The following is a 144,179-nucleotide window of genomic DNA, read 5'->3' on the forward strand; positions in this document are numbered from 1 at the left end:
TACTATATTTGGTTCAAATAATCAAATAACATCAATTTATATTTTAGCATATTGTGTCAAGCCATGAAAATTAAAAATTTTTTCGATGAGCATTTAAACAAATAAAATTTTTGATGGATTTGTAAAATTTTAATCAAAATTACTAACTTTTTATTTCATAATGAATAAAAAGAGAGAAACAAAAATAACTTATTCAGTCTCTTCAACAAGAAAGTATTAATCGACCTCACATCATATTGATAAAAGTATTATTATATTATAGTATTATTATTATTAGAGTATTGTAAATTCAGAAGACTCGAAAAATGAAATGATGAAAATATATGAGTATTACATTAAAATTATATGAAATGCTTGATCTGTCATTCACACAAAATAAACAAAATTTCAAGACTAGAATATTTACACGGCCATAATCTATCTCTACTATGAAAAATGAAACTTCAATTTTTTTAATTCTTTTTGAACTTTGAAAATTTCCAAGCATTATTATAATTGCTTTAAATACCAATTAAAGAGAGGTTTTTATATTTCTTAATGATTTCAAAAATTTGATGAAAAAAATTAAAATAACACATTCTATACTTTTATATATTATTAAATTTCAATATTTATCTGATGTTTTAAATTTTTTAAAAACCTGAAAATAAAATAAAACTTCTTTTACGATATTTTTATTAATGGAATACCATTGGATTTTTTTAAAAAATACTTTAATCCAAATTGGTAGTTAACCATATAATGTAAACAAAGTATCAAAGATAGGAAAAGTAAAAAACATAAAACCTTTATTTAGAAATATTTCAAGAATTTTCTTAGAAATGAATAAAAACATTTTTTAATAAATGATTTTGGAAAAATATATATCATCAGACTACATATCTTTCTTATGTATATTAAATCAATTAATTACCTCAATGACTCTGTTCGAAAAGGTATTGACAAAATTGAAAATCAAATAAATTAAAAAATTATATAAGATCATTATAGTGACCAAAATTTCAAATACTCAATGATTCAATTATAATGAAAGATAAATTGAAATAAATGAATGAAATTTTATTACTTTTCTTATTAACAAATTTTAAAAATAAAATTTCATACATATTTTAAATAAAAAAAATTATAAACAAATTTTACTAATTTTCATTTCTATTTCAGATTGCTTTCATAAAAGTAGCAAATAATAAAAAAATAAAGCATTTTAAAATGACCATCTATGTTTCAACATATCAATATTTGCGATGTTTTCATCTTGATTTGGTTTTTAAAATGTGGAAAAGATGAATTCAAAAACATATAAGTTGAATTTTTATCAAAAATCAAGAATAACTTGAAACATAAAAATGTTTCAATTAAGATTGAAATTTTAATAAGATAAAATTGATTATTTGCCTGAAATTGCAAGTGAAAAATAATTTGAAGTAATTGAAATTTATCGATCGATTGTTATGAAACCACTATATTTAAAATCAACATTTCGAATTAGATCAGAGGCATATTTGTGTGGTGCGCGCGCAGCCTGGACTGGAGCGCTCCTAATCCTGTGTACCGGTCTAATCCCATTCCACAACCACTGATCTCGCTCTTTCTCATCCATAAACTAAAGTGCACACTATCTCCTTGTAATGTATGTATCGCAGCCATTACTGTCAGAGGTTCCGAGGTTCTGCCAATTGGACTGTTAAGTAATCTTCTAGTGAGCCACCGAAACATACAACATACTTAACATACTTATCACCAAAAAGACAGATTTTAATTATGACAGTATTTACATATGCTAAATAAGCAGTTGAACCAATCAGAAAAAATCATTTTACGACACAGCAAATCTTATGTAATAGCAAGGTGTAACCACTAGAGGTCAGAGTTGGACCATGCTCACACTTCAAGTTACCTGAGTCCCGGGAATATGTCAGTCAAAGTAGCTTCGTAGCTTTCATTAGGACACACAGTTCATGCATTGTGTCCAGTTGGCATTTTATAACAAACATTATCGTTATACAAGAATTTAATCTGATAATGTAAAAGACAATGCAGCCGAAGTCAATGTAACATATTAAAAATTTGGAAATGGGCACATTTTCCAATTCAACATGAACTAATATGGTTTAAGAAAGGGAAGTGTACGAAACATGCATTTCTATAGAGAAGTTCAGGACACAAAGCAAAGCCATCAAACAAATGATTTATTACAGCATAACTATTATTAGCTATGTAAGCATTTTAGTTTATCCATAATCAGAATGATAATGATGGTCAAACTTGCTTCAAAATGTATACATCTTTCTACAATTAGCTGTTTATATTCACATATAAGTCATTGGAACATAAAGCTGTCTCAAAAAGAGCCGATCAACTATTTACAGTCATGTTGTTGCAATGATAATTATCGGTACCGATAATTATCGACCTGATATCAGTATGAAATGTGATATCAATCGATATTGGATTTCCAATACTGTATGCTGTATACAAGATATATGTGTTCATTCCACCGCATGCGATATGTCTAGTTACACATATCGGTATGGACTGATATCAGTATCGGCATATTGATTTTCAGCAATATCAGACATCCATAGTAATGACCTTCAGTCTGCTGTGCCCTTCCCTCTGAAGTTGCCTGAATCCTCCCAAATGTAGCCCACCTCACAGATTAACTGTTAGCTAGGTTTGCATAATGGTACATTAATAACTTTCCAAACTAATATGATTCCTTTGCGTTCCACAACAAATGCCGGTAACACAAAAACAGTATAAAAGTTACAAATTGGTAAATAACATGAAGATAAAGTTACCACTGTGGCTTTAAAGACTGTTCTTCTACCTCAGATACATCTTAAATGTGTTTAATGTCAACTTCACTGAACATTTTTATTGATGTATCCACAGGTAACACAGCCGTGACGTCAATGCAGCCCTGGGGTCACATGGTCAGTCAACCCGGAAGTGTGTGTTGGCGCAAATCAAACAAATTGAGAGTAAAAGGCAACAGCGTGTATTAGAGCGTAACTTTCCAAATTAATGAATAGACAGTGCAGCTAGGTTGATTATTTAAGGTATTTGGATACTTATGTATGCGTACAACGTGTGTTTATTGACGTGTTCCCCTCCAAAAAGTGACAAATGTGTATTTTTGTGGCACACTTTGTGGTGGTAAAATTGAGGAGCAGCTACAATGAAGACCTGCGAATTGTCTTTGCAGTTTTTTGTAGAGAAATGAGATGGTGGGATGGTGGGTGAGTGGTGAGAACACATACACCCCCCACCCCTTTCAACACAAATGTCTCCATGGGTCCACTACTTCTTCATAACCCAACTCTTCTGCCGCTGTGCGCACATGCTCAAAGGAGGAGTGTTCGAACCGGACACTCCATGTGCAAAATGAGAGCAGCAGATTTAGCCATTTCAGTTTTGTCCAATTAAAAAGTCTCCACACACTTTGTATGCGAACGTCCACCCGACTCCCGGCGCCCTCCACGCCCGCGCCGGTGATGCCATGCCGCGGGGTGACTGCGGCGACGAGAGCGCTGGTGGTATCGGTATCGGTGGTGGCGGCGGTGGTTTCGGCTCCGGACTCTGGCTGAATACTTCCCCTGGACGCCTGGCGCGGGATTTCCCTCTCAGGGATGTGGAGTGCGGACAGAGGATGATGAACAACGCGGTTCGGATCGGGGACAGGCTGGGGCCGCCCGGTGCCGACATGAAGCAGGGCGCCCGGCTCAGCCTGCTGGGCAAGCCGCTGACGTACAGCGCGCAGGGCGGCCGCAGGAACGCGCGCTACCGGTGGCTCCAGAACTACCTGTACAACGTCCTGGAGAGACCCAGGGAGTGGGCGTTCGTCTACCATGCTTTTGTGTGAGTACACTTTTTAAAAAAATATATATAATTTACACAGTTAACTTTGTTGCATTCGCTTCCAACATACTAACAGGGCCGGTTGCAAGAGGTGCACTTTTGGGAACCATAGCCCCCAATCTGGCGTTTGTGAGACCGACTTGAACGTACGCGGTTCTAGCTGTTTAGAATATATTTGCAAACTGTCAAAAAATGAACAAAGAAATAGTTTCTTTTGCTTCATGTTTGGTGCACTATATTCAGAAATGTAGTATGTTTTTAAGACGGCGCTGGTTCGATTCCTGGGGCAGTGCCGCAACACCCATCCGCTGGAGATGCCCAGTGCAGGTCCCCAAAAGTTCCATCAGGAAGGGCGAAAAAGAAAACCAGAAGACAAACATGCAACTTATAATGCTAGACATCTTCCAAATAACGTTAAACACCAATTTTTTTTATTAAAAAAATTATAATTAAAAAAAAAGGACCCATCGACAGGTCAGTCAGGTCTGGTTTTGGTATCAGTCTAGGAAAGCAGAGCATTGTTGGTATCAGCTAAAAAAAAAAAGTAGTGGAGGCCATGTTGGACACGTTCTTCGCTGTCTCCCAAGTGGAAAAAGAAGCAAAGTCGTGGTGGGGTAAGAAGAAGAATAAAAAGAGGAATACAAAAAAACTCAGCAGTGAAAAAAACAAAAAACACCAATTTTATTGTGAAGAATTCACCTCGCAAAAGCAAAGTGGTTAAAGATTAGCCTTTTGATGCCACTTTATTTAAACCTGCCGTTTGTTATTGTGCAGCCTCAGCACACATACAGTAACTAGCGACATGCCACCTTGTAGACGATAGGAATGACGAGCAAAGGGCATCAAGAAAAACAACCTGGTTGTTTCAATCGTCACCGTCCGCCGCTTCTTTTAGTCTTGTATTAAGGAGAGAACCCGATGTACCACTGAGCTCACGTCACACTTGTTTCTCCTTGTGATTGACTGTTGCTATGTCGGAACTCTTGTCAATTGACCACCTGTTACACCCGAGCGCTTTTAATGATTGCTTAGGGCTTTGAATTTATTCATTGGACCTGTGTGTGAGAGACAGACCACGTCAAATATAACATCATCGATTATGATTATGCGACCACCTTTTCATTTTTTGCCTTTTTCTTTAAGTGACGTACCACAGCAAGCAGCATATCATGCATTCATTCATTCATTTTCCACCACTTTTTCCTCACGAGGGTCGCAGGGGTGCTGGAGCCTATCCCAGCTGTCTGTGGGCGAGAGGCAGGGTACACCCTGGACTGGTCGCCAGCCAATCACAGGGCACATATAGACAAACAACCATTCACACTCACATTCATACCTATGGAGGTATGAATTTGGAGTCGACAATTAACCTAGCAAGTTTTTTCGAATGTGGGAGGAAACCGGAGTACCCGGAGAAAACCCACGCATGCACGGGGAGAACATGCAAACTCCACACAGAGATGGCCGAGGGTGGAATTGAATCCTAGTCTCTTAGCTGTGAGGTCTGCGAGCTAACCACTAGACCGCCGTGCACTACTATATCATACACTATCTTGGATAAAGAAGTTGATTCCCATGATAGCATCAAATAGCTATCCAACTATGTCCTTATATTTTGCGTCAGGATCAATTCGGACTTTGGCTAGCGGACCCTGAGTCAAACCTTTTGAGCAAAAACTTGGCACGGAAACAACGTCATATAACGGCAGTCGACTTGTCAGGTCTAATTAATTGAGAAGTATAGTATATAACGTGACTGGTAAGTGAAATGATTTTCTGTGTATGGCATGTTTTTCCGAATGTACCTTCCATCCTTATATGTATATTTAGAAATTGTGAGTTGTAAGTGATCCTGGATATTGGAAAAAGAAGAAAAAGGAACATGAAAATCTGACAGGAATATCATGGGTTTATTGAGTGGCTCTGATACGAAGTGTAATTGCATCCTGTAAAATGATTAACAGAGGAAGTCATTATTGATGTGCTGTTTGCAAAATGAATGGATGCCTTCTGTTTTGCGTCTAACACACACCAGCTGCAAATTAGGAAGCAAGACCAAATGACTCCATGTGAATAAAAATAAAATGAATAAATAATTATCAGCAGGTTTGGAGAATATGACATATATGTTGATATATATACTTACAGTGGAACCTTGGATACCTTCATTAGTTCCTTCCAGTTCTGACTCCAACCTAAACGGACACTAACCGAAAAAAGCTTTTCCGTAAGAAAGGTCTCCAAGTAGCGCTATCATGTATCTTATCCACCTTTTACATATACAGCTCAAAAAAATAAATAATTAAATTATTGCTATTTCATGGTTGCCTATGTCCGACATGATGGAGTGAAAAAAAAGTTCTCCTCCCATTTCGTGTGGAAGCGGTACATGTTTGGTTTATTACATTTGAAACACTGTCCTAAGTCCTAAGGGGGTGCTGGAGCCTATCCCAGCTGTTTTTGGGCGGGAGGCGGAGAACACCCTGGACTGATCACCAGCCAATCACAGGGCACATATAGACAAACAACCATTCATACCTATTGACAATTTGGAGTCGCCAATTAACCTAGCATGTTTTTAGAATGTGGGAGGAAACCGGAATACCCAGAAAAAAATGCAAACTCCTCACAGAGATAGCCGAGGGTGGGATTGAACTCGGGTCTCCTAGCTGTGAGGCCTGCTCGCTAACCACTGTTCAGCCATGCAGCCCCATTTATAAAATATGACCATTATAAGAGATATACAACTAATTCTTGGGTTACGGCGACACTCGGCCATTAATTAAATAAAAACTTAATTCTGGTCTTTAAACACAAGATTCAATTTCGAAGTAGTTGCAGCAGAAAAATACACAACGCGCGGCTTCTAAACAAACAATTCCTTTGGAAAAACATAACAGTTGAATGAATGAACTACCACAGACACCATTTGAGGGAATCGAGTAATTGATACCAAATGATTGTGGTTGTCTGTACACGCACAAACAAGAAAACACAACAGAAAATTGCTATTAAGAAAAACATTACCTCCCAACTTGCCCTAGGTATTAAAAAAATATATATTTATCTCACAACATTTAGCTAATTCTTAAGCGAAATTCCGCCTCCACAGTGTCCAACATTTGGACCCGCCGTGTCTTATGTAAGACTGGAAGCCCCCAGCAGCACATGTGGAGGGGCTCTTAGAGAAGGTCAACAAGCTGTCAGCTGCACAGGCTGAATGAAACATTAAGCCTCGCGTGAGTAAGCCAGTCTCTCACAGCCCTGAGACTTGGACCATGGAGGCGCTGTGGGAAAAGTCCTGCGGTGGAGAGACGCCTCCAGCTTGGTGTGAAAGTGTCTGATTTGGATTGTGTTTGGATTGTGCGTGAGTCTGAGAGAGGAAAAACAACAATACACTTTTTTTCTTTTAAGCAATTAGTCAAGTCAAGGCAGATGGGATTTGTGCCTTGATGCTTGTAAACATGTCAAACATATTAACTGATATATACACCCATGCTGTAGTACTCATCTAGTACTCATCTCATCCCTCATATAGTATCTACCACATACATTCACATACAGGGCATCCAGGAAGTGTGCAGCCTGATTCCAAAATTAATTTTAAATAATTGAGTACAAATAAAACATTCAAGTGGATTTTATTTCTTTACACTCCTATTATTCTTTGTTTACACCACATTGCGAAGGCTATGACATCACTGTAGGGGCATAAGAGACGGCTACGGCTAGCATAGCCAGCTACTGGGCTACAGGAAGCTAAAAAATTACCACTTCCACATGAAAAGGGAGGAGAACATTTTGTCACGCTACAATATTGGAGATTATTTTTGGACAAGTATTTTTTAGTTTTGACAAGGTGCTTCTATTTTGACTTGTATCTTTTTTTTTTAGATTTTATGGTGATCAGCTCAAGAAAACGACTCAGCCAATCAAATATGTGCATTTGCACAAAATACGGCGACTGATAGCCAGCTACTGGGCTACCGAGTTAGCCTCTCCTGTTTACTTATTCTAAAGTGTTTAAAACGGGGGAAGAAGGACACAGTAGGAAGCTAAAAATTTACCACTTCCACATGAAAAGGGAGGAGAACCTTTTGTCCCGCTATGATATTGCACATTTCCATGTCTGACTACATGCAGTGGGAAGGTAAGGTAATTTTTTTTGTCTAATAGGCCTTAGTCAGCCATGAAACAGCGATAGAATGAGTGAGCAATGTTCGAACCGCAATGTAGTGAGGGACGATAATAAATTATTTTAAGTTTTGATAGGGTGCTTCTATTTTGAAAAATACTCAGCCAATCAAATTATGCGCATTGCATTTGCATTTGAGTACAACAGAGTGACATACACCTCGCCCTTCCTCGCCCTGGCCACCGGCAATGGTGGAGGAGTGACGGACTGGACCTAACCTTAGCTTCAATTTTCTATATCTGGACCTATTTGAATTTCAGCCGACAACCCCTGCTGTATGCCGAACACTCTGAGCAATATCCATATTTATAAGCTTGCCTGTACCACATTACCCTCATCTTACCAACTCGCCCTGTTATATCTTGTCTGATTGCATGTTACTATTCTTACCCATGCCGCGAATCAGTTCTTAAAGCTAGCATGTCTACACGCACGGATGTAGCAATCAAATGTATCTACTGTATGTCAGAGCGTCAGGAAGAGGCCAAGCTGTCAGGAGGAGGGGGCTGCAACGCCGGATGTGGACATTTTATTTGCTCAGGCGGGACAGCTGAGGTCGCCAGGGGTTAAGTTGTTACATCTGCTCCCCGCACCGGCTCCCACATTTGTAGTCTGCATCAGCTGGATGTTGGAAGTCTGAATTAGAGTGTAGGACACTGGGCGTGTATGTTAATGTAAAGAATCACACCAAGAGCTTTTTCAGACATGTGTCTAAATGAGGTATGCAGCTAAGTACTAGTATTAGGATCAGCTCTCACACTCTACATTTACTTGTATTGACTTAGAGTGCAGCCTTTCCACATCCAACATGGCGGCAATGTTGACAGGCAGCCACTCAGTGCTGTATACTACAACAGTGTGCTTTGTTGTACTCATTCATTATTTTTCTACCGCTTATCCTCACGAGAGTCGTGGGGGGTGCTGGAGCCTATCCCAGCTGACTTCAGGCGAGACTGGTCGCCAGCCAATCACAGGGCACATATAGACAAACAACCATTCACACTCACATTCATACCTATGGACAATTTGGAGTCGCCAATTAACCTAGCATGTTTTTGGATTGTGGGAGGAAGCTAAAGTACCGTGAGAAAATTGCAAAAAATGCAAAGTCCACACAAAGCTGGTCGAGGATGGAATTGAACTCGGGTCTTCCAGCTGTGAGGCCTGCATGCTAACCACTCATCTGCTTTGCTGTACACATTCATTTTTCATTTTCTACCGCTTTTCCTCACGAGGGTCGCGGGGGGTACTGGAGCCTATCCCACCCATCTTCGGGCGAGAGGCGGGGTACACCCTGGACTGGTCGGCAGCCAATCACAGGGCACATATAGACAAACAACCATTCACACTCACATTCATACCTATGGACAATTTGGAGTCGCCAATTAACCTAGCATGTTTTTGGAATGTGGGAGGAAGCTAAAGTACCGTGAGAAAATTGCAAAAAATGCAAAGTCCACACAAAGCTGGTCAAGGATGGAATTGAACTCGGGTCTTCCAGCTGTGAGGCCTGCATGCTAACCACTCATCTGCTTTGCTGTACTGTTGTTGCTAAATTCTAGCAGTATATAAATCCGATGAGCTTTGCTAGCTGTTCCATAGCCATAGAGTCAATGCAGGTGCGTGCTGCGTTCGGGATCTTTCAGATGTTGGAGAACAGTTTCCAGTAACAATCAAACATTTTTTTCAACTTAAAAAAAAAAAAAAACGCCCTAAGTCAGATGCTACACACATGTGTCACCCTCTCACGGAGACGCACACAAACACAAGAAAGTATGTGATTTATGAAAGAAATATCCTCTTTGATCATTGGCTTGTGTTGAAACAGATGCAGGCTGTGTGTGTGTGTTCTTAATCCACACGCCGTTCAACGCACGCTCCTCCATATAGATAGACTCCTCGGTGGGCTTCTGATACGTGATGATGCATCTGGGTCTGCTTCCCGCCTGCCAAAATAGTGCGTGCCTTCGGAAACACCGCTAGCATTAGCATGCAGCTAATGAGATGGCGTGTTAAAGAAAATGTGTGTGGGACAAATCACATTCACGGAAATGACTTCCAGCCGCAAGTCCTCGCTCGAGATGATGCACACTTTTCTGACACAAGTTTTTCAGTTACTCATGGTTCACCAGCAATTCAGTTCAGGGACAAAGCGCCTCTTCAGTTTTACAAATTCAGAGATCCACCTTTTTCTTTGTCTTTTTTTCTGTAGGCATTTGAAAATGAATGGTTTGACCCAGGAACAGATCGACTTGTATGATTTCCAATGTTATGTACTGCGTTTGGCGGCACGGCGGTCTAGTGGTTAGCGCGCAGACCTCACAGCTAGGAGACCAGGGACCAGGGTTCAATTCCACCCCGTGCATGCATGGGTTTTCTCCGGGTACTCCGGTTTCCTCCCAGATTCCAAAAACATGCTAGCTTAATTGGCGACTCCAAATTGTCCATAGGTATGAATGTGAGTGTGAATGGTGTTTGTCTATATATGTGCCCTGTGATTGGCTGGGGACCAGTCCAGGGTGTACCCCGCCTCTCGCCCATAGACAGCTGGGATAGGCTCCAGCATCCCCCACGACCCTCGTGAGGAAAAAGCGGTTGAAAATGAATGAATAAATGTACTGCGTTTGACCTGTGAGGTTCCACTACATGCGGTTGGTTGCTTTGGTGCTTAGTAGCCATGGAATCTTCAGGTGTATCGACAGGATCCCGCCTCATGATGATGTTGCTTTGAGGCGTAAAAGAACCTTGTGTAAATGTGTTTTTTCGACAAGTGTTTCCTCCATTTGTGCATATTTTTATTTAGATTCTTCGGTTTGTATACAGTATATGTAGTATCGTGGGTATTGTTATGGTTCTGAGGTGTGATTCAGGCTATACGTCGAGTCAGCCCAAGCGAGAACAGTTTCCGAGCTGCGTTAAACGCATTGAAGTGTGGAGTGTATCTAGCTGGAAGTATACAGTGCTCTTTTGTAGATGCCAATAAAAGCCTGATTTGGGATTTGGGATTTGTGAGTCATACTGCCTCATGGCCGTTCCACCAACATTACAATGTTTTATATGTTTATCTAACAGTGCTGTTGTGATAATTTTGTTTTATGTTTTGACTGCAATGACAAAAAAGTATTTGGGATATATATGTAAACAGTCTGACACTTGGTTTCATTTCACAAAGAACACTAAACACATCACACAGCAACTTAACACCCAAACATTATACCTTTAGAAATACACAAACATGTACCAATATGAGTTTAAAATAAAAAAAACAGAGCTCTTTCATAGTTTTAACATAAAGTATTGCATCTGAGCAACACATTCATTGGTGGCTGCCGAGGTGCTGCAATGACGTCAGCCTCCCTCTGGGCTCTCAGCTCATTTGTCTCCTTCTGGTGGACAGAGGCAGCATAGCAGTGCCATCCATGCATCCATTTTCTGTGCTGCTTCTGTTCTCCAATGAAATGCTTAGTTATCGGATTAATCTGTATGATGTCATAATTCCTCATATTGGCCCGATAATGATCGTGCACCCCAGCCTCCAAACATTATACCTGAGAAATACACAAACATGTACCAATATGAGTTTAAAATGGAAAAAAAAACACAGCTCTTTTATAGTTTTTAACATAAAGTATTGCGTTTGAGCAACACATTCATTGGTGACTGCCGGGGTGCTGCAATGACGTCAGCCTCCCTCTGGGCTCTCGGCTCCTTTGATTGTGCACCCCAGCCTCCATACATATACCTCCTATTATATATACATATATATATTCCTCCAGGCTACTGAAACGCATACATGTTTAATGTTATAATTGATTATAAATGTTATAATCCATCTATTAAGAAAGCAAAGTGCGATGAGAAGTGACAACATACAGCAGAGCCTACAGCTGTTCCTTGCCCCACGCACCCCATAATACCAAATTTTCATGAAACTTGGGGACTCTGATTAAAACCATGGTGTTTTATTCATCACGATAAGCCTTTAATGTAACATTTGCCTGCCTACTTTTAGCTTTCTTTCCCTCTCCTGTCTCACCTTTCTCTTCTGGCAGCCTGATTTGATTCTTTGCGGGGGACGTGATGCCGTGTCGCTCTGAGCACTGTGTACGAATGAGCAATGGGCTGCAATAGCACCCTTTTAAGCAACCTTTACCGTTGGTGAGTCCTATCGGGTGGAATGAACCGTTTACTTTCACACGTTTAGGTTGGGCTTTTTAACTGACATATTTAAATCAAAGAAAAAAAAAATGTCTTGTCGCCCCTGCCTCCGCAACAATAAAATGAACCATATCTTGTCATGTTGCTGTAATTACAAATAATACCAATGCCAGTTTAATATTACAAATGAACTGGAATCAATACAAATGCATGTTATCGTTTGAATGCCTCTAATGTGTTGTATTGTGCAAGTGTAGCTAATGTTGTGCGACTCTTTGTTTCATGATGTGAGACACCTGAGCCCATAAAAGAGTCTCTGTTGGGGCTCAGTGACACTCCCAGGTAGGGGGCGAAATGTGGAGGGGGGGATATTGGCCTGCCTCCAATGGAAAAAGCTGCAAAATGCAAGATAGCATGAAGACGGCGAGTGACGTGTGTGTGTATAAATACTGTCAGCATGTCTTATGCATGAGTTGCTAGCTACCTTGTTAAAGGAGAGGTTGGGGGGGTGGGGGGGTTCTGTAGGGAGCATAGCACATTACATTAAACCACACAGATGGTGGCGTTCCATACAATTGGGGGGTGGGGGGCTCTGTTACTCTCAGTTCTGGTTTTGTGCACGAGTTGAAGCGCTTCCCTTAAATGTGGCCAAACACACGTGACCTAAATGATGTTCAGACCGCAGATTCTTTCCATCGCTACTTTCCAACGCAAAGCACGAGTTTTTAAAATCAGTAACATGCCTGAGAAAGGTGCAGCTCCTCGAGGTCTCAATGCAGCAGTTTGGGATGTTTTTTTTGTCTTAGTCTTCCCCAAAGAGCCTTTCTCATCCTCACATTCACGCCATGTGAGTGGAGTTATCAATTTATCATTGAACTGATAATTAATACGTGAGAGATTAATACGTGAATCAGTGCTTTTGATTTTTCAGTTTGCATCCATTGTGGAAATATATTTGGACACCCCCAACCTATAGATTGATAGTCCATAGATCTCCAAGAAAAAATCAAATTCGTCCTCCAAACACACATGGCGTAGAGGAGCAATGATCTGCTCAGTCTTTCATTGGATCTAACCTGCCACTGAAACTGTGCATGCTGTGCATTGGATGATGCTGGTTGTCCATGATGGAAAGGAGCCTCCTCAGTGTCCACAGGCTGTCAGGCTGTCCAGATCGGTGCCAATGACAGAGCCTTCCTCACCAGTTTGTCCTTTTGAGGCTGCTACCCCAGCATATGTATGTATACTACCGCATACAGGAGGGCACTAGCTATAGCACTAACAGTCTGGTAGAAGATCTGTAGCCGCGTCTTGCATACATTTAGCCTTCCAAGGATGGCTCTGCAATTTCCTACACAGAGCATCTACACTACCAGGTATTTCTAGATGTGAACTACCTCCATGATGTCACCTTTTAATGAGAACAGGTTCTGGGTGTGTCCTGTTTCTCCTAAAGTCTACCACAAATTCCCTGGTCTTGGAAGTGTTGAGTTCAGTCATGGTTCAGTTTTCTGTACTCATCTTCCTGTTTATTTAAAAAAAAAAAATGCCATTACGGAACATCACTGCTTGTCAAAGCATCTTCATGTTGGAAAATGTTGATTGAATTGCCTTGTGAGACAGCGCCCTCTGCTGGATTCATAGCTGCAGTACTCTTTTTTTCCCCCATCAATCCACTGTCTGGATTCATGTTCTTTGGCTGCATTTTTAAAATATTTTTATAAAAATTTGAAGCTATATGGTGAGTTTTTCAATCAGTCAAACCATTCCTATCCTGAGAATTTAAATTCTTAGTGGTTTTTTTTCCTTGCAATGCATCCTGATCTGCTGTCGCCATGATCCATGCAAGTGTTTCCATTGCGTTAGATTGCGTGCTTGTCGATTAAGTGCGTTCACCGAAGGTGTCAGAGCCTTCAAGCCTCATCTGAGAAGCAGACGGAGACATCAGTAAGAAGTCAGTGAGAATGTGCGACATTGGGAGGGATGATGATGATGATGACGAATGCGCTGTGACATGCGGGCAGGTCACGCGATAAGTGTGCTGCGTTTGTGCGAAAGAGCTGTGGTGGCAAACTTCTTTTTTTTTTATGACGCCTCTCTTTTTGATATTAACTATGAAGTCTCAGTAGCCAACGCAAGTTTTTAAAGTGTTTAAGGTGCCACAATATGAGTGAGAATGAGTAATAGATTCCATACGTCACATATAATGTCATATTAAGGAATGAAATGGGATTACAAACATAAAAACTACTACAGAGAATGTAGTACTGCTTTTCCTTCACTGATTATGTTTTTTTGTCAAGCGTTGAAATTTTGCACGTTGTTTGGCGGCCTTGAAGGCACCATAGTGAAACATTCGAACAGCACATCATGTTAAGTTAGCCCAGGGATCTGCAACCCGCGGCTCCCGAGCCACATCTATTTCATGCTTCTGTGTAGTCAAAGTTCTGCATCACAGTCAGAGTGTATACACAGCAGTTCTCCTAGTACTAGTACTGGGGGTGGTATTTTCCGGGAGAGTTAATTCTGTGAGAAACCATGATGCTGCTCTACTATTTAGCTTGTTAACTTTCATTGGCAACTAACAAGAACTGGAGCTGTTTTGTTTTTCTTTTGCAAATGTTGATCTGAAATTGGTGGAGTGGGTGTTTGCAAAGATGGGCTTGACCTGGGCTAAAAGAGTCTTATCAACACAGGAAATAATGTACTAAAATATGACCAATTACAGCCATTATGTAATGTATCTTCCCTCAACAATGGTGACGGAGGAGATGTATGGCAAGATGAACTGATGAATTTTAAGAAACATAACTAATTACCAGGAAGAACAGGAAGGCAGAAAAGGAATATGACAAGATGTTTAAGGAAATGTGTAGCGTTACCTAATAGGTTATGTGGCTCCAAGTGGGCGAGATTGACAGGCAGATTGGTGCGGCGTCTGCAGTGACGACTCTGCGTCAGTGAGTTGTGGTGAAGAGGGAACTGAGCCGAAGGGCAAATCTCTCTATTTAGCTGTCAATCTATGTTCCTAACCTCACTTATGGTCATGAGCTTTGCATATTGACAAGAAGGACAAGTGGCTGAAATGATTTTTCTCCATCGGGTGGCTGGGCTCTCCTTCAGAGATAAGAAACTCGGGAGTTGAGCGGCTGCTCCTCCCCAGTGAGAGGAGCAAGATGAGATGGCTTGGGCATTTGGTCAGGATGCAACCCAGACGCCTCCATGGCATGTCCGACCAGTGAGCCTTTAGTAAGAGCCAGGACATGTCGGAGAGACCATGTCTGGGAATGCATGGAGCTGGACCAGGTAGCCCGGGACAGGGAAGTCTGGGCTTTCCCGTTTAGGTTGCTGCCCACACCAACCTATGTCCGACATGATAGAGTGAAAAGAAGTTATCCTCCCATTTTGTGTGGAAGAGGTACATGTTTGGCTTATTACATTTGAAACACCAACTCGTGGCCAGGCTTATGTATTCATTCATGTATTCATTTTCCACCGCTTATTTCATGGTTGCCTATGTACGACATGATAGAGTTAAAAAAAAGTTATCCTCCTATTTTGTGTGGAAGTGGTACATGTTTGGCTTATTACATTTGAAACACTGTCCTAAGTTTATCCATTCATTTATTCATTTTCTACCACTTATCCTCACTAGGGTCGCCGGGGGTGCTGGAACCTCTCCCAGCTGTCTTCGGGCGAGAGGCGGTGTACACCCTGGACTGGTCGGCAGCCAATCACAGGGCACATATAGACAAACAACCATTCACACTCACATTCATACCTATGGAATTTGAATTTGGAGTCGCCAATTAACCTAACATGTTTTTGGAATGTTTAGGAGGAAGCCGGAGTACCCGGAGAAAACCCACGCATGCACGGGGAGAACATGCAAACTCCACACAGAGATGGCTGAGGGTGGAATCGAACTCTGTTCTCCTAGCTGTGAGGTCTGCGTGCTAACCACTCCCCACCGTACAGCCCGGCTTATGTATTACAATGTTATTTTTTGCAAAACGTCAATCCATCCATTTTATATACTGCTTATCCTCACAAGGGTTGCGGGCATGCTGGAGCCTATCCCAGCAGATGTTTTTTATTTTTTTTTATTTTGTGAAAATAACACTCATTTTTGACTGCCACTATCTGAGAGTCATTCATGCAGCAAAAGTTTTATTATTGAGGTTGTCGTCCGCTTTTTGATAGAATCAGGCCAGTCTCTGTGTATTCCTCTTGCATTGATCTCAGATAGAAGATTTATTTCACCACGAGGGACGAGAGTTTGAATATTTCAGTAGGGTGCGTGTGTTCCAAAAACACATATTGCAGCAAAAAACATACAATGCAGCCCATCCCGACACTGTATGAATAATTTAGCATCTGTATTTTTCCCAGGTGGCGCTCTACTGATGCGGAGGCTTGCTGACCTGATACTGTTTGCTTTCATAGGAGAGAGTTGGACCTCCTGACACTGCACATAAAAGAAGCTGACGTCGTTTTTTTTGGCGTTGTAGACTTTCTCTCGGCATGCTTTTGATAGGAAAGTTATTTTTACTTCTGAAATAATTAATGTATTTATTGTTAAAAGCTATTAAAGAGCCAACTTGATGGCTGCCAACAGTCGTCATGGCCCCTAGCAACCAGCGATTTGACTACTCATGGACACGAGTGTGTACATCCAAGGAGAGAGAATGTCCCTGTGAATGAAAGTGTGTGTGTGCATGGGGGTGTGTGTGTGGGGGGGGGGGGACTTTCTCTGGCCCTGTGTCTGTGTGTAGGCGTTGGGCCCAGTCCATTGACGGCAGTCCGTCTAATGTGGAGTGAGGCTCTGTTTTGTCAAAGTAAGCCTTCCCCCCCAGGCCTGCAGCCAACAGAGCAAGCAGCCTGACACAACAGGACAGCTGGCTGTTTGGATAGCATCACACTGGTCTCTCTCGTTCTCTCTCTTTATGTGTGTGTGTTTATGTGTGTGTGTGTGTGTGAAGCCTGTAATCTTTGATTAAACCAAAATAGAAGCAGACGAGCGGTCGCCATTATAGTTTTTGTACACACAGTGATATTGCTGTTTGTGCTCACTGGTGCACATGTCCTGTTTGGTGGCACAGGGAAGAGGACAAGTGTTTTGTTGCACACTTCCTAAATGTCCCCAAGGGTGTCACATGGTATGGTGTCATAATGTGAAGGCTGACGATGGCTGCCTTTCACTTCCTGGTCCAAGTGACTTTTTTTTTGTCACTGTGTGTTGCAGCCGTGCGGGACCATCAAATGCAGAAATGAAAAAGACATTAGCACTCAGTCTGAGTTCAACAGACCGGTTCATGCGTCATGTTGCCGGTGAAGTGCTTTTCTACACCTTTGTGGCCAATCTCATTATTAGAGAGGTTTTGCAACGTCCCTTGGTGTCCATTGTTCAAAATCCAACAGAGAGAGAACAAATATACTAATATAATTTGTTTTTATTTGGACCAAATTCTGCTTTTACAGCGGCATCACTGTTGCTCTGGCACTGATTTGATTTACTGTAGAGTGTTCGTTTTTCATTACTCTTGGAGCCCAGCTGATGCTGAGTGCAAAGCTGTTGTAAAATAAACACAAATACTCATGCCTGCAGAGAAGGACTTGAATCTCCAATAGCAACCGTGTACAGGTTGGTGCACCACTATTAGCATTTAAATGAGAGTTCCATGGAAAGTTCACTCGGACATTTAAAGGTCCCAGATTATAGTATTTGTAATTTTAAATGAGTCTCTGGGGTTTCACAAATTGAAATCTAGCATTGATGCTGGAATTTAGACAGTTTTCTTTGTGCTTTTAAGTGATCCCAACTGGGAACACGCATTTTTGTGTGTCTGTGTGTCTGTGTCTGTTTTGAATGCTAATGAGCTGTGTTGGCCAATGTCTTTCTTCGATCGAGTGAAGGTCTCCAAGTAGCGTGCTAATGCACCTTTTACATACGTATACAGCCACCCCTTCCCCGCTACACAGTTGTCAAAAAATTATGAATTAATTATTAAACGATATTTCATAGTTGCCTGTGTCCGACATGATAGAATGAAAAAAAATTCTCCTCCCCTTTAGTGTGGAAGTGGTACATGTTTGGCTTAATACATTTGAAACACTGTCCTAAGTTCATTCATTTATTTTCTACCGCTTATCCTCACGAGTGTCACAGGGGTGCTGGAGCCTATCCCAGTTGCCTTCGGGCGAGAGGCGGGGTACACCCTGGACTGGTCGCCAGCCAATCACAGGGCACATATAGACAAACAACCATTCACACTCACATTCATACCTATGGACAATTTGGAGTCGCCAAATAACCTAGCATGTTTTTGCAATGTGGGAGGAAACCGAAGTCCACAGAGAAAACCCACTCATGCACGGGGAGAACATGCAAACTCCACACAGAGATGGCCGAGGGTGGAATTGAACTCGGGTCTCCTAGCTGTGAGGCCTTTGCAGACTTTAGCTATAGTTATAGGTACGATGCAGTCATGATACCAATATGATGATAATAAGGGGGGAGGTCCTTGCTGCTTATTACGCATGGAGCTTATTACGGAGATCACCCCACAGCGCTGCTGGTTAGCGAAGCTAATGCTCAGCCGTGACGTACAAACCGTCCGTCCCTCTTGGCCGATATCAGTCGCCCCTCAGGTTGCCACGACAACAAGCAACACTTGTGCAAACGGCACTCTTCTTGTTCAAGAGTGCTCTGGATTGATTAGCCCTGGGCTCACAGGGTGACGTGTGTGTGTGTGTGTGTGTGTGTGTGTGTGTGTGTGTGTGTGTGTGTGTGTGTGTGTGTGTGTGTGAGTACAAAGCAGAGCAAACAAAGCAATGGTTGGATCAATGCAAAGGCCAATACATCGGCAACACACGTTTTATACCTTCTCTCTCCCCATTGTGATAGGCCGGCATGCCTTCACTCTTTTATTCTTTGTACATATTGACATGCTGGATAGATAGGAGGAAATGTGTGTTGTTGTTATTATTATGTACTGTATATGTAGATTACACACATATTTTGAAATCTCAATTGTGTTTCATATCACAGCATTTAGACTGCGTAACAGGCTTCAATGTGTTTTACGTTTGGGGTTATTTGTACCCTCCACCTGCTCCACTTATTGGGTTGCATTTCCTTTTTTAAAAATACTTCTGCTCTCCCCTTGCAAGTATCACTATCATATACTGTACTGTAAACAAGTACATATACGTCCAAGTTGGCTGTGATGAGTCTTTATATTTGTATTTGGCTAAAAGCGAAGAGGCGTAGAAGCAAGGTTGAAGTGTTAAAAGTGTGAAGGGTGGCGTAAGATGATGGGATAGGAATGTACCATTTTTGTTTGTGGAACAAGGGGGGGGGGATTCACTTGACTCAAAGTTGGGCCATATGCTAAAAGTGGACATTTGAAAAAGATAAATCTCCATTTATTATCAACTCCTACACCGTTTATCAACTCCCAATAAAGTTGGGTTTGCAGCTAGCGGCACAAACTGGAAGTCCTTCTAAGGGGGGGTGGCGGTGCTGGAGCCTATCCCAGCTGACTTCAGGCTGGACTGGTCGCCAGCCAATCACAGGGCACATATAGACAAACAACCATTCACACTCACATTCATACCTATGGACAATTTGGAGTCGCCAATTAACCTAGCATGTTTTTGGAATATGAGCGAAAACCCACGCATGCACGGGGAGAACATGCAAACTCCACACAGAGATGGCCGAGGGTGGAATTGAACTCGGGTTTCCTAGCTGTGAGGCCTGTTTACATTTAAACAGACCGTTTTAATGTAAAGCACGAAAGAGCTGAATAGGTACAGATTCTGGAAGAACTACAACGCTTTTTGTGGTTATCATTGTGTGTCGCTGCTCTATAGGAGTCCACAACTCAATACAAAGGGCCGAAAAATGAGCGCAATATTTTTAGTATTTTAGTTCATTGAGACATTTTTAATGTGGTACATTAGGAATAGACAGACAGGCTCATTGGCATTCCATTGTGAAAGTGCAGGAAATCTGCCACAGGTGGTAGTTAGGTAGACTTCCGATGGAATAGGAATAGAAGGAATATACACATTTGCATTGTGGGTGATGTAATGTTTCCACAAAGGTTTTACATAATCCTGCAATGGAACAAAGCTGATAAAGGCAACAGGTTGCACTCATGCTTTTTCTTCATCCATCTTTCCTGCTGTGAATAACTGGCATGTCCACATCTCGACTTTACAATGGAGTACATCCAAGCCTCAGCGTGCCTTGTCGTCTTTCTCTGAGCTTGTTTCTCCTAATCCTTTATTTGGCTCCGCTGGTTGCTGAGCCTGTCTCTCTCTGGGGTTCAGATTTTCTTTTAACGAGATCTCTCCTGTTCGTAAAATAAGCCGAACGGCTGTACAATTGGTCATTTGTTGTTCTGAAAGATGTTCAAGTATTTGCATCACAGACATCAGCGCGCTTTTCCACCTTATTGTACGATGATCCATCAGGGTATTGTGGAGAAATTCATCACAATCTTGCTACTGTATTTTGAGAAGATTGTGAAATAGCATATTTTTAGTTAATATGGAAGTGGAAGTTAACTCTGGTGATGCCTGGATGAGAATCGCCATCAATACAGGTCAGCGATGCAGCGGGGACCGTTTTTTCGCTCATTTGATGGAGTCATCTGACCTTCACAGTGCGATCTTCAAATGTTAATTGTATAATTGACATCTGCTATGGTGTTGATGATACTCACATCACACCAATAAGTAGCTTTTAAGAGGTGTTATTAACTGACTGGGAGAGGCTAACGCTCATCATCATTAAACTGTTTTTTTTTTTTTAAACCATGGTCTGAGCTTTATAAATATTAGACAAATGGCTACCCTGGTTATCCCAGAAATGTAGTGGACATTCGATATGATGTAATTTAAAGTTAGGTTTCTAATGGGAAATAATGTAAGGCATATTTCCTGGTTCTAGATTAGTGTTTTTGTCCCATGTTTTCTGATTTCTATCACATCTTTTCGGACCACATTTTGTCTTTGATATTTTCAATCATATTCCAAGATATTCAAAAGCATAAACAGTCGACTTCCAAGGTTCCACTATACCGCTATATGTCATTTGTATGCCAGTAACATGTTTAAATTGTTGAATTATTAATGCTTCTCAAATACTTCTTGAGTACTTTTAATGTTAGTGTAGTACTCAACGTGCAATTTGTGCAGTCTGTACAGTAGAGATAAATAAATACATATTATCAGTTTCTCTAGTATTTCAAATTGGGGTGGGGGGGCGTGAAAACATTTCTGTCTCAATATATATTGAGACATTTTTTTTAAACGTAAAAGCCTTTTTTCCCATCTGTCCTGATTTCTATGACATCTTTTTGGATCACATTTTGTCTTTGATATTTTCAATCAAATTCCAAGCTATTCAAAAGCATAAACAGTCGACTTCCAAGGTTCCACTCTCAAGTCCACCGCTATACGCTATGTCATTTGTATGCCATTAACATGTTTAAATTGTTGAATTATTAATGTTTTTGAAATAGTGCCTGAGTACTTTTAATGTTAGTGTAGACCTGCCAACATGTACACATTTATAGTACTCAACATGCAATTTGTGCAGTCTGTACAGTACAGATAAATAAATAGATATTATCATTTTCTCTAGTATTTCAAATCAGGGGGGCATGAAAACATTCCTGTATCAATACATACCATATGGAGAACCACTGGTCAATGCTAACAAGCTAATGGGTATACAGGTTGGTTTTTGGTCTTTGCACCATGCAATAATTTGCTAGATGCTGCTAGTTAGAGGTCAGAGTGGTTCAAGGAGTGGAACAAACATTTGGAAACAGAACGTCTGGTCTCTGGTGTACTGCAGTACTTTTGCACCCTCGACATCAACTGCTGCTGGACTAACAAGCATCTTGTCATGAAGTGGTTTGATTTTGCTGGTCGCAGCATCATCCAATATAATCAATGCTCGGATGCGGCATTTAAAGGCCTTTCTGTGTACTTATTGGGAATTTAATGTCCTCACTCTATCTAGCTGACATCATGGCTGACTTGGACTGGATATGCTTTTAGGAAAATTACTGCAGTACTGCAGTAGCTGCAGATTACTGCTGTAGCTACCACTAGGGGTGTAACGGTACGCTATAATCACGGATTGGTATTTAAAATGAAACATAGAAATCTGTGGCACTTATCCTTTACATATTTCACGAGGACGGACATATCTTCTCAAACAATAGACTAACAATGAAAGAGGTTTGTCAAACATGACTTGTTCTTGCTGTTCAAATCTCTATTTGGGAATCTGTGTGTGTCGTTTGCATGTTCTTGTACCACAGCGTCTTCCCAAGTTCTCAAAATAGCTTTATGTTAATGTTACGTTAATTGGATCATCAAAATTGTCTGTAGGCGTGAATGGTTGGTTGGTGAATGGTCTGCCCTACGACTGACTGGCCACCGGTCTAAGGTCTAACCCGCCTCTCACCCAAAATCAGCTGGAATGGGCTCCTATTTACCCCAGTTTACCCGGGACCTCAAATGAGGTATAGAAAATGAAATAGGACCAAGTAAATAAGGATCATTAAGCATGTACTAATTACGCTACTGTAGTAGTATATCAAAACAAAACTAAATGCAGCAGTCCAACAGCTTGTAAAAGGTCCAACTGAAGTGCAAGACATTTCACGATCCATTTGCAAAGTTTTCCACTACATTACACCACTCGAGAAATGGTACACTCATGCACATTTGTTGCAGTAGTAGAGACATGAAAAGAGTTGAAAGAAAGCAGTTTTAAGTACCCGAAAAAAAATGGTCCTCAATACGTTTAAGCACATTACATTTAAATATGAATAGTATATTTGGTAAAAAAAAATCTAAAAGTAACAAAGAAAATGCTACAACTTTACTGGATCCAGACTTTGCTAGCGCCCTGTGAATTATGCATGACCCAATTCTTCCAATGATAAACCTGCTCCAACCTTTGGAGATTCCTGCTGTATTGCAATGTAAGTTCAATTCTGGTAATATATGGTAGGTAGCGTTAACATTCAGCAAATGTAGTTTCAAGGATAAATAAGAGGGAATTTCACATAATTTTGGCTATTATAGCTAGGAATGTCCGATAATATCGTCCGAATAGCATTATATAACTATTGTGTTTTTTCATAAATTAATCATTTAAATAATGATTGCTGTTTCATGGTTGATTATGACATATTTTCAATATTAAATACAAATAATTGTACCGTATTTTCCAGACTATAAGTCACACTTTTTTTCATAGGTTGGCTGTTCCTGTGACTTATACTTATACGGAGCGACTTCCAAATGAAAAACTGTTTATGTTCCATAAACACTGGACACCTTTTCTGTTCATGTTTATTTTTTGTGTAGCTGAATAACCATTGTGTTAGCATATCTTACACCTATTCAGCCTGCTCTCTATTCTTTTATTGTTAGAACTTGCCTTAGTTCGTAAAATAAATTACCTGCAAAAAATGCGACTCATACTCCAGTGCGACTTATGTATGTTTTTTTCTATCTAATTATACATTTTAGGCCTTGTGCGACTTATACTCCGGAGCGACAAAAAGTACGGTATTTAGGCAAATTGTACTTGTCCTAAATTGAGCATTTTCAAGCACAAAAGTAGCGAACTCACGACAAGCTAAAACCCATGACATCACTTTATTTCTTCACACATCTGTCCTCCCTCCAATAAGGTCCCTTGGGGGGAACTCATTTACTGTGACACACACGATCAGAAGTTTTATATACATTTTAAATAACTTATTTACTATATTGGGTATTACAAGTGTAAAGCCAACATTCCAAAGCATTGATGCGACAATATCCACCGCCGAAGTACATTGTCCAGAAAAACAACAACAAGGGTTTGCTAATGTGAATATATTTTTTAATTTTTGTAAAAGAAACCACAACAGAGAAAGCAAAGAATGGGCGTTTCCCTTGAACAGCATGTTTGCCGCTACATGCCACCTTGAGGCGGCTGTGCGTAACCCAATCTGATCCACGTCTTTTGGACCTGGCCTGATTCTAAATATACACCCTGAAGGGAGGATCTAGTGTAGCATGCGCAAACCGGGGAAAGGGGGGGGGGGCACAGGAGGAAAACCGATCACTTGACATGGTAAACAAGTGGCGGGTGGAAAAAACAACGTTGGCGTCAGAAAGATGCCCGCTGAGATTTTGGTGACATAGAATCCAGTAACTTGCGGTGATAGTGGAACTCGTTTATCAACGTAATATTCTTATCATGATGATGAATGAGTGCGAGCGGTAGAGAGAGGCTAGCCTCAGGAAAGATGAGTTCCTTGATGAATTTTCCAATCAATCTTCTTGGGTCTCTGCAGCAGGATTTCACTTGTTATCATTATTATGGTTCTGTGTGTGTGTGTGTGTGTATGTGAGAGATGCTCATTACAGCGGCTTCCAGCAAACCGTACAGGAAGAAGAAACCCTCCATCAGAGCCATTATGATCATTCAGGTCAACATTTATGAGTATTGATGGTTTTATTTCAGCGTCATTGACTTCAGAGAGCGGAACAAGCTGCACTCCTAGCAAGTACATCTTTAATATTAGATTAGCTCAAAACTTTGTTGTCATTTCATCTCATTTTGACATTGCATTCCATCGCTCTAAGAAACAAATTCCACGCGACCTTTTTCCCGTGGTAAGCAAAATACACAATTATGTGATTAATTTGCAGCAAGTGCTCTCTCGTGCATTTACTGGACACTAAATTCAACCGTGTTCATGACTGAGACGTTGGCACACTTGTGGAAGTGGTAATTTACTGACAGTGTGTAGGAGGAGCTCATGGGAAATCGGGGGGTTGATGCATGAGGACTGAAGCCTAGTCTTGTTTATTTGGCAGGATAGCCGGAAATGTACTGCTACATAACTTTGTTGAGGGGTGCGGCATGAAACAAACCATAATATAATCCATTAAAGATCCTCTATTAAAGTATTATTCATTTTAAATAAGTTTCAGAGACAGTTTAAAAGTGTTTTTCATTAGCTCTAATGGAACCTGAAGCTTTAATGCCTAATGACTTGTGTTTGTCAACACCTGTGTCGCTAATGCTAGGAGTCCACTGGGCCGGCGCCAGTTGGTGTCAGTTCACGCCGAAGATGATGTGATTGGCGCGTCGTGGCTCGCTGAATTAATGTTGCCGTTATTCGGCACCACAGCGAGCCAATCACATAATCTTCGGCGCAAACTGGCACCAACTGGGGCCGGCGCAGTGGACTCCTAGCATCATTGGCGCTACTTGGCTTGCGCCATTACATTCCAGTGGATTCCAATAGGCGGATTGTTTGCATCATTTGGTTCCACTTGGTGGACACTTTTTAAGATTTAAAAATTTTCTTGTCTCAAACTCAATTTACTGGCCACCACGAGCCAGTTGGGAGGCAGTTTGAGCCACTGCACGCCACTAGGCACCTTATTGGCGACACTAGGCACCACAGCAAATTGCATTGGCGCGAACTGGCACCAACTGGCGCCGGCCCAGTGGACTCCTAGCATCATTGGCGCAACTTTTCTTGCCGCCAAACTCAATTTACGGGCCACCACGAGCCAGTTGGGAGGCAGTTTGAGCCACTGCACGCCACTAGGCACCTTATTGGCGACACTAGGCACCACAGCAAATTGCATTGGCGTGAACTGGCACAAAAAAACATAGCACAAAAATAATTACTGTGCACTTTATCCACTTTTACATAAAGTCGTCACCATTGTAATAAGTGAGGATTACAGATTACATCCCTTGCTACATCACGGACATCGCTTCCTCACTCTATCCTCGATGAAGAAAAAGACAAAATTGAGAAAGATCATGCAGACACAAATTGATGTTCTTCACCAGGAAAGTCAACTAATGTCTCGGACTAACTATCGGTCGCAATCACAGCCTCCTCCTCCTCCTCACTCATCTATTTGGCTGAGTGACGCATGAAGCCTTTTCCGCTTATTATAGAAGTCACAATCCAATTAGCCTTCGCTTTAAGTGACTTTATCGTCTGTCAGCTCATCTTCGTGGTCCCGGAGTCTGACAAACTAGCGTATCACGCACATGTCATGACCCTCACCCAGTTTTTTTTGGGACTTAAAGTTCAAATCAAATCACATTTCCGGCGCCTAACATCCAAATAGCATAGCAACGCTTCTAATTCATTATTATTTCAACGAGATTAGCATTTCATGAAGACCAGACACTAATAGCAAGTAATGTGATTCCTGTTATTTTTTTACGTCGACATCTTTAGCATTCCTTCCTCCAAGCTAACTGATACATATATTCCTCTGTTTTTCTTTTCTTTTTTTATTACAGTGAAACCTTGGTTAGCGTCTGTCCCAGTTAGCATGTGGTTTTGTTTGTTTCAACGAGGCCTGTCACGATAATCAATTAATTTCACGATAAATAAAAACAAATTCAGTCATTTTATCTACGTAAATTGTTTTATTGTTCACTCAGTGTCTCTGTTTTAACACTTGGGCGAGTTGCTTTTATCGCGAAGAAATGGAGTGAGTGTCCCAGTAGGTGGAGTCGGGGCTGCTTGCTGCACTTAAATTAAAAAAAAATATGACTGATGGCACAAAAAGCGATAGTTTCTAAGGCGTATGCAACAGCCCCACTGTGAGAATATTTTGGTTTTAAACACAATTAACAAGGTGAGCTTGAAGAGGACCTACTATGGTTCCTATCTATGAACCATATAAGGAAGTCCCTCTGTGATGTCACAAAGGAACGGGTTGGCCACACCTTTTCAAACTGAGCATTTTGAACCATCAAACTTTTTTTAGGGCTCACTTCCAAGTGCGCAAACCTCATTATCTGAAACTTTGACGTCGTTTAACACAATAATACGACATTCTAACTACATTTATAGATCAGAAAAGTGGAAAAGCATAATCGTTCCATTTTAAACACTAGTGTGTCTTGTACTCCGGAAATTACAGTAATAAATAGTTGCTTGAAATACACCTTAATATATTTTATTTTTAAATACACGAAGAGGTGCCTCCAGACAGGTGAAAACATTTATTAGGGTTATTATTCCTCTGCAGAGTCCAAAGTCCTGCTCACGGCTGGCACTGAACTTTAATGAGGCCGGCCTGCAGAAAAGGGAAAAAAAAGAGAAAAAGCAGCCATATAAACGGCCTCGTTGACAAGACAAATCTTCTCATTTAGCGCCACGCTAGCCTGAGGGGCTTATGTTAAGTTCAGCGGTCACCATGGCAGGATGACCAAAAATAGATGCCGGAGTCAGAACTGCAGAGTGGTCCACCAGGGCCCGGTTACAGGAAATAAAAACTACGGCTGAAATGATCACTGCTCTCATTCATGCACTGTTTGTTGTCATCTTTCTGCAGAGGAAGAGAGAGACTAAATTAGAGACGTCATCATTGGCTTGGCTCATTTGTAACTTCACCACTGTCTGCTGCATGCTCCAACCAACACACACACACACACACATTTGTCCAGTCATGTCTGCCGCCGACATTTCCAAAGTTCAGCAGCTTCCTACATAAAAGCCACAAACGCTTCCTAAAATAACATGACTGTCTAAATACGTTGTATCAAACAGTTGCGTTTGATGCAAGCTGCGGTTAGACTAGCATGTTAGGAGATAAAGTTACTCTAAATTGCATGTGTGCATTTTTTTTTTTTTTTTTACTACAGCTACAGCATGGGATGGTGGCCACCCACCGCTTCTGTATAAACTGCTCAGTCTACTTTGAAGGGAAATTGGATGGGAATGTCAAACATGAGCATTTAATGTCATCAGCGTGCATGCACAAACTCAAAGAGGGATTGACCGTCTATGATAGTGGCGTTCAAAGTGCAGCGTGGGGACAGCAGCTTTGTTTTTTATGTATCGTGAAAATAAAATAAATGCATTATTAATGACAAATATTACATATTATGTTTATTTGCTTTGTTGTCTATAACACAAAGCTAAGATGTGGATGCTTGGTTCGGAATGGAATGGAATGGCCTTTATTGTCATTATACAAGATGTACAACGAGATTGGAGAGCTTCTCCTTTCAGTGCAGTAATCAAGTTAAAAAAAATATATAAAAGTAGAGTAAAAAAGACAATTTAACAAGATATATACAAGATATCCAAAATATACACATAGTATTGCACAGGAGCAGACATATTGCAGATATATTAATTTTAGTGCAATGATAAATGGGTCATAGTGCAAATAATGACTGGTGTATACAGATGAGTAAAGTTACATATGAGTGTATTGTATTGGGTTATTAAATAAATAAATATGATTGAGGCAGTAACAGAGGCAGTGATGGAAATTCAAGATTAAGATTAAGATATGCCTTTATTCGCCCCTCAGTGGGGAAATATGTCAGATAACAAACATATACTGACCTACAGTGGATTGGTTTTAGCATCTTCTTGAATGTGCGGCATGTATCAAAACGTGCGGCGCCTTGACTTGAGTACCAAACCACAGGCTTTAACTGCAGGTTTGAATGGTCTCACAGCGCAAAGCTGAAACTCAATGCTTCAAAGTGCACAATAACATTTTCAAAGCCCTCAATGTGCTGGTGCTCATAGATCTCTCAGCCGTTTTTCATACTGTACAGCACTCAGTCTTCATCTCCCATCTGGAGCACTTCATATTTTCAGTAATGATGAAAGATTTTTCCTCCACAATCGCTCCTTTTTCTTCTGGCGTGCCCCAGGGTTCAATCCTTATGCCTTTGCTATTTTCACACTACATGTTCCCATTAGGTTCACACCAAAAATTGTGGGAAGTAGTTTTTTAGACAAAAATTATGAGGAAAAAAGTAGTAGCTTATACACCGGAAATTACGGTATGGTAACACACACAAGCTTGAGTCTTATGGATCTTATGGAACAGCCTATAAATTAGATTAGATTCAACTTTATTGTTATTGCTCATGTCACTGGTACAGGGCAATAAAATGCAGTTAGCATCCAACCAGAAGTGCAATTTTATAAGTACCTTAGTAGTAAGTAAATGTCGAAAAATGGACAGATCTACAAACTATAACAGGCTATGACTATCATACAGTGAGGATATGTACAGGGATATAAATGACTATAATATGGCTATTGCAGATTATACAGATTATAAACAGTATGTACAGTATGGATGTGACAATATATAATAACAGTAATATGTACAGTATTGCAATGAAGTGACTAGAGTATGGCTATTGCAGATTATATAAATTATAAACAGTATGATCTATGAATGCAACAAGATATAACAGTAATATGTACAATAAATGCTCCAACTATGAAAGTACTCCATTTCAAAATAAAGAAATCATTCATTCATTTTCTACCGCTTATCCTCAAGAGTTAGGGTTAGGGTGCTGGAGCCTACCCCAGCTGTCTTTCGGTGAGAGGTGGGGTACACCCTGGACTGGTGGCCAGCCAATCACAGGGCACATATAGACAAACAACCATTCACACTCACATTCATACCTATGGACAATTTGGAGTCGCCAATTAACCTAGCATGTTTTTGGAATGTGGGAGGAAGTCGAAGTCCTCGGAAAAAACCCATGCAAACTTCCACACAGAGATGGCCAAGGGTGGAATTGAACTCGGGTCTCCTAGCTGCGAGGCCTGCGCGCTAACCACTTGCCGTGCAGCCGGTCTGGAACCAATTCACCGTAATATATGAGGGATTACTGTACTGTGTATAGCACTTCTTCCAAAACATTCTGACCATAACCCATGGGGGTGTCACAAATGTCACTTCCAGTCGTGAGAAAAAAACTGACTGTAAAACTGTAAATAGATCGAAACAGGAAGTTGAGCATATCATTTCACTTTGCCTCAACATTTGTGCAACGCCGTCTTCATCAAATGTACGTATGTGAACAGAGACCTGCAGCAGCGGTACAAGTGCAGGATGCGGTCGTCGTGGATACAGACAATGGAGTTGTTAGCATCACTGGAGGATTTATGGAGCAGATTGAGCGTATCCCATTGTGGAAAATTCCAGTCGCATATATAAACAGCCAGCTTGCGCTTAAACGGCAAAGAGGATAAAACACACAGGAAGAGCTTCTGTATGTACAGTTATAAACGCCGCTTGGCTGCGTGTGGTTAGTTCAAATGCCGCATTTTTACGAGTATCTCCTTGTTTGCTAACAAGTTTTGCGGCTTGCCAACAAACAAAATGTGTGGTATTGCTCTTGCTTATTGAGTCACTTTGTTTCTCTTTACTGGGTGTAGTGAGACCACATTAGCAGATCTTTGGCTCGTTTGCAACTTGTGTGTTGTCACCAGAATGCAAACACCTGCATGTAGCAGTCTCATCTCACCCCCTCAGTGATGCAATGCCCCCTCTTTGACCCCCATTTTAAGTTAGGTTAACTAGGGCCATGACCCAAACCGGCCTGCCCGTTCATGGGTGTGCCTGTGGGGGTACAGCTCGGGACAAGCGCTCCCCACTCACTCTCCTCTGGGGCTCTTAAACACTGAGAGCTGGGGGCCGGGAGCACCATAGATGTCCATGCATCCTGCCGGTGATGGCTCTACCATAAACGGTGGTGAAGTGGGAATAGGTTCCAGATGCTGTTGGGGGGGGCAGCAAACGCACATTAACATACACACACACACATAGAGGAACTGCAAGACTTTAAAGGAAAAAAAGGAGTCTCTGTATGATTGTTGTCCCCTGGGAAGAGGGGCTCTTAGTCTGTAAAGAGATGCAAGTTCAAAGGTGAAAGACCACATGATTAAATGGTCATCATTCATATCTAGACAGCATTTTGCTTGTGTGTGTGTGTGTCGGGGGAATGTAGGACAGTTAAAAAGGGAAGGTGTATCCTTTACCATCATCAGCAGCGCACCCGGCCTCCTCCACATGCCTGATGGGAGAGGCTGATACTCCCGGGCAGCTGCCAAGATGCCACTTGAGCTCGTCAAGCAGCTGATAATCACCTCCTCATCCGGGGTTCCATTTTATTTTTTACGTCATTCCCTAAAGGGATCCCTAAATTGTGCAAGTTTAAGCATCATCCTGGTGGACGGCGAGTTTCAAACTCGCATTATCTGCTATACATCATTATTTACATTGTCTGGAAAGCTGCTCACTATGTACAGCAGGGATCTCAAAGTCAATTTACTTGGGAGGCCACTGGAGCGAGGGTCTGGGTGAGGCTGGGCCGCATCAGGTTTTCAAAAAAAAAAAAAAAAAACACTTTTTCAGTGTTTTGATCTCAGTCGTGGATGATGAGAGAAAAAGCAAAACAGGCAGGCTTGTTCGCTTGCGTATGGGCGGGGCAAAATCGCGTCAATTGTGTCCGGTGTGCACGCAGCTTTAAGCTGTTATTTCTGGGTTCATGAAACCATACGGCATCTATATCAGACTATTAAGACGGGGGCCTCAAACTAGCATCCTGCGGGCCGCATTTGGCCTGCGGGCCACAAGTTTGAGACCCCTGATGTACAGTATAGACACAACTTTAATTCTTTTTTAATCTGCTGGGGCCAACTCGCAAATTAAGACATACAGTGGGGCCCTTTAAGGGTCAAACACAATCTGTCACGATATGTTTTTCCCATAGGAAATAATGGAAATAGAAATAATCTGTTCCAGGGTCAAACTCAGGCCACTGTAAATGCTTTATTGACAATATAGGCAACGTTTGAAGACACTCTTTAAAACTCTTAACTGTCATACAAGTGTAAAAAGAAGTTAACCTCTGCTCATAGTCAAACCGCGTATGTCGACGCCCTTCGGATTGACTGACTGACTGACTGACTGACTGACGCTGACTTAAGTGCTTGTTGACATAACCGAAGCTATACAATGACTAGGGACTGTATATTCGTATATTACAATTTATATATTATATAATATATTTATTTATTATATATTATATTACGGGCGGCACGGCGGTCTAGTGGTTAGCGTGCATACCTCACAGCTAGGAGACCAGGGTTCAATTCCACCCTCGGCCATCTCTGTGTGGAGTTTGCATGTTCTCCCTGTGCATGCGTGGGTTTTTTCCGGGTACTCCGGTTTCCTCCCACATTCCAAAAACGTGCTAGGCTAATTAGCGACTCCAAATTGTCCATAGGTATGAATGTGAGTGTGAATGGTTGTTTGTCTATATGTGCCTTGTGATTGGCTGGCGTCCAGTCCAGGGTGTACCCCGCCTCTCGCCCGAAGACAGCTGGGACCCCCCTGCAACCCTCGTGAGGAAAAACCGGTAGAAAATGAATGAATGAATATTATATTACAATCCTGGTGCTGACTTCCAGTTTAGCACTAAACTCATCAAGTGTTGTCCCCTGATGTCCAGCTTGAATGACTGTGGGTTCGCCGCCACGTGAGAGTCAAACAAACCGTTTTACACGGCCGTCGCATGCTTCCTTTGGTGTGTTCGTGTCTTATGAAAAGGCCTTTGAACTGTGTATAACCCAGACACCACAGTATGGACCACAGCTTGTGATGCTGTCCAGACCGCAGCGTGTGTGTGTGTATGTGTGTGTGTGTGAGAGAGATACTGCATGAAATGAAACATAACAGCAGCAGTAGTAAACCAGACACAAGAGTCACTAATATTCCATTACGTCGTGGCCTTTTCCAGCAGCTGGCTGCAAACAGTCAAATCATGCAGCTCCCATTAAACTGCAGATTAGCTGCTCCGGAGGAGAGGAGAGGAGGTGGGTGGCGGTGGGACGGTGATTACAATTGCTTTATGTTTTAGGAATGAGAAGCATCCTTCTTGTTGTTCAAACGAGCACACATCAGACTTTATGTGTTTTATTGTTTAGTTTGGTTATTTTTTAGGGGAATCGCAACTTCATGTTGCGGCAGATTGTTGCGAAAAAACTGACCGACATTTGAACATAGAGCACATGTGGTGAAAACGTGCAATGTATGCAAAGCTCAGCAGGGGTCTCCAACTTTCATCACTATTAGATCATCAACTATGATATCAAGCTTACCCATGGGACAAAAAGGAGCGCCTAATTAACCGCATTGATCCTTTTAAAAGTAAACAATGATGCAAGAAAAGTCGAGCGGTGTTAGGTTTGATAAGGGATTGATCAAACGTGATGGCATCGATAGATTATGGCAAGCGGTCAAACTGAATCCATTTGCAGACTAATTTTCATTGTCGCGGTAATGCAGGACAAAGCGTGTCACTTGGCATGCATCATTTTTTTGACACACAGGGTTTCCCGCCCTACGGCAATCTTTTTTTTTTTATTGACTTTGAAAGGCGTTTTTATGGAAATCGTCTGACACTAGCCTCGTTTACATGAGGAGTTTTTCCTCTTTCTGAATGCCTTTTCCGAAAACAATGGTATACTTGGAAAGTAATATTCCAATCTCTTGTCTACATGCGCCGCTATAATCAAACAGAATAGTCAATGGGGCATGTGCAGTAAAGCGTAAACATCAACATCACATGATACCGGATTCTCCGAGTTTTTCTTTCACTTGTTGGAATAACTCCGTATTGCCAGTTTTTTGTTCGCCCAGTCTTGAAATTTAGTTTGGATCAAATACTTTCCTCAGCAGTCCAGTGCCGATTGCTGGCCTCCATTTTTAAAACTGAAGAACGTCTGGATCTGCGTGTTACGTCATATCTGAGCATGCGCTGAAAGAACGCACCCGGGATAAATTTTAAAACGATCAATTAAATCTTGCTAATATTTTATAATAAACTCAGGACATGTTTTATATAGATATATATTTTCTTTTTAAAGACACATTGGACTTGAATAAAGTATAGAAGGGCTTAGATTCTGTTCCACAGATGGCGGTAATGCACACCGAAAGCTGCTTGCCAGTTGCCAATACACAACAGAAGAAGAAAAAGTACACATCCATCCATCCATCCATCCATTTTCCTCCGCTTATCCGGGTCGTGGGGGCAGCAGTCTTAGTAGGGAAGCCCAGACTTCCCGGTCCCTGGCCACCTCCTCCAGCTCCACCGGGAGGACACCAAGGCGTTCCCAGGCCAGCTGTGAGACATAGTCCCTCCAGCGTGTCCTAGGTCTGCCCCGGGACCTTATCCTGGCTGGGCATGCCCGGAACACCTCAAGTACACAAAGTACACATCGTATTATGGTAATGGTAATGGTTTTATTTCATTTGAACATGCATCAGATTACAATTGAATGCATCACATAATCAGTTCACAGTTCCACATGTCCAAAAGGAGTAGGAAGAAGCAAAGCTTATTAAATCCTACCCCTCCATCTGGTACTTTTGCAATCAGTAACTGTTACATTTGTTCACTTCCTGCTTTCCAAGTTTTTTTTAAATTATTTTATATTATTATTTTTTTAATAATGTACCTCGTACATGACCATACAATGACATTATGTGTACCATAATAAGTGTCAATATAGTGATATATATAGCACATCATGACTGGTTCAAGACTCTTCATCCTTGTATTTAGCAAACATCAACTGCTTGTATTGTTTCTTGAATTGGCTCATCCGTTGTGTATTGTTTGAGGTCCTTACTCAATCCTTGTTAAAGAGTACTGTGGAAGTATTCCATTTGAGACACAGCAATTGTCCAACTTGAGTATTTTATTCCCTTCCTGCTCGTGGAGAAAAATGTGTTTTTCATGAGACATCTTGTATATGAGAAGCTGATATATGAGGCAGAATGGATGTGATTCATCACTTGGACATGAGAGTATAAAATCCATCCTCAAGAAGAAGACCGACTTAATAAAAACAGCCGAGGTGCGAGTGGAGCATCTCACACGGAGGCACAATCTTAGAAACAGATGTAGAGTCCTTTGCGTGTGTATGTGTGTTAATATATGCCCGTCTCTTAGACAGATGCTTTCCATCATGGAGCCATATGTCACGCATTCAGACACGCTGACCAGTTGGAGGTCAAACAATTTCTTTGCGAGAATGTTTGTTTGAAACCAAAAAAAAAAAAAAAAACCACGTCATGGCTGCACACGTTTCTCTCATGCTACTATCAGCCAAGCACATTACATCATAGTCTATCTTTCCATCAATGAAGGTATTTTCACAAGCTTTTTAGATTGTTTCATGTCTATTATTTGACTTTATGATGCCTCATTGAAGATGAAGTATTTAAATTTTTTATTAGTCTGCACGCCGACGCATCTCATCTCCACCAGACAGGAAGGAGAAAACATGAACGTCATTTGACTTACCTGCTACAGCGGTTATTCAGCCAAGGTTCCAAAGGTTAAATTTTCAAAAAGCAACAGATCGTAAGGGTCACTGTTAATCTTCTATCTGTAAGACTTTAAAGGGGACCTATTATGCTTTTTTCCACTTTTCTGACCTATAAATGTAGTTAGAATGTCGTATTCTCATGTTAAACGATGTCAAAGTTTCAGATAATGAGGGTTGCGCATTTGGAAGTTAGCACTAAAAGGAGTTTGGGATGGCTCAAAATGCTCGGTTTCAAAAGGTGTGATGAAACTGTTCCTTTGTGACATCACAGAGGGGTGGACTTTCTTATACAGGGTAAGGCAAAATGATCTGACACATTTGTAGGTTAAATAAAAGGCAATTAAATAAAGAAATAAAAAAGTGTTTTTCATTCATTCATTCATTTTCTACCACTTTTCCTCACGAGGGTTGCGGGGGGTGCTGGAGCCTACCCCAGCTGTCTTCGGGCGAGAGGCGGGGTATTTTCGAAAAATACATATAATGCCATTCTGTTGCATGATGTTTAAAAATAAAATCACTTCTGGCGGTGCGAGGTCAATGCAGATCCAATAGCTGTAGTTGGAGTTGTAGTCGTTGTTGCTGCTCTATAGGAGTCCACAACTCGACACAAAGGGTAAAAAAAATTGCATAACCCTTTAAAATTCTTCACTCATCTAGTGGATAACACGGTAATCCCTTGTTTATCACGGTTCATTGGCTCCAGGCCGGACCATGATAAGAGATTTTCTAGATTCATTATTCAGAAATGAAATACATACCAATACCTTTTTGATTCACACTACCAACTGAAACACTGAACACTGAAAGTGAGCTTTATCAGACAAGAGCTGTCCTATCTAGTGTGACCGGTGTGTGTCCCACATAGTCTTTGAGCATGAACTACACTAGAGCTGTCCTATCTAGCGTGACTGGTGGGTTCTACATAGTCTTTGAGCATGAACTAGACTAGAGCTGTCCTATCTAGTGACTGGTGTGTGTCCTACATAGTCTTTGAGCATGAACTCGACTAGAGCTGTCCTATCTAGTGTGACCGGTGTGTGTCCCACATAGTCTTTGAGCATGAACTACACTAGAGCTGTCCTATCTAGTGTGACTGGTGTGTGTCCTACATAGTCTTTGAGCATGAACTCGACTAGAGCTGTCCTATCTCGTGTGACTGGTGTGTGTCCTACATAGTCTTTGAGCATGAACCAGACAAGAGCTGCTCTATCTAGTGTGACTGGTGTGTGTCCTGCATAGTCTTTGAGCATGAACTAGACTAGAGCTGTCCTATCCAGTGTGACTGGTGTGTCCTACATAGTCTTTGAGCATGAGTAAGTAAGTAAGTAAGTAAGTTTTATTTATATAGCACCTTTCTCAGACAAAAGTCACAAAGTGCTTCACAAAAGGCAAAACACAGGGTTAAAATACAATGAACTACACTAGAGCTGTCCTATCTAGTGTGACTGGTGTGTGTCCCACATAGTCTTTGAGCATGAACTAGACAACAGTTGTTCTATCTAGTGTGACCAGTGTGTGTCCTACATAGTCTTTGAGCATGAAGTAGACTCGAGCTGTCCTATCTAGTGACTGGTGTGTGTCCTACATAGTCTTTGAGCATGAACTAGACAAGAGCTGCCCTATCTAGTGTGGCTGGTGTGTGTCCCACATAGTCTTTGAGCATGAACTAGACTAGAGCTGTCCTATCTAGTGATTGGTATGTGTCCCACCTAGTCTTTGAGCATGAACTCGACTAGAGCTGTCCTATCTAGTGTGACTGGTGTCTGTCCCACACAGTCTTTGAGCATGAACTAGACTAGAGCTGTCCTATCTAGTGTGACTGGTGTGTGTCCCACATAGTCTTTGAGCATGAACTAGACAACAGTTGTTCTATCTAGTGTGACCAGTGTGTGTCCTACATAGTCTTTGAGCATAAACTGCTCAGATGAGATCCGAAAATGTGCACGGTCACAACAAACAGAGCGCACAGATGGGGCAATACATGTTCTCGACAAAGCCACATGTGTACACACACACACACACACACACACTGAGTCAGCCTCTCTGCTGACCCAACACCTCAGTCGGTAAAGCGGTGCGACCATCTGTGTTCCTAATGAACTGCTTCACCCTTCACACTCCCTCCCTTCTACAACACACCAAACTCACACACACAGGGTTCCATCACCGTCATCTTTCAGGGTTATTGTTAATGAAAAAGAGGAAGTCGTGTGTGTGTGTAAACAGCCGTGGGTTCTGTTTCGAGCGGTAGTTGCTTAGAAATCAAAGACAAATCACTTAGCGCTGCTGTCATCACTCCAGTAGATAAACATGATGGTGGTTAATAATACGTCAGCACTGTCCTTATACTTCTTTTTTTCATCATCTGTGAATGGAGCTCATTCTTGTTCCTCTATTTGTTGCCTTTGTTAATGTTTCATTCATTGTTTGTCATCCTTTGTTCGTTTTTGGGGCATCTTATCTTCATCTTAGTGCATCCTTTGTTAATATTTTTACTATCTTTGATACTGTTTTTTTCATCTTTTTTGCTCTTTGTTTACCCTTAGTCAATTTCTTGTTGTCTTGTTGACTGTTTTGTTTGTATTCATAAATAATATATAATATTTATACAGCACCTTCCTCTCAAGAACAGTTTTATATCAGTTAAAATTTACTAAAACAAAAGGACAATGGACAATGTAGCATTTACTGTACGTAATGTAGTAGGTACTGTTGTTTCATCTTTGGTCATTTTTAAAAGGGAACCTATTATTATGCTAATTTTTCAACCCTTTGTATTGAGTTGTGGACTCCTATACAGCAGCCACACACAATAATCCACTCAGAAAACTTTCTAGATCATCCAGAATCTGCACCTATTCCAGCTGTATTTCCTTGGATTTGTGTTTTCCCGCCAAAACTTTCTGTTTTAATTTATTCCACCTATGGCCCGCCTCCGGGCACGCCCAGTCCGCTGTGATTGGTCACACACCCAAAGTGCTTCCTAACTACGAACAAACCCCGCTTTCTGATATAGTGCGTTGACAAGATTTCTTGTTCAGAAAGCACTAGCCCTGGGATGATCATAAATAAATGTAATTAATTAATTAATCAGGCAATACATGAAAATTAATTATCCAATTTTGCCGGCGTCGGTATATTGCCTTATGCATGCGTGTCTATCAGAGCGTTCCCTCAGTTTATTGGTTTCAGCACCTTGGTTCTTTTATTCCATAGAACAAATACATGAACAGAGTGGAGGTGGGGCCACTAGCATACACACACTGCAGAAGAGTGATACGTAGTAGAAATTATATTAATATTTTGTCATATATTTTTTCCACTGTACTTTTCTTAAAAGTAACGTCTCGTCTTCATATTTAAACATCATTGTTAATTTTTACAATCATAGATAGATAGACTTCCTTTATTGTCATTGCACAATAACACAGTGAAATTGCCAACAAAATGTTGTTGCCTGGCTCCCGTATAATCATTATTAAATATGATATTTCCACAGTTTGATTCATTCATTCATTCATTTTCTACCGCTTATCCTCATGAGGGTCGCTGGAGCCTATCCCAGCTGTCTTTGGGCGAGACACGGGGTACACCCTAGACTGGTCGCCAGCCAATCACAGGGCACATATAGACAAACAACCATTCACACTCACATTCATACCTATGGACAATTTGGAGTCGCTAATTAACCTAGCATGTTTTTGGAATGTGGGAGGAAACCGGAGTACCCGGAGAAAACCCACGCATGCACGGGGAGAACATGCAAACTTCACACAGAGATGCCCGATAGTGGGATTGAACTCGGGTCTCCTGGCTGTGAGGTCTGCGCACTAAACACTCGAACACCATGCAGCCCTTCCACAGTTTCATTTATAGATAATTTGTTCAAATTAGTTTTGTTTTTTTTTTGGAAGTTTATCTCTTACTTACTATTTTATCTGTAGTGTTCTGGTCAATCGGGTTCTGTATCAGAAGCACATTCTGGTTTCATTGAGTTCAAACTGCCCTCCATTCACTTTCTAGCATATTTTCCCTTCGTGTCTTCTTGAAGGAGCCTCCTAATATTTGACCACATCTTCAAGTGTGTCTTATTCAAAGTAAAATGTCTCATCTGGCACTGTTTTTGTCTTTCTTCTTTCCATCCTCTCCTCCTGCTCATCCTCCAGTCTCCATCCTTTTCTTTTTTTTTTTTTTGTTTCCATTCGCTCTTTCGCCGCCTTGATTGAAAAGTTCTGCATGCTTGGCACCGTCACATACTGTAGATGATGGTACCAGGGGATAATGAGTGGAAAACTTTCACCTCTGACATATACCACATCCTCCTCTATCACGCACACACACACACACACACACATTTTATTCCTGCCTAGATGATTTATCGAATTGTGTCAGGAAGCTCTTAACACTTTAAACCTTTACAAAGTGTGTCTGCGGCCAAGTTTACGTGTTTTCTTTTGCTCTGAGATTCCTCGTTTTATGACTACCGCCGCTGTCGGTCAAATATTATTTTCACCATCAATTGAAAGGACGTTTTTTACTGCCCTACATATGGAAAAGAAAGCAAAGAATGATTTTAAAAGTAGATTGGACCATGGCTGACAAGAGCAAACCTTTGGGTTTAATCATAGCGCAGTGGTACTTAAATATTCATTGTCATGCCTCCTTAGATTTTTTTTCCCTCAGAAATTATTCTGGTGTACTGTAATATTCTTTATTTTACTTTATTTATGAGCGATGCTGTTAGATCGATATGGCCAATAACCCGCCTGAGTTTTACTCAGTATCAAATTGGAAAAAGAAATCGGCTGCATCACACATCAGATGTTTTTATCCACATCACTGGGTAAGCCACAGTGGGAAAAAAAGAGGTGATGATGCAATTGCACACTAATAGATGTCACTTTTAGAGCAGTTTTAAGCCAGAAAAACAGCCAGAAGGTGGGCTAAGGTGGTGCTATGAGTTTGGTGTGTGAATTTGAATGGGAAAAAACACAGTTCAGTTCCAAATGTGCAAATTTTAAGTAGTTCATAATCTTATATTTGTAAATTAATTGTCAATTTGATGTAAAACCACCCTTTGTTTATGTTGTGGTACAGTTGTTTATACAGGTATACTGCATTTGAGATGGGGCTGCACAGTGGGTCAGTGGTTAGCATGTTGACCACACAGTCAGGAGATCGGGAAGACCTGGGTTTGAATCTCCGCTTGGGTATCTCTGTGTGAAGTTTGCATGGTGTCTCCCCTCACATTCCAAAAATGTTAATTGGCGATTCCAAATTGTCCATAGGTATGAATGTGAGTGTGAATGGTTGTTTGTCTTTATGTGCCCTGTGATTGGCTGGCACCCAGTCCAGGGTATACCCTGCCTCTTGCCTGAAGTCAGCTGGTATAGGCTCCAGCATACCCCCGCAACGAAAAGAAAATTGAAAATTTCTCCCTTTTTTAGTTGGCAACTGATATTTTCCTGAAACTTACCTATGTTCTACTACTGATTACTAAAGAACGGAAAAAGGTAGAAACAAACTTTTTTTTCTTGTCGAAAGATTGGAGTCAAATTCTTCATTTGGTAGGTTCCATGGATATATATCCATAGAACACAATATTCTGTGTGCCTTGCAAAATTCGTTCAAATTGTCTAAAATGGCCGGGACTGAAGGATTGAATGAGTTAATATAAACAACACACATATTATGTGAACATTTTGCATCATTTTCCAGTTGCATGGGCATTATGGACGAGTGGTTGGCATGCAGGCCACACAGCTAGGAGACCCGAGTTCAAGTTCAATTCCACCCTTGGCCATCTCTGTGTGGAGTTTGCATGTTCTCCCCATGCATGCGTGGGTTTTTTTCCGGGTACTCCGGTTTCCTCCCATATTCCAAAAACATGCTAGGTTAATTGGCGACTCCAAATTGTCCATAGGTATGAATGTGAGTGTGAATGGTTGTTTGTCTATATGTGCCCTGTGTTATTAACATTTGCAATATCTGTTCTTAATGCTTTGTATCCTGAACTATTCTTGGAATCATTTCATGTTTTGGAAGCATCTGATGTCATAGCTATTTATCAAAATAGACCATATAGGCACAAAGTGGTGTTATTTCAACCAATTAGAATGCTTTCATGTTTGGTGGGGGTAAAAAAAAATTATAAAGAAACGAGAGAAGAAACAAGTGGCATCAAAGATTAAAGCCACGAGGAGTCCATCGACTGTGAAGTTGTAAACATGCAAGAGGCAGATGGCGTCCTCCTCCAAGACTTCTAGCACATGCATATGTTGCCTGGAAGCCCCCTTATGAATTTTAATTTGCCTTTGCTCATTAAGCTAGTTACCATATGACACAGAGGAGAGGAGAGGTGCATTCTGGGTCGCCGTGTTCACATTTTAATTGAATCTCCTCTTTTATTTGGTGTGCTTTGCTGTTCCACCCTTAACATGAGATTGACTATATGCTGCAGTAGTGGATAGCGTTATAAATAACCAATATGGTCAATTTCAGCATAGCTAGACTACATCTACATTGTTTATGCAGAGATATGATAATATCAAGGGCGCTGTTTCTGAATGATTCATGTCTTTGAGCAGAGTTCTGAACACAGAAATCCCGGATATTTCCTGTCAAATTTTGTTAGAAGATAAACAAAATAAATTGCATTACAATTGAAAAGTAATGATAGCCATAATGAAAGTCATTTTTCTGTCATTTTACTGTCAAATATTAAACAATTGAATATATGTTTTTAATCAAAACTTTATTAACTGTATTTAAATAATTACATTTTTTTAAAATGTATTTCTCAACAGTATTTGAAAATGTTATTTGCATTGTCATATTGTAAAATCTATGAATGACAAATGTATTTTTGATTTTTAAACATATTTTTTTAATGAAAATGAAAGAAATAAAAAAATACTTTTAAATCACATTTAAAATGTTACAAAAAAATTCAAAAAATATTGGCATTGCCAGATTTTAATTAGTAAGAATTTATTAAATGGATTTTTAATTTATGATTTAATGTATCTGTAATGAAATCGAATAAAATAGTTTTGGGTATTATTTTGAGTATTATTTTGTTTTGTTGAATTGTTATAATAATGTATTTTTTTAAAATGTATTTGTACATAATGAAATCTACGAGTATTATCATATTTTAAGCTAAATTAAATTTATTTAAACGTATTTCTGAAAATGTGAACATTTTTTGTTGTGCAGCCAATCAATGGATGGAAAGATGCAAACAAATAATAAACAGCGATATTCACATTATGTCTGTTTTTCCATGCACACAGTGTGGTAATCAAGTGTATCGCCATGGCAACAGCTATTTAATGAAGCTAATGTGAGTTTTTGGTGGCTCACAGAGGAGAAATAATCACATCATTGTGCGGGTCGCCTTTGTGTGTGTGTTGTACATCACCTAACGTAATGAGACTGACCTTCACCTCTTTGTTTGTTCAATGAGCTAATTGCGTGCGGGTGTGTTTGTGTCTCCTCAGGTTCATCCTGGTGTTTGGATGTTTGGTTCTGTCTGTGTTCTCCACCATCCCTGCTCACCAGGAATTCTCCTCACACTGTCTGCTTATCCTGGTAGGACACACAGACACAATTATCTGCAATCAAGACGTGTGTGTTTTTGACTGATGAACTTGTAATTAAAAACTGAGTGACAGCTCATCATTCTGTCATTGGTTAGCATTTAAAAGACAGCAGTACTGTTGTGTGGCCTGACACCAACATACAGTAGCAGTGCACGAAGCAGAATAGCATCACTGTTGTTGTCATGGTGACTCTGGCCAGCCAAGACACATCTTACTGGTAGTCACAACATAACTTTGTGTGTGTGTGTGTGGTGTGCAGGAGTTTGTGATGATTGTAGTGTTTGGCCTGGAGTATATCATCAGAATATGGAGCGCCGGTTGCTGTTGCCGTTACCGAGGCTGGCAGGGACGCCTCCGCTTTGCCAGGAAACCTTTTTGTGTCATAGGTAAGTCCATGTATAGGTAAAATGTTATAAGAGATAAAGATGAAATAGTAGTTATTAAAGATGACAACTTAAGGATGCTCAGTCAGCTTTTGTCACACCCAGACATTATCGTACTCATCGCTTCCGTCGCCGTGGTTTCGGCCGGAAGCCAGGGCAACATTTTCGCCGCTTCCGCCCTGCGCAGTCTTCGCTTCCTGCAGATCGTACGCATGGTACGCATGGACCGAAGAGGAGGGACATGGAAGCTGCTAGGATCTGTGGTCTATGCACACAGTAAGGTACAAGTCATGGAAGATCTAATAACTAAAAGCATTCAGATAATTGCTGAGTATGTGGATATTATTTTTCTATAGCATACTTTTTCACCATATACAGGAGCTGGTGACAGCCTGGTACATCGGCTTTCTTGTGCTTATATTTTCCTCCTTCCTGGTTTACCTGGTGGAGAAGGAAGAAAACAAAGATTTTGCCACCTATGCTGACGCGCTGTGGTGGGGCACGGTGAGTCTTTTCTGGCGTATCGGCGTGTCCTTCATAAGAGCATTTTCTACACTTTTCAAGGAATTTTGGGGGTGATAAAATACATTTTGCCTAGCCCAGGGGTCTCAAAGTCAATTTACCTGCGGGCCACTGGAGCTACGGTCTGGGCAAGGCTGGGCCGCATCATGTTTTCTAAAAAAAAACAAAACGCATTTATTAAAAAGAGAAAAATATACAAACTTTTTCAGTGCTTTGGTTCCGATTTTCTACAATAAAAGCTCTGATAAAACATTCCACTGTTCTCAAATATCTTAATTTTTATTTTTCTGCACAAATTAAGATGAAAAATAAATAAACAAATCAAGAATAAAGAAAATTAATCAATCAGTAATAAATACATATAACAATAATAATAAAACGGCAAATAATAAAAACTTAAGAAATAGTTGGTGGGTAGACAAATTATTAACACATAATTTCAGATTAAAATTAACAAAGCATTATTAGAGCCCTGTAGACATGACAAAACACAACTATAGTCACATTTATACTTTACAACATATTGCGCAACTGCAGGGTCTTGAACTGTGGGGTCTTGAAACACATGCTAACTCGCAAACCAGAGAGCTAGCGACCTAAACGGTAGCCTTCAAGTTATTTCCTTTAAACTTAAATAGCCAAAAACTTACCACTTCCACACGGATAGGGAGGATAACTATTAACAGTTATTTAACCTTTAACATGAACATTAATCAAACGTAATAATTTTTTCTGGGTACATGATACCATACAGCATCCATATCAAACTTGCGCGGGCCGCACTAACATTAAACTTTCATATCAAGACGGGGGCCTCAAACTAGTGTCCTGCGGGCCACATTTGGCCAGCCGGCCGCGTGTTTGAGACCCCTGGCCTAGCCTAATGTGATACTGTTTTTTACATACCAGGTCTGTCGATATATTTCTATTTCTGGTGTCTTTGCGATGTTAATGACAACTACACTTTCCTGTCACACTCTGCCGGTTTCCCTTTATCGTCGTTATCCCAAGCCCATTACACTGTGACGCTCCATCTAAACTAGAGATGGACCAATCAATACATTCAATTTTCTGCTGCTGCCAGGGGAAGTCGGCCTGTTATTGAACGCCGCATGTGGGAATGGCAGTAATTGATGAAACTTTGAAGCATCTTTCGCCCTGATTGACAATACTTTCATTCAATCACAAGTATTTGAACACACAAATTAAAAAAATATATATGAAATGTATGTGATAAGAATGGAGAGAAAAATGGAAAAAGCAGAAAACAGTTTTGCAATGTACAAATATTAATTTTTGAACGCATATTGTTTTGAGAAATGACCCCAACCAGCTGGAACTACTTTCTTCAACGCCAAAAACTAACCAGAACTCTGCTAAAACTCTGACAAAGTAAGGGGAAAGTCACTGTTGATGCACAACATTGCGGATGGGGTATTGACGTCATGTAACAATATAAAGAACACGAATAAAAATATGCAAAAACCACAAAACTGAAGGTTGTTAAATATATAATGTATGTTTTAACCCTGTTTAGTAATCAAACTGGCCCCTAAAAGTTGGCCACCCCTGCCTTACACAATTATGATGAATGTAATAAGCCATAATGTATATAGTAGAGATTTCACACTCTGCCCTTTCAGATCACCTTGACAACCATCGGCTATGGTGACAAGACCCCGCAGACCTGGACGGGGAGGTTGCTATCTGCCGGATTCGCTCTTTTGGGAATCTCCTTCTTTGCCCTGCCAGCTGTAAGACACAGACACTATGGAGAAAACAAGTTAATTTCAGCTAGCTAACAATGCTGTAATTGGGATACACTTATTTCGATTATGAAACCATGCAACGTTGTTGAGGTTTTTTTTGTTTTTTTTTACAGGACTTCATAGTCAACATAGGTGTATCCCAATGATAGCATTGTAAGCTAGCTGATATTAACTTGAAATTAACTCTTATGTTATAATGCACATAAAAGGGAAATAAATATGTGCTCATGTTTCACATAGGTGTATCCCAATGATAGCATTGTAAGCTAGCTGATATTAACTTGAAATATAACTCTCCTGTTATAATGCACAGAAAAGGGAAAGAAATATGTGTTCATGTTTCACATAGGTATATCCCAATGATAGCATTGTAAGCTAGCTGATATTAACTTGAAATTAACTCTTATGTTATAATGCACATAAAAGGGAAATAAATATGTGCTCATGTTTCACATAGGTGTATCCCAATGATAGCATTGTAAGCTAGCTGATATTAACTTGAAATATAACTCTCCTGTTATAATGCACAGAAAAAGGAAAGAAATATGTGTTCATGTTTCACATAGGTATATCCCAATGATAGCATTGTAAGCTAGCTGATATTAACTTGAAAGTAACTCTTATGTTATAATGCACATAAAAGGGAAATAAATATGTGCTCATGTTTCACATAGGTATATCCCAATGATAGCATTGTAAGCTAGCTGATATTAACTCTTGAGTTATAATGCACATAAAAGGAAAAAAATATGTGTTCATGTTTCACATAGATGTATCCCAATGACAGCATTGTTAGCTAGCTGATATTAACTTGACATTAACTCTCATGTTATAATGCACAGAAAAGGGAAATAAATATATGTTCATGTTTCACATAGGACTTGGGCTGGCTTAGCTATGCTGCCCGAGGCCGAGACTGCTTAGGAATCTCCCTTGATAAGATTGAGCTTTCCTTTTCTTTTTTTTTCTGTATCTTTCCTACCTCTATATCTTAGTCTGCTTATATGAACAATTGCTGTCATCATGGGACTATTACTGTTATGGCAGTGCTTATGCCCCCTCTATCCTGTTTTCTCTCTCTCTCGTTACCATTTATCTCTCTATTCAGTTTATTTTTTTCAACCTAATTGGTTGAGACAGACAGCCGCCCCACAGAGGTTTTATTCCCTTGCCTCCATCCTAAGCGCTTGCTCACGTGGGCTTCAGTTGGTTCTCTTTTAATATATGCAGAGCCTCCGTGTATAAAGTGCATAGAGATAGTTTCTATGTGTGAATTGGGGCTATATCAATAAACTATATCAATAGAATTGACTTGGCTTGAATTGACTCTAGGCTTCTTTCAGGGCATCCTGGGCTCAGGTTTCGCCCTGAAGGTACAGGAACAACATCGCCAGAAGCATTTTGAAAAGAGGAGAAACCCGGCAGCCAGCCTCATCCAGGTAACGCACACAGACACTCACTGCATCCCCTTGTCTTACAGCAGCTGAGTGGAATCAAACCGCATGCATTTGATGCCACCCTTTTGTCGTGCACCACCATGTTTGCCTACGTGCTTTCAGCGCCGCTCGTCTAATCAGAGTGTGTGATGAAGAGTGATGAAGAGTGATGTGTGCCTGTGTGCGTCGTCTGGTGGATGTATAGCTGGTAATTAATTACGCCAGGCAGGCCTGGGGTCGGACAGCGAGGAAGCTTGATGGGGTGAGTGAGCCGTTACCATGGTGATCACTCCCAGGACATAGGTATGCACAACTTCAAGCCGACATCTGAGAATGATGCATCATATTCAATAAGCTATGTGTGTGTTTTTTTTGGGGGCGTTTGCACATAAAGTCAATATTAGATTGTGTTTCTGCATTGACGGTGAGGTCAGTTGTAAATGTGTTTTGTTGCACAATATAGTATTGTCAATTCTATCTGCAGTATAGAGCTGTTAATGCTAATGCTAGAGTGTTGAGTGCTTATTGTGGAAATAATGCTACTAGCTCCAGAACCCTCTCTCTTTACTTACCATTGTTCGTAAGCTAGCAAGCCGAAAGCACAATCCAGGTTTAAGCACTAAATACAGTCGTCCATCCCTACACTGGGGTTCAGATATCACTCCATCACTCTATTACGTTAAAAAAAAATAATAATAATAAATGATCGTGCATGGCGGTCGAGTGGTTAGCACGCAGGCCTCACAGCTAGGAAACCTGAGTTCAATTCCACCCTCAGCCATTTCTGCGTGGAGTTTGCATTTCCGGGATTCCTCCCACAAAAACATGCTAGGTTAATTAACGACTCCAAATTGTATGCATGGTATGAATGTGCCCTGTGATTGGCTGGCCACCTGTCCAGGGTGTACCCGCCTCTCGCCCGAAGACAGCTGGGATAGGCTCCAGCACCCCTTTGTGAGGATAAGTAGTAGAAAATGAATAAATGATCATGAGTGAATGCACCATATTGTTCGTAAAGAAAAAATCATATTTAAGCGACCTGTAGCTATTCTAACCATTTTTGAGCATGAAAATTGCTAAATGAAGTAACAAAATGAACTAAAATATAAATACAAAACAGAAAAACCAGAAGTTTGTGGTAAATTACAAAACTCTCGCTATGATACATGCAGAGCAATACGTCGGAACGCATCGTTACACTAAGGAAGGACAATGTCACTTTTGCTCTTTTTAAGTAACTTTTTAAATTTAACCTCCATGATGCCTCCCAAGAGTAGGACAGACGCTTCTGGTGGCAGCGCCTTAAAAAAAAAAGGACAGTAAAAATGAAGAGTGAAGTTAAATTAGACCTCGTAAAATGCTTGATAGAGCAGCGTAGTGGTTTCATTATTTCCTCCTTCCAATAAGCGTGTCTGTTTGCAATAGGGATAAAAGTTTTGTTTTTTATTACTGTTTGATTTAATTCTTGCATTTAATCTTTTTATTTTATTTTATATGTTCTTCATCTATTCTGCGTAAAGTGTGAGTGACTTAACAGTTAGTTGCTGTACAATTTGGGTAGAAGATCCAACTTCCAAGGCTTGTTTGTAACCCAAGGATCACTTGTAGTGTGAGTAGAAGTAGTATAATATCCATCCATTTTCTATACCGCTTATCCCTATTAGGATCTCCGGGGTATGCTGGAGGTGGGAGGCGAGGTACACCCTGGACTGGTGGCCAGCCAATCACAGGGCACATGTAGACAAACAACCATTCACACTCACATTCATACCTATGGACAATTTGGAGTCGCCAATTAACCTAGCATGTTTTTGGAATGTGGGAGGAAACCGGAGTACCCGGAGAAAACCCACGCATGCACGGGGAGAACATGCAAACTCCACACAGAGATGGCACAGGAGATGGGTCTCCTAGCTGTGAGGTCTGCGTGCTAACCACTCGTCCGCCGTGCAGCCCATCGTCCTTAGTATAATACTATTAATTAAACTATTTGGGATAAGTCTATTTTAGGCCTTTAAGGAACGAATACGATGATTAGCGTTGATGGTTACGATCTGAAAATAACCAAACGTTTATTTTAATAAATATGTGTCACGTGCAGTGTGTGTGTGTGTGTGCGTGTGTGTGTCTTCCTCTGCCTTTTCTTGGCTTCTATTTCTCCTGCAAGCTCCAGTGTTGCCAACTTGGACTTTGTTGCTAAATCTGGCTAGACGCTGAGAGACGTTAGCTGGGATAAAATATTAAAATGATTTATTTTGATGACGTGATGGCCAGTTTTCATATTTGTAGTTGTAAATGTAATTCAGGTGTTTTTACTTACTTTTTTTGTCTCTCCTATGTCTCTCTATTATGATCCTACAACATGATATGTAAATGATATGCAAATTAGCATATGACATTGCAGTCTGCTTTTTTTTACCGAGGAGTTGGCAACAGTGACAAGCTCATAAAACCTTTTCCCCAGCAGGTGAAAGAAATCTTGCTAGCAGACTTATTGTGTTTAAATGTGATTACGCTGCTCGCCTGTCAATCATTCATCACACACATCCCTCCATACCGCCACACAGGGGCGGGAAATCACCACCATCACCACCATCAGCACTTCACCACCGCTGGTCCGTTCTCACTAATTGGCCGTCACCTTTTAGTTTTTAAAAGATGACTCTAAAGTGGGCTCCAACGTGACCTGCTCCTGTCAGGTGATTGGTGGTCGTGTTCCCGCCCCTTGTCATGTTTCTGTGAGGGCCTTCTGGACTTGTCACTCTCCTGGCGCCATTAGCGGGTGTTCACACATGATGCAAAGAGCACACTCTAATGTGTGAGGCCACACAGTATGAGTGAGTAGGCGGGGTGCCTGAATGGCCTGCAGATGTTTGATTCCCATTTGGAGCCGTTTATAAGAATTGTTGTGTTTTCACTGCCGATTGTGAGTTTGTTTGTTAGGTAGCAGGATTTCACCAAAACTACTTCAACAGTTGCAGCAAAGCTTTGTGGAGAATGACTGCAAGACTTTGTTGACAGGAACATTTACATAAAAGTGAATTTAGGCTGTTACAATGATGGTTTTGGACCCTTATAATGCTTTAAAAAATATAAAAAGTGGAATATTTAAAAAAACAATAGCATCTTTGTTAATTGAAACGTTGAAAATGATTATGAACTAACCTGTTCCCTGAACTGGTACGCACAGTGACATCGCAGAGAAAAAGAAAATTAAATCCTACCCCTCCATCTGGTACTTTTACAATCAGTAACTATTACATTTGTTCACTTCCTGCTTTCCTAATATAATTTTAGTTTTTTTTTTTAACTTTAATTTAATTTAATTATTTTTTGCTGCATACTGAAGTACAATGTGATTGCGATTGTCTCATCAATGTGATTGTCCGACTACCTTAACTGCATCGTTGCTGTGTAAATAATTATGTTGTGTAACCTTATTAATGCATGACACTGTCAATTATTCCAGAAAATAGGTACATTTTCCTTATTTCACGTATTTTTCTCTAATTGCTGACAATAATGACAAACTTTCTTGTGCTTGATATCAAAACCATGTTTGCATTGTCTCTAAAGGACTACTACTTTTTGCACATTTTCCTATGTGCAAATTATTCCAGACAATAGGTATATTTTCCTTATTTCTTGTATTTTTCTCTAAACACTGAAAATAATGACAAACTTTCTTGTGCATGATATCAAAACCGTGTTTGCGTTGTGTCTAAAAGACTACTTTTTGCACATTTTCCTATGTGCAAATTATTCCAGAAAATAGGTAAATTTTTCTTATTTCACGTATTTTTCTCTAAATACTGAAAATAATGACAAACTTTCTTGTGCTTGATATCAAAATCATGTTTGCGTTGTCTCTACTTTTTGCACATTTTCTTACTACATGGTGTGGCCACTCACTCTAAAGCTTAACTGTAAAAAGGGAGGTAAAGACTACAGGGCCTCCAAGATGGCTGCCAGCTGGTGACACGCTCAGGACGCCATGTTTATGTCACATGATCACATATTTCACATTCCCTTTTGGCTCACCACATCTGTGCCATTGCCCCTTTGTGTCGTCTTTCTCTCTGTGTGTGTGTGTGTGTGTGTGTGTTTGTGTGTGTCACGTGGTCCTCCACCAGGCGGCTTGGCGTCTGTACTCCACTGACGGTGCTCGTCCCTACCTCCGAGCCACCTGGCATCACTACCAAAGTGCCCTCCCCCCCTTCAGGCATGTATCCTCCCCGCTGCCCGCTCTCCACCCACCACCACCAAAACCACCACCGCCTCCTCCTTCCAACAACCCACCCCCGTCCCACACGGTGCATCAACAGTACTCCCATCACAAAATAACCTAATCAGCTTTTTCTCTTTGTTCCTCTTCTCACTACTTTAACTCCATCACCTTGTGACCCCCCCCTTCCCTTCTTCCCTCCCTCAACCACCTTCCCTCCTTTCCTACTCTGGCCTTTGTTTACATTTCCAATCATGACCTCTTCCCTCCTTCTTGACTCTGCACGTAGTGTGTCTGGCGTAGTTACGCTGCCGATGAGAACTCGGTTTCCATTGCTACCTGGAAGCCTCATTTGAAGGCATTGCATACCTGCAGCCCCGCCAAGTAGGTGACCTGACTTACTGACCTACAAACATGGCCGCTGCTGCTGCTGAAAAGCCCTTCTTCGCCTCACGTCTGCTCCTCAGCTGCCGCCACCCGGCGCAGCCTCAACACACGTCTTTCTACCTCCATCTTTTTCACCTAGCGACCACTATGTCGTTGCACGTGACTCTCTTCATACTTCCTCCTCTGGCATGTTGAGCCGAGCATGCGTCGCTCTTGCCACCCGCTCGCCACGGGCGTCATTCTCACCTATCTTAACACCGGCCACAATATTAGGAACGCTTGCATGTTCTCCAAAAGAGCTACTAAAAGGGCTATGCTCATTTTTGAGGTATCATTTTCAACAAAACGTTGTTGTTGTGTGCATACATCATAGTGAGAACTGTTTCTAATATTTTGGCTACCTTATATCATATGTTTAACATGGAAGAGACAAAATATTAGAAACACAACATACATCAGGGGTCTCAAACACGCGGCCTGCGGGCCAAATGTGGCCCAAATGTGCGACCCGCGCAAGTTTGATATGGATGCTGTATGGTATCATGTACCCAGAAAAAATTATTACGTTTGATTAATGTTCATGTTAAAGGTTAAATAACTGTTAATAGTTATCCTCCCTATCTGTGTGGAAGTGGTAAGTTTTTGGCTATTTAAGTTTAAAGGAAATAACTTGAAGGCTACCGTTTAGGTCGCTAGCTCTCTCGTTTGCGAGTTAGCATGTGTTTCAAGACCCCACAGTTCAAGACCCCATATGTTGTAAATAAAAAAAAGTATAAATGTGACTATAGTCGTGTTTTGTCATGTCTACAGGGCTCTAATAATGCTTTGATAATTTTAATCTGAAAAAAATAATTTGTCTACCCACCAACTGTGGTTTCTTAAGTTTTTATTATTTGCCGTTTTATTATTATTATTATATTTATTTATTTATTACTGATTGATTGATTGATTTTCTTTATTCTTGATTTGTTTATTTATTTTTCATCTTATTTTTCTGAAGAAAAATAAAAAGTAAGATATTTGAGAACAGCGGAATGTTTTATCAGAGCTTTTCTTGTAGAAAATTGGAACCAAAGCAAAGTTTTAAAAAAAAATTTGTTTTTAATAAATGCGTTTTTTTTTTTTTGGAAAACCTGATGCGGCCCAGTTTCACCCAGACCCGAGCTCCAGTGGCCCCCAAGTAAATTGAGTTTGAGACCCCTGGCATACATAGTCATACCATGTAGATGTGCTGTACAGTATACACATCCAACATCCGCAATGCCTCCCAAGAACATTAACAGTAATAATATTGTGACTCAAAAGTGAGCATCGTTAGCTTCAGCATGTGTACCTAATAAAGCGCCCAAATTAGTAAGTTAAGTCAGACCATACATGAGAACAAAAGACAAAAGAGTTCACGCATCGGCGCAACGTCCCTCTACAGGGCTTTATCGAATAAAAAGCCACGGAAAAGCCAAGCTAAACACGTTGAATTAGCGAGACGCCATTTGCTTTGGCGCTTCATTTGTTGTTTTAGATGTTTTGCCAGACAAACGTTCCACGCAAGGCCTCATCCGCATGCCACATCCTCGACTTTATACCTTCGCCGGTTCCCACGCCTTTCCACATTGTCTTCTTCTTCTTCTTCTTGTGGTTCTTGTGCACGGTTCACAGCTTGCATGCGTTACCTTCTTGGCCTCCTTAGCGGAATGTTCTCTCGTAGAGGCTATTTTTAATCCTCTGGAAGACTGACTTCTCTCCCTTTGTCTCCTCCTCATCGCACTAACCATCGAAGGAAAGAGCAGGGCGAGGCCACTTACAGGTTTGTATGATTCTCCACCCCTTCGTTGCTACATTTACAAATACACACACAAAAAACCACAATGGATGACCATGGTTTGCTGCCCAAGGAAATGTGCAACCAGATTTCAACCTTCAGTGTTTACATGTGTATTTATGTCTAGCGAGTTGTACCGATTGTGACCGATTGATTGTTGTATTGGTTCAAGGCTGAGGCTTGAGACACTTGCTGGTCACAATATTAGATAATATTAGGTACCGGAGTTGTGTGCTTAAAATTGAGTACACTATACAGTAGAAGGAATATTTCTATACAGCTTGTATAGCAGTATAGTTTACTATTCTCGCAGCCATTACTGCTGCCAACACAAGCAAGTGTCATAACTGTGTCTTGTACGGAGCTGCATGAGTGCTACCACTACTGGAATACCTGTTGTGACACTTTTGAGCACATTTTGTCTTCCACAGTGGTGCACAATTTTGCATGCCACTGAGTAAATTGATAGTAAACAGTTGTAAAGTATGCAGGGCTGCGTTCGAGTGCGCTATAAAAATGTGTGGCACGCATACTGTAATTTCCGTGAACTTTAGTCATGAACGCACCGCAACTTGTGCCTAAACAAAGCGTATCAAAGCGTGTCTCATTCACATGAATGGGTTAACTTTTCCGTCACCTCTTAGAGCAAGTTGGGGTGAATTCTGTAGCCTCTAAGTTTTTTTTATTATTGTTAGTAAGTGATCATAATGTCCAAGGCAATGTCTTCACGTTAGCAATTCCCTGTCCCGAACTGTCAGTGCCTCCTTTTTTCTAGTTTATGCCTCCTTCCTACACTTTCCGCATCCTCTTTTTACAACTGCGAGGTAATATAAACCTACCTTTCTCTTCTGCTTGATCTTCTTCTCTGGAGTTCGTCATTGTCCTTTGCAAATAGAGGAATTAATAAAGGTAGCATGACGTGGGACGCAGCAGGAACAAATATTGTCGCAATTGCCTCATGGATGCGGGAAGTGGTGGTGACAATGCGGGAATCATGACTCACTAGACGTAAACAGTACTTGACGTGGTTTAAATAAGTCGTGTGGGAGTGTGGGTCATTTTGTGCCAGTACACACCATTTTTCGATGACGAATAGCATGCCTAGTGCGTACTTAAACAGAATGCAAAGAATAGACTAGTCTTCAATAAATACATGACACGCGTGACATTGTTTCAGAGTGCCTTCATTCTGAAATTTCACTCAAAATCTGTTGTGAAAGTGAAAGTCTTACAAAGTAAAGTCAATGAGGGGAAACATAAACTCCAACATATCTATCTATTTTTCTGTGGTTGTAAAGTCATATTGGGTGTTTTGAAAGGATCTCATATACATAAAGAGGGTTATTGTTATAAGAGCCCTGTTTTGTAAGCAAAGGTAAGTGGTGAAAAAAACACTATTCATTCATTGGGGTGCTGGAGCCTATCCCAGCTGTCTTCGGGCGAGAGGCAGGGTACACCCAGGACTGGTCTATGAGAGTACACAAGCAGGTCAGGTGTTCATATATTTGTACCCATTCATTCATTTTCTACTGTTTATCCTCACGAGGGTCACTGGGGTGCTGGAGCCTATCCCAGCTGTCTTGGGGCGAGAGGCAGGGTACACCCTGGACTGATCTCCAGCCAATCACCAATCAATGACTCCAATATTTCATCACAAAAAAAGTTTGTTTCTACCTTTTTCTGTTCTTTATTAAATCAGCAGTAGAACAAAGGTAAGTTTCAGGAAAATATCAGTTGCCAACTAAAAAAGGGAGAAATTTTCCATTTTCTTTTCCTCATTCGGGTTGCGGGGGTATGCTAGAGCCTATACCAGCTGACTTCAGGCGAGAGGCAGGGTATACCCTGGACTGGTGGCCAGCCAATCACAGGGCACATATAGACAAACAACCATTCACACTCACATTCATACCTATGGACAATTTGGAGGCGCCAATTAACCTAGCATGTTTTTGGAATGTGGGAGGAAACCGGAGTACCCGGAGAAAACCCACGCATGCACGGGGAGAACATGCAAACTCCACACAGAGATGGCCGAGGGTGGAATTGAACCCTGGTCTCTTAGCTGTGAGGTCTGCGCTAACCACTCGATCACCGTGCCGCCCGTGTCATTTACATATACATATATATTCATGAGGCACATGAATACCATTAAAAGCAAAGGTTTTCCCTGATTTGTCATGTCATGCTAATATTGTTTAATAAGCTCTGGCTTGTATTCCCCACACTCAAAGATGGAAAGTATTTTGGTGGCCAATTGGTTTGGTGTTCAAATCCCTGCTTGGGCATCTCTGTTTGGCGTTTACGTGGTCTTTTTTTCCCACATCTCAAAAAGCTTAACTGGATACTCTGGCGACCAGTACAGTCCTCTTGCCAGAAGTCAGCTGGGATAGGCTCCAGCACACCCTAATGATAACAAGTACTGGAGAAAACATTTTTGGAAATATTGGCATGTTTCAGCTTTTTTTTTTCTACACTCTAGTTAAGACAGACAAACATGCTCGTCATCTTCAAAGCAAATATTTAATTAGACCCGCCAGTGCTCGCATCCAGAATTCCGAGGCCACATCAATCCCTACCTTTTAATTAGAAATTCCTTTCTTAGACACTGTTGTGGCGAAAAGCCCAATTTGCACTCGTCAAATCACACTTTTGGACACCTTTTATGGTACTGTTTGTTAGCTTTGCAGGCCGTCGGCTAAATTTGCGAGTAGCTTTTGTTTTAGCAAATGTATAAACATCAACTGTGGTGTTTATTTGAGCCACTCAACCACTCAACTATTTTGTTTCATTTAGATTAAAGTGCCCGAAATCACTACAGCTGTCACATTTCAGCAAACGTATGATTCTGTCTTGTCATGGAACAATATTATAGAAAGTATAGATTCATTAAAAATGGGCATTTCGGACATAGTGTGATGTGGTGATTAATCATGATTAATTGATTTGAAAAATGTGATTAATCTGATTTAGAAATTGTAATATTTGAATATTTGACAGCATTTAATACATCCTGGACTGGTGGCCAGCCAATCACAGGGCACATATAGACAAACAACCATTCACACTCACATTCATACCTATGGACAATTTGGAGTCGCTAATTAACCTAGCATGTTTTTGGAATGTGGGAGGAAACCGGAGTACCCGGAGAAAACCCACGTATGCACGGGGAGAACATGCAAATTCCACACAGAGACGGCCGAGGGTGGAATCGAACTCGGGTCTCCTCGCTGTGTGGCCTGTATGCTAACCACTTTGACGGCGGTAGAGTGGTTAGCGCGCAGACCTCACAGCTTGGAGACCAGGGTTCAGTTCCACCCTCGGCCATCTCTGTGTGGTGTTTGCATGTTCTCCCCGTGCATGTGTGGGTTTTCTCCCACATTCCAAAAACATGCTAATTAATTAATTGGCGACTCCAAATTGTCCATAGGTATGAATGTGAGTGTGAATGGTTGTTTGTCTATATGTGCCCTGTGATTGGCTGGCAACCAGTCCAGGGTGTACCCCGCCTCTCGCCCAAAGACAGCTGGGATAGGCTCCAGCATCCCCAGCGACCCTTGTGAGGAAAAGCGGTAGAAAATGAATGAATTAATATATTATAATATAATATAATAAATATCATAATATATTCTTTTTAGATGTTATATTTGTGAATATGCACCCATCTTCTACTAAGTACCAACTCACTAAATGTTTGAATGTTTTTGAATGTGATAGTTTAAAGGGAGGTGGCTGGAACGAGAAGACTTTAATTAACGTAATTCACATTTTACCCTTTGACAACAACTGGCAGCCTCATGTAGATCCTGGCATTTCAACTTATTCTACATTTCTACGTTCTAAGACACACAAATGTGCTCGTCATCCTCAAAGCAAACTTTTAATTAAGCCCACCAGCGTCCGCATCCAGCATTCCCAGCCTCACAAATCCCTCACTTTAATTAGGTTTTCCTTTCTTAGAAATTCGTGTGGCGCAAAGCCCAATTTGCACTTGTCAAATGGCACTTTTGCACACCTTTTATGTTGCTGTTTCCTAGCTTAGCTCGGCGCACACTAAACAGCTGGCGGCTTTTGTTTGAGCAGACATGTAAACATCGACAATAGTGTTAAAATATTTAGTGTCATTTGGATTAAAGTGCCAAAAACAACTACGGGATCTTACAAAAAGAAGAACAGCCATCACATTGCAGCATGTTGGCAGCACTCGTGCATGCTACCACCACGCTTGACTGTAGGAAGGACACAATTATCGTGCTACTCACTTGCGTACACAAGCTGTACACTGACTACTCCAAAGGTAAACCTTTCTATAGTATATATTATATACTATAATAATGTACTATAATAACATAAAAAAGTGCCACCCAGGTTCCCAAGGGTGTTGATCATGCACTGCTTCACAATGTACATGTTGGAATTCATGTTTACCCTCAGTGAACCGCAGCTCCCCCAATGCCGGCAGCACTCATGCATGCTACCACTACCACCATGCTTGACTGAAAGAAAGACAGTTATCTTGTTATTCACTTGCATTTTCAGTAAATAGAAAATCTATACTGATAAACAAGCTGTGCAATGACTACTCTAAAGTGTATTTTCTATGGTATATATTATATAATAATAATAATAATAACATACAATACTATAATAAGCTCAGCTTCCCAATGGAGGGGATCACACACTGCTTCACAAAGTCACAGTTAATGTTGGAATTCGTGTTTGCCTTTGATGAACCACAGCTCCCCTGTGTTGGCAACACTCATACACACTATCACCACTGTGCTTGACTGTAGGAAGGACAGTTTTCTTGCTACTCACGTTTTCGCAATGTTACAGTATAGGTTGGAATTCATGTTTGCCCTCAATGAACTAAAGCTCCCCAAGGCTGGCAGCACTCGTGCAGCCTCATGCAGACCACAGTCCGTTCATACCATGCCCTCTGTTGGTACAGCGCATGATCTTGTTGATAGCAAAGTTGTTATCGTTCCACTTTGCAGAAGATCTTGTCTTGATGATTCCTATATATGGTATCTTCCAATCCCGGAGAACCGGGATAAAAGGTGTGAAGGATGCTTACTTATCTATTAGTCGGTGCAAATGAGACATTTCTCCAAATCTGACCATACTAAGTACTAAGTTTTTTCAACCTTGATTATGAGGTGGGCTGCACGACGGTCGAGTGGTTAGCTCGCAGACCTCACAGCTAGGAGACCCGAGTACAATCCCATCTCTGTGTGGAGTTTGCATGTTCTTCCCGTGCATGCATGGGTTTTCTCCGGGTACTCCGTTTTCCTCCCACATTCCAAAAAACATGCTAGGTTAATTGGCGACTCCAAATTGTCCATAGGTATGAATGTGAGTGTGAATGGTTGTTTGTCTATATGTGCCCTGTGATTGGCTGGCGACCGGTCCAGGGTGTACCCCGCCTCTCGCCTGAAGTCAGCTCCAGCTCCAGCGTAACCTGAATGAGGAAAAGAAAATCGATTTTTTTTTTAGTTGGTAACTGATATTTTCTTGAAACTTACCTATGTTGTACTGCTGATTACTAAAGAACAGAAAAAGGTAAAAACAAACTTTTTTTTTCTGATGAAAGATTGGAGTCAAATACAGCTGGGATAGGCTCCAGCACCTCCTGCGACCCTTGTGAGGATAAGCGGTAGAAAATGAATGAAAGAATGAATGATTATTAGGTGTGCGTCCTTCAAACGAGCATCTGTGTGTGCTACAGTCAATAATTCCACATATTGGTTAAAAGGACTTGAAGATTTTTAATCATTTCAATACGCAGAAATATACGAGTGTTTAAGATTTCCGGATAAATAATGAGCAATACAGTTTTTCAAAGTAGGCTTTGAGTTTTAACCCCCCCGTGCGGTTGAGTTTGACACCCCTCCTGTAGGTCAAGCTTGTCCCTGCTGCAAGACACCTTCACTGACTGTACCGTGCACACCGAGGGCGGCCAATAATAACCTTGTGGCTTGCTGCTGGGAGCCGTGTTTATTAAAATGGAGCCCTGCAGTGCACATCGAAGAGGAAATGATTTCCCTCACGGCTGAAAAGCCAAACAGAGTGAATCACAGTGTGGATGCTTAGTCACAACACAACAGCATCATCCATACATTGCCTTCGTCGTTCTTCTAGCAAATATGTACTCTTCCTTTACTTTGTGTACTCTGCTCCAATATTGTCTGTGTGGCTGGGGATTCCTCCTCATCTTTTAATATCCTTCCTCCTCTACCTCCTCTTCCCTCCTTCCTTCCTTTACTCTAGTAAGAGTCACGGGAAGTTCTTCCGAAGGTATACTAGGAAATACAGGAGGTACTTCCCAACATCCTCTTTACGCGGCAAGCTATGGGAATGACTGACTAATAGCATGGAGGACAACATTAGAAATCAGAAATGGTTTATTGCCCTGTATGATCAAACACATACTAGGAATTTGTTTTGGTATAGTAGGTGCAGACACAACTATTAAAAAAGAATGAAAAATACAAAATATACAGAATAACAGTATAAATATATGTACACAGTCTGTTTTTTGTTTGTTAATATACAGTCGTCCCTTGATTATCACAGTTAATTAGTTCCAGACCTGTGGAAGTGAGTTGGGAGTCATTATTAGAACCCTGTGAATATGAGACTACACTCCTATAGTCACCTTTATACAAATACAGTAAAGTCTCGTTATATCGATATCGGTTATAACGAATTACTACTTATTACGATACTATTTTCATTTCCCGGCAAATTTCTAGTCTTTTATGATATAATTAGTTCTGTTAGTACGATACACGGTTATTATGATAATCCGGTTACTACGATGCCCTTTTCATCTCCCGCCAGCCAATTTGGTCTGCTTATATCGATACAAAAGCAGCTTAAATCAATCTTTGCTTAAGGATTTCAATACCAAAAAAGAACACGGCGAACGGCTGCTTCCAGTCAACTTTATTTTTCACACTTCCACCACCATAGCGCAGCACACACACACCGATTCCCGCACTTCCTGGTTCACAGGTCATGCTCAACCCGCCCCACATTGCTGGCCAAACACATGCTTGCAACAGAAGAACCAACTGCGTGCATTATTGCCCACTTTTAATGCAGTTCGGCGCAGGATCGGATATATGGATAGTCCGGTTATATCGGTATTTTTTCCGACTCCCGAGAATATCGATATAACGAGACTTTACTGTAGTACCTAATATAATAGGCATGATAAGCAATAATAACAAACAATAACTCATTGTTAGCTCTCAAACGTAATGCAATAAAGAAAAAGAATAAGGCATAAAAGAAAAAGATCGACATTAGCCACGTTTGGTACTTCATTGATACTGTGTATCCATGCCAGTCTGACCTGAATCTAGCATACATAGACGTACACTCCGACACTACTGGTATCTTTGTTTATCATTGGTAGCAGTGGCTTTCACTTCAAATGTGAAGCACTTTGGATACCTTGAAAAGCGATGTATAAAATCGAATCCTTTGTTATTATCACATTGCACAACACTTTTTTGCCGGTTTAAATAATATATACCAAGCTTACAAGTGAGCCTCCAATTTATTTATTCTAAACATAAGAATGGGTTTGAAATTGAGCGAGGAAGAAGTAAAATGACCAAACCAAGAAAGTACCACTTCCACAACAATAATCAACTACGAAACAGCGATCATTTATTACTTTTTTTTATGAAAAAGTGCCGTAGAGTAAGGAAGAGATATTCGTGAGGGACGACTGTATTTCATCTGTTTTATTCAATAAAAAGTGTGCTGACAAAGGCAAACCTACAGCAATGTCCAACACATTTGGCTTTGCATGTGGCACAAAAGTTATAATATCGACTTTTTTTTACTAGAACACGAGCTAAGCGCTTTCTGAAATGCAACATTTTAAGAACAGGACGTTTGGGTTGGAAGTGCAAGATTTGAGAGTCGAACCAATGCGGTGTGTTGCTGAATGTCATTGTTTAATTGGAAATTGTTTTAAATTGTGCACGATGAAAGATGAGAAACATGCGGTGGCCTGCATTTGTTTTTTTTCCCCCCAACCCTGACTCTCTGGCCTGCTGCAGTGCATGCTGGTCCTTTTTGATTCAGGCCTTGCTTTTTGGTTTTGGATTGGAAAGACGCTCATGTGCGATTTCAAGTATTTTAGGGCTGGTTTCTGTAGCTTCTGATGAAGTTTTTGTCACCAGTTTAGCTGGAACACGCACATTCATGATGCGGTTGTGAAAACGAAACATTTAGTACAGAGCTCTTACACGGTTTTAAATGTGTATCTGTGTTGCAATGTTGTTGCATTTTGTGTTTTTTTAATTTAAAATATCATTAAATTAATTTATACGTTTTTATACTAAGCGTTTTTTCTCGTTTTGATGATGACGTACTGTTACACCTTTAGTGTCGAGGGCTTGGCAGGCAAGCTGGATTTTGCACTTTTCTTTTGGGCATGTCATCTGAATGGTGTTTAGTTGGAGTGAACACTCTCAAGCAGACCCTAAGTTTGTCTATTCTTCTCCTCTCCCCATGTGTCTTGTCCACCCAAACTCACAAATCCACCTTTAATCACTTCCCCTACTTCCCTCCCAACCTCCCAACCTTCATCTGACCTTCAACGCACATCGTTCCTTCAAACCACACAGCCAAAAGTTGAGCTTTAAGGAGCGAGTCCGCATGGCGAGTCCCCGGGGACAGAGTATGAAGAGCCGGCAGTCGTCCATCAACGACCGACAGCGCTGTTCCCCAGGCAACGAGGTGGCGAGCGGCGCTGAGCTGATGAGCGGGAGCCCGGCCAAAGTGCAGAAGAGCTGGAGCTTCAATGACCGCACCAGGTTTAGACCCTCCTTGAGGCTGAAGAGCCAGTCGCGGACCGTTGCCTCAGACGGTGAGCTGCACTGACTGTGTGTGTGTGTGTGTGTGTCAGAAAAGCAAAATAACAAAAAGACAAGTGTCTTTCTTGACAAAACCGCCGTCTCTCAGTGGACACAGGCATGACCACAGAGGATTCCCAAGATGAGAGAGGCTGCCACTGTGACATCACCGTGGAGGATCTGTCCGCTCCCCTCAAGGCGGTCATCAGAGCTGTCAGGTGAGACCTAAAATGGACATTTTACGGCCTTTGAGGTGCCACCAGTCAACATCTCCATGTTCTATATTGTATGTGCTTAAATTCAGTCATCAGTGGTTGAACAAGAGCTCCTTAGTTGTCTTAATTATTCAGCCAGAGGACATAGAGGGAGGCTGATGTCATTACAGCACCCCAATGAAGGTGTTGCTCAGGTGCAGTGCATTATGGGAAAGCTTTATGAGTCCCCCATGCCCCCATTGTAAACTTGCATTGGTATATGTATCAGTTATACCTTTTGAGTGTTAAGTTGCTGTGTGATGAGTTTAGTTTTCATAGTAAGCTACATAGTTAGATTGTTACGCTGTTATATTTACTGACCTGTGATTTCCAGTGGGTTGACAAGCTGATTTAACAATTAGACAATTAAACAATTAGTAGCGGACAAAAACTCCACAGAGAGACCTGCACATATTTTAAATGGTTCTTTTAATTAATTCAGTGATATCATTTCAATACCGGGCTGCACGGTGGGGTTAGCACACAGGTCACACAGCTTGGAGGCCAAAGTTCGATTCCACCCTCGGCCATCTCTGTGTGGATTTTGCATGTTCTACCCATGCATGTGTGGGTTTTCTCCGGGTACTCCGGACTCCCACATTCCAAAAACATGCTAGGTTAATTGGTGACTCCAAATTGTCCATAGGTATGAATGTGAGTGTGAATGGTTGTTTGTCTATATGTGCCCTGTGATTGGTTGGCGACCAGTCCAGGGTGTACCCCGCCATATACCCATTAATGTATTATCAATCTGCTGAATGCTAATATTTTTTATGAATGCAAGAACTGACACCGAGTTATATATATATGTTTTTAAAGTATATATTTCCTCCTTTGTTTGTGTTCTCGAGAGGTTTCACGCTGCTGTGCACAGTTGTGTTGTTGAGTGAACAGACAGATGAACGTCCATTGTAACGGCACCCTGGTGGTACAATGTTTGTCCCTTCTGCTCCCCCCCCATTTCTTCATCATTCAATTCTCATGACGAAGAACAAAGTGCAAGCAAATCCACATATTGTTCACATCTGAATTCCTCCATTGCAACTGCATTGCAATGGTAAAAAAAAGAATTTGGACACATGCTGGCGTGTGTCCATTTGGCTCGTCATCTTTATTCTAGCTAACATTAGCCATCAGTTGCTCTATAAATTGTGAAATATTACAGCCAACTGTTGAATATAGCTTTTCAAAAGTGCGGCAACTTTCTTCAGAAGTTATCCCTCAGGTCATCTGGCCGACTTGCATTTGCAGCATTTTTCTTACACATTTGTTTTTGTTCCTATAGGTTTTATGTGATTGCAGCATGCATTTTTATTATTGCATTTTCTCATTGAATTTATTTTATGATGTTTGTGTGTGTTTGGTTTTGTATTATTTCTGCGTTTGGGTGTTACTGCGTGTTTGATCACAAAGTTGAAAGCATGTAATTGTTCGCAACATCTTACTAAGAGGAAGAATTAAGACTCGGGGATAGCTAAGGACCCTGGGACAACTTCTGTTTGATGAATATATCAATTCAGGTGGGGGTGTCCAGAGTGCGGCCCCAGGGGCCATTTTTGGTCTGCAGTTTGTTTTTTAATAGGCATATTCTATAATGTTTGTTATTATTGAGATTTTAGATATTACATTGCTTTATCACCTACAACACAAAGCTAAGATACGGATGCTTTGCTAGCATATATTGACTTACAACAGATTGGTTTTAGCACCTTTTAATAGAATAGAATATTAACTCATTCATTCATTCATTTTCTACCGCTTTTTCCTCAAGAGGGTCGCGGGGGTGCTGGAGCCTATCCCAGCTGTCTACAGGCAAGAGGAGGGGTACACCCTGGACTGGTGGCCAGCCAATCACAGGGCACATATAGACAAACAACCATTCACACTCACATTCATACCTATGGACAATTTGGAGTCGCCAATTAACCTAGCATGTTTTTGGAATGTGGGAGGAAACCGGAGTACCCGGAGAAAACCCACGCATGCACGGGGAGAACATGCAAACTCCACACAGAGATGGCCGAGGGTGGAATTGAACCCTGGTCTCCAAGCTGTGAGGTCTGCGCGCTAACCACTCGACCGCCGTGCATAATAATATAATATAATATCATATCATATCATATCATATCATATCATATCATATCATATCATATCATATCATATCATATCATATCATATCATATCATATCATATCATATAAATGGCATGTAAAGGTCTGCCTCTGTACTTTAGTAGTAAATAGTCCATCCAGGAAGTGCCAATGTATTGTTCTCATGTTGTCCTAACAAGGGTTTGAGAAGAGCTGGTGGGGTACTAGCCCCACCTTGCCTGCCCACCCAGCAGGCCTCCATGGGCAGCCAGACCTCAGGCCTTTCCCAGGGTGTCGGGTTGAGGTTTAGGTGCCGTCTCCCCCGGTGGGAACTGTTATAACTGAGGGTCATCTGTCGCCGCTGTTTTCACTCAGGCGGTGGGAAAGGCAGGCAACTGTAGGGAAGTGCCACCCACCGGGGAGGGATGACGAACAAGTGCATAGATCAGCTTACCTGTATCAATATTATTCGCGCGGGAAATACGACTCACGTTTGGATGCTGGGAGGGGGGGGCTTTAGTGTCTTCTTTGACACTGATGGAGTTATCTGATATTGCAACAATGTTTGCTTTGTTCCCCTCCGACAGTGATGGCTCAAGTCAGATTGAACTGTGACCCCCCCATACTGCACCCCGTTCTTGCTTTTGAAATGTTGTTGCTGCCCTCTTATGGTTGCTTTCTGTCCTTACATCTTTATGTCTATGTTACTGATGTTCATAAATACACCTCAAATTAGTAATTACAATTTTTATTACTTATTTGCCCTAATTACTATTCAGCAAAGTTTTGAAACGCTCCTGGGCTGCACGGTAGACGAGTGGTTAGCATGAGTGGTTAGTGGTTAGGCCTCACAGCTAGGAAACCCGAGTTCAATTCCACTCTCGGCCATCTCTGTGTGGAGTTTGCATGTTCTCCCCGTGCATGCGTGGGTTTTCTCCGGGTACTCCGGTTTCCTCCCACATTCCAAAAACATGCTAGGTTAATTAGCGACTCCAAATTGTCCATAGGTATGAATGTGAGTGTGAATGGTTGTTTGTCTATATGTGCCCTGTGATTGGCTGGCACCCAGTCCAGGCTATACCCTGCCTCTCGCCTGAAGTCAGCTGGTATAGGCTCCAGGATACCCCCGCAACCCGAATGAGGAAAAGAAAATGGAAAATTTCTCCCTTTTTTAGTTGGCAACTGATATTTTCCTGAAACTTACCTACTATGTTCTACTGCTGATTACTAAAGAACAGAAAAATGTAGAAACAAACTTTTTTTTCTGATGAAATATTGGAGTCATTGATTGGTGATTGGCTGGAGACCAGTCCAGGGTGTACCCCGCCTCTCGCTCAAAGACAACTGGGATAGGCTCCAGCACCCCCACGACCCTTGTGAGGATAAGCGGTAGAAAATGAATGAATGAATGAATGAATGAAACTCTCTCTGTTTTGTAAAAAGAAGTTAACCACTCGCTTTGGGTCGTGACCAAAAGGACAACCAAGATTGCGGGTCCAAGCGGCCATAATGAGTTTTCTCTTTTGGGTGGCTGGGGGGGGACCTTAGAGATAAGGTGAGAAGCACTGTCGTCTGCGAGAAACTCACTCACTGCTCCTCTGCATTGAGAGGAGCCAGATGAGTTGGTTCGGGCATCTGGTCAGGATGCCTTCCAGACTCCACCTTGGGAAGGTGATCATGGGACATCTGACCGGTAGGAGGCCTCGGGGAAGACCCAGGACACTGACCTGAGTCCCTGTTTAGACCACTGACCTAACCTCTAAGTAGAAGATGGATAAATGGGTACATTACATCTACTTACTCTTAACATGATGGAAGGGTAACATTTTTGAAGTACTTAAGGAAGACTACTGGATGCAAGTTGACTTCATGTACTTACAGTATTATGTGTTTATTGTGCAGGATCATGAGGTTCCACGTGGCGAAGAAGAAGTTCAAGGAGACGCTGCGTCCGTACGACGTGAAGGACGTCATAGAGCAGTACTCTGCGGGACACTTGGATATGCTGTGTCGCATCAAGAGCCTTCAGACCAGGTCAGAACACATTTATGGGTCCTCTATTTTTATGTGTCCCACATCCGGATCTCCTCGCCTCCACATTTGAAGCCACTTTTGATGCACTTTTTTTTTGTGTGGTATGTGTCTTTCTCTCTTACCTCAGACTGGACACTGTAGTTGGGCCCGCTCCGAGGCCGCTCAACAGGCGTGTCAAGACCTTTTCCTCCCCGTCGCTGCATTTATATTACAGTCAGGCGAGGAGGAAGTCCTCAGCACCGGGGTTAGACCCGCCCTGCCCCGCCCCATCTTGCTCGCTTACTCGCTGCTCCCCTTCAAACTAACACAAGACTAATGTCAACATAGCGTTCCAATGCTTTTACAGCATTAAGTACACATGCAGAATATAATGAGATCTCAAAATAACAACTTAGGTGATACTTTTAGCTGACCTAGAGGGGCAAGATTAGAATAATAAATAGTGAATAAATAGGAAATGAGGGGACAAATGTAAACACAGGTTCTTGTATTAAAATGTTGTAATATATAGTATTGTATTGTACACTTTAAATTGTCCCTATGCAGTTTTATGCATGACCGGAACTCATTAAATCCCTCAGTGATTATAAGTCAAGTGACTATGCCAGCATATGGGTCTGGTTTATGGGTTAAACAAAGGTTATAATAAGGTCTTCTCTAATGCAGAAAATAAACTATAACCAAGGCCAATAATTATAGGTTATCACATGGTTTGTCTGATATCAGGCCAGGTATCATGCCCCCAAGTGTCAGTATCAGCCCGAGACCGAAGGTCTGATACCAGACAAACCATGTGATGATCTTATTATCACATACTATGTAATTATGAGTTTATTATCACGTACTATTTAATCAAAAGACCATTTTGTTTCCAGAAAATGTTCAGTTTATTACATGTATTATATCTAAACAGTGTAAATACAATAATTGCAAAAATATTTCAACAATAATATTTTATCAACAGTCTTATCTTATCAATGTCTGACAATTAAAGTTCCATTAATCAAGTTTGGGTTTTTTGGTGACTGGAGAAGCACTAGGCACTAAGCACTTGTGCGCTGTTCTCTGATTGGTTGTTTCACGGGCACGATACCAGAGCAGCGCGCTCTGAGTGGACAGCTACGGGGGCTGATACTGGACATGGTTAAACGCTATACTTTATCAGTATCACTGCCCTGGGCTTTCACACAGTATCATTTCGGCCTTTTCCCGTATCATTCATGGGCGGTTTCTAGGGTACAGGGACAATTAATACTGTAGTATGTGATAAGTCTATTGTCTATTTAAGTCTATTTCCTATCTATATAAGAATTCTATTGGATCTCATTTTATTGTGCATCTGTGGTTTGTAAAGTGGATGGTGTTTTTTTTTGGTTAGTTTATCCTTCTCATTAAAGGCTTTCTATGTGATTAGCGACACTTGGACTTGTTTTATTCAAAGTCCTGCGTCTGACTCGGTCTTTCTCCTGTCTCCAGACTAGCCACTGCAGCAGGTTCTGGTCCCGGCTTGAGTAGTCGACTCAGGAACATGTCCTCCCCCGCTCTGCATTACTATTACGCCAACAAGAAGAAGAGCTCAGGCTCAGGGTTGCCTTTTATTTTTTATTATTATTCCTTTTTTATTTTGGATTTGCTAGCTTTGTTAGCTCCCCACAAGCACTCCCTTGACCGTTTAGCAGTTGCATCGTGGATGCAACTCAGTGATGACTTATTAACCCGCCCTACCAGATGGTTGCAGTTTGCATCTGCATGTACACGGTGTCGACGAACAGCAGAGATTGATGGGAATGTTGCATTTTACGTGTGGAAACGATAAGGTTGGCAGATCCTGTTCGACTCCAACCACCTGGGGAGGCTTTCATTGTTTCGCTGTGATATTGATTATTGTCATTTATGTATACTAACATGCACAGAGATCCCGCTTGCTGCATTAGATGATCTCCATGATTACGGCCCAGTAGGTTGTGTTTGAATGTTGCTCAATGGTGTGTATATGTGTCGTCAGTCTTTAAAGATCCCGTATTATACTGAAGTGACTTTTTAATGATGGTCTAACAGTAACATGTTACAGATAATTTTTTAAAAATAACTTTTAAAGATAATTGTGTGAAACTTTGATTATTTTTTTTATTATCACTTTTTAAATCTATGATTTCCTGTGTATGTGTCTTCTATTGTGGAGTTACATCATCACCTTTTTTTGCCTTTAGCTCAAAACAATGTAAACAACGTAAAAATAATCTTTGGGTATGAGTGGTCGCTTTGAATAGAAAACAAATCCGTCTTTTGTAGCAAGTTAATATTACATTGTTGACATATGGCATCTATAATATCTATTAAATGCAAAGTTACAGTGTACTGCATATGTACATAATAAGTGGATAAAGTGCACAATATTGGTTCTTGGAGACTCACACTCTGTTGGGGACTGGCATGGACAAATACCGCTCATTTGCATTAAAGCTACAGACACACAAAACGATGTGATTCCATTCAAGAGTACTAAAAACATTTTTAAATTGGCTTATTTCACTTCAAATGTACTAGTGTTGGATATGGGACTTATTTCAAAAGAAAAATATTATGATATGGGATTTTTAAATGAAGCCGGCTATTTGTTGTGTCATTTAAACCAAGTGCATATTTGACTTTACTCCTCAACAGGATAATATTGTCAGCTTGTGTCATATGAGTGTAAAAAAGCATTCAACTCATGTTTGTATCGAATGTGTGAAGATGCATATTTGAAGCTCAACATTGAGCGCTATTTAACCTGTAACAGCAATAATGCAATTGATGAGCCCCCCCTCCCCCTTTTTATTTTTCCACTAATCCTAACATCCTACTTTAGGTGTGCTCTTCAGCCTGACACAAAGTGGCGTGCGTGCCGCCGACTTCCATGACCAGTTTTTTCCCAATGTGGTAACTCCAATGTGTGTGTGTGTGTGTGTTTGTATGTCCACCAGGGTGGATCAGATCCTTGGAAAAGGCCAAATTCCTGTGGATAAGAAGCTGAGGGACAAACTGAACCCAGATGGAGATCCTCACGAGGGCATGAGTATGCTGGGTCGTGTGTGTAAGGTGGAGAGGCAGGTGAGGAAAAAAAAACGTCTAAACTGGATTCACACTCACATTCATACCTATGGACAATTTGGAGTCACCAATTAACCTAGCATGTTTTTTGGAATGTGGGAGGAAACCGGAGTACCCGGAGAAAACCCACGCATGCACGGGGAGAACATGCAAACTCCACACAGAGATGACTGAGGTGGAATTGAACTTGGAGCTCTTAGTAGTGAGGCCTAGATATGAATCGTGCAGCCCAGAAGCCATAATAAATGCATAATAAATAATGTAATGATAATACAAGTATAAATGTCATCAATTAACATATAGCTCAATGAGAAACAATGAGGGAGAATTTTGTATTCAAGTGGAATTGAACCCTGGTCTCCTAGCTGTGAGGTCTGCACGCTAACCACTCGACCACTGTGCTGTTGACATTAATTGATCCAAACACCATCGATGTTTCTTTAGTGATTAATACTAAAATGAGAAAATAAATCAAACTAATTGCTTTAAGAGATATGTTCTATAGCCCTCAGTAATAGCCAGGTAACAAAAGAATTAAATTTATTAATATGATTCTTTTGAGGTTCATTTTACCATTTTTGGAAATTGAAACGGAGGGGTATCATGACAAAAAAAAGGCCTCCATGCCCACACCAAAAGTATTAAAACCAACATTTTCATTGATTGAGGAAGCCTAAGAAGGTAACCAAGACATGAGAAGCAAATTTGATGGTAACTTATTTTTTTTTGTGTATTTTATAGCTGATTTAATACACGGGTCAAAACCGACCCGTTAACATAAGAGATGATACCAGAAAGCTAACACAAGAGGAAGGTTAAGCAATACCTATATACTTACACTGGGTATCAGTATGGCTGGAAAAAACACATTCATTCATGTTAATGAATGTTTTGCTTTCAGGTGTCCTCTATCGAGTCCAAGCTGGATTCTTTGCTGGATGTTTACCGTCAAGTCCTCCAGAAAGGTCCCTCTGCTCTGGCTCTCTCCTCGCTGCCGCTTTTCGAACTGGACCAACATCACGACTCCGATTACCAGACCTCCATCATGGACCGGGACCCGCCCTCCCCGCAAGGAAGCGGGGGCGACACCAACTCAAACCCGAGAGGACTACGGCTCATCTTAGCGCCTGCCGACGACGATGGCCCGCCGGATTCGGCCCCTCCATCCTACCCGCCGTCCACCGCTTCGCTCTCCCCATCGCCTCTGCTTCCCCCCGACAGCCCTTACCCCACCCTGGTCACCCCTAACAGCACCAGGAGGGCGCACTTCCCTGACCTGCCTCCTCCGCCTCCTCCCTCAGGGGGGTTTACCCTCCAGTTGCCTCCCGTGATGCACCCATCCCACCTTCGCTGCCTTGCTGACCCCGTCCCAGATATAACAGACGGAGTGCTGGCACACAGGGGGAGTCCGAGTCCCTCTGTTATCGTGGGAGCCGGTGCTGAAGTGGACAGCCAGCCAGGGAACGCTCAGCTCCGGGAGAAGCCCTGCACCAAATCCGAGGCGGCCTGGAGGAGACACATGAGTCTGGAGGTGGACCCCCTGCTGCTGCTGTCACCAAGCCCAGACGTGGTGCCCCCAGACTTGGGGGGGAACACTCTCGGAAAGTCCCTCTCCATGCACAATCTTAGTCAGCCATCCAGCAACCTGGCCACCGGCCACAGTAGCGAACACGCTCGCAGTGACCTCAGCGACTGGGATGCGAGAGAACTCTTTATCAGTGAGCACAAACTGCAGGGGGACACCCCTGAACAGCATTTGGACTTCCTGGCCCAGGACCCCGCCAAGGGCCCGATACACCTGTCGCACACTGTGGACGAGGCTGCTGCTCTCTCCAAGGAAACATCAGACTTTCTTAGTCAGTCGCCACATGTCCAACTGGCCTGATCCACCACCCCAACCCCCTCCCCCCTGTCCCCCCCCACACACACACAGTCACTGTATGCCATTCATAAGGAGGCCGCTTTAAAACATTATTACAGGAAATGAACTTGTTTGCCTTGAATGTACAACTTTTTCATCATATTTCACCAAGTTTGCTTTACAAAAAATACACAAAAAATATGAAAGTCAGGCAAAAAAAAACAGATTCATTTACATATTTAGGATGAATTTAGATCAAAACTGGATGAGAAGAAAAATGAAAATAAGTGTCACTTTTTGACATGAATGTCACCGTTTCGTTCATTAGCTTATATTCCGGTCTTTATACCAAATTATCATGCGGTCAAACAATTTATTGAGGGCATGAATCATACTAAGAAAATAATCATGGTCGCATGTCACAATCATCTCAGTGTGTTTGTTTACCGCATAAGTGATGGCTGCTCACTTTTTTGAGACAAAAATCAGCCCTTGAGCAACCTTTAATGGGTAATGCACGGTGGATGCTGCATGTCTGTAACTTGCTTAAAAAGAGTTCTATGCATGTTGTCCCCAGCATCGTCACATTATATTCTTATTTTCTTCATTTGATAGCAGATAAAAACAATAGAAAGATTAGAATTTCACAACAAAGCTCTTTGGACAACCCCTATATTGGGTGCTGCTAGCACCATGTGCATAATATATATAATATATTACAATAATAATAGTGGGCTGAATCCAATGAAACCAGCCAATGCTTCCATCAGTTGGAAATAATAATAATAAAGTCAAATTAAACACGGTACTTCTCACTGTTTTAGCTTTTTATGCGATTCTTTAAATTTCTAACGCATTCTGGTTGGAAAAAAAACTGTACCAAGGATGAAATGTTGCCCTTTTTGTTGTAAAAATGGTTAAAGACTTGTCAAAATTGTCCTGAATTTTCATCACAAGTCTGTTTCCTGTTTTTAAAAAAAAAATATTTTTCCAGATTTCATTAGAAGTGCAGGTTTGCCATCATGATAGTCTTAAATGTATTTTAAAAAAGTGTCACAACTTGTTTTGAACAAAACCTAACATTAATTTCAAGCAGGTCAGTCAATGATATACTCTATTTAGACTCCGATCTTGATTTACTGTTGTACGATGCAATATAAAAGCACAGCGAGAGCCTGAAAATGTGGTTAATTTGTAGGATTAATGTTGCTGTTGACTGATGACTTTGGCTTCATATGATAAGAGGTCAGCAAAAAAGTGAAGTAGGAGGCTCATTAAGTAAGAATTAACGCATTAATGATTGTGTTTAGAACCTGTTAACGGTGCCCATCTTTCATGCCATATTTGTTTGTTTAGTTGTATATCTCTTGTACTAATTTGGCTATAAGGTGTCAATCCAGTTAACGCACATAGCTCTCGCTCCACTGATTTGTTTCTTTATTCTCATAGTGCATTTCCTGCTCTCTACTGCTAGAAAGTAATTTATTACACAGCAGGCCTTAAAAACGCTTGTCAATGTTAACACTCTTTTTACGTTGAAATTAATTTATTACAAGTGCATATTATATATATTCTCTGGATGAGAAACGCAAAATGATTTTTTTGTCATTCTTAAATAAAATTTAAACTTTAAATGGATGTTGATTGTGGGTTTGTTTGTTTTTTTGTGTGTTTTTGCCAATAAATGGATATATGCGAGATTTCCAAGGGGCTTTGAAAGCATCATCTTGATTGACGGCTAGGTCCTTACAGGTGTATTAGCTGCTAGCTTCTTCAGAACTGAATGGAAAATGTCGGACTGGGAGGAGGACGGCGACGAGAACGCAGCTGAACTGACTCTGACTAAATGGAAGCCTCCGACTGACGTTCCTCAAAATGGAAATGTTTCGTTCGGTGTACGCAATAGAAATAAATTCGGAGCTCGGCAGCGGAGTGGAGATGACGACGGTGGCGGGAGACTTGACTGCCAAAGTGGGCTAAATGAAGGCCGCTTTTTTACCCGGAGCTCTGAGCGACGAAACCCTGGACGGCGTTTTTTGGGAGCTAACAAGTTAGACTCCGCCGTCACCATCACCGTGGAAAATGGCATGGTGGGGAGAATAATCGGTATGTGTGTTTGTTTGTTTTTTTATTAATGAAAATAGCAGGAATTTACGCGAAATCTGAATGTATTTGTGGTGACCAGCTCGCTAGGTTAGCTAAGCTAATCTTTGCTAGCTTGGTTATTTCCGTTTTTATTTGTATTTACAAATCCCACAGTTGTTCTAATTTGTTGTAATTGTCTTTAAGGCCGTGGAGGAACTAAAATCCGTGAACTAGAGGAGAATACTGGTGCAAGTATAAAGGCAAGTTGACAAGTTCTTGCCTCTGAAGTAGAGGTGCACAGATTGATCTAAATGTCAACCACTTTAGTTGACTGAAATATCCAAAAATATACTTATTTTGTGAAAAATGGGTTCGTTTATGTGTCCATGTGTTGTAGAGATGATAACTTTTATGCAAGCCAGCAACATAATTAGGGTCCTGTGAAATCAAGATACAGAGCATATACACACAGTGACTTCCTGTTCAGTGCAAAGTAGCCTCAAACTAAATGGCAATATTAACATGGATTCTATTGCTACAACTTAAAAAATGCAGCTGTTTATTTTTTTCATAGATGATGTCACATGCACAAGGCACAAGAAAATTACAGAAGCTCTGTTGGATAAATATGCACAAAATTTCTCAAGTATTAAAAAATAAATGCAGAAATGGAGGAAAACCATTCCAAAAAACGGCCATAGGTTCAAAAGTCCATTGATCATCCATTCTCATTATGTCTATTGTAAAAGTCCAAGCAATGGCTAGGTTCAGTTTCAGTTAGTCAGTCAGACATAAACCGGCTCCACTATATTAGTCACAGTAATGCGCAAAAAAATCCCTGAATAGTTGTTTTTCAACCTATAACACAAGATTGAAATGTAGGCTTTTTTTACTTGAAATATATTTAACTGCTTAGCATATCATGACTTGCGTACATTAGTGTCTAGGCCTGTCACGATAACGGATATATCAGACTAGGTTGATAATTATGAGCCCTCGATAAATTGACATAGATGTGTATGGAGGTCTGCATCAAATGTTAGTCTGTGCTGCAACGGCTGGATGACAAGGGGGTTCACTCTGCAGCTGTCTGTGTGCATTGGTTCTATATGAAATGAACACAGAAGAGAGTGAGCATCTTCTCACTAATGACCCCTACAATCATTTAGCAACACTACACTACATACTGTAACTGAGTGTGGAGGTTTTATTAAAGTTGGGTTTTTTTTCTTAAGATGATATATATGATGTAGCATCTCTGGGATAACTTTCTGTTTCCCAGAGTGCTTTGGTGTACAGTTTTTGTTTAAAAAAAAAAAAAAGCTCACATAGTAGTTGGTTAATATTCTGCATTATACGTTGGTAGTGTATTGTCTGTTTTTATCCACCCGTTGTGTTGCTGCATGTGTGTGACATGGTGATGCTCCATGATTCGTAGCTACAGCAATAAGGTATGCCTCACACAGGAACACTACACTTGTGTACCATTTCATGGCTCAATTTTTTAAAAATGACCAAATTAGCGAATATCGGTCCATAATTAATAACACAATTATCAATCACCAAAATTTGTTATTGTGTCAGGCCTAGCGGTGTCTAATGCATGAACCCCAGGGACCATTTGCAGTCACCATTCTGTCCTGTTTTCTTTTTGCTATGTAGTTCATCTACATGAAATATTCAATAATTGCATTCAAAAGCTTATAAACTTTGCCGACTTTTTAGATCAACAAGGGAGAGTATGAGGGCAAGGTGGTCATCCTTGGACCTCCTCTTGCCCAGCAGAAGGCCAAAGAGATGATAGAAGAGCTGGTGGCAGACAGCAACTCTCGATTCCACAGTGGTGAGTTTTATAAACTATATGATACTATATGGTTTATTATTAAATGTAATTCTGAATGTGGCCCCCAGCTTCCTCAAGAGGAGGAGGCTATGCAAGAGGAGGGGCCGGAGGCGAAAGGGCCGGTTCCGTCTGGTCCTGTTCACAATTAGAGGCTTCGCATGTTGCCCCGCCACAGGTGTCCATAGACTGGAGCAGCATTCGAGAGAACAAGCAGAAGTATGAAGAGTTGAAGTGGAAAGGTGCATTATTTTGGAGTCCATGTTTGATGCAAGGTGGAAGTTATTAAATATATGCAGAGGAGGGATCACAATATATTTGGCCACTCTACGTGTGTGTATGTTTCATCTCTATACTCATGGTGCACAAATATGGTACTACACATATAGTGTCTTAAACAGTCACGAGAAGCCCGGTAGGATACATTGTGGTCGTCTTTGACATTGTAATATTCTTCCAGACTTGCCACCCATGAAGAAAAAATTTTATGCAGAGGCTGAGAGCGTTTCCCTCCTCACATCAGAAGAAGTTTGTGACTGGAGGTGATGCTCATCATCATCATCATCATATTCAAGTGTTGGGTGACAGGCCCCCCATCTCTTCACCAAAAAAAGGCAGCAAACACTAAACATAAACACTGTTTCTCCCCAGGAAGGAGAACAACAATATTTTTGTGGATGACCTAATAGACAACGGGAAGAAGCGCCCCATCCCCAATCCCTGTCGGACCTTTCTGGAAGCCTTTGAACTTTATCCAGAGATCATGGAGAACATCGAACGGGTTGGCTTCATCAAGCCAACCCCCATTCAGGTATAGAGGCAATATTATCCCCATAGAAAAAAATGGGTTGTAAACAACTTTACTAACTGTACAGGCAAGATTCTTTGTATTTTTTTAACATTCATACAAAAATAAAATGAAAGAGAAAAGTTTATAAATTGAGATAAAACTACTCACTTTGAAAATGCCTGACAGACACGTAAGGTGTTAGAAAGGAAATAGTGCCATCTAGTGGTGTGTTTTTGTAAGCGATTTCCAGAATGCTTTGTGTTGGACTGATTAATTACAGAGAACCAGACACTTTTCTTTGTTGCTGTCAGAGGCGGACTTGCCATGAGGCAAACCCTGGCAATTGCCTAGGGCCCCAAGATTTCTAAGTGCCCCCAAATGTCTCATAAAAACTGCTCTCATCAGTCTCAGGCGTGGCCGGTGCTGCTGAGCGGAGAGGACCTGATCGCCATCGCTCAGACGGGAACAGGGAAGACATTGGCCTACCTGCTCCCGGGATTTGTCCACATGGATGGACAGCCTGTGTGAGTACCAGACGTTTTGGTCATTTGTTTAGACGGAGCTTTACTACTGTAATGTCTTCACTGTGTGTTCTTCCTTCCTAGTCCTCGCTGTGCGCGGGAGGGCCCAGGCATGTTGGTGCTGACCCCCACCAGAGAGCTGGCCCTACAAATTGAAGAGGAGTGCAGCAAGTATCGTTACAAAGGCTACAAGAGGTCACAATGCTAATGTTGACGACAGCTCCTCACCATAAACTACTAACTAATGTGCTATTAAAATAACACAAGCTGCTCTCTTCTCTCAGCATCTGCATCTACGGCGGCGGGGACAGGAGGGGTCAAATCAATCAGGTGAAAGGCGGCGTGGACATTGTGATTGCCACGCCAGGACGACTAAACGATCTACAAATGAATGAGCTCATCAGTCTTCACTCCATCACGTACTTGGTTCGCTGTGTGTGTCTGTGTCTGGTCAATGCTGCTGTTTATCGTCACTATCACATTTATTCTTACATATTCTATTCTTATGGTTTGGGAACAAAGGTTCTAGATGAAGCAGACCGCATGCTTGACATGGGCTTTGAACCCCAGATTATGAAGATTCTGCTTGACATCCGTCCTGACAGACAAACTGTAATGACCAGGTATAAAATATTCCAGGTTACCTGTATTTTCACCCCACTCGCTTACCTGTCATGACTTATTTCAGTGCCACCTGGCCTACTGGTGTGAGACGTCTGGCCAAATCTTACCTCAAAAATCCCATGATGGTATATGTTGGTACCTTGGACTTGGCTGTGAGTAAAGATAATGTTGAAATTACAAGTACACGTTTAGCATTTTTTTTTCATACAGCCTAGTTAGAACTCCCCGAGAATGTGAATTTCAAATACCTTGAAATGTTTTACTATGTCTGCATGTGGTGGCTTACCCAGGCTGTAGATACTGTTCAGCAGACGGTGCTGGTTGTCCATGAAGAAGACAAAAAGTCATACCTTTTTGGCTTCATCAGAAACATGCTGCCCGAGGATAAAGTCCTAGTCTTTGTTGGCAAGAAGATCGTGTAAGTGTGGTGTACCGTTTATGTTACACACTCCATATCGTCACTGCAGGGACACTGGACAACGTAAATGGTCAAATAAATTTCTTTTAGTCCAGATAAATTCACTGATATTAGTTTTAAATGCACTTCAGACAACTTGTAGCATTTCACATTGTTGTGTATATTGATAATAGGTATTAATTTGGGTGGCAAGAGTGGTAAAGAAATAGGATGCTTCGACTTTTGTGTGCAATCTTAGGTGTGATGACCTGTCCAGTGACATATGTCTAAATGGTCTGGCTGTGCAAAGTCTCCATGGTGACCGTGAGCAGTGGGATCGGGAGGAGGCACTCAAGGACTTTAAAGAGGGTAAACGACCAGAGAACAAATTGTTGCTTTGTCTCTTCTTAACACAAAACAAAATATCTGTTTTGTTATCGTTTTTGTGCCTGCCAGGTCGAGTTCGTATCCTGGTAGCAACAGACTTGGCATCCCGAGGGTTGGATGTCCACGACATCACGCATGTCTTCAACTTTGACTTTCCGCGAAACATTGAAGAGTATGTGCACCGCGTGGGTCGTACCGGACGAGCAGGGTACGTGTGTGAATTTAGTCCTAGTGTAGTCTTCATTTGCTGTTTTTTTGCAAGATTTCTAATGTTTTTATGATCCAGGCGCTCTGGAGCTGCTGTTACCTTGGTAACAAGAGACGACTGGAGGATGGCACCTGAGCTGATTCCCATCCTGGAGCGGTCAGGGCAGGTCGGCACACTTAAAACTTACGCTGCTCTTGCAATGCAGTGTTCTGACTCTGTCTCTGACAAAAATATATGTAATGTCATTGCAGGACATCCCGGTGGAACTGATCCAAATGGCAGATAGATATGAGAAGCACAAGAGGGAGAAGGAGATGTACAGTCCAAAGGATGGAGGTGGTAGAGATGGCCGACGAGGGGGCAGGGACAGAGGACGAGGTAGCAGAGACTCCCGCCAAAATTGGAGGTTCTAACCGTCTTCCTCTTCACAGTGAGTCATCTTACCCTGCACAAGTATAGATAGATTTACGATACATTATACAGTGGAATCTCTGTTTTCGATGTAAAATATGCCTCAGGTTTTGTATGAACTAGAGTTAGTGTTCCAAACAAGTCTTCAGTGAAGGTAAAATAATCATCACGATTTCATTTGTCATTTATATGTATTTCACTTTGTATTTGGTATGTATAACTATATTATTGTAAGGGATTAATGATGAAAACAGAGGTTCAACTGTATAGATGTATGCTACCTGATAGTCAGAACCATTGACAGTGCACAGCCATTACGTACATACATAACATAGTTGTATACAAGCAGTAAGTTGCCATTACTTTGGTTTTCTCAACAGAACGTGACAGAAGCTGAAGCCTGATGTTGTAATTTGTGTTTAGTTTATCTTTGTCTATTTGACTGACAAACTCATTTAGTTAGCGACCATTATGTTGGCAATCAGTCAGTTGTAGCTACACCAGTTCCTGTTTGTATATATTTTAGTTTACATCCCATATTATTCTGTTTAATAAAGACACATTTTATTACTTGCAGACTGTAGACTCGGTATTCATTGCATAACACTCAGAAAATGACCACAGCTGAACATGTTGAGTGGAATAGTGTTTAATGTTGCAAAGCGGCTTGTGCCATTCTACAGTAAGGTGCAGTTGCGTATTCATTTTTTTTTTAATATCTCCACAGCAAGTGCAAAGTTAGCAAAGTGCCAATGAAAGTGCTTAAAGAATTAGGTGGCCTACTTAGAGCCACTTGGGAAGGACACATTTTGCCATTTGTTTAAAATGCTTTGTTAAAGCTGAACCACAACAAAACATGACGGTCTACTCGTCTACATACTGCTCTGAAAAACATACATTAGTCTTTAACTACTTATACGGAGCGTCATGTAAAAACTGAAAACCGACACTAATAAAAGACAACATTCATCATGTAAACACACCAGTACCTGTATTTTAGCTATAGAGAGGCGCTAGATTGGAATACCCCTAATTGTACACTATCACAGAATGGGATTGCCATGAATCAAATGAACAGTGCACACTTAAAACTATGTGATATTACGTTATTGTATGTCATGGTAATACAACAGGATCCGAATGTTTTTCTTTTCTTCTGATGGTTTTGCGATGCATCGTGATGATTAACCAGTCTTTGGTTATTAAGTTGAAGCAGCCAATCGTATGATGGAGTTGGATGACTGATGTCCTGCCCTGGGAGACCCTGGGGTCGGCAGCGAAGCACAACATTCATTTGTTCCTCTGGGCCTTCTGGGCGGATTTGGTGATTTTCCCAGTGGTGGAGGCCTTCTTCTCCACACCCTTGATGACGCCCACAGCTACGGTCTGGCGCATGTCACGCACTGCGAAGCGACCTGCAATTCAGAAGCATTCGATTAGGTGAATATGGACCCAAGGTATTGTGCAACATCTAGCAATCAGTTGATCAGTCATGAGTTCGGCCAGACCCTTTGGTCTTTGTATGTCTTTGTAAGACATCTTTATGGACTTTGAATACAACGGCCAGCAGGGAATTAGATCTACGAGCAACTACAACAAATATGTTCCAGCATGACTCTTTCCCCTGTGAAAACTGCAAAGTCCAAAAACTGCCTTTAGGTGAGATCATGTCTCAAGTTCAACACCAAACAGCTCTGGGAAACAAAGCTGGTATAACGGCAAAGAGGAAACTAAGTCCACATTGCTGTGAGCTGGACGGGTTAATTCATCGATCTGTTTCCCTTTGACTTACCCAGTGGAGGATACTCAGAGAAGCTTTCGACACACATGGGCTTGCCAGGAGTCATGTCCACAATGGCAGCATCTCCGGATTTCAAGGATTTTGGGTTGTCCTCCAACTTCTTACCGGAGCGGCGGTCAATCTTCTCCTTGAGCTCGGCAAACTTGCAGGCGATGTGAGCTGTGTGACAGTCCAGCACGGGAGCATAGCCGGCACTGATCTGGCCCGGGTGGTTCAGGATGATGACCTGCGAACACAACGGACAGTCAGTATGATTTATTTCTGCCTAAACTGAAAACTTTTAAGAGCAGAGTGCATGAAACCATAGCTGCTAAAGAAATCCCAGTCGACCTGAGCAGTGAAGCTGGCAGCTTCCTGCGGTGGATCGGTCTTGCTGTCGCCAGCCACGTTTCCACGGCGGATGTCCTTGACTGACACGTTTTTAACGTTGAAGCCTACATTGTCACCGGGCAGGGCCTCGGACAGCGCCTCATGGTGCATCTCCACTGATTTCACCTCGGTAGTTATGTTGACGGGGGCAAAAGTCACTACCATGCCAGGCTTTAGGATGCCTGTTTCCACGCGGCCTACAGGCACGGTTCCAATACCTGAGCATAGACAGCAGTGGGTCAAAAAGTAGTTCAGTGCAGACTTGACTTTTCTTTCATTTAATTCTGACATCTATGACTTCACACCGCCAGCGCTTAGCAAAGGCTCCTGTGTGTTCGAAGTTAACCATGTAAGTGTTACAAACCGCTCCTTTAATCTGCACTACTCTACTTCTGGAAGAGGCAGAGCAAGGCCACCAAAATTAGGACGTTTTCAGTGCCAATGACTAAATTAGGTGAGGGCGACACTATGGATCCTGAAGGAAATTCTGGAAGTGGTCATCATGTTATGATCCTGGTCCACTTTGGCTCTCTTAGCCAAAAAGGTTCCCAACCCCTGCCTAAGGCCTTAGTGCGTTAGGGTATATCTAATTTATAATTTTATAATGCTTGAAGTTGACGACTTCACATACCTCCTATCTTGTAGACATCCTGAAGGGGCAGGCGAAGTGGTTTGTCAGTTGGTCGGGTCGGTGGTTGAATGGCATCCAAAGCTTCCAGCAGTGTGGTCCCCGATGCATTACCATCCTTTCTATTGATCTTCCACCCCTTAAACCATTGCATCTTGGACAGAAAAAAAACAGTATATTCAGATGTATTTACATCACCAACAACGGAGCAGGAGCCAACAAAATGTCTTACATTGGGGCTGGCGTCGAGCATGTTGTCACCGTTCCAGCCAGAGATGGGCACAAAGGGAACCGTGTCTGGATTGTAGCCTATCTTCTTGATGTAGGTGCTAACTTCCTTCACAATTTCCTCGTAACGCTTCTGGCTGTAGTTTGGCTCTGTGGAGTCCATCTTGTTGATGCCCACGATGAGTTGCTTGACACCCAGAGTGTAGGCTAACAGGGCATGCTCACGTGTTTGCCCGTTCTTTGAAATACCGGCCTCAAACTCCCCGACACCGGCAGCCACAATGAGGACGGCACAGTCGGCCTAATGTCACAAATGAGAAAAAAAAACTGGCTAAGAGGAAGGCATTTGTAATACCAGATAGTTTTTTTTCTGCCTACACTGCATCCTCATGTTACCTACCTGAGAGGTCCCAGTGATCATGTTCTTGATGAAGTCCCTGTGGCCTGGAGCGTCGATGATGGTCACATAATACTTTGTGGTCTCAAACTTCCACAGAGAGATGTCAATAGTGATACCACGCTCCCGCTCTGCCTTTAATTTGTCCAACACCCAGGCATACTTAAACGATCCCTTCCCCATCTGAAAGAGATCATAGTGCGTTAGCTTAATTGTATCGGGCCTCAATTAAAAATATAGTTTAGCATCAATCAAGATGTCCTCGGCCTTTTGACACATCAAGACAAGATGATTACTGGTAGAGTAGACTCACTCATCATCCACAGCCTTACCTCAGCAGCCTCCTTTTCAAACTTCTCTATGGTCCTTTTATCAATGCCACCACACTTGTAGATGAGGTGGCCCGTGGTAGTGGACTTTCCCGAGTCCACATGGCCGATGACAACAATGTTGATGTGGACTTTCTCCTTTACCATGGTGACCGGCTCAGGCTGAAGTCAAGACACACTCTGGGGGTTTTCTGGAACTGATTGTCATAGTTAGTGTGGCTTTCGGATGGTTAACAGACCGGCAACATGTTGTTACATGACGTGGACTCTGAAGCCAGTCTCATTGTTGTGACCCAAAAAAAGTCATCAGGCAAACTAATAGTACCAAGGGAATGTCTAAAGTCGGAATTCAAGACTCCTTAGGATTAACTGCATGTTTGCTTTTTAAGTCAGCTTTTTATTGTGACATTCTAAATGGAGAAGTAGCCTTCGCAATGGGACTGCAGAAGAATACAAATAATGCGTTCTTACATTGGCAATGGTCCAGTAATTGTAATTAGTCCACACTGCTGGTTGATGGGTGGCAAGGAATGGCTTCATATTTGGGGGCAGGGACTGTGCCTCAGCATCAATGGTGTACCTTTTGTAGAGAAGTGACAACTAACGGAATATAATAAAAAACAGAGTAATATACTCAATTTTTGTAGTATAATTGTCAAATTGGGAGGGATAGGAGGTAGGCCAACCTAAAAAAATATAAATGAAAATTCAGCTTCTAGTGTTGAAGAGTGCAAAGCTATGCCTCTACCCTATATGGTTCGTTCATTCATTCATTTTCTACCGGTTGCGGGGGTGCTGGAGCCTATCCCAGCTGTCTTGGGCCGAGAGGCGGGGTACACCCTGGACTGGTTGCCAGCCAATCACAGGGCACATATAGACAAACAACCATTCACACTCACATTCATACCTATGGACAATTTGGAGTCGCTAATTAACCTAGCATGTTTTTGGAATGTGGGAGGAAACCGGAGTACCCGGAGAGAACCCACACACATGCAAACTCCACACAGAGATGGCCGAGGGTGGGATTGAACTTGGGTCTCCTAGCTGTGTGGCCCGCGTGCTAACCACTCGCCCAACGTGCGGTCCCTATATGGTTCAATGACAGCTTTATATTTACTGTGGATGACTTCCTAATGGCATTTTAGGTCAGGCAATCATTGAATGCTAAGAGGTTAACATGTTTTCCTTTTAAAATGATAGATTAGTAATGCCATTTTTCCACCTTTCCTCCATGTCGCTATGGGGACACACCCTGGTAATGTTGTTTGACACCACTGTTAACGCCACAAAACCCCAAATCACCACCATTTTTACAGGCAAGTGCAGCAGCGTCTGTCTCTGCATTGCAATGAAGTCAGGTTGAAGGGGTGCTGGGTGAAAGATGATAATGATGATAAAGATGGCGAGGGATGCATTAGTGGTGTATGCTAATTGACATTAATGTTGTAAACAGATCCAGGACAGCTCATCCTCATGATCATGCTGCTGCTGCTGCTGCTGCTTCTTTAGGAGCGTCACTGCAGTTGCCGCAGTGCGCTCTCGTTGACAAACACCCCCCCTTTAAAAAAAAAAAAAAAAAACTGCGCCAAGTCCGCCAAACGGCTCAGGTCATCTTAACACAGGAGGGATGTTGATAGACACCTCACGCCTCCGCCATGTTCTGGCACCGTCCCTTTTTTCCATGAACCAAGCAGCAGCAGTAGCATCACATTCCCGGCCGGTCTGCCGCTACGATGGGCCAAAGCAAAGCACGCACTTTGCTGCGGGAGGACTTTTCGAGACGTAAAAAGACGTCGTGTGACTTGAGCTGTCTTACCTTAGCAGGGAGCAGCCGGTCACTGCAGGTCGTCTGACTGTGGAAGCGCGCACACGCTTGAGGGCAGACGCTTGCTGATCCTCCGCGGGAGCGAGCACAACCTGACGGGAGGGAGGGTTGCATAATTTGCGCGCGCACGAAAACGGACAGCGTCACAACGCAGGATCGGTGCAAGATCCAGTGGAAAAAAAAAAAGTCCCGTTTAGGATTTGATGTATGCCAAAATCAGTCCCTACTCTTTTCTAATGGACACGGTATTTTTTTATTTGTTAATATTTTATACGTTTTGTGACAGGAACTCCGCAGTAGCAGAAGGGGGCGCACTAATGTATACTTGAACTTCCCATTGCAGGAAGCTACTTCATCAGGTACGCTTGCACGTGACCTCCATTGAGGCCTAATACTAAAATAATGACCACGAGCAGAGAGGTTTGCATTATTGTCCTTAATGTGTTTCTTTATTTGTTAATATTTTATACGTTTTTGACAGGAACTCCCGAGTACCAGAAGGGGGCGCACTAATGTTTACTTCAACTTCTCATTGCAGGAAGCTACTTCAGCAGGTACACTTGCACGTGACCTCCATTGAGGCCTAATACTAAAATAATGGCTGACACGAGCAGAGAGGTTTGCATTATTGTCCTTAATGTGTGTTTCTAATATTTGGACCCTATCAAGTAGCTAAACAAGGGCGGGGCGGTGACACCCTGTACTATTGATCCCAGGTACAAGGGTACATAGTTATATTTTTAATAATGTCATGGTTGTGGAACCTGGGAGGGGCGGAGAAAAGATTCACTGTTGGTCAATTTTCATTCACTTCAATTGGAAATGATGCAAAGAGCGAAGTAACAATCGGGGTGTCCAAATCTTTTATTCATTTGGTACATTAAATATGATAAACACAATACAATATTGGTCAAAATACACTAAGCTATACACCACTAAACAACTGAGCTTTGTTAGAGGTAAATAAATGAGTGTGATATCGAATAATATTACATTTTCAGTGAATCTGGGGACTGAAAATGGTGCACTTTCGACAGCCCTGATTGCATCATAACACTTAACACATACTGGAAAAGCTCAGTTGTGCTGTAATGATTCAGTATTTATGATAAACAAATCATTGAGACAACTTTACAGGACAATTAGGATAGTAAAAAAAAACAAAAGCAAGTCCCTTCATTTCAAGCTTTCTTGTGTAAATAAGGCACAAGTGCAATTCCACAGTACTTGTTGACCAAGTGTGCAAACTGGACTCCCCCCATACGTGACAACAGACGTTATGGGATAAAAGCTACTACTCTGACCCCTGTGTACAGTTCATATAAACCTCGGTGTGTTAGATCCATTGTTAAAAAGTAACAAAATGACTTCCTTGAATCCCTTTTTATGACACCTGAGCATTGACACATGGCCAAAAAATCATAATAATAATCACATAAAATACATCTGAAACTTACAGCTTAGTGTCAAATACAACACAGAGTTGAAAGCATCTTAAAAAGCTCTTAATGCTGGCAATAACACCGGGAATATAAAAACATTACAAGCAGATTAAGTCATTTTGTATATTTAAAAAAAAACAAAAAAACTAACTGAATTAATTAGATTAATTAGCCGGAATTGATTTACACCCTGGCAGCATTGTTGATGTATTGAATGGCTGGAAATGACACCAGAAAGTGGCTGGAAGATGGCATACCAAAGAAAAATATTCACTCGAAAAATATTCTATCGCTGATCTTATTGGACAGTTTGGCGAAAATGCAATCTTTTTCGCCACAGGTTACTGTTAAAGCAAATTTTCCCATCATCCTTTGCTACATGAACACATGCCTTTTTTCTTTTAAATATGTAACACATAAAAATACATGAAAGCACATTTCAAATGAACTAATATACGGCATTAGCAAGACGGCTTTTTGCTGGTTTGAATTGGCACACAATAATTTCTACTAAGAATTCATAATAAAAACACAGGCCAGCCGGGTTACAGCCGTAACCCATGCGGAGTTGAAACTGAACTCTGACATCACTTTTTGTGCAACACACACAAGCACGAGTCTTATTTATGTCTTAAATGGCTTATTTACTCCTATGTCTACTATATTGAGTAATAAAAAAAGTTTAAAGGTGACTATAGGGGTGTTAGGTCGTGTCTAGAGGGCTCTAATTATGTAAAAAAACACGTATGTGGAAGGTTGTAAACGTGTTTTCTGTGCTTAACTATTCAATTTAAAAATAAGGAATCCTATTTCATGGAAATTCACTTATCACTGTTGGGTCTGAACCAATTAACAGTGATAAACGAGGGATTACTGCACATTATGTATTTTTGAACAAATAATTGGGGTCTTGCTCTTGACAAGGAAACAGTTTTGTAGACATTCCCAATATTGAATATGAATGTTTATGAAGAGGCTATGAAAATGTAAAACACAATCATAAAAAAAGCAAATATTTTCCTTAATAAAACACCTTTGCCACGTCCACGTGTCATTATCAGCTAGAGAACACTCACTGATTTTGAGGCAGATGCAGCACAGTTAGCAATCAACCTAATCGACTTCTGCGCTTCGTATTGGCCTCATGGCGTTACTTGTGACTGGGGCCCCTTACTCACGGGACATCAGTCATAATCACCAGCTTTAATCAAGTCCGGTCCAAGACTGGTGGGTCAAGTGGTCTTAGTCTCCTCTGTGGGGCAATTGGACGGCCCAGGGCTGCACTGTACCCTGTCCTAGCAGCGTATAGGTGGCGGCTCCAATGAGGTTGATGGCGGCAGCGATGTAGAAGACGGTCTGCCATTCTTCGATGGTATTCTAGAAGAAGAAGACGGCCAGTTGGCGTCAGTTGTTGGCCAGAGACTGTTGGTTCATGGGGAAACAGTGGTTCTGGTTTTCAGTCTGTCAGTTCCCAGAAGAAAGAAAATCCACACTAGTTTGGATATAATTAGTGAAAAACTAGTTTGTTCCCAATTTTTTTTTTGGCACCCCCACCCTTACCATCTGCAAAATTGTCCAAAAAGACCAAAGAAATAAATAATGAAACTGCATAAATGGTTAGCGCGCAGACCTCACAGCTAGGAGACCAGGGTTCAGTCCCACTCTCTGCCATCTCTGTGTGGAGTTTGCATGTTCTCCCCGTGCATGCGTGGGTTTTCTACGGGTACTCCAGTTTCCTCCCACATTCCAAAAACATGCTAGTTTAATTAGCGACTCCAAATTGTCCATAGGTATGAATGTGAGTGTGAATTGTTTGTCTATATGTGCCCTGTGATTCGCTGGGGACCAGTCCAGGGTGTACCCCGCCTCTCGCCCAAAGACAGCTGGGATAGGCTCCAGCACCCCCCGTGACACTTGTGAGGATAAGCGGTAGAAAATGAATGAAACTGTGAAAATGGCCAAATCAATTTCATTATCTCTACTAGCATTTGTATATGAACAAAATGGAGGAGAAACATCTTACATTTGTAGTGAGGTGCCTTGCAATGACCGGTCCTACCATGCCAGGAATGGTGGCAAAGGTGTTGGTGATGCCCAGCAGGATGCCGGCATACCTGCCAGGACGACAACATCCACGCCGAATACTGTGAGTGTTTTCTGCTCTGTTTATCACATTTATCCAAAGCTAAGATATGCACGTTGTTAATCCTTTACTAGATGTTGACTAAGGAGTCTCAACAGGTTGGTTGAAGGTCTTACGAGGGAGCGATGTCAAGGTGGTTGACGTTGAAGCCCGAGGCTGACACTCCACCCAGCGAGGAGGAGATAGTGAGGAAGGTGATGGCTAAGATGTAGTTGCAGCCCGTGTAGCCTGCCGCCACCAGGAACACAGCTGGGCCCACCATACCTGTACACACACACACACACACACACCTCTGAATTGTCTCACACAGGACAAGTCCTCAGGCTTGAGGCTGGGGTCACACTTACCAACGATGGTTAAGGCTTTCCTGACTATGACGGTGGAGTAGAAGCACCTTTCCTGCAGGTAATCGGCCAACTGAGCGCTCAGAAGCGCCGTCACAGCGCAGCCCACGTAAGGCACAGCTGACAACCAGCCGTTCTGATGTGGAACAACAATCTGTGCTTAGGTACGCACCACAATCTTGTGTTGGCGTTGTATACTAAATAAGATGGTGGTCCTGACCTGCTGGATGCTGAAGCCCAGTATGTCGTTCATGTAGGTTGGCAACAGGGTGAGGAGCGTGTAGAAGGTCCAGTTGTAAGCGAAGTGGGCCACCACGATGGCCAGAAGTGGCCCAGATGTCAGCATGGCTCGCCAGGGGATGTCTGCATGTGAGTTGGACAGCTGGAAGGAAGCAAAATGGAGTCATTCTAAATTTTAAACAGCAGAAAGACAAGTTTTACCGTAAGTCAATCAAGCCTGGTGCATCCCATGAATGTGATAACAGCTGATTGTGTAACGTTAAGTGTTAAGCTAACAGCCGGTTTGCCTTGTGCTACATACTCATTAGGTCAACATTAGGTACAAGGTAGGGCTGCAGGAATAAAGTGCTTTAAAAATGGCCGTCTGGATTCGCAGGAGTGGGGAATCTAATTTCAAAATAACAATTCTTTCCATTTGACTCGCTGTGACGGCTGATGCTTCCTGCTTGCTCTCGCATGACCGGGCCAAATTGCGGCTCGTACCATTTATCAACTGGCGGGAGGGGCGAGCACATTCATGAACTGTTGTCTTTTTCAACACATACGTGAATGTTATGTTAATGAGAAAAGAAGAAGTGTCAGCTGTCCTCCCCTTTAAGAACGGCAGAACAAGACAGCATTTTGTTTTTTTAGAAGAAGCACGCAGACATGAATCTATATGTAAATAAAACAAGAAAAACTGGTTTTATATAACTTTGTGGCAACTTAAGCAAATACAGTATAATGCACAACTTGACTTTACCGTCGCATAAACAGCTCAAAGGACTTTATCACAGAACACATAGACACACAGCCGTTCCCACTCACAACACAGGAAGTTATGCTTGAAGAGGAAGGTGTTGATCTCACTGCCATAGCATGTCGAAAACTATCATAATGGGTTTCGTGTTAACATTTTTAGTGTCAACTTTTAATACATTAGAGAAGGGTTGACACAGCCGACTTTCATTTCTGGATGCCATTTTGTTAAGCTAGTTCCTCAGTCACTACTCTAAATGTGTGTCGTAGTTCCTGAATAACTACTCAATAGTTTGTTGTAACCACTCTAAATATATTGTGCCTTGGGCATTAGTTCCTCGGCAACCACTCTATATTTATTGTGCTTTGGATATCTCAGTAACTACTCTACATTGACCTATGTGACTTGGTCATTAATTTATCAGTTACTGCTCTACTCAGTCCATCACTAACTACTCTAAATGTAGGTGCCTTAGTCATAAGTTCCTCAGTTACTACTCTAAATGTAGGTGCCTTAGTCATAAGTTCCTCAGTTACTACTCTAAATGTAGGTGCCTTAGTCATAAGTTCCTCAGTTACTACTCTAAATGTAGGTGCCTTAGTCATTAGTTCCTCAGTTACTACTCTAAATGTAGGTGCCTTAGTCATTAGTTACTCAGTTACTACTCCTCATTTGTTCCTCAGTTACTACTCTAAATGTAGGTGCCTTAGTCATTAGTTACTCAGTAACTACTCTAAATGTGGGTGTCTTAGTCATTCGTTCCTCAGTTACTACTCTAAATGTAGGTCCCTAAGTCATTCGTTCCTCAGTTACTACTCTACTCATTTGTTCCGGAGTAACTACTCTAAATATAGGTGCCTTAGTAATTTGTTCCTCAGTTACTACTCTAAATGTATGTGCCTTTGTCATTAGTTCCTGAGTTACTACTCTAAATGTACAGGGGTATGTGCCCGAGTCATTAGTTCCTCAGTAACCACTCTAAAGTTATGTGCCTTAGTCAGCTCCTATTTGAACAAAATGGCTACATCATAGCTTTGTGTTATAGGTGACAACGCAAACAGTTTAACATCTTGTTATTTGTAAATGAGTTGTATTTTCACAATAAACCGAGGGCCCAAAATGGTCCCCGGGCTGCACTTTGAACACCCATGGTTTATGGTGATGGTTGAGTTACTTTTCTTTGTTGCAATGTTTGCGCTTTCTCAGCAGATAGCAACCGATATTTGATTTGCAACACAACCATGGATCCGTACAGGTGTTCCACAGTTTCATCTACTGTTTGCTCTTCCAAGTCAAAGTGTTTTTTCAGAGTATGGTTGTGCTTCTGTTGCAGAGAAACCAAGTCTCCTCCTGGCCTTTGCTTTACAAGCTAGCGTCATAAAGCCTCACTCGAGCTTTTCTATTTCTACGCGGCATCACCTCGTTCTTCAGCGAGCTGACGATGTAGAGTCTTTCTCGCTCCGAGATCCACCGGTGAGTGTTTGGACTGTCAAAGACCAGGAAAGACCACAGCACAAACCACAAGAGGCCCACAGCACCTTAACACACACACACACACACACAAACACACATTAGCTAACACAGCACAAGTCAAATGTGGCCAACATGCTAACAACACAACATAAAGAGGAACAAAGACGGCGTAATCAGCTCATCTGAACACTGAATCAGACGCCACAGGTCACATGACCTCTTGAAACCTACCACAACTCACAATGTGATACAAGTGTCATAAGCAGTCAGCGAGCTATTCACTTCATGTGTTGTTTTTTTATTGTACATCAACCTGGTTAGCGTTTTTTACAATAACTACAATTGCCCCATCAGAGCCATATCAGAAGATACAGCTTCTACCCCTCGTACACAGAAGCCATTAAAGCGGGATACTTCCCTAACTGTACGCTAATCAGATAGCTAAGTTGCACAACATCATGCGACTATCTGACAGGGGCCAGTGCTTACATCAGCGGTTTTTAAAATTCATTTCAACTTGATGAATGTATGACTTTTTCCCATATTATAACTTTTTTCCCCCAATATAATTTTCAAAAAACTTTATTTATTTTGTTTGTGCCTCAACTCATTCAATCCCAGCCATTTTTTCAAAAGCCGTCCCTCTCGGTACCGGCCATTTTATTACATGTCATTAATATTATTTTGGGTAGGAGTTAGTGTCGTTACCAAAGATATAGAAGACGTAGGTCCAGTCCAAGTAGAAGCAGATTTCACCAGAAAGGGGGAGGGTCAACACCGTCCCAAATTGGGCTCCTGTGAGACATTGTTGCAAATAAACTAGTTGTGCTCAACTTGAAGGTTTGACCACATGTTTTGTTCATCTCACCGATGTAGGAGATGCTGACAAGACGGCTCCTCTCCAGGGGCGGCGCCCACACTGCCCACATGCTGTACATGGCAGGGTAACTGACGCCCTGCACGCATGATAAAAATACACAAAGTCACACCAAGCTTGTACAATAGAAAACATTACGGGTGAATGCATGTTCAACACATGACTTCATGCACAACTTATGGGGGAAATACTTTTTGTTTTTTTGCAGTTGCTATCGCAGTTGCTCAACGGCCTACCTCCCCGATCCCTTCCAGGATCCTGACGCCGATGAGGTAACTGGCGCCGAGGTCAGCCGCCAAAGGCGTGAGCAACGTAAACACAACGGTTACCAGGATTCCAAACCCCAACAGCCACTTTGACCCAAAGCGTCCGGCCAGGTAACCTCCAGGGATTTGTGTGAGGATGTAGCCGTAGAAGAAAGAACCCAGGATCCAGCCCTGCGTCTCTGTGTCCCAGTCGTACACGCTAGCCTGGGGGTGGGGAGCGACACGGGGGTCATATTTCTGAACATTCTGACTAAATGACATTGAGCCTCGAATAGAGAATAGAGTGCAGGAAATCACCGAGTGGTTGCGTTTGGGCCGTGAGGGGCTGATGTGAGGGGGGCACACAGAGCTGCTGTGGTTGGTGTTGGGCTGGTTGGTGTCGAGCATCTCCACCATGGCCACGCTCAGGTTGACCCGCAAGCAGTAGGCCACAAAGAAGGCCAAGCAGGAAATAACGGCTAGGCCGTAACGGGCCGAGCAGCAAGCCGGTGCTGGGAGACACAAAAAACTTTTTAGCACCTGAAAAGCACCTTAACTGGCTCAGTGGCCATTCTGTGTTTTGTGTTTTATATTTCACACATTCTTCTTCTTCCTGTTTTCTTCAGCACAGTGGGCGTGGCTAAAATGTGACCCTTCTTTTGTTGTCATGTGGGGGAGTTACATTGAGTCCTGTCAAACTCTGCCTAGCAACAATTGGCTTTGCACCTGAAATATATATATTGTTTTAACCTGTGAAGTCGTTTTTGCGATATGCATGACTTCAAGTACAAACATTGAAAACATGCACTTGCATCTTGTACCAACTATATTGATGCTAAACGTCTTGCGTTTGGTTTAACTGTGGAAATAACGTCATGTGTATTTTTTTAAACGACCATAATCCACATACACAAACACAGTACCAACCACCAAATGAATAGTGTGTCTATGTAAGGATAACACCAAGTCCAGGTGGATTCTCACCAGCACAATCAAAGCGCGCCATATGTTTTGTCCAAAGCAGCAATCTTGTGACCAGGGCGGAGAAGGTGTTAAAAAGGTGTTTGTCAGCCTGGAGCACCACAGTCGTGTAAATATTACATTTGGGTGTGTTATTGCAGAATGTGCTAATATTATTCCGCGGGACATTGAGGGCTTAGAGGGACATTGCTTCAAGCGTCAAGTCACTCACCTCTCTGAACGTTGCTTTTGTATCTCTGATGAAGAAGAGGCGTTTGCTGCTCCTCCCCATCCGTGTCCGAACCATGCGACTCCATTTGGTAGATTTAGTTTGCGGTGGCGGCGGCTGTGTTTTCCTTCTGAATGACAAACCGCAAGTTTTCCAAGCTAACGACAACACAAGTAGGAAGCGGAGTGCGTAAGCCACGCCCACAGTTGATTGCGTCACAGGCACTGGAATTTCGGCTCATTTAAAAGACCCGGCTTTCGGCGCTCAAATGGCGACTCAATATTTTTTTTTATTAAAATTAACTTCTACAGTGAAAATATAATTATTCATAATTATAATTTATGGCAATGTTTATATGTTCGACACAAACACTCGTCTTAATTCAATTTCCAATCTGTTTTTGTACAATATTAATACAGTTCCGATTATTTACAGTGAAACAACAGAACACTTCACAGCAAAACATACATTATAGTGTAAAAAACTAAAAGTTTTTAGAAAAGAAAGTGTGTGTCAACACTCAAAGCACTGTCTCCAAGAGCCGGATCGTTCACGAAGGACCCATCACTAGTTTCAAGCAACTGTCAATCCGTCTGAAACTTGAACTAAAATAATAATAATAAAACCACAGCATGATGTATCTGACTAAGAAACAAAGGAAAAAGAACATGGTTATTTTTTATACTTGCCATTTATTTGGTGACGCAGAAGTCCTGATGATTTCACATCTTGTCCTACTTCTGTCATTGTTTTATAGTTAAAACTACAATAATGTATTAGAGTTCATTTCATAACTTAATAATTGCAATTGTTAGTACATTGGAGTCACAAGTCAAAGCTAACTCAAATGTCTCTGAAAACCAACATTCTCTATGTACTCCAATTAGTGTTCCAGTTTGGATGTCATCTGCAATAAACCCACTCAACTGTAAGTGATGAGATGCACAGATAGTGATTATCAAAGACCCACAAAGGTAATCATCTACAGAACAACAAGCAGGACCCACTCAGTCCTTTCTTGGACAGAAATAATGTGCTCAAGGTGGGGGTGGGGGGCTCATTCATTCATTCATTCATTTTCTACCGCTTATCCTCACGAGGGTCGCAGGTCCCGGCTGTCTTCGGGCGAGAGGCAGGGTACACCCTGGACTGGTCGCCAGCCAAACACAGGGCACATATAGACAAACAACCATTCACACTCACATTCATACCTATGGACAATTTGGAGTCGCTAATTAACCTAGCATGTTTTTGGAATGTGGGAGCAATCCGGAGTCCCCGGAGAAAACCTACGCATGCACGGGGAGAACATGAAAACTCCACACAGAGATGGCCGAGGGTGGAATCGAACTCACTAACCACTCAACCAATGCTTGAACATACTTAAAAATGCTTTTTTTCCGACTAATAGTAGGCCGTATTCCACCACAAAATAGTATAATTAATGAAGTCCTTCATCTACATAGATGCTCAGACCCTGCTAGTCAGACCGTGGCAAGGTGGTCTGCCTTTGGGGTCTTCTCTGGCTCCTGGGGGGTCCATGTAGGACCACTCGCTCTCTTTGACCAGCTCAATAGACAGCTCAATCTGCTTCTTCCCTGCCTTGGATGACTGACCCTTCTGAGGCTCGGAGGGCTCTGACCCGCCTCGCATATCTGAATCACTTGCCCCGTGTCTGGCCGCATAGACAGAGCTGGGCACGGGCCGGGCTTTGAAGGTATGGCGCTCCTCTTGTGGTCCGACGACTGCCAGCTCCGCCTCCATCTGTGCCTCCTTCTTCCTCCTGTCTCGCTCCAGGAAGTGGAAAGGTGGCAGGGCGCGGGTAGAGCCCGATCGCCGCGTGTTACGTGAGTGACGGCTAATGATGTCGTAAAGGGGCAGGTGTACATGCGCCGGTGCTGGCGAGGCCCGGAAGTTTTTCTGACACTCCTTGATCTCTTCCAGCTCCCGTCGAAGCAGCGTGTTCTCAAGCTCGATCTCGGAGCGAGTGCGTACTTTGTGCCTTTTTCGCTCCTCTTCTCTCAGCGTCATTTGGAAAGGTCTGGGCACCGTGACCTTGGACTTGGATCTTGGCTTTAATACCCCTGTCTGACATGGCAGCCTTCGCTGGGATTTTAGGCTGAAAGACTTCGGCTGGAACCTGAAGTGCTTCTGGATCATCAGGTCATCTGGGCTAAGCAGTGTCTCTCTAGTGGGAAATGAAGGATAATGACTTATTAGCCTCAAAGCTGGTAAGTCATCTTTTGTAGCCTCTGCAGTTTAGCCACTGTCACACAGAGATCCGGCAAAATTCCCACATCGGTAGTCGAAGCTCCAGATGTATCTGCCTGTACCTTTTTATACACAACTGAAGCATAACTGCACATTCACACAACAAAGAACCCCTGCAGAAGCACCACTTCTTGAAAACTATAATTTCTGATGGTGCTGTTTTGTATGAAAAGCACTGTCACAGAATCACAGGCTCTTTTATTACAGCTCTATTTTGCTTGGCTCTCTTTTGGCTTCCGAAATTCCATCAAAAGCAAAATAGCAACCTTAGCTTTGTGCGACGATATCTGATACATCTCTAGTTCCTTTCATTCTGTGTGAAATGTATCAATATCTGTATCAATACAGCCGTCAAGGAATCAGGGAGCGACCAGGCAATTTTCAGTCGTACCAGACGGGAAAGCAATTTTTGTTCTATAGTCGTCATGCCGGATCTCTGTGTGCAAAGGTTTTTAATACCACCTCCAAAGCTGCAAAATTGCCGATACAAAAATTCCGCCTTTAATGAGAAAGGTGTTACAGAAAGTCATCATACAGGAAATATGGTCAGTCAACAGGTTTACATGCCTCCTTTGTTCCTTCACCACCTGGATCAGAGTCCTCCTCTGACCGTCCTGCACCATATCCTTCATATTGTCCTCTCCGGATTGCTCAGACCCACTTGATGTCTCGTGGAAGTCCAACTCCTCCTGGGAATTGATCCTCTGGAGCGTTCTCATTCTGAGAAGAAACAGGAAGGAGGAAACGCTGCCTAACATTAACGTTGCTAGTCTAATGTTTCATGGCCATGTCATCCAACTTAGGGCTTGACTGAAGCTACAGTTGATCTTTGCTAAGCTTCCTAACTGACATGGAGACATTCTAACCTGATGGGCCTTTTGTCGCTCTCTCTCCCCAGACAGCTGCCATCTTCCTCCCCGCCGCCCGGGGTGATGTACATCCTCTCCAGCTCGGCCATGTTCCTTAGGTGAGTGTTCTTGAGCTCCTCCAGCCTCCTGTGGTACTCCAGGTTGGAGAAATTAATCCGCGGCTCCCTCTGCATGCCGTAGATCTCCAGGGAGAGGGATTTGCGGACCCCCCTGCTGCAGTCTGGCTCCAGGTCTCCGTCCTCTGAGGTGGGCAGCCATGAAGCTCTCTTAACGGTAAGACATGGCAGGCAAATATGAAATACAGCAGTTATTCACCTTGCAGTAATAGAAAAAGGCACAAGGTGACAGTAATGCTCAGCAAAACTCCCTTTCCCGTCATGTCTCTTTTTTAATTATGTACAGCAATTATTTATCTGAGCAGTACCAGTAAAGCACCACCAGGGGACAATAACTCTCTGCAAACACCTTCCTGTTCCCTCTCTCCTTACCTGTCTCCAAAGAATGAGTATTTTTCATGTTTATTATACAATGGTTAACTTATCTTTAAACTTGTACGTCTTAAAACATCACCAAAATAAAGGCTTTACATTTTTTCCTAGGGAGGGAAATTATTTTGAAGCCCCATTGTGTCGACTTTTGGAGGTTCCAGTTTGTACTGCTTGAAGCAAACACTTGTAGCCTGGCACTTGTTTGCAGTATTTTTTTAAAGGAGGGATTTAAATGAACTTAAATGGTGATGGACTGAGTAAATCCTGAAAACAGTTCACAGGGCCTCACTTTACAATAAGGTCCACAAAAATATCTACTGGGGAACTAAAGACTGACACACATATACATTTAGAGTAGTCACTGAGGAGGTAATGAAGAACTAATGAGTAGAGTCGTTACTGAGGTACTAATGAGTACTTAATGAGGAAATGAAGCACATACATTTAGAGTAGTTACTGATGAACTCGCGTCTAAGGTACATTTGTGGTTACCAAGGAACTAATGAATTATTACTCATGAACTAAGGCCCATATATTTAGAGTACTTACTGGTGAACTTATGACTATGGAACATGCATTTAGAGTGGTTATCAATGAAATAATGTGTAGTTACCTTTGAACTAAGGCCCATACATTTAGAGTAGTTACTGATGAACTCACAACGAATGCACATGTGTTTAGAGTAGTTACTGATGAACTCATGACTAAGGTACATGCGCTTAGAATAGTTACCAAGGGACTAATTGGTAGTTACTGATGAACTAAGGTCCATACATTTAGAGTAGTTACTGATGAACTCACGACTAATGCACATGTATTTAGAGTAGTTACTGATGAACTCATGACTAAGGTACATGCGCTTAGAATAGTTACCAAGGGACTAATTGGTAGTTACTGATGAACTAAGGTCCATACATTTAGAGTAGTTACTGATTACCTCATGACTAAGGCACATGTATTTAGAGTAGTTATTGATGGACTCACGACTAAAGTACATACGTTTAGAGTAGTTAGTGAGGAACTAAGGTACATACATTTTGGGTAACCACTGATGAACTCATGACTAAGGCGCATGCATTTAGAGTAGTTGCTGAGTAACGCATTAAGAACTAATGAGTAGTTAGTGAGGAACTAAGGCACATACATTTTGAGTTGTTACTGAGGAACTTAGTGACTAAGTCACATACATTTTGAGTTGTGACTGACAAACTAATTAGTAGTTACTGAGGAACTAGTGACTAAGTTGCATACATTTAGAGTTGTTACTGAGGAACTAATGAGTAGTCACTGATGAAGTAAGGTTCGTTGGTCATTAACTACTGCAATTGTGTGTACTATAGGACCAGAAACAAAGAGAAAAAGCCATAATGTCTGCAAGTACTCACCCTTCCGCCTCTGTCTTCATCTCTGAATAAATTGCTTGGTCTCCCCCCGCCATACGGAGCACACAGCACTTCCTGGTTTTGCAGAGAGTTAGAGTGGCACCTCATCGCCATGCAGAATCACAAAAGCAAAATGTAAAATAAATACAAATACAAAAGTGCAGTTTCTGCGTCTGAACGGGGCGTTTGTCTCGTCCGTCTGCACAGCGCTCTGCCGGCTGGGCTGTTAATGAAAACACACACAGAACTAAGCTCATCCTGTTACTGTGATGTTTCATTTGTCAGGGGGTGTCGCTGTCCAGATGGTCAACAAACTTTAATGGGAGATCAATAATCTAATTTACAGATTAGCTTTCTTAAAACATTAGTGGACCCGTCCAGGTGCATCCTACACCTGTCGCCAAGATTTGACATATGCTGCCTGTCAAACGGAATACCTGTTATCAGTAGAGTTCAATAAGTAGACCTCAGACTACATGCAAATGGCAAAAATAAAACCGAGACACCCATAAACACACACAATGTAACTGCACTATGCACACAGACTATGGGCGTGATATGCAAATGCAAAACTATACTGTTATTGATCAGAATTGAAAACCACCGAGGCATACACCAGGGCAGATGTGACTACAGATGTAGTTTACCACCACCAATGTGTGACTGAACATTTTCCTACTCCTCAGCTGCTATTACTTCATGTTGGAAGTCAACCATTGGTCCACTGGTACACATGGACAAGAGTCCCCCCCGCCCCTCTTCCCGGGAAGCTTTAATCCACAGAGGTCACATGACATGAGCTCTGGCCTCACTACAACGTTTTAGGATTCACCCGCCAGAAAAGGCATCATTAATCCTTTCACTGGCTTTCTCGTCACTGTCACGGTCTCGTGCCTCTCGTCCTCTTACCCATCTGGCCCCCTGTCCCCCTCCATTCCATCGCCTGTCCGCCTACTTGACACGGCAATGGGGCGGTTGGCGCCCCTGTGGCGTTTGGGATCAAACACAAATGTGCACTTCATGTCTTCCACTGATCATCCTGCACGGACAGCAATGGACAGTAGAGGTGTACAAATTGCAGCTAGGGGCGTGCACATTTTTATTGGCCCTCTCTATATTCTAAAAATAAGATTAATTCATAAATAATACGATATATTACTGGACATGACACCATGACTAAAGCAACAACAGTCGGTTATCATATACTGTATTGACTTACAATGGATAGCTTTATGCATCTTTAATGTATCCAACGGGTCATAATGTAACATTATCTTAAAAAGTATTTCCGTATCTGTCCACTGGGTGGTGCTGTTGTGCTTTATTTCTGAGTTACGGTGTCAATAGACGCTCTCAATGTCCTTATCATTTGACTAAACACACTAGAATTACAGAGTGCATTGAGCTGTAGGAGGATTTTTACTCATTTTCTTAATTTAGTGAAGCTTGCATGCGATAACTAAGATCCAAAAAAGGCAATGACTAACTATAAACGTACGTTAGATATGCTTAACACAAGTAAGCTAGCCAAACCACAACTGATACATTACTAACAGCACACCAACAAGCTTACAAACATATTAAAAGTAATAATTCAGGAACATTTGCGGTAGCTATTTTAAATTTGGACACATAGATAATAATGAAGACAAAAGTTTGCCAAGGGTCAAACGTTTCAAGCAAATCCAGCGTGTTTATGATTTTGCAGACTTCCTTTCTTTGCTTTGCTTCCTGTGCTTCACCCAGACAGGAGAAACGTCAAAGATTGTCTAATGGCAAGAAGAGAACTCACTCTGTGTTGGCACTGAAACGTTAAACTTTAACTATAGCTTTTTTTGTTTGTTTGTTTAACCATACATTTTTAACTTATTTACCAAATATGAACATATTTACGCATGAAACCCCTGAAACTTTGTGCTTTCATAACAGCTCCACTGTGTGGTCTGTTTGTGAGGAAATTGATATTATTACACAGTTTGGTTGTGCATTAGTCATTTGTTTCACATGACTGTGTTTGCATATCAGCTGGTTTAAAAAGGGACTCCAATCTGTCCCTAAAAGAGGCCACTGTGTGCTGTCAAAGTGACCGGTTTTCAATCCGGTGGGTCGCTGTTACTTTTGCAGTGGAGTTTTTCCGCCGGCGTGGGATGAATGGTGCAAGTGTTTGGTCAGAGTGGGCTGAGTAAACAGTCATCACAAGCACACACCAAGAGACTCCTGCAGGGTCAGAATATCCTAACAAGGCTGACTGCAATTGTCCTGCAATTGTAAAAGCAGACTCATATTGTTAAGCACAAAATAAGCAAAACGTGCATTTTTTGGTGATGATAAATACAAATACTTAAAGTGGAGGAAAAAAAAAGAGAGTTTACATTGATTATCTGCATACTGTTATCTCCTGTGATAAATATTGTACATTCCAGTATTCCTTAAAGAATGGCTAGCATGTTTGCTAAGTCTGCTTTATCACCGCTTGGAATTTCAACCACATTTCCCACAATGCCCCCTGACGGTTTCAGACAAGAGTAGAAAACATGCACATGATGGAGGGTGAACTCCAGCTGTAACACATGCAGATTTTCCAGCAATTAATAGGCCTCTTCATGCATTCCAGTCAGGAAAAAGTTCCCACAACCTTTAAAGGTCCCATATTATAGTACTTCTTGACAATTTAAAGGAAGTATCAGAGGTTGCTAACTATCTTAACTATTGTAGGTGTGTTTGTTCCATAGAACGACATGAACAGAGTGAGACCTTTTGTCAGCCATACAGTCTCAATGGGTGGGGCCGCTAGCATACAGTACAGTACAGAAGAGGGTATGGTAGTAGAAATGAAATGAGTAGATTACAATCAGTAGTGGTTCTAGCTATGAGCCCAGGGTAGCGTTTTGCCCAACATTCCCAATCCTTAAGTGAAACATGAAGATCTATTTCTTTCCTTTTTTGGTTAATTAATTTCAACTAGCTTACAACGCTGTCATTGGGATTAGTTAATTAGTTAGTTAATTTCAACTAGCTTACAATGCTGTCATTGGGATGAGTTAATTAGTTAATTTCAACAAGCTTACAATGCTGTCATTGGGATTAGTTAATTAGTTAGTTAATTTCAACTAGCTTACAATGCTGTCATTAGGATTAGTTAATTAGTTAGTTAGTTAATTTCAACTAGCTTACAATGCTGTCATTGGGATTAGTTAATTAGTTAGTTAATTTCAACTAGCTTACAATGCTGTCATTGGGATTAGTTAATTAGTTAGTTAGTTAATTTCAACTAGCTTACAATGCTGTCATTGGGATTAGTTAGTTAGTTAATTTCAACTATCTTAAATTGCTGTCATTGGGATTAGTTAATTAGTTAATTTCAACTAGCTTACAATGCTATCATTGGGATTAGTTAATTAGTTAGTTAATTTCAACTATCTATCAGCTCGCTAACCACAGAGATGCCCTGGCATTGCCTCACCAAAATGTCACTGAAGCATCTTGACTTATATATTTGACCAGCAATATGCAAAGATTTTACCATCTGTTGTCGTGTGATAGGTGACGTGAAAAACCTCAAATGCACGCTAAATGTAGTTTACATTAGATTACCCAGAAAGAAAGCTAACGTGTCTGAAGACGTACGTCACAGACCGGTTGATCTGGTCCTCTCTGCCAAACTCCGTCAACACTACACTAACAGCCGAGAACCATACACTCCTCATCAAAATAAGTTTAGAATAAATAAACTGTTAGCCGCGGTCAGCCAGCAGTATAAAGGTGACTATAGGGGTGTTATTTCCTGTCTACACAGCTCTAATAATGGTAATAAAAAAACATATTTATCAGGATGTCGTGTTGGCCAGAAGCGGTAGCAACAAGCGAGGAGAGATGCTAGATTAAACTCCTAAGATGTGTTCACGGTCATGACTGCAGTCAAGTGGAAGAGATGTATCAGTGCAGTATTTAGGTAAATAATGGTGAGCTCACTGATGGGTCACACGGACACAGCAGAATTCTCCTGTCATATAGATGATCTTTGACTGGCATTTTTGCAGGAAGGTCCTTTAAAAACAGCAGTGCTTTCTTGTCATGTGGAGGATCTTTGACTAATTTGATGGACTTCAAAACAAAAGGTATTTCCTTTTCTAAAAAAAAGTTCAAGTTCAGAATGTTGTAATGTGAATTATGTTCATTAATCGACCCTTTGTATTGAGTTGTGGACTCCTACAGAGCAGCTATACATGAACACCAGCACAGAAAGCTTTCTGGATCTTCCAGAATCTGCACCTATTCAGCTATATTTCTGCTTTCAGCGAAAATGGTCTATTTTAATGTATTCCACCCACGGCCCGTCTCCAGGAACGCCCACTCCACTGTGGTTGGTCACACTCCTGAGTGCTTAGAACTTCTTGCGCCACGAGCTGTGAACCCAACTTTATAGGAATTGATAATAAACGGCGATTTATCTTTTTAAAATGTGCGCTTTTAACATACAGCCATATATTTTGGATCCTCAATCCGATCCGGAAGTAAAGCAATGACAGTCCGAAGTTTCTCAAGAAAAGAGGTTATGTCAAGACGTCTCTCAATGATAAGTAGCTTTAGCATTTTAGTGTTTTCTACGACATCGCTAATGTCTAATATGGTCATTACTTGTTTACTAGTGTTTAAAAAAAATTGTGGTGGGAAACGGCTATTAGCAACCCCGCTTCCTCTATGCTATAATGCTATACAGACAAGCGATTTTGCTCCATGATTTACAGAAACACTTACAGTGTGACATCACAAAGTAACAGTTTTGCCACGCCCTCTGAAACCGAGCGTTTTGAGCCATCCCAAACTTTTTTAAGGGCTTACTTTCAAATGCACAAACCTGAAACCTTGGCATTGTTTAACCCAAGAATACAACATTTTAACTACATTTATAGGTCAGAAAAGTGGAAAAAGCACAATAGGTCCCCTTTAAAATTTTGTCTGCACTGTTAATAAAGGATTTATGATGGGAAATTGGATCAGGTGAAATCACCCAGCATGGTTTGGTATGGGAAAGCGAGCATGCTGTGCAATGTTCAAGCATGTCATTTTAATACCTTGAATGAGTCCGTCACTTCTCGTTTTCCTTCATAAAAGGACATCACATGAATCACTCAATGTTGTGACTCATCAACACATGGAAGCAAAGACACACACACACATTCGCACACATGCAGTGGCATGCATTGTTGCAGAGCGGATGGGGTGCGCCCTGTGACCATATTGCACATGCGGTGAGCCGTTTTTTGGCACTTCTTCTTTCTGTACCGCTCACGTAAAACACAGCTTGTGATCCCTGAAGCTGCAATTTAGCAAAAGTAGCAGCAATCGCAATGTCTAGTGCTGCGGTGTCAAGACTGCAAGGGCTGAATGAAATTATGCAAAGCAATTTTGAGGCTTTGTAAGAAAAAAAAATTGCATCCGAGTTTTAGGTGAAAAGGCTACTACTACCAAGAACGTCTGTCTTTGCTTTTTTTATTGTTGTTTTTTTACATTTTGCAAATATTTATTTCTTTGTTTCTGCGATATAACTATTTATAACTTAAATAATTATAACTTCCCCCGCCCAACTTAATACTCCAAAAATCATAACTTTATTTAGTTTTTTTTTATTGTGTTATTTACTAAGTGTATTTTTTATTTCATATTTCAAGCCTGTGGTACTACAAAATATTTTCCAAAATATATCATAATATTTAAACTTCCTGTGGAATTTTCTAGCTTATTTTTGCAACCTAATTATCCAGATTTATTCTTTTTTTTATTAATTAATTTACTTTTTTTTTCTTTAGTATTTCAACTTTATGCGACTAAAATTACTTTATTTTTCCTTATAATATTATGTTTGTTTAGACTTGTTTTGTCAAATTACAACTTTTTACAACCTGATTATGTTTTCTTCTGCTATTATAACTTTATTCTTGTGAATGTACTGCTGATTTTGTAATTTTTAAATTTTTTTTCAATTAAAATTTTCTTGTTAAATTATATTTTGGGAATAAACAGCTGTGACCTGTTCTTTGGACACCCCTGGTTCTGTGGTCTTTAACTTTAGAGATAGTTAAGGACCAGGAGGACTGGATGTCTATTTTGACTGTTATTCTATTTTTTATATAATATCAATGCACTTGAACATTTTTACTTCCCCGATAACAAGACTAAGCCCAAAGCAAAGAACAGCAAAAAATAGTCCTAAATACAAGGAATATCTTGTTATTCAAAGATCCTCTAAAGGACATGAGCATACCACAGACACCCGCAGGCCACCAGTTGACGAGTCCTGGTCGTGGTTGTGTGATATTTGTCACACAAAACCGTAAGCAACTACTACTACTGTGTTGGCTAATGATTAGCCGTTAGTGTTGACCTGGCTTTCCTTCACATGTTGACCTTGAATCAATCTGACCGTCCAACTGAGCAGCTTGGACATTCCCACCATGGGGCATATGGTCCCTTTTTGTCCTTGCTTTTACACGAAAGAAAACCTATTGATTACACATGCACTCTACCAACGCTATCACGCGAAAACACAAGGAAACGGACCTCATACTTATTATGAATTGCAGCAATGCCAACACACTTTATTATTTTTTTATATTTCATGTACAGCACTTGACTAGTTTACATTGCATACTAGTGTATTACAGTTAAAAACGTTGGAATGGGGGTCTTAACCTTGCTGCTTAAGAAAACTTTCATGATATTTCCCTTTGTAAAGACATGTATTTTCTCACAGTCTGTCAAACGTTTGCAGCATTTCTTGAAAAGAGCAGAATTTCTTTTGCGATGTTTTTATTTACTTTGGTGACCAATCATCTAAGTGAGTGTTGACTGTCAGAACAAAGGCTCCGTTGTGTTTTTTTCCCAGGATGGGAAAACTGGGTGGGGTGGTTACGGTATGTTTGAGGTGGGCAGATTTTTTTTTTTTTATGTTGCTACCACTTTTGAACAGATTCGGCCGATTTGTACTGATGGGCTCACCTTGCTCATCAACATCACTGCGGTATAGATTCAATGTTTTTAAATGGACTATTTTAAAAACAGTTACAGTTACAGCATAGAAACTGTTTATTACTTTCTAAATACGTTTTTAACATAAGATCCCCGTAGACATGAAATCACTCCCATATAATCACTAGAGAGCTAAGAAGCTAGCAAGCCAACCAGTTAGCTTTGCATTAATTTCTTCTAAACTTAAAAAGCCAAAAATGTACCACTTCCACACAGAATGAGAGGAGAACTTTTTTTCACTCCATTATGCAGCCAGTGTTGAGGTAATATAATGTAAGGTAATGTTTTGTGTCAATACTGTCACCCACTGACCAAAATACTACCTAGAACTTGTATTTCAATATGTTTTTGCTAAAAATAGACCTCGAAACCCCAACATTTGCTAATTCATTTCTGGGAAAAACTTGATATAGTGAGGGAGCGATAATCAAACCATGATATTTATACTTTAAGCTTATTATATTCCTATTATATTATTATATTCCACATCACGGGGTTATTTTCTGACCACATAGTTTTTTTGTTGGCCCTTGGCACATTGTAAAAATACACTTAATTCATTATTAACATTATACTGCTATTATGAAAAGAACATTACAGTACAATGAAATTGTCATTTGTTATCAGTAGATGGTCTTCTGATGGGCTCCAACCAATCGTCGGATGGTTGTTGTTGATGGAGAGGTGACCAGCTGGGACCCAAAGTCACAGGACCCAAAGACGTCGCTGCCAGGATCTGCAGCAACAAGCGACAAAGCTCTTATTGTTGCTCCCAGAGGAACCTCAAGCACACAAATAAACAACCAATTCTGATGGCTTCCATCCAGCTGGATCTACTGTACGCTGATGAGAAAGATTGGTGTCAATCATATTATTTTGACTGTGCAAGTTGACCGCTTGGACTTTCTTGTTCCAAGTTAAGGAAACTCTTCTCTCTTTCAGATCTTAATGTAATGATATTTTCTCTGTCTGTCCCCCTTTAAATCATTGTTTCCTATTTCTATTCCCTCTTAAACCAAACACCAACTGATGCTGATGTTGTTTTATTACTGTTTTTTTCTTTCTCTTATTTTCTCCATCTGTCCCCTCTTAAACAGCCACTAGCCAACAATGATATTTTTGCAGTTATTTCTTTCTCTGTCCCCTCTTAAATCATGCTAAACCAAACACTTGCCAGCAGTTTTGTTAGTATTTTTTATTCTTCCTCTCTTTGCCCCCTCTTAAACCACACATAAGCAGACAATTGCCTTTTTTTTAGAGGGGACCTATGATACTTTTTCCACTTTTCTGACCTATAAATGTTACAATGTTGTATTCTCGTGTTAAACGATGCCAAAGCATGAGATAACGAGGTTTGAATATTTGGAAATGAACACTGAAAGACATTTTCAATGGCTCTGCATGCTTCCGGACATGTATCCAGAAGTCCTCGGGAGCGCTTGGGAGTGTGAGCGATCACAGTGGAGTGGGCGTTGGAGTAAATTAAACAGACAGATAGGGTTGGAAGCATAAAACACTGCAGAAAGAGGCGCAGATTATGGAAGATCTAGAAAGCTTTCTGTGCGGCTGTATAGGAGTCCACAACTAAACACAAAGCGCTAAAAATGAGCACAATAGGTTCCCTTGAAATTGATTTTTTTCTCTCTCTGTCCCCTCTTAATCTAAAAGCTAGCAGCTATTGTTTGTCGGTCCCCTCTTAAACCAAGCTGAGCTGCTTCTGTATGGTGCAAAGGTTCCATTAGATGAATGAGTTGGTGGGGGTTGTCATGCCCAATTTGAATGCTGCAACTTTATTGCACTTTTGTTGTGGTTAGCATAATGTCTGTTGTCTGGCTTGAGACAATAAAAGGCTTTCAGAAAAAGCCTCTATCGGACCTTATGAGTAATGGAACAGAAAAACTGCAGGACTTGAGTTTTGGTATTGCCACTTCATTTCTTGTATTCCATCCTGAGGAAGTAGTACTCCCACTCACGTGCTGCTTTGACTTCTCAGGAATCAAAAGTGGAAGTGAGAATGCAAGATGTCGAGTTAGCATTTTAGCTCTGTTATCGTGTGTTGTCACAATAGCCGCTAGTGTTGTGTCAATAAAGGGTCTCGACTGCAAGAAGGGTGCAAACGTTCTGCATTCAAATGCAAAATCACTGCTTCACTGATGACAGAACGTTGAATTTGACTTCATCAGGTGGGTGGCAGAACACAACAATGCCTTCTGCACCACCTGAGACTCTCACCAGCAGACACCTGAGTCCTGGTACTCATCATCCTGTCTGGGTAACACTGGTTGCTAGGAGACGTGCATGCTCTGTTGTGATGATACCGCGTGTGTCCTACGCTGCACATGGGGCAATTAGCCCCAAATCCACCCTGAGCCCAACGTAGTGGGATTGCAAATACAGTACTTGCTAAGATGACGCTAAGGGCCGCGTCCATTGTTTCCATTGGAGAGCAGATGTGTGCTCACAGCAGATCCTCTTTGTCTTGACCCTGGTCATTAGGTGGAGACAGCTTGGCAACAACCGCCCCCCTGCTGTTAGGAAACCACATACACACGCACACACTTCCATACACAATGCCAACAAGTAATGTAATTAAGGACATACCGCAAAAGCACTATCTATAGTGAGCTGTGTATGAGTGCTGTGCTGTTTGTAAGGATCTACTGCTCATGTTAGAGTCAAAAATTATCTATATTGTTGTTTTTAGTACTTACTAAAAAATACACAAGTCAAAGGTAATATTTATGACAGCACTCTAGCGTTTTTAGGAGTCTGCTGTAAAAACGAGGCTGCACGGTGGTCTAGTGGTTAGCTCGCAGACCTCACAGCTAGGAGACCAGGGTTCAATTCCACCCTCGGCCATATCTCTGTGTGGGGTTTGCATGTTCTCCCCGGGTGCTCCGGTTTCCTCCCACATTCCAAAAACATGCTAGGTTAATTAGCGACTCCAAATTGTCCATAGGTATGAATGTGAGTGTGAATGGTTGTTTGTCTATATGTGCCCTGTGATTGGCTGGCGACCAGTCCAGGGTGCCCGAAGACAGCTGGGATAGGCTCCAGCACACCCCTTGCAACCCTCATTAGGAAAAGCGGTAGAAAATGAATGAATGAATAAATGTAAAAACGCTAGTCAAAGATTGTGTATTTGACATGAACGCTGCTCTTGGGGGGAAAAAAAGTGTTCTGTTGTTTTTAGTAGTCTGATGCAGAAACACTAACAAAGATCCTCTATTTGACAGTGCTGTGGCATTTTTAAGTCTGATATCACTCACTGGACTGCGGCTTGACAACCAGTGTTTCTGTTGGGGCTCTTGGCAATAATTCACACAGGGACCATCGAAACACCATTATGGTAATAACTTCATCCCTCTGGGCTTCAAGCTTTTAGCTAGGCAACTAAATGTCAAGAGTGACAATCATGTGCTACTTTAACAGAAAAAAACGACTCTTTCACATCAAAAAATGGTATGGTCCTCTTTTTATGTTAGAGGACATTTACCTGTGTAGGTGCCAACCTACCATAATACAGTATCACTATTACCATTGTGGATAATGCACGTGAGATCCCACGAGCAACATAAAATAAGACTGTGTGTGTGTGGGAGGGGGCGTGTGTGTCCTGGCCACGCCCAAAAAACGTCACACTGGGGTGGAAGCACAACGCTCGAGACGAGAGAGTCAAGCAGTCATCTTCGGTTCTCCTCGTCCTCCATGGAGGTCCAGTTGCTAGTCGACTACCAGGGCTAAATGTGTGTCTCATTCTACCACCGAAGAACAACACAATACTTCTTTATTTAATTTTTTTTTTTAACTTTCCCACGGCTCTTTTGTAGTCGGGGGCTCCTTTGACGAGTGGCGGAGTTTTGTGTTTGGATTCTAAACCGCCATAAAGTAAGCTAAGGTAAGTGTCACAATGTAAGACAATGTACGTGTCACGAAGTAAGCTAGGGTACCTAAGTGTCACAGACTAAGCAAAGTGTCACAAATAAGAAAGTAAAGTAAAAGTATATAGTGGTTTGAAATGTTCTCAGGGCATGTTATGTTCGTCCTTTAAACATATGACAGGAACTGCAGCGTTCAGACAAGTATAGCACAAGAAAGTCACGATTGCTTAAATCGATTTATTAGAAGCATGCAAACACATTTGGTTCATTGTGTGCATTGACGGGGCACAGGACATTCTTAAAATATAATTTAACAAGAAAACTAAAAACTGCAAAAATTGAAAAAGCATCAGTAATGTTACAAGCCTGAAGTCAAACTATTAAGATAGTTAAATATGTGGGGAAATGGCATTTTAGTGGCATAAAATGTAAATATTAAAGTTAAAAAATATTGTTTTAAAGTTGTAATTTCTGAAAAATAATTTTGTGAAAAAAGACAATATTATAGGAATAAAGTCCTAATTACAAGAAGTCAAGGTAAAGTCAAGGTAAAAAAAAAAAACAAAACGCAAAAATGGAAAAAAGAGAGCAAGAAAGACATGCTATACAAATAATATGTTTTTTATTTTTTTACATTGAGATGTATTTTTAAAAATGTACTGTATACAACTTGGTTAGCGCTCAGACCTCACAGCTAGGAGACCAGGGTTCAATTCCACCATCCGGCCATCTCATTTATTTACAGTAATGCCATAAAAAGACTGGAATGGCCTCCTTGAGTGAGCGATGGATCGTTTCTAGTATCTAGTACACTGGATTACAAAGGGAATGTGTGGCTAGCTTACGCTGGAGGCGCACCGTATGTTTTTAGATGTCTGCCATGTGACGGCTGATGGCTGCAAGTCAAGCATTCAAACACGCTGTAGCTCAGCAAGATTGTGCTTTATTAAAATGCCTGGCGCTTTCTTTGGGGGGCTGGGATACACTTAACTTAATCAGGGATTGTACAGACTCTGTTTAGGCTTCAGCAAATGGGTTTGTCTCTCGCCCCTGCGGTGGAAATATTTTCACAAGGTGGATTGAAGCCTTTCTTTCCACCGCAGTGATGAAGAGTCGAGTTGGATTTTTCCGTGTAATCAAAAGTCTGTTGATGGCAAGGAAAACCCAGCGTGCTTGGGGAAAAACAGGATATGACTACCACAGACCGGATTTAGCTAAAGGTATTGACAGTTGATGACACAACTAAGAAACTCCTAAGAAAGAAGAAGTTCTACCCAAATCTCTGGAAGCCATTAACAGTCCAGGCTGTTTAGTCAGAAACTTACCAGTCACCCGAGCAGGAAATAGCTCTTGATTTTGCCAAGTTTTTGCTACTTTATGATATTGAAGGGGCATTTCTTTTCATGTTCTTAAAGTACTAAGCGAAACATTTCCTCGTCACTCAGCTAAGATTGAATAATGTGTAATTCTGGATGTACTGTACCACCCAGCCCCCACATGAAAGCACATAAGTACACAGCCCAGTGGAACTTGAGAGTCCCTCCCAACAAATTGACAAGCACAATAAGTATGTGTATCCTGGAAAGCCTTCCTCTTCACCCCCTCATAGATCAACAGATAGGCGAGACTAGCTTCCCTCGCACATCAACAAGCTTTCTTTGAAATCTTTTTTTTTTCCTCCTCTTCTATTAAGGTCTTTGCCACCGGTTGGAGAATTGTCTCGCTTCCGCCCCCGTCGGCTACCTCCTTCCTGTCCACACTCCCAGAGGATGGGACTTGTGTAGCAGTCTCAAATTCATAAGCAGATGCCAGGCCGGATATTCCACTACTGGTGTGTTTGCACACGAACCCATCAGACTTGTTCCAGAATTGCTCTTCATTTACTGAAGGCAGTAGATTCAATTCCAGTCCAAGCTTCCTAGTTTCTGTGAGACACACGACTGAAGATAATTGTTTCTTTTGGACCAAAATCATACCTGATATCCAAACTCAAACATTTTTCTATAAAAAGCTACGATAAAGATATTTCATGTTGTTCCATGACAACTCTGTGTGTGCCAGAAGCAATAAAAACCGACTATTTCATAAAAAAACACACCACAAACGGGTGATGATGGCTTTAGCGCCTTAAACATAAATCAATTTCATATTTTACACTAGGGATGTGCAACGTACATTTGTTTTAATGTCAGTTATTAATTGTGATTGGATTCTGTCCGCCCGTCAGAGCGCACCATATGCGTAATGCGTCGCCATTTAACTTGTGATAGATTACTCGAGAGTGGACGTGCACAGTCGCAGTGCCCCTCATGTGGACATCACATTTAGTTTAGATTACAGCCAGCATGTCTCACCATACATAGAGATGACCTTTGAGCAAGCGGTGTCTCAGTGGCAAGTATTTGTTGATAATGAGAAATTCCGTTCTATTTAAAACGCCCGCCTTCCAACCTGACGGCTGACGTAACTTTTTGGCCGGTCACCAACACTCACTTGAGCTGAGCGCCCGAGGATTTACATTGCGATTGGATGATCCTGCGCATTAAAACAATTGATAAGCATCGCACATGCTCTATTACTGCAAAGTGAACCCCCTAGCTGCATCTTGAGTCGAGTCAAATCAAATATAATAATGAAATAAAGTGGAGACAAGGACAGCCAAGTCAGGAAATAATAAAAGTCCATTAATCTAACGGGTAAAGATAAGGTTCCTTAAAGATAAAGATAAAACAAAATGATAACACAAAAAAGGGGGGCATGTTTACAATGGCAATGTAAATATTGACTTAGTATTTATGCAATAGTTCGGCTTAATTGAACCTCCTACTAAAGTTTATAGGCCAATGAAAATAACAAGCTATACACATGTCGGTTGACAGCTTAAGGTCACATCCAGTATTGGGCATTCAAAAAGTAAGAAGTTATTGTTACTTTCAAAGTAATTGAATTAGTAATGGAATTCATTAATTCATTTTCTACCGCTTTTTCCTCACGGGGGTTGCTGGAGCCTATCCCAGCTGTCTTCGGGCATGAGGCGGGGTACACCCTGGACTGGTCGCCAGCCAATCACAGGGCACATATAGACAAACAACCATTCACACTCACATTCATACCTATGGATAATTTGGAGTCACCAATTAACCTAGCATGTTTTTGGAATGTGGGAGGAAACCGGAGTACCCGGAGAAAACCCACGCATGCACGGGGAGAACATGCAAACTCCACACAGAGATGGCCGAGGGTGGAATTGAACCCTGGTCTCCTTGCTGTGAGGTCTGCGCGCTAACCACTAGACCGCCGTGCCGCCCTAGTAATGGAATTCCTCATTTTTAAATGTAATTAGTTACCAGAAGAAGTAATTCCTGTATGTCAAAGAACTGTCAAAGAACGTTGTAGTGGCGTGTCACCTTTGAGAGATGTTGTTGTGAGATTAAGGCTGTGGGCTGAGCTGATGATTCACTGGGGGCAGTGTTTCCTGAGAGTGGACAACCATAACTTTCCTTGACTAGTTGCTTAGTTTCCTGTGCAGTGGTAGCCATCAATGCAGTCTGAAACGACATCTAGATTGCTGATATCGACCAATGATTATCAACTCGTAGGTCAAAACTGTTTTTAGCGGGTCGCTGGGCCAAAAAAACACAATAACAATGTAATGACCTGATGCCCGTGAATGCGCCTTGTCTGTGCTATTGGATTGTTATTCCACTATGAGGTGCATGCTTAAGCAGCCGTGTAACCATGTAAACCCAATACAAGTTCTGAAATTTTTGTGGCCTAAAAATGACTTGTGTGTTTTTGCGTGTATGAGCCCACCCAAACTTTACAGCAGCTGCTATTTTTTCATCTACTGCTATTCTGATACAAGCAGTCCGCCCTAGCAAGTCTACCCAGTAGGAGCCGGCAAGTGTTTGCTAACATGTTAACAGACTGGCAGAGAACCAGAAAAGTTAAATAATAGGCCCAGCCTCTGCGCATTTCAAGTAGCATCACAGGAGAAACAGGACAGCATTTACCCCTGTTGGTGGTAAGTAATATCGGGTATAAACGCTTAGTTGAACACATCGAACCTGTATTACTGTATTATGCATATCTGATAAAACTAAACCCCAGAGGAAGTAGGCGGGTGACTTTTTCTCTTTTATAGTGTTACTGACAATTGTTCTCTGCTTGAATAAAGCAGTCTATTCTAACATTCCACACTACAAAGTAACAAAAGTATGTATTATTCGTGCTGATATTGGATCAGTATCGATATCGACCGTCATTCGGTATCACTAAATTTGCATCAGGACACTGCGACAAAATACAGTTAAGTAGAACCGCTACAGCACCTGCACGGCCGCATGTCTGTAATCCACAGTACAACCTTTGTGCCTGCACGAATTCTGTTGTTGACTGAAGATATTTGGTGCTCACACTCGAGCTCAAGCAGCACTCATCCCAGCGGCGGCCCGCAGGCTATTTATGGTGCTGTTAGGCCCACATTCTATCAGGTCATAGCATCCTCTTAGCCTCTTTTCATCCCTCCTAATAAGGCCTATTTAATTGGCACTGTATTGGTGTGGTGTGTGTGTGTGTGTGTGTGTGGGGCAGATTACACTAAACTGATCTCACGGATATTTTAATATTGTCATTTCAAGATTTGGACTTTATCAAGGGGAACTGCACTTTTTGGTGGGAATTTTGCCCATCATTCACAATCGTTATACGAAACATGAATACATATTTCATTCCATTTTCTGTGCATTATAACGCGAGACAACGAGTTGATATGAGCTAGCTAACAATGCACGTCTTTCGGGTGCACCTATTTTGACACTTAAAGCCCTAACAAAAAACTTTTAGCGATTTTGTTATTGTTGCAGGTAACACAAAGTACTATATTTCTGGCAACAACGCCTTGATTTAGGCGTTATGAGTGACAGCTCAGCGTCACTCACAACGCCTCAGTCACGCTACCAGACTACATTGCTACGAAGACTCTTCTGAGCGTTTTTTATATGTTGGACCAGTTCAACAGAGAGCGCATATCTTGTGCTGAATGATACAGCTATTCCATCAGTCGGCATCCCAATGAGAGCGTACATTGTAATTAACTGTTGTCTGTCTGTGTGTGTGTGTGTGTGTGTGTGTGTGTGTATGCTTCACCATAGCCTGATCTGCCTAACACACAACAACATTATTATCTTCCTGGGAGGAAAGAGTGTCTTACCTTGTAGCCTTAGTTCCGATCAGTGGGTTCTGTGAAATCAGTGCGCCTTGGAAAGATATTCCGGTAATGTTTTAAATCAACAAAATACAGCAAGTATTTAACAGTTTTACATGGTATCATCAATGTACTTGTTCTTGCATGATCACAGCATGTATAGAAAACGATGAAACATTGCTAGAGGTTTTTCTAGAGGTCTTCATAGTTGAAATAGGTGTGTCCCAATGGCGTACATTGTTAGCTAGCTCATATTAACTTGCTTTCTGTTGGTATAAGGGAAGGAAATATGTGTTCATGTTTTACATAAGGATTGTGATTGTGAAAATCCCCCCCAAAAGCTTGTAAACATTGTCTTGCAGTGGTTGTCCTTTTATTTTCAGTGGAGTACCACATGTATACTATTTCTTTAGTCCTTTTAAGCACAAAAATAATTTTTGATTGAAAAAATTAGCCCCTTTTGATGACTACTGATCTATTGTACAGACAGGCCACATAGAAGTTTTCATATTGTTTACATGTTTTGGGGCTTGCCTTACAGTGTGTTGTCAGACGTACTAGTTTTTATTTGGAATGAAATGTACTATTGTGCCAACAATGCATGATTTTCTGGATTTTGTATAATCGGATTGGATTGGACAAACCTGAATTCCAGGCTGTATTAGCTTCCTAACGATGTTAAGACTGTCATTACAAAGCAGTTCATTATTGAAGAATTGGCAGATTTCCCTTTCTGCCCTTGCCTTTCTTCCTCTGGCTCTACTTTTAGCTTCATATTGGTGGTTTTGTATTCTTCTGTAGTTCTGTTTAAAATGCAGCAACATGGCAATGGTAATATAAAGTCGACCCATGAATTTTCTGGCTTCCTAGCATCATTGGCGTAACAGAGATGGTCAGGGGTGTGAAGTACTGCAGTTACTCCCTTGCCCCGCCCTGTTGCATTGAAAGCAGTTGTCCCTTTCAGACAAGTATTGTAACGTCACACCAGATGCTGCCGCTGATGTAATCTAATTATCTGATTGAGAGATACACTGTTGCTGCGGGAAAGCGCACACACTTAGGACAGTTCCTTGTTCTGCTGGGTGAATAAATGGAGGATGGTCTGTTGCACAAAGTTATGGGATCACTGTACCCCTTGTCCACTGTTGCTGTTTCAGAGCTGCTTTGGAGTAGGTTTTCAGAGCTTTTGTTTTCCTTTTCCAAGACAGCGCAGGGGTTTCGAACTGGAAGGGTTTTTTTGGGGGGGGTGGGGGGCTGCAAAAGCTAAACCCTTTGCATAATGAAGAGGTGGAAGGGTTACTTCAGGTATATTACCCGCCTTTATATTACCTTCTCCCTACTGTGATTGTGTGTGTGTGTGTGTGTGTCTAATATGGAGGGTTGGAGGCAGTTGCTTTCCTAGTAATTGTTTTTCCTTTTAATTGTGGTAATTGTTTTTAATTCTGTAAAGCACTTTGTGTTGCATGTCTTTGCAGGAAAAGTGCTATACAAATAAAGTTGATTTGATTTGATATATTCCTTGAATCCACAGTCACAATTCATTTAGAATCCAAGGTGGGGGGATAAGTGAATTAAAATGAGAAACACTGAACACTCACAATTACGAGTGTGCCTGAACGCATCACAACATAAGGAAAACAGATCATGAAGTTGTTCATTGCACTGTGTGCATTATATGAACAAATAAGTAAGTTTGATGATTATTTAGTGCGTTAAAAGTGTTTCATTCTGGCACTGTGAGTGGAAATTCCCCTGAAAATGAGACTAATTCGTTAGTTGTATGTATTTCTGTACTTTCATTTTCAATTTGGTGTTAAGTTTTTGAAGTGTGCATGAGTAGGGGGTACATGGTTTCAGGTCTAATGTCTGAAGGCGGAAGCGGCTAAAAGGTTTGGGTACCACCGATTTGTGATGTATTTTATGGTTATTTCTATTATTTTGGAGAACAGGAAGTTATACATATCTTGACTGCATTTTGTTGCCCTGTACCAGTGACATGAGCAATAACAATAAAGTTGAATCTAATCTAATCTAAAATGCTACAGTCTTTTATAACATTTATTCTACTACTAAAGATCGCTGGAGTGGAAAAGAAGTGTGTGAAAGAGACAAAAGTTAATATGTCTCATTGTGGTGCCCTGCTTGTATTTAATGCAAATAAGCAGACCTTGTAATCACATCAGGAGCATGATGATAAAGTTCACCTCAGCCCCTCCAGTTCTACTCCTCTAGTCTCTCTTTTGCAGATGCCGCTTGCAGTTCCTTTTTTTTTTATGTGTGTGTGTGTGTGTTGACGCTGTGGTTGTGTTGGTTCCAGGTTGAAGCCGCCCCCCACCCCGCGCCTCGACCCTGTTGGCTGCTCTGCTGCACAGGGCACAGCTAAGTATGGGGTAAGAGCGCTGAGAGGCAACATTACAGCGAGCACTCAGCAGCACAGGTAAGGTTTCACAACACAACAAAATGCTTCAGATTACATTTTTTGGTTAGCATATCAGAATCAGAAATTGTTCATTGCCAGGTATGATCAAACACATACTAGGAATTTGTTTTGGAAATGAAAATACATAAAAATGAAAATACAAAATATACAGTATAAATATATATACACAGTCTGTTTTTTGTTTGTTATTCCGGAAGCACAGTCTGATTATTATCCCAAAAGAGTCCAAACTGAGCATTAATGTAACGCATAGAGTGTGTGTCAATGTGGCAGGATGAGGCAGAGGTGGGGTGTGAGGAGTGTTGGGGGGGTCCCAGGCCTTGTTGATAAGACTGACAGAAGACGGGGAAAAAACTGTTCTTTTGGCCTGAGGTTTTGGTCCTGATGGACCGCAGCCTCCAGCCAGAGGGGAGCATCTCGAGGAGTCTGTGTTACTAATATTGTTTTAAAAGAACAGATTGTACAAAAAAAATCACATTTTTACAACTACTGCTGGAGTTACATAAAAAATAATCCAAAATTTTCATTCAGCATGAATAAAATACGGTACGGTGCGTCCATATAATACACCAAAGCAGCCTCAGAAAGGCATTTTTGTTATGATTGGCTTTACATTTAATGGTATTGTTAGTAGCTTAATGTTAATATTAGTAGCTAAGCTTTGCCTTGTTGCTATCATTAGCTGACAACTAGTGCATGTGCATGTGTGACGTTGGTGTAGCTTACGTAAAACAGGAAGAGATGCAATATACATTTTTGGGAGGTGCACTTTGGGAGGCTCCGAGTGAGGGGGGGGATGTAACACCAAGTCGGCGTAGCGTACAATAGTGTAGAAGCATAAATCAGTCTTGTATCAATTCTAATACAGCCTTGTATGGTAGCACAAATGTCCAAATAGTGTAACTTCCTCTGTGTGATTATTTGACTTATGCCACAACTCCACAGCGTGTGCTTCCCTATTTTGTGATTCTTAACAGAACTTGCTGTTGGTTGCACACTGCAGATTTTGAAATATATGCTAAGAAGTTACGAAAAAACAGCCTGCATATCAGCTTTGTGTAATAGATGAGAGCAGATTATTATTACTGTTATGCGTATTAATGGTTCTTTTTAAAATAAACTTCAGGTGTATTTTTTTGTGGTGTTGGAGGTTCTTGTATTGTATTTCTGGAATGTGTCATGGCCCAAAGTAAACCAAGCGGCAGGTTAGATACCGCTCAACAGATAATCTGTAGCCTCTTTCACACAGTTTCTGCAGAATTGCAGCATCAGAACCGTAGCCGAAGATGCACCATTTGTCCGCCTTTTATTAAAACAGAACTCAGACAAGTGGGATATTTCTTGATTGGTGTTCTCTGAATCCTCCAATCGGATAATTAGAGACATAATTAATGATATCACATGTATGAAATAATTACAGTTGACCATACATTGCTGATGCTGCTTGTTTAGCTAGCTGTTTCTGGAAGTTAATCTGAGGTTAGGAAGCTCTACTCTTGTCAACATGTTGTTCAACCTTCTTTTTTTGGACTCCTCCTCCTCCTCTTCTCCTCTTGTTCCACTCCATCCCCAGGAGTCTTCTTGTTTTTTTTGTTTTTTTTTTGTATGTCGGGCAATGCTGAGAACAGGGAGGTAATTATCCCCGAGAGAGGGAGGCGGTTGGTGCAGAAAGGACCATGTCTCGTGCTGGTTCTCTGATACCTGGTTGTGTTTGCATGTCAATGGGAGCACAGTTTCAGGGAGGAAACAGTAGGGCGAGGTGAGCAAGGATTTATATTGGAGCAGCAGTGTGGACGTGTTGCTAGGAGTCGGCTGGGTGGGAAGCGCTGCAGCCAGTATTGACTTTGATCTATCAGGTGGAGTTTCTACGGAGGAAAAAAGATTGGGAATGACTTCAAATAAATACAGGCAAACCCGCACGGCTCAGTAGAAGTTTTGAAGACTCAATTGTTAGACAGTAGAGCTGAAAAGCAAAACCAGAATCATCTCGTGGATGACAGCTTTGTGGCCGAAATATGCTGTGATGGTTTCTAAGGTCTATTCCCGTCTGACTCCAGCCAAGATGACATTGAACCAGTCAAACCTGGTCTAGCATTCAAACTCCTCTGTTGGTTAATTCAGGGAGAAACTCCATCTACATACCCAAAACATGGCTTATTTGTTATTGGACCTCCACATATTGTTCTGTAAATGTTAGCTAGCCAGCTAGCAGGCAGGCAGTGAGCAGCACAGTGGGAATATTTTACACTAGAAACACCGCAAAGCAAGACAGCAACGTGGGAATGTTTGCCAGGCTGTTGTACCGACAAGCGAAAACTCTGTCATAACCGAAAATGCAACAACTGTTTGAAAAAGCACCATATACACAACAAACATGTTCATGTATACGAACTACAATATGAACTACAATACAAATATAAGGCATTCAAATGAAGCATTCAAAGACCTAGGTCTATTCTGCATTATAAGACACTCTCCAACACATAAACAACAGGATATGTGCCATTGTTTTTTCATAAGCTTTTTAAAAATACTAATCATTTGTGAACGTGTACTCCTATATAAAATGTATATTTATGTTCATGTTGGATGGTTTGATACTTACTGTATATACTGGTTATTAATAACCCTGAGAAAAATTCATGGTAATTAAGAAGTCATTCATAAAAAGTCATTCATTCATTTTCTACCGCGGGGATGCTGGAGCCGATCCCAGCTGTCTTCGGGCGAGAGAGGCGGGGTACACCCTGGACTGGTCGCCAGCCAATCACAGGGCACATAGTATAGACAAAAATAAAAAGTCATATTAAAAATAATTTGGAGACAGACATTTCATCCAAGAACTTTGGTTAGCGCCCTCATTTCTTTTTACGACCCCCCTTCTGAAAAGAATCAGAATCAAGAATCCTTAGGAACCGGAATCAAAACGAGGAATCAGAACCGGAATTGCTCAAATTCAAATGACGCCCAACCCTAATTATGATGACTACTATATCTTTGTAATTGGGAATAGGAAGGTGATTGTAGGGGTGTTAGTTCATGTCTGGAGGGCTCTAATTACGTAAAAAATATGTATTTAGAAGGTCATAAAATTAAAATCACTTCTCATGATCGGGTCTGGAATCAATATTTACTGCAATACTAATAAATATGCTTTGCATATGCAGGTGGTTTAAAACTCAGCTAGCTTATCTCGCTGCTACATTTTTTGATATTGAGTGACGCATCAATGTGCAGTTTTTTTATGTTTTTCATTATTCAGGATCATAATAATGCAGTTGTATTGATTGTATCAGTTTGTGGCACATGGGTGAATTTTTATGATTTGAGGTTAGAGGGTTTGTGTTTTTTCTGTGAGGTGAAACGCTCGTTGCACGGTAAGCTTGCAACTCCCCCTCAAGTGAACCTTTAATGGTTTTATTGTGTTTAGTTTGGACTCCATACAGAGCAGTTTGCAGTTTAACAACTGGGCTAACACAAACGCACGCCGTATGACATTCTTCACCTGAATGATACCCTTTGGTTATTTATGGATTTGAACAACGGTTTGTTTAAGACTGTGCAAACAGTGAAAAGAATTGGTTGTGTCTGCCATTAGTTGCCGAGAAGACGCCATGGAGAGGAACAAACAAAAGTTGACCCTGGTAAACAAGTCATTTTGTGTGTGTGTGTCAGGTCATGGCGGTGCTGCGGATGAGGCTGAAGGTTGTGGTGATGGTGACGATGGCGAACCTCTTCATCTACATCCTAGTTTTACGTCACGGCAGCCAGTACAAGAACAACAACTTGAAGTTCATCGTCTCCTTAAAGTCGTTCTGGAACAAAATGGTGCCCAGCGTGGCTTACTGGAACCGCCAGCAGCAGATATTGGACTTTTGGAACAACCCCATCCTGTCCAATCACAGCCAAGGGGGCTTGCCAGACTGGCTCAACGGCACGCAGGTGGACTCTGGCACCTGTCGGCCCGATTTCAGCGTTAGCACTCAGGTGAAAGACTACAACTCCTTACCCGAGCGCTTCAAGGACTTCCTGCTTTACATGCGCTGCCGCTTGTACCCCATCTTGGTGGACCAGCCCGACATCTGCAAGAAGCCCCCGTTTCTGCTTCTGGCCGTTAAGTCGCTGGCGCTGCATTTCGACCGCCGCCAGGCCATCCGACAGTCGTGGGGGCGGGCGGGCGTTGTGGGCAATCGCACCATAGTCACCGTCTTCCTTCTGGGCCAAGCCACGGCAGGAGACGACCATCCGGATGTGTCGGAGATGCTGACGTACGAGAGCGTCCGCCACCGGGACATCCTCCAGTGGGATTATCGGGATTCCTTTTTTAACTTGACCATTAAGGAGGTTCTCTTCCTGGACTGGATTCAAACGCGCTGTCCTGATGCCAGCTTCATCTTCAAAGGCGACGACGACGTCTTCGTCAACACCTACAGCATGTTGAGCTTCCTTGATCACCTGTCGGAGCCCAAAGCCGCTGACCTTTTTGTGGGCGATGTCATCACCAATGCGGGGCCACAACGGGACAAGAAGGTGAAGTACTTCATCCCTCAGAGCATGTACATCGGCTCCTACCCTCCTTACGCCGGCGGCGGAGGCTACCTCTATTCCAGAAGCGTGGCCGCTCGTCTACACGAGGCTTCCCACCGCGTGGCGCTCTACCCGATAGACGACGTCTACACAGGCATGTGCCTGCTCAAGGTGGGGCTGGCCCCTGAGAAACACAAGGGCTTCAGGACCTTCAACATTGAGGAGAAGTACCGTAACAACCCCTGCGCCTACAGAAGCCTCATGCTCGTGCACCCGAGGACGCCGCAGGAGATGATGCGGATCTGGTCCTGGCTCAGCCAGCCGGACCTCAGCTGCCAGTGAGCAGGAGTCAGGACTCTTAAAGATGGCAGCTCCCACGCTGCTAGTATTTTAAATGTCTGCTTTGCTGTACAAAACAGCTTCAATCAAAGCATTTCTCTTTGCACGGCACATATTTACATCACAACTATTTATATGGAACGCTTTAACACTGTGTCAGCTCCACAAGGGGGCGCCAAAATGCTGTATTATTGGTTTTTTTAGGTAAGAAACCAACTCCAGGTTATTCCTTTGGTGATATTAGCCCACATTTTTCCCCAGAACACCAGCATACAATTCCTATTAGGAATAGGAATTGGGAATATTAGTAATCCTGAATTCTGCATCCTGAGTGGTCTGGGGAATCGGGACTGCTGTTGTGTCAGTCACCGATGGCGGCGGTGGTGGCGGTCAGGGGTAAAATCTTTTATTTCTCGTGGATGGAGGCTACTGTCGCGGTGCTGCTAGTCCCGCCAGACTCCTTCCAGTATTTACTGTACGTGGGACTCTCTCTCTCACAGACCCAAAGGCCTGACTTCGCTGCCGGGGCAACCGCTTGGCTCGTCCTCATCATGTCGCTTTTGTTCAAAACGCAAACAAATGCCTCAAGTGCTGGATGTGAGCTTGTATGTGTTTCTTGTATGATGTGATGGATCCATGTTACTGAAAAGGAACTGTTTTTTTTTATTCCCAAAGGTCAGGAAAGCATGTATTAAGCTCAAAAATTATTCATACTTTTTTTTTCCCCTTTACTTTGTATTAAAAAATATACTTATTACACCAGAAATGCATAAGATTACATTTTTATTTATTTAGAAGTACAGAATACATGGATATTTTCATTATTTATTTGAAACTCTTGACAAAATCGTCGTAGCCTTTCACAACACATGCTATCCAGGGTTCTAAATGCATCGTTACATCGTTACGCTATGGCTCTCTAACGAGTTCTACAAATAAGCTTTAATGATAAATATTTTTCGGGTGATTAATAATTTTGGGCTTAAATGTACTGCATATTCTATTTTGTTTGAATTGTGTTTTATCCGAAATAAACGTGTACATTTTATCCCAAATTCTTTTCCAGGTCTTCAAAATAGAAATTATAAAAAATAAGCTTTAATGATAAATATTTTTTGGCTAATGAATAATTTTGGGCTTAAATGTACTGCATATTCTATTTTGTTTGAATTGTGTTTTATCGAAAATAAATGTATAAATTTTATCCCAAATTCTTTTCCAGGGCTTCAAAATAGAAATGATAAAAAATAAGCTTTAATGATAAATATTTCCAAGTAATGAATAATTTTGGGCATAAATGTACTATTTTTCTATTTTGTTTGAATTGTGTTTTATCCAAAATAAATGTATAAACTTTATCCCAAATGATTTTCCAGGGCTTCAAAATAGAAATAATAATAATAATAATATTATTATAAGAATAATAATAATAAATCAGGACTACAATTAAGCTTTATAGCAGATGATCCCCTTACTTTTACGTTTGCGCAAATGTACTTTTTTTTTTTGCTGCTGAGCCAATGTTACAGTTTCATTTGCCTGTCTTCAGTATTCCATGTTGTAAAAGTGGCAGGACGACGATGATGATAATGATGATGATGATGATGATGCATGAATGTTGGCCTCCCCTCTGTTAGGGCTCCCACTGCTGGTCAGGCTGGTTGATATGCAACTCTATTGTTTATTGTTTATATTAATTGTTAATTTAAAGAAAACCTGCTACTCCGGTTCAAAGTGTTCTCCTCGTGCACATCCTCTCATGTTATTTATCTCCTGGCTCCTTTTTTTGTTTGCGTCACCCAGGACAGCAGCCAGGCTGGACAATCACATAAATAAGACCAATGACCCGTTGAACGACCATGCTCGAAAGACACGGCAGCGCGTGATACGCTGCCCCATACTTGAAGCGTTGAGAGGTCATCTGTGTTCATGACTGCGTGACTTTTTAGCTTTCGAAACTATTTTTAAAAACGCTGGCTTAGATTTCCTGCGCCATCTCCCTGCTGATGCAAACAAAACACTGGTATTATTAAGTCACAGGTTGTTTAAGAAACGTGCACTCAGGGTAAAAAAAAAAAAAAAAAAAAGACCAAATATGTGCCTGATTGTTGAAGATGTTGATTGTACAAACATTTACAACTTGATGATGTCAGAAAATGTATATTATTTTCATGTTGGTTTTTTAAAAACTCTACTTGTGTTTGTATTGCAACATGAATAAATGAAGTAATAAAGGCTGGTGTGGCCTTGTCTCTTTCACCCTCAAATATGAATATTCAGCTAGCAAATAAGTAAGTAACAAGTAAGTCATATACTGTATGTAATGCTAAGAGTCCACTGGGCCGGCACCAGCTGGTGCCAGTTTGCGCCAGTTCGCGCCAATGCAATTTGCTGTGGTGCCTAGTGTCCCCAATAAGGTGCCTAGTGGCGTGCAGTGGCTCAAACTACCTCCCAACTGGCTCGTGGTGGCCCATAACAGCGGCAAAACTTGAATTTGGTGGCAAGAAAATTTCAAAATGTTAAAATCTTTGTGTCCACCAAGTGGAACCAAATGTTGAAAACAATCCGCCTATTGGAATCCACTGGAATGTAATGGCAGGAGCCAAGTTGCGCCAATGATGCTAGGAGTCCACAACATGGCAACATGACTTTGTCAAAATCTGAGATTTTGACAAAGTCGTAAATTTACGAGAATAAAGTTGTAAATTTATGAGAAAAAAGTTGTAAATTCACGAAAAGAAAGTCGTAGATATACGAGAAAAGTCATGTACAAGAAAAAATTTCATAATATGAGAATAAAGTCGTAAATTTATGGGACAAAAAGTTATACATTTACAAGAACAAAGTCGTAAATGTACGAGAAAAGTCATATGTACAAGAAAAAATTTCATAATACGAGAATAAAGTAGTACATTTAAGACAAAATAAGTTTTTAATAAGAAATTATTCGGGGAATTATTATACGGGAAATTTTCCTGTTGGAATAATGCTATGAGACCAACAAAAAGTGTGTATGTGTGCTCAGTATAATAAACAACAGCATGTGATAACCAATTGATATATTATGTCTTCTTTTCTGAGACTAAAGTGTACCACCCTAGTCAGTACAGTATATTGTGTTTATTTTGTGCAGTGATCGTCTTTTACCAGCAGAGGGCAGCAGAATACAAAGTTACCACAGTCGTTTTGTGACAACCGGGCAAGAACAGTATTGGTGTCCCGAAAAATCTATAAAGTATACATGAACCATATAGTGATGTATTTTCTTTCCATTGTGTCGTTAGTATCAAATGATATTATGACGCTATCGGCATAAACACACACACACACACACACACACACACACACTGAGGCTTTGATTCCTCACATGCGATAAGTCACAAGATTAATTCCTCTGCGGTGTTCAATCCAATCAAAGTGATGTCAAATCTGTCATGTGACCTTTTATTTTGTAAGCGTTTAGTTGCGTAACTGCTTGACAAATACCCAACGCGACACGGCCTTGAACATGTGCGAGCTTGTCGAGTCGTTGCCAGTCAAACTAACTTTTGTATTAGAACCATGTGGTCAGTGTGGCTTATTGAACACTAACTGACTGACTGCATGTTTTTGTTTTGTCAAACTTTAATTAAACTTTAATTTGTGTGGAAAACTACGACGGAGTATTTGTGCCACAAAAATCACCTGTGATTTCTTTTTAATTACAGCATATGAACATTGTTATATCCGTGCCTTTAAGAAAAATTGCATTGTGGGAAGTTGAGTGTCTCTTCCCTTTGTCATCTCTTTGCACCACCCATTGTTTTCTGCATCCTGATAGGCTGTAGACTTTGTCAATCAATCTCTTTCGCGCTCCCTTGTCTCCCGCTCAGGTCATTGCTAGCTTGCTCGCTTGCTAGCTTGTAAATGAATCATTTGTTCAAAAGAGGACGTCAAAAGAAGGACTTTTGCAGCATCATAAGAATACCAGGAAAACCAGGATACAAAAGGCAAAGTCACATTGGAAATATGTGTGAGTGGCTTAATCATTTCTAGTGTCTGTGAAACTGTGAAACTGAAACTGTTGATGAAAATTCAATTGGTTGGTTGATTGGTTGTCAATGTTATAACATGTCTGAGAAAATTGTATTTATGTATGGTGATGAGGTTGACAGCCTTTAAATATATATATTAATTGTAAAAAAATATGTTGGCTGCTTCATGTATTTCACCTATTGCAGGCTAGTTAGGGGAACCTACCCCGAGGGAACATTGTATTACAATTTAATTTTACGTAATATTACAATAATAAAGTTGGAAATTTACCAGAAACAACATGTAATATTTTGAGAATGAAGTCCTAAAACCAAGACAGGCTGTTTCTTTTTCATTAAAGGGGACTTATTATGCTCAATTTCAGGGTTGTGGAGTCTTATAGAGCAGCTATAAACAATTACCCGCACATAAAGCTTTCTGGATCTTCCAGATTCTGCACCTCTTTGTGCAGTGTTTCCGACCCAAACACTCTGTTAAATGTGCGCTCTGCTGTGATTGGTCACACTCCCAAGCGCTCCCAAGGACTTCCAGAGGCATAGGTCTGCTTTTATTGAGTGCTTGTTAGTTCTCATTATGAGAATACAACATTCTAACAACATTTACAGGTCAGAAAAGTGGCTAAAGCATAATAGCATAACAAATGTCTCAGCAGTATCAGCTTGGGTTGGTGTAAAAAATTAACCACTGCAAACTTATATTTTTCAGTATGCGGCCCTCTGTGGAAAAGGTTTGGACACCCCTGGTCTAACTTTTGCATGTTAAATCCATGCTGTGTGGCAGCATTCCAAAAAGGAAAGTGCCTCACCCCTCATCCACCCGTGTATCCATCCAGTCATCCTTGCGGAAACATCCAGGCTTCCTGTAAGCGGCACACTTACCATCAGACTCTAAAAACATGACTCAGCAGATTGTGCTGTATATAAAAAAAAAACAATCAGGTTATAGGAGCACTCTGGCGTCGTGGAGGCGAGGAAGGAAGCTTGTCTCTTTTTAAAAATGGCACCTTGTATTTGTAAATAGGGCTGGTCTGGAGGATGTCTTTGCAGGACTCAGGTGTCCACGCGCACTTTTTTTTATCATCTGGAGGATGTTGTTAACAGTTCTTATCAAGTGCTTCAACAACACAAGCTTTGTCCAGCTGATAGCTACAAGAGGGTGTGGGGCTGCTGGCCGCCTGTAGAGGGAGATGTTGTAGGGCGCTGCCTAATGACAATACACTACAATAATACACAAATAAGACAAAGGCCTGCGGCGTCACATGACTTCTGTCACTTTCTCACTACAATACAGTCTTTCATACACACACACACATACACGCTAGGCCCATGTATGAAATGAGGCCTTTTCTGGCATGTAGGCAGACACAAAAAGCGACATTTAGCAGGGGGTCATTTGTCCCATCAAAGCGTTCATTGACATGTCGCGGGGTGGGGTCATTATGCCGCCACGTCTACTGCTCATTTGTACATTTGTATGCTCTTTTAGTGGAGGACGAAAGTAAAGCAAGCTAACATGACACCACCTTATTTTGAAAAATTGCATATATTGAATGTTTTTATGTAAGTTGCCTTATTAAAAAAATAAGTTTTCATGAATTGGGCTTCTTGGGCTTGAGTTGTAGGGCGGGGTCACACCCTGAAATGGATATTGATGGGTTGTCAATGTGTTTGGGCTTGTTTAGCATCAGTCCTTGGTCGGGCAAGGTGAGGAGCGGGGAGTAATAGTCAAAATGGAGGAACATGAGCGAATTGTTGGTCCAATGAATTGAAAATTTACATTAAACGCACCAAGGTAGAGTGACCATATCGACACAAAGCACCTACTTGCGAGTGCACCCTCAGGTAACGTTAGCGGCGAAGGCATTAGCAATCTGGGGAGCCATAGTAAATCTCTTTGCCAAAACCAAAACATCCCCCGTATGAGCAACTCTAAACATAGAGTTGTTCAAGAACAAGAACGAGCGGCTAAGAAAGATGTTGCAAATTGCTTCCAATTAGACGGACTAACAGACAGACAGAATACTTTATTACATTACATTTATTACATTATTTATAACATCATCAAGGTGAACGGTAATTAATGTGAGATATAAAGGTAAACACAAAAGTACTACTCTGGACTCCAAAGGGTGAATCGCATGCTAAAACCAATGCAGTGTAGGTCAAAATATGTTTACATATTTAAATTAGCTTTGTGTAACAGGAGACAATCAAATACTTTGTGATTGTTTTGATGCGTTCTGAGTTTAGAATATGCTGCAGGCCCATAAAAAATGAGCTGTGCGCTACAAAACATCACTGAACTGAATTCGTCACTGTCTTTCATCATGAGGATAAAAATGTCAATTTCCTGTTATTAAGATAATCTCAGCTCCATGTGGTGTTGGCCTCCTTCCGCTACTTGCAGCAAGGATGTGTGTGCCGGCATGTACACAAGAGCAGGTATTGATTCCTGACGGATGCTGCTGCCGCTGCTGGGTGTTTTATGTCCTCCCTGCATGTGAGGACAATATAATTACTTATTAATGCACTGGGAGCAGGAAATGAAATCCTCATTAGTACAAAGCTTTGATACAATGTACAAAGGTACAATTCTACAACGTCCTGGGAGACTGTCTTGGGTTGTTTTCATCCCATGTCAGCATATTTAATGTAAGTCTCGATTCGAACACTTTATGGATGGATACCTAAATATTGAGGTAAGTCATCTATATTTAACCTGGTGTAATGTATATATGAAGTACAACATGAAGTGGTGAGAATAAAGAGGATCATACCGCATATCCACACTTTTCTGTACTTTACAAATGTTTTGCTCCTCCCAACAGTCATGGAGTGTCGACAAGATGTAAATGTGACAAAAAATCCGATAGATAGATAGATTCCTGGAGGCTTTTCATCACCTTAAAGTCATCCGGGTGATGGAACCAACAAAAAGCTGCATCAAGCGGAATGGAGAAACATAGATCTTACCGGAAATGTGTGGAGTCGCCTACAAAACAAAAGATAATAAACTCCTTTGCAACTATTTAGACGCCAAAGTCAGCGGTAACACATTAAACCATTCATCTTTAAATAACATGTACGCGTATTTATGGTATGTTTTTGAAAATATAGAAAGAATATGTCCACGCCAGATGTGCGTGTGTGGCCTCTTCCGGTTATATTTTGAAAACGGGATCCGTGGAAATGTCAGCACGTTCGGTCAAAGTACTTTATATGCTTCCAACTACTTTGCCGTTAGAATTACAGCCGGTTTGTGTGTGACTGCGCCCTTTTATTTATAACCGCGGGGACATCCTCCTACAAATGTCACTCGTGAGTCACTTCTGACTCTTTGGAGCCGCCCCTGACCTGTAAGAATAAATGTGTCATCACGCCGGCCAAAGCAGCGGCGCTATGTTATGGTAGCTAGTAGCTAGCATGCTATCAGGCTAGCAACCGTAACGAAGGCGATCATTATAGCTAGCTAGCTCGCTAGCAATTGGACATCTCGCTTCGCTCCTACTTATTCTCAAGACGGTTCGTCATATCTCGCGTCTGGGTCCACTTGAGAGGCACCGCATCGGACTTCACAATAAGGTGAGTGTCATCCGAGCACCGTGGATGTATTTTGGCACAGAGCGCGAGCCTAGCAAGGCTGAGCCAGACGCAGACTACTCCCTGGATTGAGCATCATTGCACAAAATATTCCATGTGGCAACATGTCTGCTAGGCTTTTACTTTAGGGCGCCACTGTTTTCTTTAGTGGATTCGTGAGTGGTTTTATAACTGTTTATTTTTAAACAATCTATATTATTGTCTCTGGCGCCAAGTTACACAAACCCATTAACAGACACGCGTGGATGTACTAACGTTCTTACACATTAACAGCAAGCTTTGCTTGGATTTAATTCCAGCTCTATGCATAAATACTTGACTAAAAATACGGTGGCCGACGGGGGCAAAAACAACATCCATGTATTTTCTATGCCGCTGAATCCTCATTAGGGTTGCAGCTGTATACTGCAGCTTATCACGTCCGCTCTCTCCAAACAAAAAGAACTGACCCAAAACCGGGAAAATGCAACAAATGCAAACTGTTGTAAGTTCACAGAACAAAAGTTAGCCAAGCTACCAGGCATGGGTACTCAGTAAACCCGTGTCTTCCATCGGCAAGAAAGGCTAGTCATCGGCATCCATTTTCAATGCCGCTTTTCCTCACTAGGGTCACAGTGGCTGGAGCCTATCCCAGCCTATTACGGGAGTGAGGCGGTGTACACCCTGGACTGGTCGCCAACCAATTGCAAGGCACATGTATATCTTGTCTGATAAATTCAATAATTTAATATTACAGCAGGGCTACGCGAGACCAGGGTTCAATTTCACCCTCGACCATCTCTGTGTGGAGCTTGCATGTGCATGGGTTTTCTCCGGGTACTCCGGTTTCCTCCCACATTCCAAAAACATGCTAGGTTAATTGGCGACTCCAAATTGTCCATAGGTATGAATGTGAGTGTGAATGGTTGTTTGTCTATATGTGCCCTGTGATAGGCTGGAGACCAGTCCAGGGTGTACCCCGCCTCTCGCCCCAAGACAGCTGGGATAGGCTCCAGCACCCCCGCGACCCTCGTGAGGAAAAGCGGTAGAAAATGAATGAATGAATGAATATTACAGCACATTAGGACGAGTATTGTCCACATGTCTACGTTAGCGGCTGTTTGACAGATGATCACACCGTCAAGTTTTCGGTCTTCAAATACTGAATTAAATTAAAGCCTTTTAATGTTCGACCCCCTCAAAAATGTTTCTGTGGCATGTTTTGGCAGTTAATTTGCACACGGTAGACATGATTGTTTTTGTTTTGGCACGCCTGCGCACTGTGAAGGAAAGTGTGAGGAGGATGCTGCCCAAGGCGTTAGTTAGGGCAAGACACTACATGCACTCAGAGATTGCTGCGGGCTGCAATAGTACCAGCCACAGGTGATTGGCATTGAAAGGTCGGATGATCGATCGGAGCATCTCAATGTAAAATTAGTAAAAAAGTGTTTAACAATGATCGTGCAGTATCTAAGTGATTGCATCATGTTAATTAGATAAATAGATGACCTTTGTGTGCTTTTGATTGTACCTCAGTTATGTGTTCGGTTGTTGTTGTGTGGTTTGTCTCTATCGGCCAGTGTATTTATGGGAAAAAAAAAAAGCTCTAACATGGCCAGCTCATCCCTGCTTTGGAACAGCTTCCATCTTTGTTTTGTCCAGCCAGGATGAGCACTGTGATGGATTCACTGTTTTGTCTTTTCTCTCCTTTTGCAGGATGTCAGCCTAGCATCTACACCCAGCACATTACTCATCATGCCACTGGAAATTGTGGAATGTTTTTTTTTGCAAGATAATGCACGTCACACCAGACTTGTGTTGCAGAGATTTTGAGAGCTCGGTAATCGGCATTTCTCTGCTGGATGTCTTATCTGGCGTGCTTCCGGTAAGACGTTGACTATGTGTCTGGCCGCCTTGGATTTGCTGGGATAAACATTGGCGTAAAGTCTTGTGGAAAAACAAGGAAGAAAAAAAAAGCCCAAAGAGGGAGGCCCAGGAGGGGATATCTGCTCCCCGGAAACATGGCTTCAGTTTGGAAGAGACTGCAACGTGTGGGGAAGCACGCCTCCAAGTTCCAGTTTGTGGCTTCCTATCAGGAGTTGATGGTGGAATGTACCAAGAAATGGTGAGTTCTGGGGGCGACTACAGTGCTGTCATTTAAGCCCCATGAAAAGTCTTGTGTGTGTGTCCTTACTGGAATGCAGTGCTCATTTCATAATACACACACACTCATCTTCTCCTTTGGTGCGCAGGGTTGTCAGTGTGTTGGGAGGCGCCCGCACGCCATAAAGCAAAGTGGCAATGGTCATTTTTCCTTGTGACAGACATTTGAGTTTCTTTGCTTTGAAGTCTTGAGGAGTGAGCTGACCTCCTTCAGTGATGGTGGCGGCTATCTGATCTTGACATCTCACCCCGCTGCAAGGAGGGAAGCTATGCTAGCACTTCTGAATTATTATTTGTGTGCTGGAAGTTTAGCGTCTTTCACACAGCCCTTAAATGACAACTCATGTCGCTGTTGCTGTCTAAGTAACGTACACAAAACAGCAGCTGATGGCCCCGATGTTGCTGTATTGACCAGATCATTCGCATATTTTTTACTTATTTTGTAGTGCAAGAGTGTTAGTGAAGGCAGACAGAACCATAATCAACAGTAGTTCTGAGGAAAAAAGTACTTCTTTGTGCATCTGGGGTACAGTTTTATCCACAATGTAGTGGCAACCAGGTATCATATAGCGTACTTCCAGCTGCTGAATTCATTTAAACCCGACATTACTCGCCTAGTTATCTCTTGGAGCTGACAACTTGTTGTCTTGTAATAGATTCTCATGTAACACTTCTTGTGTTATGCTCGGAGTCCACTGGGCTGGCGCCAGTTTGTGCCAGTTCACGCCAATGCAATTTGTGTCGCCAATAAGGTGCCTAGTGGCATGTAGTGGCTCAAACTGCCTCTCAACTGGCTGGTGGTGGCCCGTAACGGTGGCAAAAATTGAGTTTGGTGGCAAGAAAATTTCTAAATGTTTAATATCTTCGACGCAACACTTGCAGCAAGCAATCGGCGCAAAGTGTCCACCAAGTGGAACCAAATGTCGCGAACAATCCGCTTATTGGAATCCACTGGAATGTAATGGAGCGTGCCAAGTTGTGTAAATGATGCTAGGAGTCCACTGGGCCGGCGCCAGTTGGTGCCACTTATCGCCAAAGATTATGTGATTGGCGCGTAGTGGCCATGTTGCAATTACGTTGCCACGTTGCTGTTAATTCGCCGCCACAGCGAGCCACACGACACGGCAATCACATAATCTTTGGCGCGAACTGGCGCAGGCCCAGTGGACTCTTAGCATTACACGTGCAATTAGTCTGGTGGTATTAAACTTTCCTAGTTCTGTGCTACCACAGGAAATTTGAACATAACAAATATCGGCCAAACATCGTAGCAAAGGGTTGTTCAAAGCTAACAGCTGCTGTCGAGTGTAAACAATGGAGCAATTTGTCGAGCTACAAATGTAAAAGATGAACATCCATAGCTGCACACTTTCTTAATGGGTCGGTATGGAACAAAAAACAATAAGGAAGTAATAAATAAAGCACTATTAAACACTAAAAACGCAGCTGGAGACATGAAGCTGCCGGAACTAGCTTGCAGTCGGGCGGCGTCATCTTGAGGCATTAGTATCAAATCTAGTCCATATCAATATGAACAATATGCTTGTTTTCGACATCTTGCTGAAACAAATATGGCTATAGTAGTAATGATAGTACAATGCAATATAATGTCATATATTTTAAAAGTAATGTTAAACTCTCAATTCCTTCTTGTCGACCCAATCTCGTCTATCACTCCTAGTAAAAGCTGAAATAAACGTCTGGTCCTGCAAGGAGGCGTGGAGGCCGTGTTTTCCAGCAGTGAAGATCCTGTGGAGAGATTGTTATACTTGAGCCTCGTGGCTCAAGAGGGACGGGCAAGAGATTGTTTGCCTGCAGGCATGGATTCTTTGAGCAGCTCACCGTAGGCGGGGACTAACTCAGCCCCAAACACACTGCTCTGAACCTGGGACAGATGTTAGCGTGTTGGGGAATGGAATGAGAAAAATGTCCATGTCTTCCCAGAGCGAAGGGTGGGTGGGCGCAGCTTATAGCCGGCGGTACACTTTGTTATTCCAACGTGGCCTCGGCTCTATGTTTCTATCTGATGGTCTGTGTGATGAATGGATTTAGTGAGTTCACTATGTGGGCTTTTCCTTACAGCACACTGTTATTTTACAAAAATGCTCTTCCTTTGAAATACAGTTGTCCCTCATTTCTCACAGTTAATTAGTTCCAGACATGACCGCGATAAGTGAATTTCCACGAAGTAGGATTCAACATTAATAAATTGAATATTTTCATAGAAACCTGTTTATGATCTTCTAAATATAGGACCCTATGATTTCCGTGTTAACAAAATCATGGACGGGATAGCGGAATTGGCCAATAAAAATGGAATTTACTGTTAAACGCAGAATCTCACAGAAAGCAAAATAGTGGGAATTAAATTATGTCAGCATTAGAAGGAGGAACTATTGTGTGGGGAAGTGTTTTCCCGGTGGACAGCTCAGTCGAGGCGGAATCTCATCCCAAACACTAACACGCCCCCTCCTGAACTAAATATGTCAAAAGAGCGACCTAAAATCCCTGGTGAAAGTTGGTAAAAAAAAAACATGAAAACTCCTATCTTACGGAGCGTGAATGGAAGCTAGCGTGGTTAGCTTAGTTTAGCAAAGCATGCTAGTGTGGTTGTGTGTCCGCGACACTCGTTTAATGCTTTATACAGCTTTAATGTAAGTGAGCATTTTAAAATGCCCGCTGACGACGTGCAGGTTCTGATTGGGAAAAAAATAAGCGGCATGGTTATTCTTAACCATCAATAGACACACAACACATTTCCAGCTTTCAAAATAAGAGCGCTGTTTGTCACTTGTCTAATTTTGTAAACAAAATAAGGGTGTGATGAAAAATATTGTGCCTGGAATTACATGGGTGACGACATTTTACAGTTTGTTGAATATTTTGTGAGGCTGCACGGCGATTGATCGAGTGGTTAGCGCGCAGACCTCACAGCTAGGAGACTAGGGTTCAATTCCACCCTCGGCCATCTCTGTGTGGAGTTTGCATGTTCTCCCAGTGCATGCGTGGGTTTTCTCCGGGTACTTTCCTCCCACATTCCAGAAACATGCTAGGTTAATTGGTGACTCCAAATTGTTGTTTGTCTATATGTGCCCTGTGATTGGCTGGCGACCGGTCCAGGGTGTACCCCGCCTCTCGCCCGAAGACAGCTGGGATAGGCTCCAGCACCCACCGCGACCCTAGTGAGGAAAAAACGATAGAAAATGAATGAATATTTTGTGCCAATATGCGCCAAAGCTTAGCCAAACTACCTCAATTTCTTTATTTTCAATGAAAACAGAATTAAGGAATTGTGTGAAAAGATGATATCATAGGCCCATATAAATACGTCTTTTAACATTATTTAAGCCCTCAAGACATGAAATAACCAATATAGTCAGTCACCTTTACATTTGTATTCCCCGATACAGTATACATGTGTATATACATCAGTTTATTGAGCTATGGTTCATAGACAAGGAAGTACAACTATGACGGCTAACAGTTCAAAGTTCTGTGCTAACATATTGTCCTGCACGTGTCCTCAATAATGAGTCTGGTAATTCATCCTCCCTCTGTCTCTGAATGGAGCTCAACTATGACCTCAGCGCTTTTAAGCGCTCTCATCTTACGTTCCTTCCCTGCATGTCTTTTGACTTTGACTGCCTTATCAATTTGTTTGGATGCTAGCTGGGCAAAATGAGCATTTCACTCACAGACCGAATCAGTTCACAGTAACCATGATCTCATTGGGTTCAGTGTGTGTAATAATATTTCTTAAATGTATAATTATTATTTCCTTACTTGTGCATTAATGAGTTGACTTTCTGTCAGCCTCACTGCTTCGGAACCTTGGCGGTTTGGTATGTTTGTTTTGCAAGTCAGGCTGTGAGGAGGCTTTATTGGGTCATGAAGAGATGTGTCACGTTACAGGCAATATGGCGTTTTAAGTTAGGAGCTGGTTTCACTTGCACGGAACAGCTTGCAGTCAGGAGCGGTGTAAAAATGGAGACAGTGTTTGGGAGCGCAAACAGCCAGCGCGTGTCAGGCTGTGACACGTTTCTTCTGTTCAGCATGTTGCGTTCGCCGCTGTGGCGCGCGTCCATCATGTCGCTGCCAGACAAACATTTCCCTTGCCAACTTGCCTGACATCGCCGTTTGACACATTCCTGCCTTGGAAGCTGTTGGGACTCCACTTAAGATCTACTCTACTGCTGCTTGTCGTAAACTGAAGAATTGATGTTTTCTGACTTTTTGAGATTGAGAAGATTTGCGGAGCCTTTTGGTTGCATTTATGGTTAAATAATGATGCATCTTCGGGATGTGGAGTTCACTGAGTCCCTATGGTCTCTACCTACGGTCCCTTTTATCCAGATCTGCAGCAAAGTGTCATGGCTTCCTTCCTTCCATCAACACTGAAAAATCATTCATTCATTCATTCATTTTCTACCGCTTTTCCTCACGAGGGTCGCGGGAGGTGCTGGAGCCTATCCCAGCTGTCTTTGGGCGAGAGGCGGGGTACACCCTGGACTGGTCGCCAGCCAATCACAGGGCACATATAGACAAACAACCATTCACACTCACATTCATACCTATGGACAATTTGGAGTCGCCAATTAACCTAGCATGTTTTTGGAATGTGGGAGGAAACCGGAGTACCCGGAGAAAACCCACGCATGCACATTGGAGAACATGCAAACTCCACACAGAGATGGCCGAGGGTGGAATTGAATCCTGGTCTCCTAGCTGTGAGGTCTGCGTGCTAACCACTCGAACGTCGTGCAGCCTACTGAAAAAATCAAAGGATTCATATTATTCATTTTCTCTAAAAACTAAAACCAATCAAATATTTCAAGCAGAAATAGAAACAGTTGACTGCAAATGGGCCTCGGGCCACACGTTGGACACCCTGATTTAGGAATTGCATCCCAGCACCGAGAACCACACCGATCCATCTCTCTCACTCTTGTATATTTTCTCTCCACCCTTATCTCCTCATCTTTGCTTGTTGTTTCTCCATCTCCTTCCTCCCCTCACATTTTTCTCCCACCCGCCTTTATGCTCATGTGCAATGGAATCAGTCCAAGTGTGCAAACTGAAGAGATGTGCAGACAAACGGGGGGGCTTCCACAAAATGATGCTCGGAGTTGTGAAGCAGTCAATAGTGTATGGCCTTGGCGTTATCTCGTCACATATCAGCCTGCGTCGAGCTGACTTTAGAATGTGGAACTCGAACATCTTTGTCTCTCGTATGGAGAACGTTTCTTTCTCACTGCTGGGCTATCTTTGTGTGCAATGCAAATCTGCGGATGTTGTCAGAGCTGATGTTTTTGTTGCTAAAATCCCCTTAAAAGTTAATCAGCCTGAAATGTGCAGCTGCTGTTGTTACTAACATGGCGGGATTTTTGTTGATAGCTAGAGATTTAGGCTCCAGCATCATGGCGCCGGCTGGCTCCTTTGGTGTAGGTTTACATGTACCTCCAAAAAATTGTAAGGGTGCGCCAATGATGATGCAGAACGCAGAGATGTGATTGGTTCATACAATTCATTCATTCATTTTCTTCTCACGGGGGTGCTGGAGCCTATCCCAGCTGTCTTCGGGAGAGAGGCGGGGTACACACTGGACTGGTCGCCAGCCAATCACAGGGCACATATAGACAAACAACCATTCACACTCACATTCATACCTATGGACAATTTGGAGTCGCCAATTAACCTAGCATGTTTTTGGAATGTGGGAGGAAACCGGAGTACCCGGAGAAAAGCCACGCATGCACGGGGAAAACATGCAAACTCCACACAGAGATGGAATGGGTGGGATTTAACTCCGGTCTCCTAGCTGTGTGGTCTGTGTGCTGAACCACTCGACCACCGTGCAGCCCTCGTAAAATTCAGGTATTTTAAATCTGCCAAAAATCTTGTGAAGTCCCTAGTAATTTAATTATACTAGTAGATACATATTTTAATATTGGAAGTGTTTTATTATTGATATTGAAGCCTCTTTGCAGTCTCAGAGGACGCTTAGAATATGACTTAGCATAGCACTGCGAGCAAAGACAGCATTTCCTTCTCTCCTCTTCATCAGCACTCACTCCTATTGTCTTCTCTGCTGGTGCAAGCTACCTCTGAACTGACCTTTATCCCTCCAGGAGGGTGGAGTCATACATCCATCACGGCCGCTCTCCCCTCATAACATAACTCACACAGACACAGCGCTTGTCTTTAAAAAAACGTGAAAAAACCCATCAATGTTGTTTGTCAGGATGCAGACATGAGCACTCATACTAAAATAAATCTCAACACGTCGCTATGTGGGATATAGAAAGGCAACTGTAAATATTTATTCAAGGTTGTTATGATATGACATGTCGTTATGTTTAAATAACCTGATGACTAGCACACTGACTGCAAAGCTAATGGACAAGCTTTGCTGTCCTTTTGGTGCTCCTCAGTGATTTTATGCTGAGGATGCTTCATAGCATGCATTTGAGGCTACATTGTTAGCTCGCCAGTGACATCAACTTAACCCGACACGGCTGTTTGTGTTCGTACTCACAATCGACATCTGGCCCATGGTATTGGATGTGAAGTGGTTCCTTCCTGCCGCCTTACAGGAAGTTCTGGGCAGCCACAATATCCTCTTGCACACCCTCCTTCCCAAGGATGGACCACCAAGCCTTCATAATAATAATAATAATAATAGTAATTCAGTTGCAGTTAATTGCCTTTTTGTTTCACATTGTCGTCGCTTCTATATTGCTTTGCAGCCTCTCATTGTTTATTTATGCAAGAAGTGACTGTGTAGCGATGTGTGTTTGAAAACTTCACATATTAAGATGATCTTATGACTTGAGCTGAGGGATTCTATTGACACCCGAAAATAACAAGTGTAGCATGCAGAAAACAGTGTGAAATAATTATAATTGATGAATGAAAGGAACTTATTGTTGATGCAGACTTTCTGTACATCCTGGGGTGATTGAAAGTGCTGGCACTCCACATTGGTTCGGTCCCATGGCAGGTTGTTAAGCAGTCGCACTCACTAAAAAATGCATGGACAGTAAGTCAGCAGCCCGTAGGGTGCTTTGTGTGGGCACTTGATTTAGCTGAATCATACAGTCCGGGGCAAACAGGACCATTTGTTACTATGTGCAATACTGTATGAAAACCCAGTCATTTTTTTTACAATTCACTTTCAAACATCTATAAAAAAAGGACAGCGTATTGTTTGTAAAATAATATTAGTAATTTGCCCTCATGTCTCTCTCCTATTTTTCAGGCAACCAGACAAATTGGTGGTGGTTTGGACCCGTAGAAGTCGACGGAAATCCTCCAAGGTTGGTATTTAACCATACTGTAATAGCTTGATAGTAAAATATATTCAGAATTTCTACTATGCAAATAAATCTTGCGCATGAATGTTTTCCTGTGGAACCATCCTAATATAATTTTGTCCACTAGAGGTCGTCCAAACATTGCTCATAGATTTTTAGAATTGCTTTGACACAAGGACCCCCAAATTTTCTTTACTTCACTTTCTGTTCATGTCACATTTACTTATGACCACATTTTTACTACTGTTTCGTCTGTTCTGCAGTCTCACAGCTGGCAGCCTGGCATCAAAAATCCCTACAGAGGTGTGGTGGTGTGGCCTGTACCAGAGAACGTTGAAATCACTGTCACGCTCTTTAAGGTACCTGTGTGTTGTGTTATTTCAGTAATATTTTGTGTCGTACTTTTCACTTGTTGTCAGGCAGCAAAGCTCTACCGACAAGCCAAAACATGTAAACTAAGACACAAAAAAATAAACTGAAAGTTGAGAAGGGCGATACCACAAATTTTGGCGTCAATCTGATATCAAGTAAATACCGGGATGGTATCGTTGATACTGATATTAAAACTAAAACGGATTATTGGGGGGGATTTTTAAAAATTGACACACTATTTACTTAGGTTGAGGAGCTCGGCCACCCGGGAGGTAGAGATATTTGTGAAAATTAACGTAAGACAATCAATCTCTGATGTGATACTGATACTACTCTGGTATTGACAGTAATGATACAGTTAGTGGATGGATCAGGCTTTTGGTGTTTGCCTGAATGAGCAAGGCAGTTTGATAGCTCTTTGTGTGCTCGTGTCTGTGTTGTGTTGTTTCTAGCTGTGTGCTTCACAGCTTCACATGGATGTGTCACATTTAACGCATATTTACATAATCTATTAGTAAATACACCGTATTTATGCAATTACATTGTGAGAGCACAATTGAATTTACATTCCAAAAGTGGTATTTTATTGTCAGGTGTTTTGTGTAAATAATAAGTAACTGGTGTACTTGCTGTGTTGTTACAGGACCCTCATGCAGAGGAGTTTGAAGACAAAGAATGGACATTTGTCATTGAAAACGTGAGTAGTCTTGTTCCATGTACATATTAGCACAGCAACATTTTTTTTCATTCATTGCTGGCTTTGACTTTTTTTTGTTTTTCTTGAATGATTAAATAAAATGTGTTGGCGCTCATTGTATGTGCAGGCACTGCCACCATGTGGTCAGAGATTGCTATTACATGTACAGTATAGTGTATATAAACAAAGTCAGACTGAGCAAGTATTGTGGTGTACTGCTTAATTAGAGTCAGTAAATATGTGTTAGCTAAAGCTTACATACAAATATATCAATAACCAACTTGGTTTGTCTTGTCGGTTAATTACATAACCATATAAACATGATGCTTGTTTGCTTAGTCTTTACAGTCATCCCTCGCTACATCGTGGTTCAAACATGGCTCCCTCACTCTTTGAGGTTTTTTCAAAAAATTTTGTTGACTATAGTCTTTAAAAAATATTGAAGGACAAGTCATATATAATATTCTGGTCACTAGGTGTCAGTAATGTTATATTGATGAGACATGACATTAAATTAGATTGCCATTACACTGCATGTTGTCAGTGCATGTCCGACATGATAGCGTGAAGAAAAATTCTCCTCCCATTCTGTGTGAAAGTGGTACGTTTTTGGGCTTTTTACTTTGTTGATCATCCCCACACACTGGAGGCTAACTAGTTAGCTCCGCAGTGATCTCTTAGCCTATGCATTACAGTGGAGCAATGTGAATAAAAGCACTGTAAAAGTAACTATAGGGGTGTTATTTCTTGTCTACAGGGCTCTAATAATGGTAAAAATGGATTTAAAAAGTCGTTAACAGGTTTTCTATGAAAATAGTGCCTTGATTAATCATACTTTGTGGAAGTTTATTTATCGTGGTGAGGTCAGGAAGCAATTAACCGCAATTAATGAGGGAGGATTGTACACCTATGTGTACATGTGTGTCTCCTGCCCAGTTGGCGTCATTAATGTTGACATTTTATAGTCCGGTCGTCATAAACAGTGCAGAAAGTCTTGCCTACTTAATTCCGCATTCTCCACAGCCACCTTTCCAAGAATGTCAACTACACACCCCTCACTTTTTTTTGTGCACACATCAAACGGACAACATAAGAAAGTGCTTGAGGGTCTTGGGGGGGGGGGGGGGGGGGGGTTGACACAGCTTCTGGGGTTTGATAAAACACCAAGGTGACAAGCAGGTCAGCCGCTGTTCTGTGGTCAGAGCGTGGGAGAGACATCAAGGCAGCGTGAGCTTTCTGGGGTTTGTCTCTGCATACCTGACTAATGACTACTGCTGCTGCAGCACCATTTCTTGACAGCCGGAATGGACATGAAGAATGTGGTTGTGACAAAACGTCTGGACGTTTATTCCTCTTGATAAAAAGCATCAGTTGACCTGATGGGGTACATGGTGCAAATACAGTGTGGGATGCATAGTGAGATATATCGTGCTCGTCTCGGACTTTGAGCGAAGCTGGAACCTTGCTCTTAGGCGAAAATTCCTGACTACACCTTAGTAGTAGTCACCAGTGAATTTCAGGGCGGTTGGGAATGAGTCACTGACAGTCATTCAGCCAATGGAACCACCTCCATTCATGCCATTGAAGTTGTCATGTTGAGCAATCTGTTATATAGAGTTTGGCCACCAGGGTGCAGTATACACCTTTTATAATTTGTCACAATGGTCAATCCAGTTCATATTTGAGTCCTATGCTGTGTCTCAAATGCAATATTTCTCGAATATACTGTGTACTTAATAATAATAATAATACATTTTATTTGTATAACGCTTTTCAAGATACTCAGACACTTTACAGAAGAATGAAGTTGAATAAAGCAAGTAAACAGAATAGACACACCAAAATACAACATTCATTGGTTAATACACAGTTAAAACATGGGTAAAAGCGGGGCGGCGTACCTAAGTACTTAGTACCTAAGTGTCTGAATGACACTGGTAATATTTACCCAGTACTACGACTTCTTTTCTCCTTTTTTAGTGGTGAATGACATCCACCAATGGTGTTCCAAAGTGTGTACTTGTGTGTGTGATGAAGTCACCATGTACTTTTTTTGTGTATGTTTCCATAGTTTAAAGACAGCCATGACCCTCGCTCACACACATTGAGGTATTGAATGATATGAAGGCGGGACCTATGAATTCATTTGGCAGGGGGGTCCACATGAAGGAGAGGTGAGGTCTCCTCAACCCTCATCAGACGACAGAGGAGAGAGGCAAAGAATACGCCATTGTGCCAGAACGCCGGAGATGATGAAATTTAAGATCCTCGCGCTCTGCCTTCGTCTTAATCTGGTGGGGGGGGGCTCGCGCTCGGCTAATCCTTCCCCGTTGAATTACTGGCCTCGCTAGATTGTATTTTGTCATTGAAAATGGCAGTGTCAAACACTGCCTTTTTCCCCTCTCCTATTTGTTCCTCTGCCAAGGCAAATCGCATAATCAAGAGAGGGCGCAGGAGTGAAGAGGAGGAAGCGACGAAAAGGGGAGGGAGAGGTGGCAGCCCGTAAGTGGTGACACAGTAGTATCTCTAAATTGCACGCTACCCTTGCCTTTCACCCTTTTTCAAATAGGTGCACATTATCAAAAAGGTGGGCAAATTGGTAGTCGAAAGATTGGACGGCTATATTTGAAGGTATTGTGCTGACAGACATTCAGGCATCTGCGTGTGCATATCAACCAGAACTGGAGATCAGAATCCATCTTCTTCAGAGCTTTGTGGGAGGATTTAATGCAACACACAAATGCAGAGTTATTTTTTTAAAAATAAAACACAGGCTCTCACACCGCCCTCGAGTCACGCAGACCTTTTTGACTTGTATTACATCCACGGCCTGCTGACAAAAACGGATTTGGGAATTTTTGGTAAATAGCGCCATCATCCACTGACATGGAACCAAAGAAACCAGCTCATTCATGCTCTTGCAATGGCACTTAATTAGTGGGCTTATGCAATAAAATATGTCAATATCAATTAATTGCAAAAGCTTTGTGGAACTTCAAAAAGTTTGTTGCTCATCTGGGTGGGGGATACGAGTCAGAGGGGGCTGTTCCCGCTAATGTTTGGCCTCTCCTTGCTAGCATAGCAGACATACAGTTTCTCAAAGACTTAAGCGGAGTCTAATTTCAGAGCCTCCATTTAGAACAGAACATACCACAATAAAACCTGTCAATTAGGGCTTACATAACATGAATAGTTTCTGTGACATTCAACATAATGAAATGCATTAAAACACATGTGCTAGCTCGATGCTAACTTACATTGGTATTCCCATGTACACGCTCACGACATGCAATCTGCGATTTACATGGTGATTTGGAGCACCACGACTTAGACATTTAATTGTACGTAATGCACTTAATGTACTTAATGCACTTAAAGCAGATGATACATCATTAGCTTAGCATTCTTTCAGACATGTAAACATTTTCTACGCCTCGGTAAAAGACAACGACAGTAGCTACTTTCTGACTACAGCAGCATATCTCGGACGAACTGAACGTAATGCAGACTTCCAACATGAGAATGAAAGAAAGAGACGGCGAGAGTATGAAAAGTGGATCAGACATTTTGATGAGCTTGTTGGGCATTTTTGGGTGGAGACAGGAGACATTTCTGAGCCCTGAGATGTCAAAATGCTAATTAGATTAGTTAATTTACTCCCATCACAAACCTTGGGCTATACTGATGATTTATCTCATTTACAGTATGCCTTTATCTATTACCATTTTCAAGCACCAGCCTCTGTCATAACGCTGGGCGCGTTCCTCCAGTTTGACAACCACTACCTTCAGTCATCCTCCTAAGTAATACAAAATCATCAGCGAACAGTTCTGTATTACCAATTCATCCTTGGCGGAGGTCTACTACAGTACTATTTTTAGTTTACCATTTTGAGTAGCTTTAAAATGTGTGTACAGTATGTCAGTCATGACATATACACAGTATGCAGATAATATGAAACGAGATGAGATATATGACCAGTCTATACACTGAGATCTTGCTAGTGAGTTAATATGATGCATTATAGAAATACTTCACATAGAACATAATATATTGCATTTAGAGCCTTAATATTGCACGTGGAGGTGCATTGCGCTTGTACTTCTTTGCCCTCTGCAACTTTTTTTTTTGCCTTTCCAGACCTCCATTGCAGTTCTACTTGTGACTCCATTCAAGCCATCCAGGCAAACAGCACACACTGACACACTCCTCTTAGCGCTCACTCAAGAAAACACTGACATC

The 144,179-nt window shown here is 41.6% G+C and overlaps 6 protein-coding genes and 1 long non-coding RNA gene across 11 annotated transcripts in view; 5 read left to right on the forward strand and 2 right to left on the reverse strand.

Moving 5' to 3' along the window:
* Nucleotides 1-2,890: 2,890 nt before the first annotated feature.
* Nucleotides 2,891-73,440, forward strand: kcnq5a (potassium voltage-gated channel, KQT-like subfamily, member 5a). Its single transcript, XM_078787282.1, has 16 exons — nt 2,891-3,861; nt 42,963-43,053; nt 43,324-43,450; nt 43,553-43,728; nt 43,826-43,951; nt 45,613-45,723; nt 47,082-47,177; nt 51,689-51,783; nt 53,564-53,590; nt 62,254-62,495; nt 62,591-62,699; nt 66,727-66,858; nt 66,986-67,102; nt 68,335-68,445; nt 69,825-69,951; nt 70,853-73,440. Exons 1-16 carry the CDS (start codon nt 3,503-3,505, stop codon nt 71,834-71,836), a joined length of 3,030 nt encoding a protein of 1,009 aa, XP_078643408.1. The 5' UTR covers nt 2,891-3,502; the 3' UTR covers nt 71,837-73,440.
* A 101-nt stretch (nt 73,441-73,541) lies between these two features.
* On the forward strand, nt 73,542-79,651 carry ddx43 (DEAD (Asp-Glu-Ala-Asp) box polypeptide 43). The gene is made up of 17 exons (XM_058058017.2): nt 73,542-73,918; nt 74,102-74,157; nt 75,623-75,740; nt 75,809-75,979; nt 76,198-76,279; nt 76,389-76,548; nt 76,933-77,051; nt 77,133-77,243; nt 77,333-77,474; nt 77,571-77,671; nt 77,737-77,824; nt 77,963-78,090; nt 78,329-78,438; nt 78,526-78,664; nt 78,743-78,830; nt 78,916-79,094; nt 79,456-79,651. Exons 1-16 carry the CDS (start codon nt 73,603-73,605, stop codon nt 79,075-79,077), a joined length of 2,091 nt encoding a protein of 696 aa, XP_057914000.2. The 5' UTR covers nt 73,542-73,602; the 3' UTR covers nt 79,078-79,094; nt 79,456-79,651.
* A 57-nt stretch (nt 79,652-79,708) lies between these two features.
* On the reverse strand, nt 79,709-84,771 carry LOC131107745 (elongation factor 1-alpha 1). The gene is made up of 8 exons (XM_058058021.2): nt 84,647-84,771; nt 82,831-83,024; nt 82,502-82,681; nt 82,106-82,402; nt 81,877-82,027; nt 81,207-81,463; nt 80,868-81,102; nt 79,709-80,490 (listed from the first exon to the last, which is right to left on the reverse strand). The coding sequence occupies exons 2-8, from the start codon at nt 82,972-82,974 to the stop codon at nt 80,366-80,368; spliced, it is 1,389 nt and encodes a 462-aa protein (XP_057914004.1). The 5' UTR covers nt 82,975-83,024; nt 84,647-84,771; the 3' UTR covers nt 79,709-80,365.
* Nucleotides 84,772-85,501: 730 nt separating this feature from the next.
* Nucleotides 85,502-93,540, reverse strand: slc17a5 (solute carrier family 17 member 5). The gene is made up of 11 exons (XM_058058020.2): nt 93,351-93,540; nt 92,477-92,670; nt 92,150-92,383; nt 91,905-91,992; nt 91,745-91,831; nt 90,983-91,101; nt 88,805-88,966; nt 88,588-88,720; nt 88,357-88,504; nt 88,121-88,211; nt 85,502-87,474 (listed from the first exon to the last, which is right to left on the reverse strand). The coding sequence occupies exons 1-11, from the start codon at nt 93,433-93,435 to the stop codon at nt 87,340-87,342; spliced, it is 1,476 nt and encodes a 491-aa protein (XP_057914003.2). The 5' UTR covers nt 93,436-93,540; the 3' UTR covers nt 85,502-87,339.
* LOC131107748 (uncharacterized) lies at nt 90,454-92,365 on the forward strand. The gene is made up of 3 exons (XR_013625105.1): nt 90,454-91,036; nt 91,913-91,980; nt 92,122-92,365. It is a non-coding gene; the product is annotated as an uncharacterized LOC131107748 (long non-coding RNA).
* Nucleotides 93,541-109,007: 15,467 nt separating the features above from the next.
* On the forward strand, nt 109,008-124,013 carry b3gnt2b (UDP-GlcNAc:betaGal beta-1,3-N-acetylglucosaminyltransferase 2b). Of its 2 annotated transcripts, XM_058058910.2 has the most exons (4): nt 109,008-109,284; nt 110,961-111,098; nt 116,791-116,910; nt 120,589-124,013. In XM_058058910.2, exon 4 carries the CDS (start codon nt 120,592-120,594, stop codon nt 121,780-121,782), a length of 1,191 nt encoding a protein of 396 aa, XP_057914893.2. In that variant the 5' UTR covers nt 109,008-109,284; nt 110,961-111,098; nt 116,791-116,910; nt 120,589-120,591; the 3' UTR covers nt 121,783-124,013. The 2 variants fall into 2 exon arrangements, with proteins under 2 accessions (XP_057914893.2, XP_057914892.2); XM_058058909.2 differs by lacking the exon at nt 110,961-111,098.
* A 4,983-nt stretch (nt 124,014-128,996) lies between these two features.
* Nucleotides 128,997-144,179, forward strand: part of ehbp1 (EH domain binding protein 1) — a 119,209-nt gene continuing 104,026 nt past the window's right edge. For 3 of the 4 annotated variants that reach the window (XM_058058175.2, XM_058058180.2, XM_058058176.2), the window contains exons 1-5: nt 128,997-129,395; nt 131,109-131,517; nt 138,814-138,871; nt 139,132-139,227; nt 139,884-139,937. In XM_058058175.2, the coding sequence (XP_057914158.2) occupies nt 131,414-131,517; nt 138,814-138,871; nt 139,132-139,227; nt 139,884-139,937 (312 nt within the window). In that variant the 5' untranslated portion in view covers nt 128,997-129,395; nt 131,109-131,413. The remainder of the gene's footprint in view (nt 129,396-131,108; nt 131,518-138,813; nt 138,872-139,131; nt 139,228-139,883; nt 139,938-144,179) is intronic. The other variant, XM_058058179.2, reaches the window with a different exon arrangement.

Source organism: Doryrhamphus excisus, linkage group LG20 (assembly GCF_037039965.1).
Source record: "Doryrhamphus excisus strain RoL-2023G ecotype Guam linkage group LG20, RoL_Dexc_Guam_v1.1, whole genome shotgun sequence".
Taxonomy (NCBI): domain Eukaryota; kingdom Metazoa; phylum Chordata; class Actinopteri; order Syngnathiformes; family Syngnathidae; genus Doryrhamphus; species Doryrhamphus excisus.

Bases quoted from the DNA above. Each gene is read 5' to 3' on its own strand.
- kcnq5a (XM_078787282.1), top strand. From the start codon at position 3,503: ATGCCGCGGGGTGACTGCGGCGACGAGAGCGCTGGTGGTATCGGTATC. The intron at 43,451-43,552 runs GTAAGTCCATGT...TGTCACACCCAG, and splicing joins GAAACCTTTTTGTGTCATAG to ACATTATCGTACTCATCGCT. The intron at 43,952-45,612 runs GTGAGTCTTTTC...CTGCCCTTTCAG, and splicing joins ACGCGCTGTGGTGGGGCACG to ATCACCTTGACAACCATCGG.
- ddx43 (XM_058058017.2), top strand. From the start codon at position 73,603: ATGTCGGACTGGGAGGAGGACGGCGACGAGAACGCAGCTGAACTGACT. The intron at 78,439-78,525 runs GTAAACGACCAG...TGTGCCTGCCAG, and splicing joins ACTCAAGGACTTTAAAGAGG to GTCGAGTTCGTATCCTGGTA. The intron at 78,831-78,915 runs GTCGGCACACTT...ATGTCATTGCAG, and splicing joins TCCTGGAGCGGTCAGGGCAG to GACATCCCGGTGGAACTGAT.
- LOC131107745 (XM_058058021.2), bottom strand. From the start codon at position 82,974: ATGGTAAAGGAGAAAGTCCACATCAACATTGTTGTCATCGGCCATGTG. The intron at 82,682-82,830 runs GTAAGGCTGTGG...GATCTCTTTCAG, and splicing joins TTGAAAAGGAGGCTGCTGAG to ATGGGGAAGGGATCGTTTAA. The intron at 81,103-81,206 runs GTCGACTGGGAT...TTGTGTTCGCAG, and splicing joins CTGCCAGCTTCACTGCTCAG to GTCATCATCCTGAACCACCC.
- slc17a5 (XM_058058020.2), bottom strand. From the start codon at position 93,435: ATGGAGTCGCATGGTTCGGACACGGATGGGGAGGAGCAGCAAACGCCT. The intron at 92,671-93,350 runs GTGAGTGACTTG...TGTGTCTCCCAG, and splicing joins CAAAAGCAACGTTCAGAGAG to CACCGGCTTGCTGCTCGGCC. The intron at 91,102-91,744 runs GTAACGACACTA...GTGTGTGTTAAG, and splicing joins CTACGTCTTCTATATCTTTG to GTGCTGTGGGCCTCTTGTGG.
- b3gnt2b (XM_058058910.2), top strand. From the start codon at position 120,592: ATGGCGGTGCTGCGGATGAGGCTGAAGGTTGTGGTGATGGTGACGATG.